This window comes from Lonchura striata, chromosome 33 (genome assembly GCF_046129695.1).
Source record: "Lonchura striata isolate bLonStr1 chromosome 33, bLonStr1.mat, whole genome shotgun sequence".
Lineage (NCBI taxonomy): Eukaryota > Metazoa > Chordata > Aves > Passeriformes > Estrildidae > Lonchura > Lonchura striata.
Genome location: NC_134635.1, coordinates 560,208 through 704,386, shown reverse-complemented (window position 1 = coordinate 704,386; position 144,179 = coordinate 560,208). Strand labels below are relative to the sequence as shown.

Sequence of the window (144,179 nt, the reverse complement as noted above, 5' to 3'; positions counted from 1 at the left end):
TGGGAGTTTTCCTAACTTTATTCATCCCAAGGCCGTTTCTTTTTCAGGAAATCTCAATACTCCATCTGGTATCCTATTTTCTCATGAACATCACAAAACACCTGCTTTGTGACACTAATTACATATCATTTTGCTCTATTACTTTTTACCAAATATTTTGTAAAATATCGATATAGTCACAATTATTAGCAGAAATCATATTCATTTATCACATCATTCCCTCCCCCAGTGCCAGGGGGCACAGCACCTCTGTCCCACTTATGGGACCCAAAACGCAGCATTTTGATGAAACCAGAAGCGGTTTCTGTTTGTTCAGCTGGCTCTGTCTGATCAGGTCCCTCGGATGGAGGAGGGTCCCAGTCAGGCTCTCAAAGAGATCAGTGTGAGATTTGCAGGATTTTTGGGGCTCTGTAGCCCAGGGCTGCCGGACCGCTGGTGCAGGCTGATGGCAGTGAGGGCCGCACTTGTCGGCCAGGAGATTTAGAGGTGCAGAGCCACTGGCGGTGGGGGCCACGGGCAGTGAGAGCCCACTGCTGAGTGCGCCGGGTCAGGGTGCGTGAGGGCACTTTGTATGTGGCACTGCCAGGGGTGGGGGCAGTGGCTTGGAGTGCGGGATGCAGTCACGTCCGGCTTGACAAGCGGTAGGTGCCTCCTGGGAGGTGACCCCGGCACTCTGGGCTCACCTGTATGGAGCAACTTGGGGGTGCTGGGGCAGTGGCACCCAGTGGGGCTGGCCCAAGAGCGCCAGGCTGCGGAGATTTACCACATGGGCATCCCAGCAGTTGCCTGCGCTGGTGTGGTGAGAAAGAGGGGCCGGGGTCACCAGGTGCAGAGGCTTCCTCACTTGCCCATCAGCATAAAGCCACATGGGTGCAACACCACATAAGCAGCTCGATGGCCACTTCTGCTGCTGTGCTGAAGATGTAAATTTTTGATTTCCTTTTGTTTTTCAAGAAAGCTTCTTGAAAAAAAGCTTCTCTTTCGCCTTTCTTTCTTTCTTTCTTTCTTTCTTTCTTTCTTTCTTTCTTTCTTTCTCAGGTGGTGGGCTCTGTCTAGGGAGCCTGCAGTTACACTAATTAAGATACGACTGAGAGCAAATAAGTCAAAAACTTTACACTCCACTTCATCCAAACCCACTCCTAAGCTGGAGAAAAACACCAGCTGAAAATGTGCTTTATTTTTCTCCTCCCTTTTACCACTTCCTGCTTTCTTGTCTTTTTCTCTGTAAATACTAATTTTCAATCTGCTCTTGCAGCGTACTGTTGAGTAATACTCAACATTGAGTCATTACTGTAGTAATTTTTATTTTAAACTAATAATGCTTCATTCTGAATACTTAAGTCCTCTCTGAGGGGACAGAAGGTTAGTAAAGGTTTGCTCAGGCCCTGCTCTTCCTTCCTCTCCCTGAAAAACTGTCTTACAGTGCACTTAAATATTCTGTTGCCTTCAAGCAGTTTTGTTTGTGTACAGCAACATACCTAAGCTATACTGTTAATTTTTTCACTTTACCTACTGCCTAGAAGTAGGGGAGGTAGTAGCAGGCAGTAGATATCCTACTACTCTCTTTCCAGATGTGCCAGTGTATATCGAAGTGCACGTGTGAGTCAGGGTGTGCGAGTCTACACATACAGTACCTGTGTTTGCCAGTGTGCATAGCTCTGTGTGTGTGCACATGCTTTACAAGTGCGAGCATAGCCCTGTGTAAGATATATGCATTGATGACACTGCACATATTAGTGGGCACAGATTTGTATACACGTGGTAACGTACATAAGTTCTGTGTACAAGCAAATCTCATGTTTGTGAGCACATGTGCATTGGTAGAGACTACATAAGTGAGTGTCTCTGCAGCACACGTGTGCTGGTGTATGCAAGCCGAGTGTGCAGAGCTCCATGTGTGTGTGCAAGTGTGTGCTGTTGACAGGTACCGCTGTCCACCAGGGCTCTGTGCTGGTAAGCAAGTGCCTGTGTGTGTGTCCAGGCTCTGCACATACCCTCAGGTGCAGACATGAGCTGAGTACGCCCAGAGACACAGCTCTGGATGCAAAGCTCTGTGCATCCGGCTACTGTACCACCTGAGAAAACCAGACATGTCTATGTATCACTACTGAGCTCTGCTGACCAGAGTAACCCCTACTCCCTGTGTACACTCTGTTACAATATGTAGAGTTCAACTTAGTTTATAACAGAAATAGAAAGTGTAGCCTCCTGATACCAAGATCAAGAACCAAAAGCATTCTTATGTCTTTACCACTGACTGCAGAGTACACACAATGCCCCAAAGAGCTCCAAAGAAACAGAAATCCTACAAGTTCTGCAAAACCCCGAAGACTAGGTGCACTAATACAGATCATAAGAAGAGAAATTGTTTCCACTGAGCCATTCTGAGAAGACAAGAATGCCTACAAAACAGCTCATTCAAACTACTCTTATTTAGGTTCTTACCTCTTAATTTTGCTGTAGACTCGTTAGAATTTATAAATGTGTGAACTCATTCTTGAAAATTGATAGACTAACGTTGTCCCCCTGTTGCTACACTTTGTAAAAAGACACGTAGAAGCTTCATAGGACTACTCTACATGCTTTATATTTTGGACATGTTTAATATTTTGGACAGAGAATTTAAATTGTATTAGTCATTAATATAATTGTCCTATGAAAATTACAAGTATCTCTTAAGGGGAGGAACAGTGAAAAGTACTAAAATTATTATCTTAAAAACTGAAGTATGATGGGAACCAGAGGACAAGACCAGGTTCACCCCTCTATTCACCACTGAGATTATAACCCAGGTGCAGGCAGCAACCCTGTAGGCATAGTAAGTGGAGGTAAAAGCCATAGTGGAAGTCTGTTACTCCCTTTTATCTGCTCAGACTAATTAGTGTCACAAACTCTACAAATCATTTTGCTTAAAGAAAACCAGACATTTTTTTCCCTTTTACACTATCCTCACCCACATCAACAGATTCTATTATAACTAATCCAAAAATCAAACTTGACTTAAGAAAAGCATGAGTAGCTCACCAAAATCGAAAATCAGAGTTAATTGCTTGAGCCAAATAAGCCAAATAAGCTATAATAAAGAAAAGAGGGTTTGTTATAGATGAATAATGAAATGATTTGCTCTTACAATGAACAGATGAAAATTGTATGAATATTAAGAGAAGCTTTATTGATATATAGTTACATTATTGGCCCCTGTGAGAATGGTATTCCTGGGGGAATCAATGTCCCCAAGAGAAGGGGGATCCCAGGGGCTGGAATTACTAGGATGGGGCTCCTTGGGAATAGAGATCCCGTGGAACTGCAATCGAGGCATGGGGGCCCGAGGGAAGTGTGGACAGAAGAAATGGGGGTCCCGTGATTGAAGTTCCAGGGGAATTGGGGTGCCAGGGATGGGCAGTGGCTGAGTGGGCACGAGGTCACAGCTCCTCCCCAGAGTGCCTCAGATTTTGGGGTGACCCAGGGCCCAACACAGACCCTACCCTGTGGTGCTCCTTTCCTGGGCAGGCATCATATGGGGGCCCTGGGTAGCTCTGCCTCTGTGTCCTCCCCTGGCACCTTGACTTTTCCCTCTCTTTATTTCTCTTTTTCCCTTATTTTCCTCACTTTTGTGCCGTGTCTCCTCACACCCAGTTCCTGGCTCAGCAATCCCTAGGAGCACCTGAGCAGGGAATGGGTTGTGGGGACCCATGGGAGGAGGAAAATGGGGTTTGGGGGGTGCAGGGAGGGCTGGGGAGGCTGTGGGGGATGGAGGTGTTGGGCTGTGTCCCTCAACACTTTTACTTTCTTTTTCCCGGACAAAAAGGAAGAGGCTGTTTATGCTGCGAGTTGGATGGGAAAGGGGGAGGGGGTTCTGTCCTGGGGGAAAACCAGGGGAGTCCTGTCCTGGGAGGTCCTTGTTTTGGGGAAATCCAGTCCAGGCGTGATACATCCTGGCATGGCAGGGTCCTGTCCAGTGCGTGGCACTTCCAGAAATGTCCCTGCACATTCCTGCCTGGGTGCCTGTCCCAGGGGTGGCACATCCTGGGGACCCCTGTCAATCCAAGGCTGGAGCCCAGCCATGGCCCAGCCCCACTGCACAGGGGTGGCCACTGGCCAGCCCTGCTCTGACCAGCCCCAGGTGGCAGCCAGGACGTGAGGGTCCCCACAGCCCCCTTGGCTTTGATTCTGGTAGCTTTAGAGCTGCTGCAGAGGTGAGAATTCTGTGGGGGAAATGGCCTGGCTGTGGTTTGTTCAGCCCTGCAAGAAGCACAAAACCCAAAGGGAGCCCAAGCAGTGGCTCTGCGAGGGCCTTTGATGGTTTTCAGAGCAGGGCTAGCTGGATACCCTCCCCCCCGGAACCATTCGGGAAATGCAGCCATTTATCATTTTGTCCCTATTGGCAAGGGTCTGAGATACCTCCAAGAATCCTGCAGAGACAATAATGTTTTGCACTCAACCTGATCAGGTCGCTCCTCCTTCCTTTGTCAAACCTGCAGCCCTTTGGAATGGCCCAGGAAGAATATCTGTGGTTTGGTTCAGCTGCCAGACAGGAGGGAAAAGCACTGAAATACTGATCAGGGGCTCTAGCCTGTGGCCATGATGGGGCTGTGGGGAGTGACCCTGTCTGGATTCTAGGTATTCCCAAAGCTGCTCCATCCCTGTTCTCCTCACGTGCTCATGGCATGGGGTGATATAAAATTTTGATAGCAAACTGAATTTTATTTCTATATCTTTTATTTTAAAGAAAAGCAAGCACCACTGGGTGGCCAGGGAGTCACTGCTCCACTAACGGCACACACCACTTACAAGTTCAGTAAAGTACTTGGTTTTAATACTGGCTTTAAGCCTACAAAGCATTTTCCAATGTTCGTGGTTAGTCCAAATCAACAAATTTCAATAAACTGGGATCAGCAATTTCATAATCTTTCTAGGTGGTCGTTGGCTTCCTGTCCTTCTTGTGGTCATCTGAAGGGAGGCCTTACACTGGTGTCTATTACATGATTTTGTCAAATGCATCAAGCTTTTTACTGTACATAAGCATTTAGTCGGTTTGTCACAAGATCCCTTAGCTTTACCACAACTTCCTCTATTTTGTTCTAAGCATCAGTTGTCTGGCTACCTCATCTCTTTACTCTACTATACTTCTCTTTTGATGTTTTATTTGGCTATTAGGTCAGAAAGTTTTAAAACTGTTCCTTGTAGTTATCCCAGGGAATGCATCCACTTTTGACACAGCAGATGCAAGCATTTGCTTATGCTATTGCTAATTAACATGAATCATAAAAACATTTTTCACAATCCCTCCCTTTTTACTTTATGTTATTGATTTGTGTCTTTGCTTCAAATTGGGCTAATACTTTTTGGGTCACAGTTCTATTTGGTTCCTCTTTGGCCTTGAATATCATAAGGGAGGGAGTATGTTTTCTCCCATGGTTGTTATTTTAGGGTTTATGAGTGTTTCTGAAATCTGCATTCCCTGGATCACTGAATGTATTAGCCCAAAAAAGCATTGAATCATACATGGTATAAACAATAGGCCTAATGGAGAACAAAGCAACATGAACCCAAACTTCTTCCATCAGGCTGCTTCAAACAAATTATTCCACCAATTGTCAATTAATATACTAGGAATTCCATTTCTGCACTGGAACATATGCAACTTGTCTAATTTCATCTGCCAAATTTGTAATAGCCTCTTCATTATCATCAATCTGTAACAGCACTCGGATGTATTAAATTTGCCATAAAATCTCCCTTCTTCAGCTAATAAATAATCTAAGACTAGCTTGTTCTGATATACTGCTGCTCTGGTCTGGGTTAGTTGTTTAGCTACAAGCTTCAATGCCTCTGATGTTTGATTAGAAGTAATTTCTACAATGGCCTGCAATCTAATAATTTAGTTAAACCTATAAATAGGGTTTCTATAACCCCAGCTACTGTCCTGAGCCAAGGAGGCGGGAGCATAGTAATCTGTGATCTGTTGGGAAGTGCATTTTTCATTATTCTAGGTCTGTTTTCCTCCTATTTCAGTTCATTCTCTTCTGTGCAGTTTCATAAAGAGGTTGTTCTAAATATTCACCTTTGCTCTTTGGTAGCAAAAAGAATGCAGGTTGTGTAATTCAAATTGTACAGGTACCTCCATCTCTTTGATAGTTCATTATATGCCCTTTTACTGCTTATCCAAAATAATCCACCTGGAGCTTTCTGATTTTCAGCCATCTGCCCCAGATTTTCCCAATATCCCTTAAGATCTTTTACCTCCTCAGAAGGATTAGCATGTGCTACACTTTTCCAGCAAACAGTTCTGTTGTACAATTGATAGACCAAAAACCTGTTGGTGGTTTCAGCCACCAGGTCATAAAAGCGGAGTTAGTGGTATATATCATTGTAGTAGTCAGAGGCCCTGCAAGGCCTCCCTGGCGGTCACTTGCCTAAGATAAGAAGTGCCAAGTCATGATGACTGGACCAAAGAAGCCCCTCTTCCACATTCGGACCCTTGTTATCTCTCTGTAAGACCATAGGTCATATTCGCTTTGACCTTGGCCATTGGACAATCCCAATACACCTATAGCGTATATAAACCCCCATTTCTGTTCAGCTCGGCAGAAGAGCTGTCACTGTACCCCTTCACAGGAGCTGCCAATAAAGACACTACTGTGGAACCGCATACTGCCTTCTCCTCTCTCCATCTCCATGTGTCTCCCGAGGCACTTAGCGAGCAAAGAGCTGGAATCACTAAGAGCTGAATTCACCACAGAGCTGAAATCACTTAAGAGCTGCTTGCTAAGCTTGCCATGGCCAGGAGCCTAGCCTGAGGGACCTGGTCAAGCTGTGCCTATCAGCCCAGTGCTATCCGGGACACCTAGGGCTGCCTGGGGTTGGACAGACCCCTGGGACCCCAGGCCACATTATGTCATCAGGGGGCATGTCCTACATAAGTAGTAAATAGAAATACAAATTTGGCCTACTACTTCATGACTCAATATCCATCCCTCAGGTTGAATTTCATTAGATTTATATGTCCTGTTCCATAATATCAGCTAATCAGGTCCTACCCCTTTTCCTCTCCATGGCCATTGCTCAGTCATTTGGGTTCCCTCTAAAACCCAACATTTAGTCACATTCAATTCCTTAACTATTGTAAATGCAGGCAAACACAATGGGAAGAAATGATGACGTCTGACTCAATTCAGAAGGCTGAATGATTTCTTTATTATAACTATGCTAAAATACATTAATATACTATATAAAAAGGAAGATACTAAAATGACATACTATTTTCTCTAACTCTATAACTCTAACACAACTTGTGACCCTCTCTCTTGAGTCCAGCCACAGGTGGGTTGGATTGGCCATCAGGTTCAAACAATCCTCACCAGAATCCAATCAAGCAATCACTCCAGGTAAACAATCCTCCAAACACATTCCACATAGGAAAAACAAGGAGCAGAAATAGAAATTGTTTTCTCTTTCATTTCTCTCTGTGAACCTCTATGAAAAATCCTGAGAGGGAGAGAAATGTGCTTGCCACATATCACCCTTTCTGTATAAATAAAAAAAAATTTAAAAATTCTGCATTTGCAATTCTTCTGCAGGGCCCTTGCAAAAGAAAGCAAACACATCTCAAGAGGTTCCCTTATCAATTTGCTAGTTATCAATCAGAAGCCAAATCAAATGCTGATGTGGATTGCTCAAAGAGATCCTTTACCTGCATAAATATCTATCAAATCTCTAAAACAAAGCTTACAAAAAAAAAAAAAAACACACACAAAAAAAAACCAACAAAAAAAAACCCAAAGAACAATTAAAAGAATGTTCAAATCCCAAAGTCCAAACACCTGAGTCTCAGGAGAAGTGTCCATCAACTGGAGATGTTGTCTTTGACATCCTTAAAAGCCTTCTCAATCCTGAAACAGAATAACTGAAGAAAGTCCAAACAACAATGAACCCATAAAAAAACCCCAAACGAACCACCAAATGTGACATCATATTATTACCAAACACCAAAACACCTTTCCTGTGCAAAAAAAAAAACATCACCAAATTCAAAAACTCAAAAAATCTCTGAAATGCCATGGCCAAAGTTCTGAAACCAACCACTTTCTTTATTGTTTCTTATTTTTTTCAACCATCTCTATTTAACTAGTCTTAAATCTAATTTCAATTTTTTTTTTTTTTTAATCTTGTAATCAGAATGCCCAGCAAGCAGCAGGCTTTAAAACCCCGCGCAGCTAGTGGCCCAGGTCCATGAGGTCAGAACAGAGATCCCAAACCCGGCCGTGGGGGACACGGGGGCCCAGGGCCGGACCAAGGAGTCCAGACCTGGTGACAGCAGAGGTGGGGGCCCAGCCCTGGGACCCGGCCCGAGGAAGTCCAGCCCGACCGGCGAGGCGGGGCCTTCATCTTCACAGCCCGCCCCTCAAATGAGAGCATGACACAAGAACTGCCCCAGGGCTTGGCAGAGAATGTGTTTTTTCCAGAGAATTGTTGATTCTAAAGCTCTGTGGCGCGGTTGGGCTGGCACGCAGCTCCACCACCACCCCCATTTCCTCCGGCCACAAGACCAGCGGCAGCATTCCCAGAACTCGTCCCCCCGTCCCCCAAATGCGAGCGCGAGGAGCGAGGAGCTCCGAGCCCCGGCGAGAATCCCCCACCCAAGAGAGAGTAGGACAAGAAAATCGCTGTTCCCCAGAAAGGCACTAAACTTCGTAACTTTCACTTTCGCGGCAGCCGCAAAGAGCTGCTGGGCAGCGCCGGCACCAGGGAACAGGCTGGGAGGGGACGCCGAGCTGACTGGAGGCAGCAGGGCGGGCGTCACGGCCGATGCCGGCGGCGGCGCAGCGGGGCTGTTTGCCGAAGGCGGAGCGGGCTCCGCGAGCGGTAGGGCGGGCTGGGGGTCTTCTCCAGCATCACAGCTCGCACGGGGAACAGGCTCCGGGCCGGCGCAAGGCCCCGGAGGCGCCTCTGTTGCTGCAGGAGGCATGGCCGCCGGCTCCGAGGCCGGCTCTGACGCGGCCAGGGCGGCGGAGGCGGCGGTGTCTCCACGGCGGGTGTTTCTCCCAGCTCCGGCTGGGGCAGAGGAGGAGGCCGCATGGCTGCGGGCGGGCGGACCGGCAAGGGAGGCGCTGTCCCCACCTCCGCTGGGGCTGGGAGGGGCTCCACCCCCTCCGAGGGGAGGAGCGGGGGCTCACCCTCTGCAGGGGGAGGCTTCTCTTGCAGGGAGGCAGGAAAAAACTGAGCCCCTGACAAAGGCACTCCCCCGCTCTCTGCGTGGGGTGGCTCCCGCAGCGAAGACTGTCCTTGGACAAGCTGATCTCCGTCCGACCATGACGGGGGGGGCTGAAGGGCTCTCCACCCTCTGCAGACGTGCTCACTGGGATCCATCTCTGGACTATCCGAAAAAGCTTTAAAAAAACTACCATGTACCGAACTGCTCAGAAATCTCACAGGATGCATCACTTGACAATGAAATACAGGGATTTCCAAGCCTCTGGATTCAGCGAAAAGGCCGGACTCTTGAAGAAAACACATCTGTCTGCAAATTCAAGAAACTCTCAACAAATTATCATTGAACACAGTCTCTCCATGGTTCCAAGCCAAATCTCTCCAGATGGCATATATACAGTGATCCACACAATAAAAATCACTGTCCAAGTCAGCAGACATCTCTTCCTGAAGTTAAAGTCCACCCCAGGTCAGGGCAGTATTGTAATCAGAAAATCAGTACCTTTTCAAAGGCAAGCAGAGGCATCCGATTGTGGCAAACTCCTTGGGGCTGCACCTGGTCCTATAGAGAGGGTTCCCACGGTGTCTTACCTTCCCCAATCCCTCACAGGGACTTCGGACATGCCTTTTCAAGAGGGTTCACCTCCTTTCCCATGTTAAATCATGGCTGTGGACTGAACCAGGTCCTGATTCTTCATCCAACGTTTGGGGTCACCACTTACTGTAAATGCAGGCAAACACAATGGGAAGAAATGACGATGTCTGACCCAATTCAAAAGGCTGAATGATTTCTTTATTATAACTATGCTAAAATACATTAATATACTATATAAAAAGGAAGATACTAAAATGACATACTGTTTTCTCTAACTCTATAACTCTAACACAACTCATGATCCTCTCGCTCAAGTCCAGTCACAGGTGGATTGGATTGACCATCAGGCTCAAACAATCCTCACCAGAATCCAATCAAGCAATCACTCCAGGTAAACAATCCTCCAAACACATTCCACATAGGAAAAACAAGGAGCAGAAATAGAAATTGTTTTCTCTTTCATTTCTCTCTGTGAACCTCTATGAAAAATCCTGAGAGGGAGAAAAATGTGCTTACCACAGCCATAGGTGAGTTTTCAAGTCTCCTCTACTAATAAAGCTACTGCAACTAAAGCTTGTAAACATGTTGACCATCCCCTACTTATGGGGACCAATAATTTAGAAAAGTATCCTATTGGTTTTTTGCTTCCTGCCCAATCCTGGGACAATACCCCATAAGCAGTTTGGTTTGACATATCCACAAATAATTGAAATGGCCTACTGAGATCAGGCAAACTCAAAACTGGGGCTGTTATTAAGGCATCTTTCAGTTGTTCAAGCCGTCTTTCAACTAGGGTGCATTTTAAAGAATTTAGTGTCAATTTTTCATATAAACAATTTTTCACTATGTCCTTCTATCCACTGTCTACAATACCCCAACAGTCCTAATAGCTGCCTAGTTTGTTTCTTTGTAGTTGGTACAGGTAATGAAGTAATACCTGATACTCGATCTGGGTTGAGTTTGCTGATCCAATGCCCCAAATACTTAGCATCTGGTTCTACAAATTGCAGTTTTGATCTTGATACTTTAAACCCTTTATCTCCAAGAAATTTTAATGACTTAATGGCTCCTTCCTGGACAGTCTCCTCTGAATTCTCCTGCTATTAATAAGTTGTCTACATACTGTAATAACTTAATATCATCGGGAAGTTGAAGAGCTTGTAAAAGTTTCTCCAAGGCCTGTTGAAACAAATTTGGGAATTCTGTAAATCCTTGAGGGAGCACAGTCCTCCTAAGTTGCTGTCTCCATTTGGTTTCTGGATATTCTCATTCAAATGCAAAGTAATCCCTACTTCCAAAGGACAGGCCCAAAAAGCATCTTTCAAATCTACTGTGCTGTACGTGGTGTGTTACAGTGTGCTCAGGATATGCTTTACCCCTTTTTCCTGGGACCCCTATGACTGGAATCAGATAAATGTGGTCCCTTCCTCCCTGCTCTCATGGGGTTGGTGGAGAACCAGAAAGCCCTCCCTGTCCAGAGCCTAGATAAGGCCATGACCCTTCCTGTTCTCTCTCTTTTTCCCCTCATCTCATAAAATAAAGAAGCTGGACAACTACACTGGGGATTAGAGTCTTTTTTGTACCTTTGCCCATCTCCTGACATGCCTTCCCTCAAGGCCCCGTATATCTGGGCTAGCCTAGTAATTTGGGGGGCTGAGAGGGAGGAGCATCAGAGGTGTTCTTTGGGGATACTTGGTTTAATAATGTATAGGGGTTGGCTATTACTGGTCATCTTGTTATGGGATACTCAGTGGTCTTACCCTTTGCATGTTTTAGAGTAGATGCTCTTGCCCCATCAACCAAAAAAGACAGCCCCTACCATCTATGAATTAATTGCCCAATTAACTATGAAATGCCACCAATGATGTTTGCAATTGTGTCTTGGTTCGACAAGACAGGAGTCTGTGAAGGAGGGCTAAAGCCTCCTGTGCAATGGAGAAGGTAAACCCCCTCCCTCTGAATTACTAGGATTTTTAAATTAAAAGGCTCTCAGGCAAAGATATGGGAATGGGAGTAACAATTCTTTATTAGGAGAAAACTAGATAACAATTTAAAAAGGCAAATGCAATCGGTACAAACAAAACTAGTGAAAAAGTCCACAACCTGAGGATTCGGGGTGTTAGTAGCAGTCCAATTGGGATGATTGCTCCTCTTGCAGTGGTTGATGAGTTGCAGCTGCAGTGGTGATCTTTTGAAGGGTATAGTTTTCCTCTGAAGATCTGGTGGCAGTGGGGCTGGTCTTCCTCTGTGCCGGGGTTGCCTCCGAGCTCCGCCGCTGCTGCCTCAGCGCACTCCGGCTGCTTCGCTGCGAGTGCCGCCGAAAAGAGCTGCTTCTCTGGCAATCCCCCAAAGTAAAGAGCTGCTCTGTCCCCAAAAAGGTACCCCCTTATATCCAATAAAAGAGTGCTTGGCTTCCCCCTCTGGGTGGAACATCTCACAATAGGATGGTGTTACGTTACCAGCCCTGCATTGAATCAGTCAATGGCCCACTAACAAACCATTACCTCTTAGGAGCAAAACCGGTTCTTGGAGAGAGATAACAAACCTGCCCAACCTTCAACACATGGCAAATAGAATACAAGCTTATCTTACAACCCAGGACATTATCCACCCCTTATTCTATTTCCATCTGCACACCATGAAATCTTACACCCAGTTGTCACTTAAGACCAAGTTTCCTTGTGGTACACAGTGGGTCTCCCCATCTTTCTGCATTACCCACCAAGTGTAACCAGGTCCTTGAGCAAAGACAATCCCACGAATGGGTTGGTCTTTGCCTGAGGTGGGATTAATCCAAACAGTTTTCCCTAAAATACCTTTCATATGTACTACAGGGACCTTATCTCCATCTACTGCGTGTAAGGGTTCTGACTGAGCAGGGCCAGCTCGATTGACAGACCCTCGGGTGTTGACCATCCAGGTTGCTTTTGCCAGGTTAATTTCCCAGTTTCTAAATGTTCCCCCACCAAGTGCCTTCAGGGTAGTGTTAAGGAGTCCGTTGCACCGTTCAACTTTGCCGGCAGCTGGAGCATGATAGGGAATATGATATATCCATTCGATACCATGTTCTCTGGCCCAGGTGTTGATAAGGCTGTTCTTGAAATGGGTGCCGTTGTCAGACTCAATTCTCTCAGGGGTGCCGTGTCTCCACAGGACTTGCTTTTCCAAGCCTAAGATGGTGTTCCGGGCAGTGGCATGAGGTACAGGGAATGTCTCCAGCCATCCAGTGGTGGCTTCCACCATGGTCAGCAAGTAGCGCTTGCCTTGGCGTGTCTGGGGCAGTGTGATATAGTCAATCTGCCAGGCCTCCCCATACTTGTACTTGGACCACCGCCCACCATACCATAGGGGCTTCACTCTCTTGGCCTGTTTGATGGCAGCACACGTCTCACAGTCATGGATAACCTGGGAAACACTGTCCATGGTTAGATCCACCCCTCGGTCTCGTGCCCACTTGTAGGTGGCATCTCTGCCCTGATGACCTGAGGCATCATGAGCCCATCGAGCCAGGAACAACTCCCCCTTATGGTGCCAATCTAAGTCTGTCTTTGACACCTCTATTTTTGCTGCCTGATCTACCTGCTCGTTGTTTCGGTGCTCCTCATTAGCCCGACTTTTGGGGACATGGGCATCTACATGATGGACTTTCACCGTTAGCTTTTCCACCCGCGAGGCAATGTCTTTCCATATATCAGCAGCCCAGATTGGCTTTCCTCTACGTTGCCAGTTGGCCTTCCTCCACCTTCCCAGCCAGCCCCACAGAGCATTGGCTACCATCCACGAATCAGTATAAAGGTAGAGCTTTGGCCACTTCTCCCTTTCAGCAATGTCCAGAGCCAGCTGAACGGCCTTGAGCTCAGCGAGTTGGCTTGATCCACCTTCTCCTTCGGTAGCTTGTGCAACTTGGCATGTGGGGCTCCATATGGCTGCTTTTCACTTCCTGTTCATCCCTACAATGTGACAGGAACCGTCAGTGAAGAGAGCGTAGCAGGTCTCCTCTGCTGGTAGTTGGTTGTATGGTGGGGCTTCTTCAGCCCTTGTCACTTGTACCTGCTCCTCATCATCAGTGAGACCAAAGATTTCACCTTCTGGCCAGTTTGTAATTATCTCCAAAATCCCAGGGCGATTCAGGTTTCCAATACGGGCGTTGTCCTGGGTTGTAAGATAAGCTTGTATTCCATTTGCCATCTCTTGAAGGCAAACCGGTTGGACAGGTTTTTGTTATCTCTCTCAGAGACAATGGTTTGCCCCGTAGAGGCAATGGTTTGTTTATACACTATTGACTGACTCACTGCCGGGCTGGTAAATGTAACACCGTGAGAGATCCCACCCAGAGGGGGAAGCCAAGCACTCTATTATTGTTTAAAGGGGTAGCTTTTTGGGGAGAGGAGGCAGCTCTCTGGGCGGGACTCCGAGAGAAGCAGCTCGCTCTCTTTCTTCGCGGGATCTCGCAGCGAAGCAGCCGGAGCGCGCTGAGGCGACGGCAGCGGAGCTCAGAGGCAACCCCGGCGCAGAGGAAGACCGGCCCCACTGCCACCAGATCTTCAGAGGAAAACTATACCCTTCTAAAGATCACCACTGCAGCTGCAACTCATCAACCACTGCAAGGGGAGCAATTGTCCCAGCAGAACTGCTACGGGCACCCCGACTCCTCAGGTTCTGGACTTTCTCACTGGTTTTGTTTGTACCGATTGCATTTGCCTTTTTAAATTGTTGTCTAGTTTTCTCCTAGTAAAGAATTGTTACTCTCATTCCCACATCTTTGCCTGCGAGCCTTTTAATTTAAAGATCCTGGTAATTCAGAGGGAGGGGGGTTTGCCGTTCTCCATTGCACAGGAGGCTTTGCCCTCTTCCACAGACTCCTGTCTTGTCGAACCAAGACAGATATTGGCGCAACAACGTGAGGCCCGAGGGCATTGAGAGGGAAAAAGGATTAACAGTTCTTAAGTAATTTGGTTTTTTGTTGTGTGTAAAAACATCTTCAGCATCACAATGTGGTCTAGTTTACCTTGGTTTGGGTGGCACGTGATCGTAGCTATACTTTTCCCATTTGCAGACCCTTATCTAAAAATGGGTCCTATAACTAAGGCTACGGTGTCTGTTATCAAGTTTGGCTTCTGGGATAATTGGGTGAGGAATTCATGGATCTTTAATTTCTACTGGAAGGCAGGTACATGGATTCATACCTATCACACGTTAACTGTATGTTTTTGGGGTTACTTTAATAACGGTACATACTGCGAGGAAATAGCACCTGGGCAAACTTTCTCCCAACCTTTTAACCATCTTTTTGGGTCTGCTCCACCAGTTCTCAAAGGGTTAAGATCCTTTCTAAGTGCTAATGATACCATACAATGGGTGGTGTTGCTGATAGTCCTGTTATATTTAGCATTCAGAGATAAGGGAAGATTAACCTGGATAACTACCCTCACACCTACACCACAGACTCGAGATGCTGCTGCTCCAGAGCCTGACCCTGCCCCACAGCCCACCTCAGAAATGAACCGCCAAGATTGGGTGAGGGTTCTGGTTAAGGAGATACGAGAGATGCTGAAGGAGTGCATTTCCCCAGCTGGTGAGAAACCGGCCCTTTGCCTTAAGGAGGGACAGTCTAATAGTACAGCTGTGGAACCCACAGATGTTACAACTGTCCAGGTTCCAGCTGAACCACAAAGGCAGTCACGGTCAGCAGCAGTGGCCCCGGTAGAAACAAGGAAGTCTAAGGTGAAAGCAGAGCACCCTGCAGATAGGGACAGGAATGGAGGAACCTCACAACCCACAGGGGAGCCAGAGATTGCTATCATCACCGAGTCCCTGACGTACGAAAGTCTTCGTAATCTGCATAAAGACACTGTGCGACGAGGGCGTGAGGCTTATGCTACCTGGCTACTCCGGGTTTGGGATCTTATGGGTACAGGCGTGCAGCTGGACGGTGGTGAGGCAAGGAACTTGGGACCCTTGACCCAGGACTCGGGTATAAATCAGGTTTTTGTAAGGGAACCAGGATCCCTTTCTCTCTGGGAGCGGCTCTTAATGAGTGTCAGGGAGAGGTTTGTCCACAGAGAGAGAATGCAAGAGCACCATCATAGAATGCGCTGGAAGACCCTCGAGGAAGGGATCCAAAGCTGAGGGAAGTGGCAGTATTGGAGGTACTCTTTGGGAGGGATGGACGACACAATAATGACCCTGACAAGGTCAGGTGTACGGGACAAATGCTGTGGAGTCTAGCAAATCTTGGGCCATCTCAATACACCACCTTCATTGCAACAATCAATGCTGACCCCCACCGGGAGACAATAGGTTCTGTTGCCAACAAACTTAGGAATTAGGAGAGTATGATTAATGGCCCAGTGCAGGCTCATATCTCAGCTGTGATTAAGGAGTTTAAAGAGGAGATGAGGGAGGAGATAAGGAAGGTTAATACAGCACCCGTGAGAGTCACAGGCCCCAGAATCAGCGCCCAACATTCCCCAGCTAGAGAGAGAGGGTACACCCCAAGGGCTAATCTGTGGTTCTTCCTGCGTGACCATGGGGAAGACATGGGGAGGTGGGATGGGAAACCCACTTCTGTCCTGGCAGCTCGGGTCCGTCAACTTAAGGAGGGAAACTCTAACCGGGGGAGTTCCACCAAAGTGAAGGTAGCCTCAACCTCCCGTGACCAAGCTTGTGGGTACGATCTCTCAGACCCCCTTGAAGGGACCTCTAGTATGTATGCCCAGGAAAGGAATGATAACCAGTGTTAGAGGGGCCCTGTCTCTAGCCAGGGAGAGGCATGGGAAAACCGGATCTTCTGGACAGTGTGGATCCGATGGCCTGGCACATCAGAGCCACAAAAATATGATGCTTTAGTTGATACTGGTGCACAGTGTACTCTGATACCATCGGGACATGTGGGGGCAGAGCCTGTTTCCATTGCTGGTGTGACAGGGGGATCACAGCAATTGACTCTGGTGGAAGCCGAGGTGAGCCTGACTGGGAAGGAGTGGAAGAAACATCCTTTAGTGACTGGCCCAGATGCTCCGTGTATCCTAGGCATAGACTTCCTCCGGAATGGATATTACAAAGACCCAAAGGGACTCAGGTGGGCTTTTGGAATAGCCGCTGTAGAGGCAGAAGACATTAAGCAATTGAACACCTTGCCTGGACTTTCAAAAAACCCCTCTGCAGTAGGACTCCTAAGGGTGGAAGAGCAACGCGTGCCAATTGCGACCTCGACAGTGCACCACCGGCAGTATCGGACGGATCAAGATGCCGTGATCCCCATCCACAAAATGATTCGGGAGCTGGAGAGCCAAGGGGTGGTCAGCAAAACCCACTCACCCTTCAACAGCCCCATCTGGCCTGTGCGCAAATCTGACAAAGAATGGAGATTGACTGTGGACTATCGTGGCTTAAATGAAGTGACTCCACCGCTGAGCGCTGCTGTGCCGGACATGCTGGAACTCCAGTAGGAGCTGGAGTCCAAGGCAGCAAAGTGGTATGCCACCATTGATATTGCTAATGCGTTTTTCTCCATTCCTCTGGCAGCAGAATGCAGGCCTCAGTTTGCTTTCACCTGGAGGGGCGTGCAGTACACCTGGAACCGACTGCCCCAGGGGTGGAAACACAGCCCCACCATCTGCCATGGACTGATCCAGGCTGCACTAGAAAAGGGTGAGGCTCCAGAACACCTGCAATACATTGATGACATCATTGTGTGGGGGAGCACAGCGGCAGAAGTGTTTGAGAAAGGTGAGAGGATCATCCAGATACTACTAGAAGCTGGCTTCGCCATCAAGAAGAGCAAAGTCAAGGGGCCTGCCCGAGAGATCCGGTTCCTGGGAGTGAAATGGCAAGATGGACGGCGCCAGATTCCCACTGAGGTCATCAACAAGATCACAGCTATGTCCCCACCAACCAGCAAAAAGGAAACACAAGCTTTCCTGGGTGCCATAGGTTTCTGGAGAATGCACATTCCTGAGTATAGCCAGATTGTGAGCCCTCTTTATCTGGTTACCCGAAAGAAGAATGATTTCCACTGGGGCCCTGAGCAGCAACAAGCCTTCACCCAGATCAAGCAGGAGATCGCTCATGCTGTAGCCCTTGGCCCAGTCAGGATGGGACCAGAGGTCAAGAATGTGCTCTACTCTGCAGCCGAGAACCATGGGTTGTCCTGGAGCCTTTGGCAGAAAGTGCCTGGGGAGACTCGAGGCCGACCACTGGGATTCTGGAGCCGAAGTTACAGAGGGTCTGAAGCCAACTACACTCCCACAGAGAAGGAAATCTTGGCTGCTTTTGAAGGAGTTCAAGCTGCCTCGGAGGTAATTGGCACAGAAACACAACTCCTCCTGGCACCCCAACTACCAGTGCTGGGCTGGATGTTTAAAGGAAAGGCTCCCTCTACCCACCATGCCACTGATGCCACATGGAGCAAATGGATTGCCCTTATCACTCAACGCGCCCGTATTGGAAACCTGAATCGCCCTGGGATTTTGGAGATAATTATGAACTGGCCAGAAGGTGAAAACTTTGGTCTCACTGATGATGAGGAGCAGGTACAAGTGACAAGGGCTGAAGAGGCTCCACCATACAACCAACTACCAGCAGAGGAGACCTGCTACGCTCTTTTCACTGACGGTTCCTGTCGCATCGTAGGGATGAACCGGAAGTGGAAAGCAGCCGTATGGAGCCCCACACGCCAAGTTGCACAAGCTACCGAAGGAGAAGGTGGATCAAGCCAACTCGCTGAGCTCAAGGCCGTTCAGCTGGCTCTGGACATTGCTGAAAGGGAGAAGTGGCCAAAGCTCTATCTTTATACTGATTCGTGGATGGTAGCCAATGCTCTGTGGGGCTGGCTGGGAAGGTGGAGGAAGGCCAACTGGCAATGTAGAGGAAAGCCAATCTGGGCTGCTGATATATGGAAAGACATTGCCTCGCGGGTGGAAAAGCTAACGGTGAAAGTCCGTCATGTAGATGCCCATGTCCCCAAAAGTCGGGCTAATGAGGAGCACCGAAACAACGAGCAGGTAGATCAGGCAGCAAAAATAGAGGTGTCAAAGATAGACTTAGATTGGCACCATAAGGGGGAGTTGTTCCTGGCTCGATGGGCTCATGATGCCTCAGGTCATCAGGGCAGAGATGCCACCTACAAGTGGGCACGAGACCGAGGGGTGGATCTAACCATGGACAGTGTTTCCCAGGTTATCCATGACTGTGAGACGTGTGCTGCCATCAAACAGGCCAAGAGAGTGAAGCCCCTATGGTATGGTGGGCGGTGGTCCAAGTACAAGTATGGGGAGGCCTGGCAGATTGACTATATCACACTGCCCCAGACACGCCAAGGCAAGCGCTACGTGCTGACCATGGTGGAAGCCACCACTGGATGGCTGGAGACATTCCCTGTACCTCATGCCACTGCCCGGAACACCATCTTAGGCTTGGAAAAGCAAGTCCTGTGGAGACACGGCACCCCTGAGAGAATTGAGTCTGACAACGGCACCCATTTCAAGAACAGCCTTATCAACACCTGGGCCAGAGAACATGGTATCGAATTGATCTATCATATTCCCTATCATGCTCCAGCTGCCAGCAAAGTTGAACGGTGCAACGGACTCCTTAAGACTGCCCTGAAGGCACTTGGTGGGGGAACATTTAGAAACTGGGAAATTAACCTGGCAAAAGCAACCTGGATGGTCAACACCCGGGGGTCTGTCAATCGAGCTGGCCCTGCTCAGTCAGAACCCTTACACGCAGTAGATGGAGATAAGGTCCCTGTAGTACATATGAAAGGTATTTTAGGGAAAACTGTTTGGATTAATCCCACCTCAGGCAAAGACCAACACATTCGTGGGATTGTCTTTGCTCAAGGACCTGGTTACACTTGGTGGGTAATGCAGAAAGATGGGGAGACCCGCTGTGTACCACAGGGAAACTTGGTCTTAAGAGAGAACTGGGTGTAAGATTTCATGGTGTGCAGATGGAAATAGAATAAGGGGTGGATAATGTCCTGGGTTGTAAGATAAGCTTGTATTCCATTTGCCATCTGTTGAAGGCAAACCGGTTGGACAGGTTTTTGTTATCTCTCTCAGAGACAATGGTTTGCCCCGTAGAGGCAATGGTTTGTTTATACACTATTGACTGACTCACTGCCGGGCTGGTAAATGTAACACCGTGAGGGGTCCCACCCAGAGGGGGAAGCCAAGCACTCTATTATTGTTTAAAGGGGTAGCTTTTTGGGGAGAGGAGGCAGCTCTCTGGGCGGGACTCCGAGAGAAGCAGCTCGCTCTCTTTCTTCGCGGGATCTCGCAGCGAAGCAGCCGGAGCGCGCTGAGGCGACGGCAGCGGAGCTCAGAGGCAACCCCGGCGCAGAGGAAGACCGGCCCCACTGCCACCAGATCTTCAGAGGAAAACTATACCCTTCTAAAGATCACCACTGCAGCTGCAACTCATCAACCACTGCAAGGGGAGCAATTGTCCCAGCAGAACTGCTACGGGCACCCCGACTCCTCAGGTTCTGGACTTTCTCACTGGTTTTGTTTGTACCGATTGCATTTGCCTTTTTAAATTGTTGTCTAGTTTTCTCCTAGTAAAGAATTGTTACTCTCATTCCCACATCTTTGCCTGCGAGCCTTTTAATTTAAAGATCCTGGTAATTCAGAGGGAGGGGGGTTTGCCGTTCTCCATTGCACAGGAGGCTTTGCCCTCTTCCACAGACTCCTGTCTTGTCGAATCAAGACAGGCGCGCTGAGTGATGAGGGCAATCCATTTGCTCCATGTGGCGTCAGTGGCATGGTGGGTAGTAGGAACCTTTCCTTTAAACATCCACCCCAGCACCGGTAGTCGGGGTGCCAGGAGGAGTTGTGCTTCTGTGCCAATTACCTCCGAGGCAGCTTGAACTCCTTCAAAGGCAGCCAAGATTTCCTTCTCTGTGGGAGTGTAGTTGGCTTCAGACCCTCTGTAACTTCGGCTCCAGAATCCCAGTGGTCGGCCTCGAGTCTCCCCAGGCACTTTCTGCCAAAGGCTCCAGGACAACCCATGGTTCCCGGCTGCAGAGTAGAGCACATTCTTGACCTCTGGTCCCGTCCTGACTGGGCCAAGGGCTACAGCATGAGCGATCTCCTGCTTGATCTGGGTGAAGGCTTGTTGCTGCTCAGGGCCCCAGTGGAAATCATTCTTCTTTCGGGTAACCAGATAAAGAGGGCTCACAATCTGGCTATACTCAGGAATGTGCATTCTCCAGAAACCTATGGCACCTAGGAAAGCTTGTGTTTCCTTTTTGCTGGTTGGTGGGGACATAGCTGTGATCTTGTTGATGACCTCAGTGGGAATCTGGCGCCGTCCATCTTGCCATTTCACTCCCAGGAACCGGATCTCTCGGGCAGGCCCCTTGACTTTGCTCTTCTTGATGGCGAAGCCAGCTTCTAGTAGTATCTGGATGATCCTCTCACCTTTCTCAAACACTTCTGCCGCTGTGCTCCCCCACACAATGATGTCATCAATGTATTGCAGGTGTTCTGGAGCCTCACCCTTTTCTAGTGCAGCCTGGATCAGTCCATGGCAGATGGTGGGGCTGTGTTTCCACCCCTGGGGCAGTCGGTTCCAGGTGTACTGCATGCCCCTCCAGGTGAAAGCAAACTGAGGCCTGCATTCTGTTGCCAGAGGAATGGAGAAAAATGCATTAGCAATATCAATGGTGGCATACCACTTTGCTGCCTTGGACTCCAGCTCCTACTGGAGTTCCAGCATATCCGGTACAGCAGCGCTCAGCGGTGGAGTCACTTCATTTAAGCCACGATAGTCCACAGTCAATCTCCATTCTTTGTCAGATTTGCGCACAGGCCAGATGGGGCTGTTGAAGGGTGAGTGGGTTTTGCTGACCACCCCTTGGCTCTCCAGCTCCCGAATCATTTTGTGGATGGGGATCACAGCATCTCGATCCGTCCGATACTGCCGGTGGTGCACTGTCGAGGTCGCAATTGGCACGCGTTGCTCTTCCACCCTTAGGAGTCCTACTGCAGAGGGGTTTTCTGACAGTCCAGGCAAGGTGTTCAATTGCTTAATGTCTTCTGCCTCTACAGCGGCTATTCCAAAAGCCCACCTGAGTCCCTTTGGGTCTTTGTAATATCCATTCCGGAGGAAGTCTATGCCTAGGATACACGGAGCATCTGGGCCAGTCACTATAGGATGTTTCTTCCACTCCTTCCCAGTCAAGCTCACCTCGGCTTCCACCAGAGTCAATTGTTGTGATCCCCCTGTCACACCAGCAATGGAAACAGGCTCTGCCCCCACATGTCCCAATGGTATCAGAGTACACTGTGCACCAGTATCAACTAAAGCATCATATTTTTGTGGCTCTGATGTGCCAGGCCATCGGATCCACACTGTCCAGAAGATCCGGTTTTCCCATGCCTCTCCCTGGCTAGAGACAGGGCCCCTCTAACACTGGTTATCATTCCTTTCCTGGGCATACATACTAGAGGTCCCTTCAAGGGGGTCTGACAGATCATACCCACAAGCTTGGTCACGGGAGGTTGAGGTTACCTTCACTTTGGTGGAACTCCCCCGGTTAGAGTTTCCCTCCTTAAGTTGACGGACCCGTGCTGCCAGGACAGAAGTGGGTTTCCCATCCCACCTCCCCATGTCTTCCCCATGGTCACGCAGGAAGAACCACAGATTAGCCCTTGGGGTGTACCCTCTCTCTCTTGCTGGGGATTGTTGGGCGCTGATTCTGGGCCCTGTGACTCTCACGGGTGCTGTATTAACCTTCCTTATCTCCTCCCTCATCTCCTCTTTAAACTCCTTAATCATGGCTGAGATATGAGCCCGCATTGGGCCATTAATCATACTCTCGTAATTCCTAAGTTTGTTGGCAACAGAACCCACTGTCTCCCGGTGAGCATCAGCATTGATTGTTGCAATGAAGGTGGTGTATTGAGATGGCCCAAGATTTGCTAGACTCCACAGCATTTGTCCCGTACACCTGACCTTGTCAGGGTCATTATTGTGTCGTCCATCCCTCCCAAAGAGTACCTCCAATACTGCCACTTCCCTCAGCTTTGGATCCCTTCCTCGAGGGTCTTCCAGCGCATTCTATGATGGTGCTCTTGCATTCTCTCTCTGTGGACAAACCTCTCCCTGACACTCATTAAGAGCCGCTCCCAGAGAGAAAGGGACCCTGGTTCCCTTACAAAAACCTGATTTATACCCGAGTCCTGGGTCAAGGGTCCCAAGTTCCTTGCCTCACCACTGTCCAGCTGCACGCCTGTACCCATAAGATCCCAAACCCGGAGTAACCAGGTAGCATAAGCCTCACGCCCTCGTCGCACAATGTCTTTATGCAGATAACGAAGACTTTCGTACGTCAGGGACTCGGTGATGATAGCAATCTCTGGCTCCCCTGTGGGTTGTGAGGTTCCTCCATTCCTGTCCCTATCTGTAGGGTGCTCTGCTTTCACCTTAGACTTCCTTGTTTCTACCAGGGCAACTGCTGCTGACCGTGACTGCCTTTGTGGTTCAGCTGGAAACTAGGCAGTTGTAACATCTGTGGGTTCCACAGCTGTACTATTAGACTGTCCCTCCTTAAAGCAAAGGGCCGGTTTCTCACCAGCTGGGGAAATGCACTCCTTCAGCATCTCTCGTATCTCCTTAACCAGAACCCTCACCCAATCTGGGCGGTTCATTTCTGAGGTGGGCTGTGGGGCAGGGTCAGGCTCTGGAGCAGCAGCATCTCGAGTCTGTGGTGTAGGTGTGAGGGTAGTTATCCAGGTTAATCTTCCCTTATCTCTGAATGCTAAATATAACAGGACTATCAGCAACACCACCCATTGTATGGTATCATTAGCACTTAGAAAGGATCTTAACCCTTTGAGAACTGGTGGAGCAGACCCAAAAAGATGGTTAAAAGGTTGGGAGAAAGTTTGCCCAGGTGCTATTTCCTCGCAGTATGTACCGTTATTAAAGTAACCCCAAAAACATACAGTTAGTGTGTGATAGCTATGAATCCATGTACCTGCCTTCCAGAGGAAATTAAAGATCCATGAATTCCTCACCCAATTAACCCAGAAGCCAAACTTGATAACAGACACCATAGCCTTAGTTATAGGACCCATTTTTAGATAAGGGTCTGCAAATGTGAAAAGTATAGCTACAATCACATGCCACCCAAACCAAGGTAAACTAGACCACATGGTGATGCTGAAGATGTTTCTACACTCAACAACAACAACAAAAAAAAACAAACCCAAATTACTTAAGAACTGTTAATCCTTTTTCCCTCTCAATGCCCTCGGGCCCCACATTTGGCGCCAAAATCTGTCTTGGTTTGACAAGACAGGAGTCTGTGAAGGAGGGTTAAAGCCTCCTGTGCAATGGAGAAGGTAAACCCCCTCCCTCCGAATTACTAGGATTTTTGAATTAAAAGGCTCTCAGGCAAAGATATGGGAATGGGAGTAACAATTCTTTATTAGGAGAAAACTAGACAACAATTTAAAAAGGCAAATGCAATCGGTACAAACAAAACTAGTGAAAAAGTCCACAACCTGAGGATTCGGGGTGTTAGTAGCAGTCCGATTGGGATGATTGCTCCTCTTGCAGTGGTTGATGAGTTGCAGCTGCAGTGGTGATCTTTTGAAGGGTATAGTTTTCCTCTGAAGATCTGGTGGCAGTGGGGCTGGTCTTCCTCTGTGCCAGGGTTGCCTCCGAGCTCCGCCGCTGCTGCCTCAGCGCGCTCCGGCTGCTTCGCTGCGAGTGCCGCCGAAAAGAGCTGCTTCTCTGGCAATCCCCCAAAGTAAAGAGCTGCTCTGTCCCCAAAAAGGTACCCCCTTATATCCAATAAAAGAGTGCTTGGCTTCCCCCTCTGGGTGGAACATCTCACAATAGGATGGTGTTATGTTACCAGCCCTGCATTGAATCAGTCAATGGCCCACTAACAAACCATTACCTCTTAGGAGCAAAACCGGTTCTTGGAAGAGATAACAAACCTGCCCAACCTTCAACAGATGGCAAATAGAATACAAGCTTATCTTACAACCCAGGACAAATTGAATGCAAAAAATCCATTTAAAATAATTTCACCTGTAAAGCAAGAGGAATTTGAATGGTGCTATGCCAACAGCACATCTTTGCAAAGTACTTTACAAAATTTCAAGGGGCAAATTTGCTACCATTTCCTGAGTCATATATTGCTACAAATGAGTAAGACCACTGAGTTATCCCTAAAACCCCTGAACAGCCAGACACATTTAAAGGGAATTACTGTATTCACTCATGGATCTGGGAAAATGGGAAGGGCCATTTTAGCATGGAAGGAGATGATTGGCAAATATTGGAAGGACAAGAGAATGGGTCATGTCAATTAGTAGAACTGCATGCTGTAACCGTGGCTTTTCACACACTCCTTTGAATATAATTACTGACTCTGCATATGTTGTAGATATAACACAAAAAATGGATTAGAGCTCTATTAAAGGAAGTTAACAACACAAAGTTATTTGGCTTGCTAAAAACCTTGTGGCACACTATTCAAGCCAGACCTTGCCCTGATTATATCCTCCATATTAGAAGTCATACAAATCTCCCAGGTTTTTTTACAGAGAGCAATGCATGAGCAGACCACCTGGCTGGCCCTGCCTGGACAGCACCACATCCAGATATGCTGGCTCAGGCACAGGCATCACATGCCTTATTCCACCAAGGCATTTGAGCCCTTCTAGTCTGGCAATGTCCAGAACCAACTGGACAGTCCAGGCAATGTGTTCGTTTGCTCAATTACTTCTGTTTCCACTGCAGTGATTCCAAAAGCCCATCGATATCCCTTTGGGTCTCTGAAGCACCTGCTCCCGAGGTAGTCAATGCCCAGGATCCATGGGGCATCTGCGCCACTTACAATGGGGTGTTTCTGCCAGTCCTTTCCAGTCAGGGAATATGTGTAAAAGTGCATAAAGCTGATGCAATATCAGGGGTATAAAAGAAAGAGCTGCCATTTTGTGCACAAGTCTCTGGCATTTTGCCACGCTCCCAGCACTGTCCCTTTTGCTGATTTTTTTGTTCTCAGTAAAACTTCTCAAACTCATTCCCACTTGGGGCCTGGGTTGTTTATGACAGGTGGTCTGCCAGAGTGATCACCCACTTCTTTTGTTAATTCACTCACCTGCCATCCATCCCAGTGGCATCACTCCCTCCTTCTTCCAGCATCTTTCAGATGCCAAAGGGAAAAATTCACTAACAAGCCTAAACCCATATTACAACCCCGGCGTGGGACAGGTGGGACAAGGAACCTCAAGGCTTCTCCAGCCCTGGGGGCAGCTCGTCCCAAACATCCCTGACATCAAGAAAGGATAGAAAACACCATCTTCTCAGAAACATTGTTTATTGGAAAATCTAGTCAATGCAAATGGAACCCCAAAACCATGGGGAATTGGCGCTGGTTCCTGGTGGGTCTGGGCCTAGGAGGGGATTGCGCTGGTTCAGCTGTCGGCTTTGTGCTCCACCTGGGCACAGTACTTTTCAGGCATTCCAGTGGCTCTGCAGAGGAAAGAATCCATCAGGGTCCCGATGGATCTGAGACCATGGCCCCACAGTAGGTCCCGTTTGCTGAGGATACCGAGGGAGCTGGGAGGTGGCCCAGGCTGGGACACCAGGAAGGACTCGGAGGGCCCCAGGAGCCCAGGCAAGCAGCACTGGCAGCCCCTGACCTGAACTCCTGCAGCTTCTGCTGCCTGAACTGGGCGAGGCGCTGGCTGCGCTGCCGGACCTCCTGCTGCTGCTGCCGGCCCTCGGCAATGAGGGCCGCCCGCTCCCGCTGCCGCTGCTGCTGCAGCTCCTGGATCTGCTGCCGGAGATATTCAGCATGGGCACGCTGCCGGAGCTCTCTTTGCTCCCACTCCAGCTTCTCCCGCTCCAGCTGCTCCTGATGGGCCCTGCAGGAGAGCGGGCTGGCTCAGGGACCCTGCCACAGCCCCCCACACCTGGCACAGCACCTGGGCTGGCACCGGAGTCTCCAGAGCCACTAGCTGGGACTAGGAGCCACCTGGCCGCTGCCTCAGCCATCCCTCAGTCCTGTGTGCCTCACCTGAGCACCTTCTGGAATTCCTGGCGGTCCTGCTCCACCTGCATGGCCAGGTACTGCTCCTTCTGGGCCACCTGCTCCAGCCGGTCCTGCTTCAGCTGCTGCTCCAGCTCAGCCTTCTTCCGTGCCTTCTCCAGCTCCCGCCGCCGCCATTCCCGGTCTGCGACCTCTTGGTTCCTCTTGGCCCTCAGAGCATCCTGCCCAAATAGGGGACAGTGCTGGGCTCCCCTCAGGGGCAGCTATGGAAGCCCTTGGCCGTGGCTTCGGCTCTGCCAGCACCGCTCCAGGACATGCCCTGGCTCCAGGGGCTGGTCCTGCAGACCCCCCACATCCAGGGGTGCTGGGGTGATGACAGGGACAGTGGCAGGGGAGCACGTCACCTGTGCCTGGGCCACTCACCTGCTCTGCCTGCCAGTCCTGGGCCCGCTGCTGTGTGACCCTGAGCTGGGCCAGCTCCTTTTCCTTCTCCAGGCGCAGTTGTTGCTGCTTTGCCTCCAAGGCAGCCTTGCGCTCCTATGGGGGACAGATACCCGGGATGGGACAGAGTCCCAGATTGTGGGACAGAACCCTGGGATGAGACAGAGCCCCAGGACAGCTCCTGCAGCCCCTGCCCACCCCACCAGGAGCCCGCTGCTCTTACAGCCTTCTGCCGCTGCTGCTTCAGCACTTGCTCGTCCTCCAGCCTGTCCTGTTCCCACTGTTGATCCTTCAGCCTCTGGCTCTCCACGTTGAAACGTTTAATATCTGCATGGATTTGCTTTAATCGCTCCTGTTTCTGCTCCCAGGCCTGGAAATGCCATGCAGGGTTAGAGACCACCAAGCTGAGTGGTCCTTCCTCCTCCTCACTCAGGGCAGGCAGGCTTTGGGCCACCTCCCTGGGATGTCACAATGTCCCCAAGGGACGAGAGCTCTGACCCTGCTGGCTGCTGTCCCTACTCCCTTTGTGCGGCTGATCCAGCTCTGCCAATATCTTTCCAGCCGGTGGAAACTTCACTGCACCTCCCTCTTCTCTGCTCCCACCTTCCGATCCTCCCTCTTCATCTGCTCCAGTCGCTCCAGCTGCCTCTGGCCCTCCTGGTACAGCTCCTCAGCCCTCAATGCCTGCTCCTCTGCCCTCTGCTCCATCTGTTTCACAATGTCATGCCGGGCTCTGGGAATATGAGAGCAGAAGGGTTTCCTCTGGCTCCATCCTGCTCCCCATCATGGGAACGCTGGCATGGATAGGGCTGGTGTGGTTGGAATGGGCCAGATGCCTCCATGGGGAAGAGGGAGCCTTCTGCCCACCTTATCAGCTCCTGCTTCCTCTGGCGCTCCAGCTCCTCCTGGACCTCCATGCCCTTCTCCCGCTCCATTTCCATCATTTTGTCCAGGCGCTTCTCCTCCTCCACCAGTTCCTTGTGGATCATCTGCTTCTCCAGGACTTGTTTGTCCCGGATCATGTTGCACTTGGCATTGAGGAACAGCTGCGGGGACAAGAGGGGTCTGTGGCTTGGAGCTGCACTGGGATACAGGGAGCAGGGAGGGCCAGGGAAGGAGAGGAAGAGCCTGGGAGCACGAGGAGCAGGGAAGGCTCAGGCAGTGCCAGGTGACAGCGGGGAGCACTGGCCCTACCGCGTTCAGTTCCCGCACGTCTTCCTCCTGCTCCAACCTCATCCTTGCTGCCCGCTGCAGCAGCTTCTTCTCCTCCTGCTGCAGCACCTCCTCCACATCTCTCCGATGGTCCCTCTTGTCTTCCAGTTCTGCCTTTCTCTGCTCCTCAATCTGGGCCTTTTTCAGGGCTTCCTGCAGGGACAGACAGCACTGCCCAATCCTGGACACCTTCTCAAGGGCCCACAGGGGTCACACTTCAGGTGCTGCATTCCCAGCACTGAGTGGGGACATGTTGGGCTCATGCGCCCCTGGCACAGCCATGGGCACCCCTCCCCACACCTCTGGGCAGATATCCTGTGCCTTTGGAAGGCTGGCAGTGCTGGGCATAATTTCAGGGATGCTGCCCAGCTCTCAGTGGAGCCCTGAGCCCTGCAGCCTCCCCTATGCCCCAAAATGTGGTGGACAGAGGGAGGGTCCCTTGCAGGAGCCACCACCCCTCAAACCCAGCTGTGGAGAAGGAAAAGGGGAAGCAGGAAGGGAAATGCCTACGAAAGCTGCCTCCTGTCTGGCTCTCAGGGTCTTCAGCCTGTCCCAGTGCTCCACCTCAGTCGGGGCTCGAGCTGATTCCTTGATCCTCTCGTATTCCTTTTCTCCAACGATGAGAGATGGTTTGGGCCTCTCTTGGGGAATGCTGGGGAGCCCAGGGAGAGAGCTCAGTGGCATGGAGATGCCAACAGCTCCCTGTGCTCCCTGAGCTGCCCAGCCACCAAGCCAGCCCAGATCAATTTGGGAAGTGTTGGGGAAGCCGTGGGGACCTGGCTGTCTTGTTTTGGGGTGAGGCAGGAAGGGAAAGTGTGGTGAAAGTGGCACCAGGCTGGGATGCAGGGGGCAGCATCCCTGGGGGTGGCCAGGGCACACTGCCAATCCCAGAGATTTTGGAATGCTGCACTGACACCCATACCCCCAAAACCCCTCAGGGCTTGGGCAATGGCTTACACAAGGCTCCGGATAAGGTCCCTGGTGATGATTCTGGTGCTCTTTGGTTTGTATCTGATGGAGGACTGCAATTCAGGCTGTTTGGGCATATCCTGAAGGATCACAATGGGGCTGCTGTAGCCCGTGACCTGTGGGAAAGGACAATGTGAGGGATATGAAATCCCCACACTCAGTGCTCCTTGGACACCGACTGATCCTGGGAGGAGCTCTGGACCCTGGGTCAAGACATACCCTTGGGTCATGGACCGAAGGTGCCAGAGGGGTTGGGGGTCAGGGGGAAATGGGGACAGACCTTGGGAAGGAGGGACTGAAATCCTGGTGGGTGAAGCTGCTGATGGCAGGGAAGGAGGGACCCCCGGGAGGAGTTTTCCAGACAGAGGGGCTGAGATTCTGAGCCGGCAGTTGCAGCTGCCATGGCGCTGTCACAGAGCGTGGGAGGTATGACGATGTCCTGGAGCCAACATCCCAATGTGATGGGACTGACGGTTAGCATGTGTCTAAACCGATTGTGACAGCATGCCCAAAGCCACCATCGCGACATGTTGGGACTGAATGTTGCCATGGCAGTGCCCCCAGCAGCTTCCAGGACTCACTGCATGTCCTGGAGCAGATGGGGGATGGGGGACAGGGGGAGTTGGTATGGAGCTGGGAAGGGCAAATCCAAGGGAAGGCAGAGATGAAATTGTGGCAGCCAAGAGAAGCTTGAGTGTTATAGATACATAGTATAATATTGGCTTTTTCCAAATATTACAATGGATTTTATATGTGTGGTGTTAACTTTGTTATAAAGATATAATTTTTATTTCTGTTGTTAATTGAGCTTAGACATACTAGTGAAATACCTGATAAAAGCATGTTTGTGTTAAAATGCCTGCTGGGGTGGGGTAACATCCAATGAACATAGGATAAGGACTCCCGCTGCAGATTTGCCAACTATCAGCACTCACTGTCTGAAGACAGTGTGGATGGACATGGACCAAGGTCAAAAAACTGGAGGTGATAGGAATGGACTAAAACCACAACCAACAAATACACATGCTCTAAAAAGGCAGATCCAAGGAGGAAATATGTTAAATAGTTCATGGAACATGTAAACTAGTTAGGGAAAAGTTTACTATGCATAAGGGTCAGTGACTATACAACAGGCTGGTGTAAGGGAAAAGGTATTTAAGAGGTATCCCCAAAGGTGACAGTGCGCTCTTGGCTGAGTGTCAAGATGCACCCGGCCGTAATAACCTTTACTCTATGGTCCTTGTGTCCTATTGTCCTTTCTTCAATTTTTAAAATTTTCACAGGAGTGTGAACATGTTTTTCCTACTGAGGCTGGGAGACGAACAGCCCTGCAGGGAGGAAGGAGTGGCACAAGGGGCTCCAGAGATTCCCCCACAGCCCATGGGGGTCCCTGGGGAGCAGAGACCCACCTGCAGCCCTGCAGGAGCCCCCAGCTGAGCAGGTGATGCCCAAAGGGGGCTGTGAGCCCATGGGAAGCCCCTGCTGGAGCAGTTCCCGAGGCACTGAGCCCAGTCAAGGAAGGGCCCCAGCCTGGAGCAGCTGGGGCAGAGCTGCAATCCATGGGAAAGTCTCCCACTGCAGAAATCCCTGGAGAAGGGTCTCCCATGGAAGGCAGGGACCCCACGTTGGTAGAGCAGGGCAAGGACTGTGACTGCTCTGGCTGAGCAGCAGCAGAAACATCCTGTGCTGAACTGCCCAGGGCCCCTGTTCCCACCTCCCTGTGCCAATGGAGGGAGGAGGGAGAGCCCAGGAAGGAGTTTGGGGTGGGAGAAAGGTGTTTTGAAGGGTTTATTTAACTTTTCCTTAGCCTGCTCTGATTTTGTCACCAATAAATTCAATTCATATTGCTAATTCTGAGCCTGTGTTTCCTGTGATGATGAGTGATCCTTCCTGGTCCTTGTCTCAACCCAGGAATATTTTGTTCAATTTTCTCTCCCCATCCAGCTACCATGGGCAGTGAGAGAGAGGCTGTGGTGGGTGTGGAGCATCCGGCCACTGTTCACGCAGAGCAAAGCAGGAAGAAGGAGGAGGGTACAGGTCAGGTTGTTGAGCAGAGTGTTGTGGAAATTGGAGTAGTTTTGTGATTCTCTCAGACCCTTGGGGACAGGGACAAAATTATCAATTTCAGTATTTCTGGACTGGCTCCCTCTCAGCTGCCCCTGCAGGGGGGGTTTCCAGCCAGCCCTGCCCTAAAAACCATCCAAGGCCCTCACAGAGCCATTGCTTGGACTCCCTTTGGGTTTTGTGCTTCTTGCAGGGCTGACCAAACCACAGCCAGGCCATTTCCCCCACAGAATTCTCACCTCTAAAGCTGCCAGAATCAAAGCCAAGGGGGCTGGGGGGACCCTCAGGTCCAGGCTGCCACCTGGGGCTGGCCAGAGCAGGGCTGGCCAGTGGCCACCCCCTGTGCAGTGGGGCTGGGCCATGGCTGGGCCCCAGCTGTGACATGATTATTCTCCTGCACGGTGGGGGTGTAGAGGCAAAGATCTCTGAAGCTTGCTCTTGGGGAGAGAGGTTTATTGGAGGATTCAGGAATGCCCGAGCCTCGTGCTCTCAGGCGTAGCACGTGGCTGGGCTTAGAAGGACGGGAGAGGGGAGAGAGAAACAGAGGGTTTAGAAGAGGGGAAGCCCCAGGGCGGGGAGGAAGTCCAAGAGAGGAGGAGAGGGCCAAGAGGCTGCATGGCCCCTCGGAGCCCCCTTTTCAGGGGCTCCTAGGTGGGCTGGGACAAGGCATGGGCCAATGGGGTTACAGACTCTGATGCTTCTGGGGCAGGTACAGGGGTGTGGGATGAGCCACAATCTTTTGGGGGGTAGGATGGAACAGTCCATTTCACTCCAGGATTCATCCAAGGGTAGAAGTGACATTCGGCTAGCTAAGATAACAATCATATCTATCTATCCTCTGCAACACCCAGCCTTGGACTGACAGGGGTGTCCAGGATGTGCCACCCCTGGGACAGGCACCCAGGCAGGATTTAATGAACTGCTACCAACATCCTGACCCACAGGCTGTCAGGTTGTATTCTGATTCAGTCGGTGTTTAAATAACTGCTTTTTATTTTTATTTTTATTTATTTTTATTTTCATTTTCATTTTCATTTTCATTTTCATTTTCATTTTTATTTTTATTTTTATTTTTATTTTTATTTTTATTTTTATTTTTATTTTTATTTTTATTTTTATGAGAAACAACTGCTCACTTAAAAATTTTAACAGGTTTATTAAACCTTAGCAAAAATACAACAAAATTACTAAATAAGGAAAAACAGGCCTGGGAACCCCCCCCCGGTGGCTGCCTACCATGTGGCTCATCTTCAAGATGGGTTCTTTGCCTTTTATACCTCTGCGGGTTGCATCAGCCAACCCTGGCCCCTCCCAAAGTCTGTCGGTCAACTCTTCTTTGCCGTTTATCGGTGGACTCTGCTTTCTCGCAACTTGATTGGAAGGTCAGGTGTTGTCATGCTGTGCTCCCCCCACTAGCAACAAGCTCTTCCATTATCAACTGCCCCTTGCATGTTGCAAGGGCAGCATGTACATACCTTCCTTTTACCTGTCCTAAATAACTCAGTGGCAACAATACAGAGGGGGGGGGGGGGGGGGCGGAAAGGGAACTATGGGGAGAACAGAGGACATCTAATCAACAATATAGTTACAATAATGTAACAATACATCAATAAAGCTTCTCTTAATATTCATCACTTAATTGCAAGAGCAAATAATTTCATTATTCATCTATAACAATTTTTAAAATTTATTTTTATTTTTTTAATTTTTTCCTAATAAAGGACTGTTATCCCTACTCCCATATCTTTACTTGAGAGTTCCTTAATTCCAAAATTATCATAATTCAGAGGGATGGGGGTTATATTTTCCATTCAATAGAAGTGCCTACCTATCTTAAAAGCCACCTGTCTTTTCAAACCAAGACAGAGCCCCAAAAATCCTGTAAATCCCACACTAATCTGCTCAACAACCTGATCGGGACCTTCCTCCTCCCTGAATTGAACAGGAGCTAAACAAACAAAAACCATTTCCCCTTCGTTCATCAAAAAGCTGCATTTTCGGTCCCATGAGAGGGACAGGGGTGCTGAGCCCTCTGGTACTGGGGAAAGGAATGGGGAGCCCCTGGGGGTGCTGGGAGCACAGGAATGGGGAGCTCTGGGCAGCCCCATATGGGACTCCCCCCATTCATGTCCACCCCCCAGCACGGTGGGCACCCACAGGAACTGGAGGGTGGACACACATGGAGGGTGCCCTCGCACATGGACCTCCAGTGCCCCCAGTGCTCCCCAATGTCACAGCATGTTCTCGTAGATGTCATCAGGGTCCTGCTGTTGCCCGTGGGGTCCTGGCAGCTCCGTGTTGGTCACCTGGGGGGATGTGGCACAGGGAGCACTGCAAGACACCAGTTGGAGGAACCTGGGTGGGAGGTGACACCCATGGGTGACATGTCCCTGTCTGCCCCCCGTACTCACCCCCTGCCTTCTTGGTTTTTATGACCTGGCTGTACAGCACTGCCCCTGCCTCTGAGGGGGCCAAGGCCTCTGGGGGGGCCCTGCAGGGATAAGGGGTTGTGTGTGGGGGTGGGGAGGGTCACAGCAAGTGTAAAATGGGGGATCAGACATGGAGCCCCGCACTCACCTTTCCTGCTGCTTCCTGAGGGCTGCAAAAGAAAGGGAGAGGGGTGGCTGTGGAATCCTCCTGAACACTCTTGAGACCTCTGACTGTCCCTGGCAGCCTCGAGCATCCCTGAAGCCCCCAAAAAGCCTTGAATCACCTCTTGAACCCCCCAAGCTCCCAGACTCCCCCAAACCACTGATAGAACCCCCAGCTTCCCTGGAAAACCCTGCAGGACCTCCCCAAATCCCCCAGGACACCCAGATGACATCTCTGGGATTCAGCTTCAACCAAGTAAGGAAATATTGGTGCCACCCTATGGCTCCTGTACTCTGGGGGGGGGGGGGGGGGGGGCTTCAGCTCTATCCCTAGGACCCCCATTCTCCCTCATTGTCACCCACCCAGGTGGTGCCACCAGTGACATCCCCCGAAGAGAGCCACAAGCAGGACCAGGATCAGGAGGGACCTGCTGACCCCTGCAGCCACTGCTGGGGACAGAGAGGGACACATCAGGGTCACCCTGAAGTGTAAGGATCCTGTATGCCCCGTGTGACCCTCTCTGAGCCCACCTGTGCCCTGTTCCTGTGTTGTCACCTCCAGGGCCAGCTCTGGGCTGGGTGCCCGGAACATGTGGTGCTCATCCTGTCCCAGCTGGTTGGTGGCCATGCACTGGTAGGTGCCTGAATGTCCCACATCGATGTCCCTGAGCTCCAGGAGGGGACTCTGGGCCACCTCCTGCCCATTGTGCAGCCAGGTGAAGGTGACAGGGGCTGAGCCCACCTGCACCGAGCAGCGCAGGGTCAGGGGATCACCTGCGCGCACCTGGTGTGCCAGGGGACCGGGGGTGATGGTGGCATTGGCCACAGGCACTGCGGGGACACAGACAGGGCTGGCACATGGTGAGGTGGGATGGGAGTGCTGTGGGTGGGGTTACCCTCTGCCCAAGGGTTCCTCTCACCCAAGATGGTGACATTCAGGGGGACACTCTTGGCCACGCTGTCCCCACACTGGTTACAGCCGCTGCCCTTGACCCCAACGTGCTGCAGATCCAGGCGGGGGCCAGTGTCGAGCGGTGCCCCCAAGCCCCCCACAGGTACCAGGAGAAGGACAGGGAACCTGTCACCACAGTCACCATGAGCGCAGCACCAGGCAGTCCCAAAGTGCCACCTGCCCCCCAGTGGGCTGTGCCAACAGAGATATCCCCAAGGGTGGAACCCCTGCAGGATGGGGAGACACCAGGGGTCAGTGAGGGACTCAGAGGGTGGTTGGGGAGGGGCAGGGAGAGCCCAGAGAGGGAGAGGGTTGTAGAGCTGGGGGAGGGGGGGGGTGAGGGGAGGGGGTGCAAGGAAGGATGGGGACTTCAGTGAGGGGACATCTGGAGAGGGAGATGGGGTGACCCCAGTGAGGGTATAGGAACAAAGGGAACGGATGGTGGGACTTGGGGATCGTGGAGGAACCTCAGAGAGGGGTAGGCTTGACTCAGATATGGGTGAAGGGAACCAGTGAGGGATGGAGTGGACCTGGGCACTAATGGAGGCAATTCCAGCAGGCTGTGGGAGTTCCCTGTGCCCATGTCCACACTCACTGCACACTGTGACGCAGAGCCAGGCGCTGCTCTTCCACACAGCTTCCCCCTCAGAGCACACTTTGCAGCTGTAATTCCCTGAGTGGGAGACCCCCACAGTGGGCACCAGCAGCTGTGGGGACCCCTGCAGGCCCCACACCACCTGCCCGTCCCAGTAGAACATGTGCAGGAGGGGGGCTCGGGGCCGCAGGGGATGGGGGTGCTGAGGCAACTGAGAGTCAGGGGGGACCCCTTGGTGGGCTCAAGGGGACCCTCCAGCACTGGCATAGTGAAGAGCTCTGGGAAGGAGAGGGGAGGGGGATTTGTGAACCCAAGTGCCTGGGGAGAGGCTGTGGGGGTGGCAGCTGTGGGCTGCTCACTGTGCACTGTCACCGGTGCGGACTCTTCCCATCCCCATGATACCCTGGATTTCACCTGGCCCTTGCATCTGTAGCAGCGGCTGTGGTGCAGCTGCAGATGGGACAGGGACAGCACGGTCCCATCATGGAGCTACCGCAGTTTCTTCTCCTCATAGTAGAAGGACACTGAGCTGACCGAGTGTCTCGATCCACTTATAGTGGGGTGTCGTGATGGTTCGTTAGCCAATCCCAAAGTGCAAAAGACAAACAGCATGGGACCATCAGTTTAATCACAACAAATGCACCTTTATTACGGACCAAAACAATAAATGCAACAGTGGGGTCAGAAAAGAACTAAAAAGGAGAGAGAGAGAGAGAGAAGAGGGCGTGGGAATAGCTACCAACACAGGCGAGGTCCTCACTGGTCCGGAAGATGGGGATCTGTCTTGTTGTGTTAGGGAGAGTCTCCAAAGTCCTACCCAACCCAGGGGTCCAGTTATAGTCCGCAGAGGGAAAAAGGGGGGAACATACAGAACAATGAGAGTCTATTGAAATTGCTGTGGGGGGAACAGGTGAATCTACAGAAAATCATCCAGGCAGAACAAACACAATGAAGAATAAGTCCATTGAAGTTACTGGAGAGGAGCAGGTCATGTCAATTGTGGTTATACCACCATTTTCTCCTATTCCCTGTGGTAGGGGTCTCAGTCTCAGTCCTCGGGGAGAGGGTTCTTGATCTCTGTCTGTCACGGTGGTAACAAAGCAGATGAGGGGTCTTCAGTGAGAGACCACCAGTTCATTTGGCTTAAAGGTGAAGAGTGAAGCAGGAATTGCAGCAGGCCGCCCTGTGCTGGGTCCACGCTGAGTCTTCGCCAAGTCCTTGCCAACTCCTTGCCAAGTTCTTGCTGGGCCTTGTTCGGAACAGCTGGCGTGACAGTACAGCGGCTGTACCTGCATGTTGCCTTCTCCAAGCCAGAACTGCAGTGGGGGAAGGGAGTTCCTTCTCATGGCAATCGGCAGGCAAAATGAGCAAGGGTCTTCAGATGGCATCTTACACCGAGTTGTCCTGCCAGCGCCGGCAGTGCAGTGTCACCGTGTTGTCCTCCAGCAGCGCCTACGCCTGCACCTACAGCACCAATGGGGCTGTGGAACACAGAGGACCTGTCACACCTGGGGACCTGGAGGGTCCCAATGCCACCACAACACCCATACTGGGTCACACCCAGTGCACCAGGGATCCCCAATTCCACAAACAGGGTCCTCTGGCACTGGGAGTCTCTGGGATGTGCCCATGTGCAGGGGATGGGCTCTGGTCACACCAGGAGATGGCCCATGGAGCAGACCCCACCCAGAGCCTTGGGGAAACCGCGGGTGCCAGGCTGGGGATATTCAGAACTCCCTCACCATCTCACACAGGGCTGAGCCCATTGCTGAGTCTGTCGCACGTGCAGGTGTGTCTCTCAGTGACGGTAACATGCTCACGTTCCTGCTCTCCCCAGCACTGCCATTCCTTGTACCAGGTGGTTGCATCGGCCATCCCCGAGCCCTGGCAGGTCAGTGTCACTGGGTTCACAGCACCATCAACATCCAGGGGGGCTCCACAAGGAGCTGGGTGGTCTGGGCACCTGTGGGTGACAGGGGACACCAGCCTGCCAGGGCCAACAAAGGGCTGGGTACAGCGGGGCAGGAACATGACATCTGCCGAGGAGTCACCAGTGAGGTCAAGGGTCTTGGCCTTGGAAGGGAGAAGGGACAGGGCTGGGTGGGGGTGGCACTGTGGAGACAGCAGCACACAGGGACATGGATTGTAGGGGCTCTTCCCAAACTGTCCCCATGGGGATGTTGGTGTGGCACAGATGTCTTGATGGGGACTCTGTGCTTGGCACAGGTCACTCCCAAGAGCCCCAGAGCCTCTGTCCCCATGGCCTGGGACATCTACCTGGTGCTTCTCCCCTTGTCCCTGTCCTGGCATCCCTGTGTCACTGTCCCTGTCCCCACAACTGCCCCAACCCCACAATGCCTCTCCCCACATTCCTGTCCCTCCAGCCCTGTACCGCCTGTCCTGTCCCCACAGTCACCCCATGACCCTGGTCACCTCCTGCACTGGCACTGCTGGCACTGGGGACCTCATGGCACCCCACAGCCCCCCTGTGCCCCCTCCCCACCAGGGCCCATCCCTGGGCTGTCAGGCCCGTGCCCGGGGCACTCACCCCACAGGAGCAGCGCCACCTTCCCAGCCATCCCGGTGTCCCCAGCCATGTGGACTGGCTGTCCCTGGCTGCTGTGGCCACCGCTCCCCTGGATGGTGGCTCTTTGGATGAAGGGGAAGGAAGCGAGGTCACGTCTCATCCCCACGTGTAGGTGGCCCATGGTTATGGGTATTCTCAGTTCAGTCAGAGAGAAAGGAGAGGTTTCTGCCAGGCTAGGGCCTGGGAAAGAGTTGCAAAGGAATGTAAATAATTATCTCTCTTGTTGTTCACATTATTTGTAGATATGTTTTGCCACTGTGCATCATTCAGAGCACACCAATGGTCTGAGATGTTTTTACTTTAAGACCAACGAAATTAATCTGCATGATGCTCTTTATAAAAAGAGCGATGTATTTGAAATAAATCAGTTGAGATCACTTCATATGGCCTTCTGACTGCAGTTCTTTCATTCCCGCCATGCCTCAACTGTGACACTTGGTGGGGGCAGGGTGGCCACAAGCTGGGGACAGACTGTGGGTAGGATGGGGACAGGCTGGGGACAAGGTTGTCCCTGGATCAGTGGGACATGGGCTTCCCAGAAGTGGGCTGCTTTTTGGGTTTTGGAGAGCCAGGGATGGATGTCCAGGAGAATGGGGTCCCTGTGGAATGGGGGTCTTGAGGAGGCGGAGTCACCAGGGGTGGGGGGGCCATGTGAATGGGGGTCACCAAGGCTGGGGGCATTCACAGATGCTCATTTCCTGGGCAGGCATCACGTGGGGGTCCTAGGTAACTCTGCCCTTGACTTTTTCCTCTCTTTCTCTTTCTTCCTTATTTTCCTCACTTTTGTGCCATGTCCCTTTACCACCAGTTCCCAGCTCAGCAAACCTGAGGAGCACCTAAGCAGGGAATCGGTTGGGGGGAGTGGGAAAATGGGGTGTGGGGGGGGCAGGGAAGGGTGAAGAGTCTGTTGGGGATGGGGGTGTACAGCTGTGCCCCCTAAACACTTTCACTCTCATGCAGCAGAAGGAAGTTTATTGGGTTTTGGAAGAAATTCTGTTCCAGGCTTCTCCATTCCTGCTCATCATGCAGGATTTGAACCAGAAAGAGCAGCTCGGAAATGGAGCCCCATGCAGGAAGGAGCCCCAAACTCCTGCTCCTTGAAGCCAGTGGCCATCCAAGGCTGGAGCCCAGCCATGGCCCAGCCCCACTGCACAGGGGTGGCCACTGGCCAGCCCTGCTCTGGCCAGCCCCAGGTGGCAGCCTGGACCTGAGGGTCCCCCCAGCCCCCTTGGCTTTGATTCTGGCAGCTTTAGAGCTGCTGCAGAGGTGAGAATTCTGAGGGCGAAGTGGCCTGGCTGTGGTTTGGTCAGCCCTGCAAGAAGCACAAAACCCAAAGGGAGCCCAAGTAGTGGCTCTGTGAGGGCCTTGGATGGTTTTTAGGGCAGGGCTGGCTGGAAACCCCCCTGCAGGGGCAGCTGAGAGGGAACCAGTCCAGAAATACAGAAATTGATAATTTTGTCTCTGTCCCCAAGGGTCTGAGAGAACCACAAAACTACTACAAATCCCACAACACTCTGCTCAACAACCTGACCTGGACCCTCCTCCTTCTTCCTGCCTTGCCACATGCCCTGTACCCACCATATGCCGCTCTCTCACTGCCTATGGTACCTGAATGGGGAGAGAAAATTGAACAAAGGGCTCTTGGGTTGAGACAAGGACCAGCAGAGATCACTCATCAAATCCTATCACAGGTAAAACAGCCTTGGAATTAGAGATATTAAACAAATTTATTGCTCATAAAATCAGAGCAGGATAAGGAGAAGTCAAATAAAACCTTTAATACACCTTCGCCCTGTTATAAATAATTATGTCGTCATTGGCTTTCACTATTATATTGGCTTTTCCAAATTATTTTGATAAACTACTGTTTGTAATCACGTCTTAATTTCCTTTTAAACACTCCAATTTGTCAACCTTTTTACCCTAATCCCTATGTAGAATATATATTTTACCATGACAAATATATTATAGTTTAGAGTCTTGCAAAATATCACAATAGAGACTATGTGCTCTGTATTATAACATTAACTGTTGCAGAAGAAGCTAATGCTTTCATTTGTGTAACTAAATGATAACTTTGAGAATAACTCAGATAATTTTATGAAATAGTGTCCTGATTTAGGGTAATTCTGGGAGAAAAATCTCTAAAGGGGCTTTGTCTAGAAAAACAAATTCAAGTGGGCCCTCCCCCAGCTGGTTCGGGAGAAAGATTGACTTGAAGAAAAGTGGAAAAAACTATATAATAGGCAAAGCATTCACCAGTACAAAAACTGAACAGTATTAAACAATAAAACTTCTTGCCGCTCCGAAAAAGATAATAACCTCAGAAAAGTCCCTTTTGTGGGCTTTAGTTCTGCTTACTGAGTCTCTTATCAGTCCCTCTGGCACTGGAAATGCCATGGCCCAGGTCTGGCCCCATGGGCTACAGAAGTGAGCTCCCAGTGCTCTTCTTGGTGTTCAGTCCAGAGCAGGTTTAAACAGGTCCAAAGAAAAAGAAAACCCACAGTCTGTGGAACATCTGTGCCTCAGCTAGCTAAAAACTAACTAAAAGCAAAGGAGAGCTCTGTCCCGTTGTCTGTCTGTCTGCAAACAACACAGTCCAGGAGGAGGATGCAGGGGAGCAAGTGACATTTCTGGTAACACTCCACGCTTCTTCTCTCCCCACTTCGCTCTTGGTACCAGTTTTAAATGTGCAAATCTTATTATCCAGCATAGACAGAACAGACAACTGGGGATACAAGCATCATATAGTTAACCTTGGACATTCCACCCCTTATCCTCAAATGTTCTTCTTACTATTAAAACTAATATATATTCTAACTCTACAAACACATACATTGTACATATCCAGCTATACACAGATAATGGTAGTAATAGTCTGCAAATAGTGATTTATACAGAGCTCTTAGTTAACAATTAGATCTCCCTGAGGTACACATTGTGTTATCTTTCTATATTATCTACCATGTGTATCCTGGTCCTTGAGTAAAGACAACTCCACTAATGGGTTTGTTTGTACTTGAGGCAGAATTGATCTAAACAGTTTTCCTTCATAAAGCCTTGATATCTACCACTGGGACTTTGTTTCTGTCTACTGTATGCAGGGTCTTAGATTGGGCAGGGCCCACTTGGTTGGTAGAGCTTCGGTTGTTATCTAATCAGGTGTTTTTGTCAGATGCTGCTCCTAATTTTTGAAAGATCCCCCACCTAATACTTTCAAGGTGGTTTTTAATAGTCCATTGTACTTCAATTTCTTTGTAGTTGGTACATGGTAGGGGATATGATACATCCACTCAATGCCATATTCCCTTGTCCAAGTGTTGATAAGTCTGTTCTTGAAATGAGTCCCATTGTCTGACTCAGTCCTCTCAGGAGTACCATGCCTTTAGGGATTTGTTTTTCAAGGCCTAGGATAGTGTTATGGGCCCTACCATGAGGTACAGGGTAGGTCTCCAACCATCTAATGGTGGTTTCTACTATTATGAGCACATAGTGCTTACTTTGGTGTGATGAGGTACTGTGATGTAGTTAATCTGCCAGACCTCCCCATACTTATATTTGGACCACCGCCCACTATACCAGAGGGGTTTCAGTTGCTTGGTTTGTTTTATCAAAGCACGTCTCACAGTCATGAATAATCTGAGAAATATTGTTCATTATTAAATCCACTTCTTGGTCTTGTGTTTATTTATAGATAGTATCTTTATCACAGGTAGTATCTTTATCCTGATGACCTGAGGCACCATGAGCTCATTTAGTTAGGAATAACGTTCTCTTGTGTTGTAATCTAAGTTTATCTTTGATACCTTTATTCTTGCAGCCTGATCTACTTGTTGATTGTTTTCGTGTTCCTCATTGGTTCTATTCCTGGGGATATGGATATCTACATTATGAATTTTCACAGGTAGTTTCTTTATTCTGGTAGTGATGTTTTCTTACTCCTCACCAGTCTAAACTTGTTTTCTTCTATGATGATAATTAGCCTTTTTCCACTTTTCTAGACAACTTCACAGAGCATTGGTTACTACCCATGAATTAGTGTGGAGGTAGAGTTTTGGTCACTTCTTTTTTTTCAGTAACGTCTAGGGCCACTTTATTGACTTTAAATTCAGCACGTTGAACTTGATTCACCTTTTTTTTCGGTACTTTGTGTAACCTGTTGCGTGGGGTTCCATATGGTTGCTTTCTACTTCCGGTTCATCCTTACAATGCAGTAAGATCTATTAGTAAAAAGAGGGTAGTGCGTTTCTCTTGCTGGCAGTTGGTTATATGGTAGAGCTTTTTTAGCACATGTTATTTGTTCTTGTTCCTCTTTGTTAGTGAGATTAAAGTTTTTATCTTCTGGACAGTTTGTAATTATCTCCAAAATCTTAGGGTGATTTAGTCTTCTAATACAGGTGCACTGTGTGGTGAGGGTAATCTATTTGTTCTATGTGGTATTGGTGATATGGTGGATAGAGGGAACCTTTGTTCTGAATATGCACCCCAGCACCAGTAGCTGAGGTGCTAGGAGGAGTTGTGTTTCAGTGCTGATCATCTCTGAGGCAGTTTGGACTCCTTCATAGACTGCTAAAATTTCCTTTTCTGTTGGAGAGTAGTTGGTTTCAGACCTTTGGTAGTTTTGATTTCAAAATCTTAGTGGTTGGTTGTCGCTGTAGGACACGTGAAAGCACGACGCGAGCCACCTGCTGCTTGCAAGGTAAAAAAGGCCCATTTATTATCTGACTCTGTCTTTTATACCTTCCCAAGGGTGACATTGGATTGGAGAGTGAATGGGCCACCTCTCCAAAGACATTGGACAAACCACCAGTACATCAAGTGTTCTCCACCCCCATAAAAGAATGTAAACAATATGTTGTTTACAGAAATTGTGTGGGAAAGTTCTCCAAAGGAATGTAAACTCAGAAGGCTTTAGGAAGTTTTAAGAATCAGGGTGACAGTTGGTCTTGAATTTCACTAGGTACTTTTTGCTAAAGGCTCCAGGATAGACTATGGCTCCTGGCTGCAGAGTTGAGTATGTTCTTCACATTTGGTCCTGTCCTGACTGGGTTAAGGGCTATTGTATAAGTGATCTTCTGTTTGATCTGGATAAAGGTTTGTTGCTGTTTAGGGCCCCACTGGAAAGTGTTTTTCTTGTGGGTGATTAGGTAAAGAGGGTTCATAATCTGGTTGTACTTGGGAAGTACAAAAGCCTATGGTGCTTAGAGAACGCTTGTGTTTCTTTCTTGTTGATTGGTGGAGACATTGTTGTGATCTTGTTGATGATATCAGTGGTAATCTGACACTACTAATCTTGTCATTTTACTCCCAGGAACTGGATCTCTTGAGCAGGTCCCTTGATTTTGCTCTTTCCAGGAGAATCTGGATGATATTTTTTCCTTTCTTAGGCACTTCTGCTGCCATGTTCTCCCACACAATGATGTCATCAATGTACTGCAGATGTTCTGGAGCTTCACCTTTTTCTAGTGCAGCTTGGATAAATTCATGGCAGATTGTGGGGCTGTGTTTCTACCCCTGAGGTAGTCACTTCCAGGTGTACTGCATGCCCCCCCCAGGTGAAAGTAAACTGAAGCCTGCATTCTGCTGCCAGAGGAAAGAGAAAAATGCATTAGTAATGTTAATAGTGCCATACCATTTTGCTGCCTTGGACTTTGTACTGGAGTTCTAACATATCTGGTACAGCAGCGCTCAGTGGTGGAGTTACTTCACTCAAGGTATGATAGTCTACAGGCAATCTTCATTCTCATTCAGATTTGTTCAGAGGCTAAATGGGGTTGTTAAAGGGTGAGTGGGTTTTGCTGACCACTCTTTGGTTTTTCAGCTCATGGAACATTTTGTAGATGGGGATCACAGCATCTTGAGTTGTTCTGTACTGTTGGGGGTGTACTGTTGAGGTGGTAATTTATATTCATTCTTCTTTTATCTTCAGGAGTCCTACTGCAGATGGGTTTTCTGATAGTCCAGGAAACTACAGGTGTTTAACTGCTTAATGTTTTCTGCCTCTACAGCCACTATCCTAAATGCTTACCTGAGTTCTTTTGGGTCTTTGAAATATCCACTTTGGAGGAAGTCTATGCCCAAAATGCATAGGGTTTCTGGGCCAGTTATAATAGAATGTTTCTTCCACTTATTTCCAGTCAGGCACACCTCAGCTTCTACTAAAGTCAAATCTTGTGATCCCCCTGTAACACCAGTAATAGAAATGGATTCTGTCTTTTTCTTGATGGGATTAGTATGTACTGTGCACCAGTGTTACTAAAGCCTCATATTTTTGTGGTTCTGATGTGTCAAGCCAACAAATCCACAGAGTCCAAAAAACAGGATTTTCCCTAGCCTCTCCCTAGTTAGAGGTAGGGCTCCTCTAAGCCTGGTGATCCTTCCTTCCCTGGGTATATGTTTTGGAGGTTCCCTCAAGGGGATTTGATATATCATCATCATCATCCATGATAGTTCGTTTACAGGCTACTGGAGTTGCTTCTTTTTTGATGGAACTTCCTCTCTGAGTCTTATTGTTTTCTAATTCAAGTACCCATCATGCCAGAGCAGCAGTAGATTTTCCATCCCATTTCTTCATGTTTTCTCCATAATCACACAGAAAGAACTACAGCTCAGGTCATGGGGTGTGCCTCCTCTCCCCATCTGTGGGACATCTATGTTTGGTACCAGAACCTCTGATTTGTATTGCCAAGATTTGGAGAAATCCCTCTTTCATCTCCTCCCTGAGTTTATTGTGATTCTCCTCTATCTTATCGTCTAGTTTCCGCAGACCTGTTTCTACAGATTCTTGCATGTGTTGGGCCGTGCACAGCATCTGCATATGGAGCTTCTTCGCCATATCAAACAGGGTTCCCTCAATGCTATCCCACTTTATTGTTAACAGAGCATATTCTTGTGGTCTAAGTCGTACAAATTTTCACCACATAACAGGTGTACATGATACTAAGTCTGGATTTACAGTTTTTAGGTCATCTGAGAAGACAATTTCTGTCACTGTCATTTTTCTCTAATGTTGAATCTCTTGTTCTATGGTATTCCACTGGGTTTGCTGCATATAGAGATTGTCTGTACACAGATATCTTTTTGCCACACTTCCCAGCACCCGAGCCCAGAGACTGTGAGGGTTAGCCCCTCTCATAATTCCTTGGTCGATAACTGGATCATGTGACAGGGATCCTAAATGCCTCACTTCGCTACCATCTAGAATTGTAGTCTCACTTGTAATATCCTTGACAGAGTAATCAACTAATTACAGATTTATTAGGTTGTTGAGTGTATTTCTTTCTTAGACCACAAAGGTCCTTCAGGGAAAAGGACTTAAGAGTGACTGCTGATTTTGTTCTTGGTTTTGAGGGTACTTCCCCCAGATCATCACCATCCACAGGTTGATTACTTTTAAATGTGTGTTTTCTGCCTGTCGTGGTAGGAGCAACAGCCATTGGTTGAGGCGCACTGTTTGGTTTAGTTGCTGGTTTAGGCGCTGGTTTAGGCTTGTTGTCTGCTTTAGCTACAACCTGAGCAGCTGGGGTGTTGGCTGCAGCCTGAGTGACTGGGATAGCTGCTGATTTACCTCCCTGCTCTCCTGCCTCTATCTGCTGTCCTACAGTAGCTAATAGTATGTGATAACCATAGGTCAAGGCCCAGCTTATTGTAATGATACTTTTCTCCTTAGAGTCATCATGGCACTTCTCTTCCAGGTATTTCCCCACCTCAACTGGGTTCTGAATTTGTTCATGTGGAAAATTCCAGGCTACAGGGTCAGAAAATTCCTTCAGGGTTTGGTCCATATCCTCCCATTTTCCACACCACTCAGGATTTTTCACACCTGGGTCTACTTCTGGGTTAGGGGTCTCATCAGCTCTTCTGGATATCTCAGCCCTAATTCTAGACCAACTGTAGACCATATAAAGGAAGCTTATCAAATTAAATACCAGGACAGTGCTAACTTTAACATTCAGGGGAAACTGAACACTCTTTAAAAATGGCATAACAGATTTAAAGAGGAAGAAGGAAAAGAAAGGCTGAAAAGCCTCATCCCCTGTTCCTCCTCTAACAAACTGGATGCAATTACTAATAAACTCCCAAAACATGCTACTGAAACAAGGACACTGGGCAGGACAAAGAAACCATAACCTATACTTATCTTGAACAGACTCCAGTACTATTGTAAACTCCCTGTAAATGATTATCACTGAGCCCATGTCTGAGATTGAAAGACAAGATGTTTTCTAGTACCATCTGTGTAGCAGTTGCCCTTTGGGCAGTTTTCCTTATCTCCTGTTAATGCCACATGACTCAGAAGTAACTCTCCAGGAGCCAGTTTTGTGATCAAAGACACACCTCATGACTCAGAATGACATCAGTCGATTGTGAGATGCTCCACCCAGGGTGGTGGAGCTAAGCCTAATTCCCACCTATATATATCCTGGGATTTCTAGACAGAAAAAGAGCTTTCCCACAAGTTTCCAAGAGGACATAGCTGGGGTTTTCCACTGGACTGAATACACTTGTTCTACAGGACCACTGTACAAACAGAAACCACATCTGCCACTCTAAGAGGACTGCAGTCACTCCAATTTGGACTGCTACCACACCGGCCAAGGGAGCGTCAAGTTGTATTCTGACTTTGTCGGTGGTCTTCCTTCTGAATTATTGCATGTATTTTGTCTCTATTCCTTTTTCCCAATAAATTATGTTTCTGACTTGGAGTCTCTCACTGGTTTTGCTTTCAAACCAGAAGAGCCCAGTACAATAGTTATTCTAATCCATGGTCTGCTGCTGTAAAAACTACGTGTTATGGACAATACTGGAGCTATTTCTGGATAAGAAAATAATCCTAGGGACTAGAAAGGTATTAAAACCTCAAAAAAGCCTAGAGACCAGAACCACATGAAGGCCTCCACCCTGAGAGACATTATGAATTCAAGCAACATGGCTACTGACTGCTTTATCTTAATATAGAGTAAGCACAACTAAAATGCAATCAGTACAGATTTTTTCCACTTTCTCAAGCCACACATTGGGTGCCAAAAAATTGTATTTGTCCTGGTTTAGGGTAATTTTAGGAGGAAAACCTCTAAGGGGGCTTCCTCTAGAAAAACAGATTTAAGCGGCCCCTCCCCCAACTGGTTTGGGAAAAATATTTCCTTCGAGAAAAGTAGAAAAAACTATTTATTTAACAGGCAATGCATTTACCAGTACAAAAACTGAACAGTATTAAAAAATAAAACTTCTTGTCACTCCAAAAGAGATAATAACCTCACAAAAGTCCCTTTTGTGGGCTTTAGTTCTGCTTACTGAGTCTCTTATCAGTCCCTCTGGCACTGGAAATGCCGTGGCCCAGGTCTGGCCCCATGGGCTACAGAAGTGAGCTCCCAGTGCTCTTCTTGGTGTTCAGTCCAGAGCAGGTTTAAACAGGTCCAAAGAAAAAGAAAACCCACAGTCCGTGGAACATCTGTGCCTCAGCTAGTTAAAAACTAACTAAAAGCAAAGGAGAGCTCTGTCCTGCTGTCTGTCTATCCACAGACAACACAGTCCAGGAGGAGGCAAGTGACGGTTCTTGTAACAAACTCCACGCTCCTTCTCTCCCCACTTTGCTCTTGGAACCAGTCTTAAATGTGCAAATCTTATTATCCAGCATAGACAGAACAGACAACTGGGGATACAAGTATCATATAGCCAACCCTGGGCATAGCTAATGTTGATTTCATGTACTGGTGGAGTATCTTATCTGTATGATAACACTGAAAAGAAGCAACTAAATAAACATCAAAAGAAAGGATGGAAAGAGGAATTTACCACTGACCCTTCAGTTATCAGGAACTGTCACACTACAGAATAGGAGGGCCTTGTGAGGACATAAAATATATAAACTTAATCTGCAGTATGGTATGTACTTTAAGAAAACGGATCAAGGGTCAAACCAAGCAATAGAATTCTCAGAACTTGTAAACTTGAAAGAATGTTTGAATATGTATAACCCTCTTGAGTATTTTCAATACAATGAACAGGTCTATAAGAATAACTGTAGTTAACCCATGGGTGTCTGGCAGTTGCCAAGCACCCAGCCCACTGTTTACTGTCCCTTTTATCCCTGATTAAACATTCACAAATTTTAAAGAGTGAGCCTTGTTTCTCACACAGTTTAATCAAAAACCTTCATTTTGGGTACAATAAGAGTGAAAAGGGTTTGTGTCCCACCCCAGCACTGGAAGGGGGAATGAGGAGCCCTGAGGGGTGCTCTGAAAATGAAGTAGACATCCCTGAGGGGAATCAATGCCCCCGAGTGCTGCCAGTGTCTCCCAGTGTCACAGCACACTCTTGAGGGTGTTACAGGGGGTCCCACTGTGCCTTGTAGGGTCCTGACACATCCATATTGGTCATTTGTGGATCCCGAGTTGGGGCAAGTCCAGGGGACACCTGTGGGGGAGATTCCAGTTGTGGGAACCAGGGTGGGAGGGTGACAGTTGTGGATGATGTGTCCCAGTCAACCTCGTACTCACCCCCTGCCCACTCAGTGCCCCTCACATGGGGGTCCAGCACCAGCCCCTCCTCTGGGGGAGTCCTGTGGGGTTAAGGGTGGGGGGGGGTTGGGTGGTATCTCGGGAGGGGGAAAAAGGGAATCCCCGCAAGAGCCCCCCCCACTCACCAGTCCTGGGGCTTCCTGGCAGCTGCAAGGAAAAGGGGAGGGGGTGATGGAGGGGACCCTGGGACCCCTGAACCTTCCTGGAACCTCGGCAGCTCCAACCAACCACAGGACCCCCAGATCCCCACTGCAGCCCTGATTCGCACCGGATCCCTGATCTCTGCTCTCACTCTGGGGGCTTCCTCTCACTCCAGGACCCCCATCCCCCCACATTGTCACCCACCCCGGCGGTGCCACCAGACACAGCCCCTAGTGACAGCCAGGAGCAGGAGCAGAAACAGGAGGGTCCTGCCGACATTCACAGCCACTGCTGGGGTCAGATGGGGACACACCAGGGTCATCCTGAACTATGGGGGTCATTAACAGCTTGGTGACTGCTTGTGAGCCCACCTGTGACTAAGGGTGAGCAAGGGGTCATCTCCAGGGTCAACTCTGGGCTGAGTGCCCGGAACACATGGTGTCTATCCTGTCCCAGCTGGTTGGTGGCCACGCACTGGTAGGTGCCTGAATGTCCCACTTTGATGTCCCCGAGATCCAGGAGGGGATCTGGGCCACCTCCTGCCCGTTGTGCAGCCAGGTGAAGGTGACAGGGGCTGAGCCCACCTGCACCAAGCAGCGCACGGTCACGGGGTCACCTGTGTGCACCTGGTGTGCCAGGGGACCGGGGGTGATGGTGGCATTGGCCGTGGGCACTGCAGAGACAGAGAGAGGGCTGGCACCTGGTGAGGTGGGATGGGGATGCTGTGGTTGGGGTAAACCCCAGCCTGAGGGTCCTTCTCACCCAGGACAGTGACAGTCAGGGGGAAACTCTTGGTCACACTGTCCCCATTGCTGACTCAGCACTGATACTGGCAACTGTCACAATGTGCCACAGCTCCAGGTAGGGGCCAATGCCCAGTGGTGCCCCCGAGCCCTCCCAGTGCCAGGAGAATGAGAGGGGACCTGTCCCTGCAGCCAGCACACAGCTCAGCACCAGGCTGTCCCCCAGTGCCACCTGTGCCCTGGGGGGCTGTGACCACAGTGACGCGCCTGCGAACGAGAGCCCTGCTGGGTGGACAGACCCCAGGGGACAGTGAGGGACTCAGAGGATGGTCGGAGACAGGCAGGGAAAGCCCAGTGAGGGAATGAAGGAGAGGGGCTGCAGAGACAGAAGTAGCTTGGAAAGGAACTCCAAGTAAGGATGGGGGGTTCAGGGAGGGGACACCTTGAGAGGGATGGGGATGACACCCGCTGGACAGGAAAGTAAATTAATATTCCATCTAAAATGTTAAGTGAGCTTGACACAGATGTAGATGACACCCATCATGCGGTTCTGCAAAACAGAGCTGCCACTAATTTCCTTCTTCTAGCACAAAGACATGGGTATGAAAAATTTGAAGACATGTGCTGCATGAATTTGGCTGACCACTTTCAATCAATTCACAGTTATCACAATTAAAAGACAACATGAAGGAACTTGTTATGGTAGACCTTCCGTTTGCTAATTGGCTCAATTTTTTAGGTTTTGCTAGTTGAGTCAAAGATTTAGTTCATTTTGCTATTGTATTTTTACTTATTACTATGATTAGTTTAGTCTCTATACTGTGTTTATTATAGTGTATGCAGAAGATAGTGCACTGTGCCTTCAAGTCAGCCTGGGTAGCTCTGAAAAAAAAGAGGGAATTGTTATAGAATTTCTGAGAGACAGAGAGCATGATTTATGTCTGGAGTGAGACTTGAGCTACCCACTCAGACTAGGCCCTGATAAGTGGCATTGATGGGGGCTCGAAGCCTTTGGTGCAATGAGAATTCAGTTGTGGCGCAGTTAGAAATTATGTTAAGGTAACTGCAAAGTAATGAGCTATCCGAGCATGAATTAGAGTAGAGCTGCAGTGTGAAATTTTGACCACCTTAAGGCAAAGGTAAACAATGTTAGCATGCCAATCAGAGTGCCTTTGTAAACTGTAAACTATAGGGAAGTGTATATGAACTGCCATCTTATCACAAATAGAGGGGAGAACGTTGCATTAATCATATTGGTTGGATGTGCGTTCTGTCCTGTCCAGCTCATCTGATTTTATGAGGTCCCTGGCTTTTCACCCTCACCCGCCTCATGGCCTCTGTGCCATATCCACATGGTGCTTTTCCCCTTGCTCCTGTCCCCTTGCTCCTGTCCTGTCCTGTGTCTCTGTTCCTATCCCCACAGCTGCCCCAGCTCCAGTATGCCTCTCTCCACATTCCTTTCTCTACAGTCCTGTTATGAATAAATTCAGTTTTATATTGAAAATGTTAATTAAAATGCTGTTAACTGTTCAAACCCTGTTAAAATCCCCTTTATGTGCACCCTTGTTATGTTTCCCCCTTGCCTCGCTTGTCCTTCACTTTGTGACCGTCGGGTTTTTTACTGCCGCTGCTCCCCAAAATGGCGGCCGCTTCACCTCCGGTAATATGCAAATCGCGAACTGTACGCGAAATCCCGAAAAGAGCCCCAAGGAAAATGAGCCACACCAACTTTGGGGCCACGGACCGGATCGGACAATCAGCAAGAGGTCCCTGGACATAGCCAGACCCACAGAACAGCCGCCGACATGCCGCCCTAACTTAAAGAGTGTGACTGCGGAATCAGGACCCCAGACAATGAGCCAAAAATCGCCTTCCTGGGCACGCCCGCGAGGACAGAAGCCCCGGTTCTGCTGCCTAGCGGACCTGATCTCCTCCTCCTCAGCGTCACCAAGTGGGAGCAGCGGTGGTGTGCGCGACCCCTTGGGCCCCCAACCCAGAGCTGTTCACTCAATAAAGGCCTTAAAAAGGAGCAGGTCTCCTGGCCCATTTATTTCAGCTGGGGGCTCGTCCAGGATCTGTGCCACACCTGAAGAGGACACCAGGATTGGGACGGCCGCCCTTCCTGGGCCTCCAGGACTGCTGGACAGATCCAGACAGAGAGGGACCAACTCGGGGACCAACGACACAGAGGAGCACCGGAGGGTGAGAACCCCAGTGGTGGGCGTGGGAGACGAGCAAGTGGGGTGTGAGTGAGACGAGGGCTGGCAGCTCGGACCCTCAAAGCGACAGTGAACCCCTAGTACTGCGGTTCCGGACTCCCACGAGGGGGCCGGCCGGGAACGGGGGGAAGCGAAAGGAAGTGGAGTGAAAGAGGCGTCTCCCGGGGTTATTAAGGGCCCCTCCCGAGCGTGCAAGGGATAGCCAGTGTGAGTGGCACGCGAGGGGTTAGGTTCCCCCGAAGGAAACGGAGCAGCTTGGGTAGGTCCGGGCGTGGGGACTACCCAGGCATTGTGTGAGTCCCACGCAGTTACTGGGTGCCCCCAGGCACTGCCGGCATCGAGCGCTCACGAGGGCCCTGACTTCCTAGGGTCGAGCCAGAAGCGCCATAGGTGGCGTGCTGCCACGGTCCCAGGGAGGGGGGCTGTAAACCCACACCCGAGGGCACCGGGGTGGGGAGTTTGGTGGAGGGCAAGGATAGGCGCCACGCACACCCACACGCATCCTTATCGGCTAGGCCACTTTGCTGGGGAGAGGTGGTCAAGCCCGTTCGGGCGGACGGCGATAGGGGGAACAGACCGGAGTCTCCTGGGCCCTTCCTGCCTCCGTGATCAAATCGAGGAAGGGGCCGTAACCAGAACAGGGCAGTCTGACCCGGGGGAGGATTTGTCCAACCCGGCGGGAGGTCAGGCCAAGGAAGGTCCTGGCGCAGGGGGCTTCTGGTACGGGATACCCTGGCTGGTGTGGCCTAACAAGTGCCCAGGAGTAGGCAAGGCATGGGGGTACATAGGGGGTCATACCACTAGGGTGGGCCCTGGCATCGAACTAGCCTAGGGGGTGGGCCTAGGGAGTCGGTGCTGAAGGAGTGAGTGCGGGGCATCGGGCTGGCCTAGGGGGTAGGCCTAGGGAGTTGGTGCCGTAGTTCCCTCCCTCGTCTTGTGAAACAAACGGGCAAATCCGTGGGGGCACCCGCCTCATAGAAGAGGACGGAGGGAAGAGGTGTGTGATCACCCGGGTGAGCGAGTGTGAGTGTATTCTTGTGTGTTTGTTCCCTGGAGTGTAAGGAAGGTGTGAGTATTTGAGAGGGATTAAGTTAGATTGGGGGGGAAAAGGTTTGTGTTGGAGTTGAGCAGTTTCGTTTGAGGAGTGTGTTAAGTTTTTGGTTCCCTCCTTCGTTTTGTAAATCAAACAGGCAAATTTGTGGGGGCGCCCGCCTCACGGAAAAGGAAGGAGGGAAAAGAAAAAGGGATTTTGTGTTGCCTGTCAGTAATTTTCCATTCGGGTAGGGGCACCTTAAAGGGATTTAAGTTAGAAGTTTAAAAATGGGAAAGTGTGTAAGTAAGAGAGGAATTCCCCAAGACGAAGAAGTGAAAAATATCCCCATGGAGAGCCCATTAGGGCAGATGTTAGACCGCTGGGAGTCACAGGAGGCCACCAAGACACTAGATTAAGTAAAAATGATCTATTATTGCACTGAGATTTGGCCTAAATACAAATTACCAGGGAAGTGGCCTTGGTGTGGAACGAATGACCAGTGGATGTGCTCCCAGCTGAATAATTATCTAAAAACACAGGAGGCTCCAGATGTGGAGCAGATGGAATATGCAGCATGCTGGCTGAAAAATATAAGCCATGAGAGTGCTAAAATCCATAAGTTAAAGAAAAAGGGAGAGAATGAGGAGGAAAGTGGAGGGAAACAAACCACCCATAAGACCTGGGATCCCCTAGACCATCTACCGCCTCCTCCACCCCCACTTTACCCAAATCTGAACCTCAACCCTTTACCTCCCTTATTAGCCCCTCCAGCTGTCATCCCACTACCACCCCCATCTAATGTCCCTGTATTTCCAGACCCTAACCCTGTACCTACTCTTCCAACACCCACCTCAACTGCACCCCCAACTTCTCTTTCTGGGCTGACTCCTTCGGCAACATCCCCCAATTCTCCTCCTCCTCCAACACCATCCTTGATTCCACCGAAGGTCCCTGACCCTGGGGTGGAACCTTCCCCCGCCCCTATAGTAACTCTCCCTATTTCCCTGAGTGAACCCCCACACCAGAACCCAGCTTCAGGCTCTAACTCACTGAGCTGGCCCTCCTCTACAGCACCGACATCCATCCCCTTACCACCTCTGGACTGGGACTCGAACACACCTGCCTTAGCAGTTCAGAATAGTGAAGGTCCTTGGTGTAACACGAGGTCTAGAATGATGAAGCCCGAAAAGATGATGCCTCTCAGGGAGGTGCCTATGAGGAGAGCGCTGGGAGGAGTGGGATTTGTGAATGCGCCACTCACGGCCTTGGAGGTACGGAGTTTTAAGAAGGAGCTGGGGAATTTGGTAGAAGATCCTGTGGGGATCTCCAACCAGGTGGATCAGTTTTTAGGACCTAACATCTACACCTGGGGGGAGTTGAATTCCATCCTAAACATTCTATTCTGTCCTGAGGAAGTTAGGATGATAAGAGCAGCAGGGGTACGAATCTGGGAATGGCAAAATAGGATGGGTCTCCCTGGAGATCTGAAAATGCCCTTGGTAGACCCTGGGTGGGCTTCCAACCGCGAAGAGGGTAGGAGGAATATGAAGGATTATAGGTCGCTGATAATCCGAGGAATAAAAGAATCTGTTCCCCGAAGCAGCAATACTAAGCTGGCCTTTGAGGGGACACAGGAGAAGGATGAGCCACCTGCAAATTGGCTCAACAGGCTAAGGAGGAACTTCCAGCTCTACTCAAATATAGACCCTGATAGTCCAGAGGGGCAGGTGCTTTTAAGAGTACAGTTTGTGACAAAAGCATGGCCTGATATACGGAGAAAGCTGGAGAAAATCGAAGATTGGCAGGAGAAGGGGATAAATGAGTTGTTGAAGGAAGCTTTGAAGGTCTACTTAAGAAGGGAAGAGGAGAAAGTTTGGACCAAGGCTAAAATTATGGTAGCAGTGGCTTGGGAAAGTGTGGGAGCTGAGAGTCATACCTCGGCGAGGCCCATAGGGACGAACCAAGACAGATTCATATCCTCGGGAGGGCGAAATTGGGAGAAGTCAGGACCAAGGAGGGAAGGAGGGAGACTGGGAAGGATGGAAGGGGGATCGAATGGAAGGACGTGTTATTATTGTGGAGAGGACGGACATTTTAAAAGGGACTGTAAGAAGTTACAGAGGGATGAGGAGATTTCAAGGGAACAGGAGGCCCTAGAATGGGTCTTGAGAGGGGATGATTAGGGGTGTCAGGGGCTCTATGTGTTGGGGGACCCCATGAAACATCAAGAGGAGCCCCTAGTAAATTTTAATGTGGGTCCCCAGGGTGAAGATTTTGAATTTCTGGTAGATACAGGAGCCGATCGATCTAGCATAAACAAATTACCAGCAGGAACAAGCATTGGAAATAAGACATGTGAAGTACTGGGGGCAGAGGGAAAACCATTCCAACCATTCCAAGCCCCAATCATAGAAGATGTAAGGATTCAAGGGAATTCCAGACAGTGTGTGGTGGACATACTCTATTTGCCTAGCCTGGAAACTAATTTATTAGGCAGAGATTTACAGGTTTTACTGGGGGTGGGAATCCTCCCAGAGAATGGGAAAATGGTTGTAAAGCTGATGAGACTAACCCAGAGAGATCTGGAGGAAATAGATCCTAAAGTGTGGGCAGAGGAAGGGAAATATGGATATCTAAATATAATACCTATAAAGGTGGAAATGCATAAAGACACCCCCCCTATAAGGGTAAAGCAATACCCTATTTCAGTAGAAGGGAAGAGAAGGCTGGCACCTGTGGTAGACCATCTGTTAAGGGAAGGCATTTTAGAACCTTGCATGTTGCCACATAATACACCTATATTGGCAGTTAAAAAGGCAGAAGGGAAATACAGACTAGTACAAGACTTAAGGGAAGTGAATAAGAGGACTATTGCCCAACATCCACTGGTACCCAACCCATATACCTTACTGAGTCAGATTCCCAGAGAACATATCTGGTTTACAGTAATAGACCTAAAGGATGCTTTTTGGTCATGCCCTCTGGTGGAGGAGTGTCGGGATTGGTTCACCTTTGAATGGGAATATCCAGACAGGAATAGGAAGATGCAATTGAGGTGGACACACCTACCTCAGGGATTTACGGAATCTCCAAATTTGTTTGGGCAAGCTCTAGAGGAGCTATTGGAGCAATTTCAGCAGGAAGAAGGGACCAAGATATTGCAATACGTGGATGATCTATTAGTATCAGGAGAGCAAGAGAGGAAAGTCAGGGCTGTGAGTGTACGGCTATTGAACTTTTTAGGAGAAAAGGGGCTGAAGGTATCACGGGACAAAGTGCAATTTGGAGAATCAGAGGTCACTTATTTGGGGCACATAATTGGAGGAGGGTATAAGAGGCTGAGCCCTGAGAGAATAGTAGGGATTGTGTCTATTCCAGCTCCCAAAACAAAGAGGGATGTGCGGAAGCTTTTGGGGCTATTTGGATATTGTAAGCTATGGCTGGATAATTATTCACAGAGTGTAAAGTTTTTATACAATAAACTAGTAGACCCAGAGCCAATTGAATGGACATCAGATGATGACCAAAGATTGCAGGATTTAAAAAGCAAGTTGTCCTCAGCCCCAGTATTAAGTTTGCCTGACCTCAGGAAAGACTTTGATTTGTTTGTGAGTGCAGAAGAGGGAATTGCTTAAGGGGTACTTGCCCAAGAATGGGGAGGGTCCAGAAAACCAGTAGCATTTCTATCAAAGCTACTGGACCCGGTGGCTAGGGGGTGGCCTAGCTGTCTCCAGGCAATAGCAGCTGCAGCAATCCTGATAGAAGAAGCCCAGAAGTTAACACTACAGGGGAAAATTAAAGTGCACACACCACATGATATCAGGACAATCCTCAGCCAAAGAGCACAACAATGGCTCATAGACCCTAGAATTTTAAGATATGAGGTGATGCTAATAGACACTGAAAATCTAAGTCTTGACACCTCTAAATGTATTAATCCTGCTCAGTTCCTCTCCGGAGAGCCAGAGGACAAATTGGAACATGATTGTGTGGAATTGATAGACATGCAGACAAAAGTAAGGGAAGACCTTGGGGATGTCCCTTTACCGTACGAGCGAATATTGTTTACAGACGGGTCCTCTAGAATAGTTGCTGGGAAAAGAGCCTCCGGGTATGCAATAATAGATGGGAAGAATATGGAAGTGATAGAAAAAGGGAAGCTGTCTTCAACTTGGTCAGCCCAGTGCTGCGAGGTCTATGCTTTGAAAAGAGGATTTGATTTATTAGAGGGGGATTATGGTACTATTTATACTGACTCACAGTATGCATTTGGTATAGTCCACACGTTTGGAAAGATATGGGAAGAAAGAGGGTATTTAAATTCAAAAGGTAAAGGCCTAGTGCATACTGAGCTTGTGAAATTAGTGCTGAAATCTTTGCAGAAACCATCTGAGATAGCAGTGGTACATGTAAGAGGACATCAAAGTGGGGATACCCTGGAAATAAAAGGAAACAGGCTAGCAGACCAGGCAGCCAAGGAAGCAGCTTTAGAACAGGGGGAACCAATTAGGATCCTAAGGTTGGAGAGAGGGACAGAACAAGGAGAGGATGAAGTTGAGCCAATATTCAGTGAAAAGGAAAGGAAAGCTATAGAGGAACTAAAGTTACATCAAGGGAAGCAGGGGGAGTGGCTAACTCCAGATGGGAGGAGATTTTTAAACCAAGCACTAGCCCGGAAGATACTAACTGAGATACACGAACTGACACACTGGGGAACCCAGGGGTTATACGACCATTTCCTCAGGGAAAACCTCTGTATAGGAATATATGATCTGGCCAAAGAAATAACTAAAGGATGTATAATCTGCCAAAAGATAAATCAGAAAGTAATGAGAAAGGTAGAACCTGGAGGAAGAGAATTGGCTCTCAGACCTTTCCAAAATATCCAAATAGACTTCACTGAAATGCCTCCAGTACAAGGGTACAAACATCTATTAGTAATGATAGATCACCTCACCCACTGGATGGAAGCTTTTCCCACAAAGAAGGAAACTGCAGAAGTGGTCGCAAAACTGATCCTGGAGGAGGTCCTTCCCAGATATGGTCTAGTAAATACTATTGATTCTGATAGGGGACCTCACTTTGCTGCTCAGGCATTACAGCAGGTAATCAAGGCATTGGGGATAAAATGGAGGTTACATACTCCATGGCACCCCCAGAGTTCAGGCCAAACCAAGCGAATGAATAAGACCTTGAAAAATGTATTAACCAAATTAATAGCAGAGAACAAACTGAATTGGCTCAAGTGTTTAACTCTGGCTCTATTCCATATTCAAACAAGGCCTAGAGCAGACTTAGGAATGTCCCCTTACGAAATGATGTTTGGGCTCCCCTTTCTGCTATTCCCATACAGTGTTGGCAACTATGATGATGGAGAAGAGGCTACCCGTAAATATCTAAGAGCTATTGGGAGGACTCTATAGGGTCTCAGGAAAAATGGGTATATGTTGCAGAGGATAGATAGATATGATTGTTAGCTAGCCAAATGTCACTTCTACCCTTGGATGAATCCTGGAGTGAAATGGACTGTTCCATCCCACCCCGCAAGAGATTGTGGTTCATCCTGTCTCTTCTACCCTTGGATGAATCCTGGAGTGAAATGGACTGTTCCATCCCACCCCGCAAGAGATTGTGGTTCATCCCGCACCTCTGTACCTGCCCCTAAAACAGAGTCTGTAACCCCATTGGCCCATGCCTTGTCCCAGCCCACCTGGGAGCCCCTGATAAGGGGGCTCCGAGGGGCCATGCGGCCTCTTGGACTTCCTCCCTCTTCCCCTCTAGGACTCCCTCCCTCCCTGGGGCTTCCCCTCTCCTAAACCCTCCGTTTCTCTCTCCCCTCCCCCGTCCTCCTAAGCCCAGCCACGTGCTACGCCTGAGAGCACGAGGCTTGGGCATTCCTGAATCTTTGAATAAACCTCTCTCCCCAAGAGCAAGCGTCAGAGATCTCTGCCTCACTACACCCAAACCGTGCAGAGGAGCATACTCTTCCCTCAACTGACGCCCGACGTGAAAGAAAAAGGAATCCACGAATCTCGACACCTCCATGCACGGTAATTACCTGTGATAGTCTCCTCTTCGCTCTGAGCACAGGCTGTCGTTACTAAGCAACGTAGAAGCCTTATCTCTTTAAAGTTTGCCGAGGCAATTTACCCTCGAGCACCATCGCCCGTGAATAGCGGGCTTTTGGAGCTCTTGGGACTGCCCGAGCAAGGAGCTGTGAGCTGGTGGCACATGGCCACGTTAAGAGAGCGCACCGAGCACTGCCTAGCACTGCCTGCACTGGAAGCCCCGAGGGGGGAGGTCTGAAGGTCCCGAGCACGGAAAAGCCGTCCGAAGAGACGCCCGGAGCTCTGAGGGGACCTGTGCAGAATCCTGAGGAGAGGGTCTCTGCTTTTGCGAACTTGAGGTGAGCTACACAGGTCTAAAATATGGGACAATCCCACTCTACCCTAGATAGAGATCTCTATAAACAATTGAACCATCTTTTACGTAGTTATAACAGTACTTTGCCTAAGAAAGAGTTAAAATCCCTCTTGGAATGGGTCCTGCCCCACTTCCCTCATACTGATCGATCAGCCGCCTTTACCAAAGAATTCTGGGACTCAGTAGGTGATAAGCTTTTTATTGAGATTTATAGGAGAGACGCCGTTGCTTGCGAGTTACTCCCAGCTTTTAAAGCTGTGGCCAAATTGTTCGTTCCGCGAAAGCCGGTCCCGGCCATGTGGCCGGCCCGCGCAGCTGCTGACGACCGCGCCGCGATCCCCTTCTGCCCCGCCCCTCCCCCTCCTGCCGCGGCCCCGGCCGCAACCGCCGCAGCTGCCCCCCTAAGTGACGCGGTTCCCGCCGCCCTCGCCCCTGCGACCCCACACCCAACCCCCGCGCCGCGCCGCCTGCCGCCGGCCCCCGCGGCCGCTTCCACCCCTGCTGCTTCCGCCACGACCGCGACCCCACCCCCAACCGCCACGGCCGCCCCTGCCCCGGTGACCCCCCCCCGCGCCCCCCCGATCCCCGCGCCGCGCCGCCTGCCGCCGGGCTCGGCGGCCCCCGCCGCGGCCGCCCCCGCCCCTCCCGCCCCTCCCGCCACGGCCGCCCCCGCCCCTTCCGCCGCGGCTGCCCCCGCCGCGGCCGCCCCCGCCCCTCCCGACTCCACCGTGACCCCACCCCCGGCCCCCGCGGCTGCCGCTCCTGTCCCGGCCCCTGCCCCGCCCCCCCCACTGGCCGCGGGGCTCGTGCCCGCCCTGGCTCCCCCCGAAAACCCTCTAATAGCAGCGGCTGTTGCTACTTTCGCTGGCTTCCTACAAAGCGGCTTCGCCACGTTTCTACAAACGCTCGACCCGGCACTCGCAGCCGCCGCCTTGCCACCGCTGCCCACGCCGGGAGGGCGCGTGGCCACGCCCCCAATTCCGGACGTGCGGCAGGAAGCACCGGGAAGCCCGGTGCGCCCACCCCAGCCCGAGCCCCGGCCGTGGGGGGACACCCCGGGTCCCCGCGCCTCGACCCCGCCACCCCCCGCCCCCCGGCAACCCCCCCGCGGTGCGAGCCTGACCCCAGAGAGCTCCGGCAGGGCGGCAGACGCGGCTGCCATCTTGGTTCGGCCGGCGGACCACGTGGTGCGCCCCTCGCATGCGCAGTTCACGGTGCCCCCGGTCCGGCCGGTCCCCGTCGCCTCTGCCGCGCCGCCGATAGAGCCTACCACTCCCGCCGCGCCCCGTGCCGCGACCCCACCACCCCCCGCCTCTCGGCAACCCCCCCGCAGCGCGGGCCCAACATCAGATGGCTCCGGCGGGGCGGCAGATGCGGCCGCCATGTTGGCTCGGCCGGCGGAACACGTGACGCGCCCCGCGCATGCGCGGTTCGCGGTGCCCCCGGTCCGGCCAGTTCCTGCCGCCTCTGCCGCGCCGCCGATGGAGCCTGCTGATCCCCACGCCGCCCATGCCGCGATGTGCGATCAACCAGAACCCCCGAGCTCAGCGGCGGCGCCGGCAGGACCCCCGGAGCCGCCAGAAGGAGTGCCACTGCCGCGGCCGGGGAATCCCCAGTCACTTCCGGGTTCGCCGCTAAGTCCCTCCGCGCCGGATACCCACCCGGAATTCTTTCCAGCCACGCAACAAATAGTTCCCCTCACACCACCGCCCCCGCCGCCCCTGGATGCCTCTGCCCTAGGGCCACCAGCAGCTTCTCTGAAACCACAGCCTACAAACCCCACAAACTCCCCAGCCAGTGTGCCGGCAAGATATGATGATTCTGTAGCCTCAGCTTGGAGAGATCCCTCCGCATCCTCAGGTTTCTCCCATGAGCCTTTGCTGACATTCTCCACTCCTGCCCCTCTGCCCCAGCTGTTGGCAGCTGCTGCATCTGACTTACAGCTTAGCATGCAGCCAGGGAAAGAGGAACAGCACCTGGCAGCTGTTTTGACGAGTACAGGATCCACGGAGAACTGTGCTACCCCTACCAATACCACCCCTGCTGCCTCAGTTTCCCAGGATGCTCAGGGGATCATTGGTGGCCTCCAACTGATGGACAGGCATATATCCAAGCCTCATAGTCCCAGAGAGTGGACAGCTGTCCCATCTCTGGACGAGAGAGAATTCCTAGTAGCGGCAGGAGATAGTTGCTTCCCTTTCTCCTATGGTTACCAGCTGTTGGGGGGTACCATGGAAAAGACATCTGAGGCCCTAGAAAGTAGCTTATTAAAACAGAAGAGGGGAATATATCAGGCCACACCCCAAAATAGGTTCAGCAAAGCCCCATACGCATACAATTTTTCAAATTGCTGTATAGGACAGCCTGACATCCCCATTTACAGACACTTTCTGAACAACAAAAAAGTAAAAATAAAAGTCTTAATCAAGACCTCAGTCACGGGACAAATAGAAAGCCCATGCAACCTTGTAACATGGGAGAGAGGGTTTGCTTGTGTCTCTACAGGCGAAGGACTCAGATGGATCCCGGCAAAGAATGTAAGGCCTTACCATACACCGAAATCTGGCAGTGCCCTCACCAATGGCAATGACTTTGCAGGTGCAAACCAAGAAACAAGTGCTCAGATTTGAACTGTGCTAAGACGAGATGAAAACTACATGCCAAAAACAACTCAAGACTATGGACGTTTGTTTTCACATACATGTTACTTTTGTACCCTTGTTGTTACATTTCTTCTCTTATTTCAAATTTTTGTATTGAAGTTTCACCTATAGGTTAACCAAAGAAAAATGCCTGGGTTACTCTGGCCAAGACTGCAAGCTCTGATACCATATCTCTAACTGACACAAAGCTCTAATAGACTTTTTCAACCTAGTCAATTATAGAACCTTCCCCAAAAGGTTTTAATAACACTACCTCAGTTAAATTCTTCCATTAGACTAAAACAGTCAAAAGGTTAAAATGCACAATCAGTAAAGAAATAAACACCACCTCGATTACAATTAATAATCTAGCTAAACAGTTTATCTGAAGGTTTGAGCTCTGCATCTTGGCTGAAGGAACTCTGTAAAGTAAGCTTGATTGTTTTAAGAATAATAAGTGTAGTTTCATTAGCAATATGTTATGTACCCCAAGTTGTGCAAAAATAGTAATTAAGTCTGTATTTACCTTTTAAAAAGTTTAACGAAAAGGGGCAATTGTTGCAGAGGATAGATAGATATGATTGTTATCTTAGCTAGCCGAATGTCACTTCTACCCTTGGATGAATCCTGGAGTGAAATGGACTGTTCCATCCCACCCCGCAAGAGATTGTGGTTCATCCTGCACCTCTGTACCTGCCCCTAAAACAGAGTCTGTAAACCCATTGGCCCATGCCTTGTCCCAGCCCACCTGGGAGCCCCTGATAAGGGGGCTCCGAGGAGCCATGCGGCCTCTTGGACTTCCTCCCTCTTCCCCTCTAGGACTCCCTCCCTCCCTGGGGCTTCCCCTCTCCTAAACCCTCCGTTTCTCTCTCCCCTCCCCCGTCCTCCTAAGCCCAGCCATGTGCTACGCCTGAGAGCACGAGGCTTGGGCATTCCTGAATCTTTGAATAAACCTCTCTCCCCAAGAGCAAGTGTCAGAGAACTCTGCCTCACTACACCCAAACCGTGCAGAGGAGCATACTCATCCCACAGGTATATACCCCAAACTTCCCCCCATGACACCAATGTGCACTGTATTCAACCCGGGGATTGGGTACTAATTAAGTCTTGGAATAACACTCCCTTAACCCCAAAATTTGAAGGTCCCTTTCAGGTACTGCTGACCACCCACACTGCAGTACGAACCCAGGAGAAGGGTTGGACCCATATCACCAGAGTCAAAGGGCCAGTGCCATCTCCAAGCCAGACATCTGACCCCTCTGCATCCTCTGAGAAACCAACAGACAAGACGTCTCTCACTAATCCGGGAGAGTGGACGGTAGTTTGGGACCCAGGAAACCTGAAAATCACACTCAAAAAGAAGACAGGAAACAAGGACTGTGCCAGATGAAATATTATTAGCATTGTTGCTAAAAACTGTTACAAGTCAGAGTGGTTTTAAGGTTTTAATGTTTTATGTGTTAAGAGGTTTGAACCCCCTCTATAGGGAATAATTTCTCCTACTGAGAACTTTCTAAAAAGGTAATAAGAAAATTGACCAATAAGGAGTGAAGTAGTCAGTAGTAAAGAACTCTATGGGGCTCTTAGGGAAACGTCAGACCCAAGAGGCAAGACCGGGGGGTGTCAACAAAGGGAAGAGGGCCCCTACCAGACTCTTGGGGAAGTTAATGTTGCTGCTAATACTGGAGGGCTCACTCAGTAGAGAAAGAGACCCTTGCACGAAGTGTTACCACCCCATTTACGATGGGGATGACTTGAGGTCCCTATTCAGAGTCCATACCAACATAAATCCAGGCTGCTTTAACCACTCCCAATTAATCACCTGTCAGGAAGACGGGAAAACATATTGGACCACAAAGAACACTGCCTCTTATAGGCAACGCCTGCTTGGGGAGTGTCCAGTAGGAGAGGAATGGTTCTGTTTTGAGCATGAGGGACTAAAAGATCTGGTAAAAGAAAAACAAGTAACGCATGAAAACGGAAATTCTGACAATTTTGTGGGAAAGAACTTATTCATCGACCTGGTTGAAAAGATAAGTAGGGAATTGAATTTAACTAACTGTTGGGTCTGTGGGAGTACCCAGATGACAGAGATCTGGCCGTGGGAAGGGAGTAGCTTGAGCCCATTGGAGGTTCTGCAATGGAGACAAATAAGACCACCAAATGAAATGCTGTCATCCAGGGGAAAAGAAAGATGGGAGCTGAAATCTAAGGTATTGGGGGAAGAGTGCATACTTAGAATGGGAAGAAGGTATAAGGCTCAAGTGGGGAAGATGGCATGCAAAAGGTATCTAATAGTAAAGAACTCAGAGACAAGATGGGTCCCAAAGGAACCCCTTACATACTGGGCTATGGGAAAAACAGGAAAGGGATGTATCTATCATGAGGGATATAAACTTCATAAGTGCACTGAGAAAGTGTCCAACCCCTTTTGGGGAATTAGAGAACTATCCAAGCTTTGGGAGGTTCCAACAGAGACAAGAGATGGGTTTTGGCAAGCCCCAGAATATTTATTTTGGATTTGTGGGGATGCGGCCTATACCAGGCTCCCAAGGGATTGGGCAAGGAGCTGCACTGTAGGGTTAATCAAGCCGGCCTTTTTCCTTCTCCGTAAGAAATCAGGGGCACACCTAGGAGTCTCAGTCTATGATGATTTAAGAAAAGACCAACGAAAGAAAAGGATACAATTGACATGGGAGGCACACAAACCTGGAAAAGCAAGGTATGGAACCCAGAAGAAATTATCCAAACATATGGGCCAGCAACATGGGCTCAAGATGGGTCCCGGGGATATCGCACCCCGATTTATATGTTAAACAGGATAATTCGACTCCAAGCAGTACTTGAGACTGTACCTAATCGGACAGCATTGGCATTTGACCATGTAAGTGACCAACTATCGCAAACAAGAGCAGTGATTTATCCAGATCAGATTGGCAGTAGACTATTTACTTGCAGATGAAGGAGGAATATGTGGAAAATTTAACTCCTCAGAGTACTGCTTGGAGATCGACAACAAAAGTGCAGTAATCAAAAATATTTCCAAGGAAATTCGCAAATTGGCATACGTTGGAAATCAAAATTGGACACCTCTAATAAATAGTGACTGGTGGGACGAGTTCTGGTTCCTAAAAGGGACATGGTGGAAAAAGGCCGCCTTCATTACCATTTGCTCCATAGCAGGGTTATTGTTTCTACCTTACCTCTTCCCTTGTTTAGTTCGGGCGCTAACTTCCACAGTCAGGGCTAGTATCCAGCTGTCTGAGGGATCTAACCGAGATCCAACAAAAATCATGTTAATGAAAAATAACGAGCAGAATCATGAGAACGCCAGGGAAATCTATAATAAATTCCAAAAGCTCAGGAAAGTCTATTTCCAGGAGCCCGAAACAGCTAATTGATGCGGGCAAAAGCCCGATCAAAGAAATAGAGGGGGGAGTTGTTATGAATAAATTCAGTTTTATATTGGAAATGTTAATTAAAATGCTGTTAACTGTTCAAACCCCATTAAAATCCCCTTTATGTCCACCCTTGTTATGTTTCCCCCTTGCCCCGCTTGTCCTTCACTTTGTGACCGTCGGATTTTTTTATTGCCGCTGCTGCCCAAAATGGTGGCCGCTTCACCTCCGGTAATATGCAAATCTTGAACTGTACGCGAAATCCCAAAAAGAGCCCCAAGGACAACGAGCCACGCCAATTTTGGGGCCATGGACCGGATCGGACAATCGGCAAGAGGTTCCCGGACATTGCCAGACCCACAGAATAGCTGCCGACATGCCGCCCTGACTTAAACAGTACGACTGCGGAATCAGGACCCCAGACAACGAGCCGAAAATCGCCTTCCTGGGCACACCCACGAGGATGGAAGCCCCGGTTCTCCTGCCTAGCGGACCTGATCTCCTCCTCCTCAGCGTCGCCAAGTGGGAGCAGCGGTGGTGTGCGCGACCCCTCGGGCCCCCAACCCAGAGCTGGTCACTCAATAAAGGCCTTAAAAAGGAGCAGGTCTCCTGGCCCATTTATTTCAGTCCCATACACCCTTCCTTTGGGATGTACCCACAGCCACCACACGGCCCTGGTCACCTCATGCACTGGCTCTGCTGGCCTTGGGGACCTCAGAGGACCCTACAGCCCCCCTTTGCCTCTTCCCTGTGGAAGTGATAGCCTGGTCAGAGAGCGAGATAACTAGGTAAGTTTTTCCAGGGTCAGCTTGTGAGACTTTAGGGAGCTGCAGAGAAACAATGATCGCTTGTTATTATAAACAACTTGCAGGTGGTGTTTTTCTACTCTTTGTTTTCCTGTTTTTCTCAAAATTGTTTAAAAGAAAAATGTTTTTGTTAATTAGCCAATCAGGTGAAATATATTGATTAATTGACCAATCTGGTCTGTCTGTATCAGAACAGTCTATAAAAGACAGAATTTCATAGTAAACAGAAATGCTGTGCAAACCAGCCTTCTGGTGAGTCTGTGTCATTTCTCACTCAACAGCAACACCTCCCCACCAGTCTCTGCCCCACCAGGGCCCATCCCTGGGCTGTCAGGCCCGTGCCCGGGGCACTCACCCCACAGGAGCAGTACCACCTTCCCAGCCATCCCAGTGTTCCCAGCCATGTGGTCTGGCTGTCCCTGGCTTCTGTGGCCACTGCTCCCCTGGCTGGCAGCTCTTTAGATGAAGGGGAAGGAAGCGAGGTCACATCTCGTCCCCATGTGTAGGTGGCCCATGCTGGGGGAAGGATGGCCACAAGCTGGGCACAGGCTGTGAGCAGGGTGGGGACAGGGTGGAGACACAACAGGGGTCAGGCTGGGGACATTATGGGATAGTCTGGTGTCCTGGGTTGTAAGATAAGCTTGTATTCCATTTGCCATCTGTCGAAGGCGAACCGGTTGGACAGGTTTTTGTTATCTCTCTCAGAGACAATGGTTTGTCCTGTAGAGGCAATGGTTTGTTTATACACCATTGACTGATTTAATGAAGGGCTGAAAAAATGTAACACCGTGAGGGGTCCCACCCAGAGGGGGGAAGCAGCTCTCTCTCTTCTTCGCGGGACTCCGAGAGAAGCAGCTCTCTCTCTCTCTTCGCGGGATTCCCAGAAAAGCAGCTCTCGCTCTCTCTCTCTTCGGCGGCACTCGCAGCGAAGCAGCCGGCGCGCAGAGGCGACGGCAGCGGAGCTCAGAGGCAACCCCGGCGCAGAGGAAGACCGGCCCCCACTGCCACCAGATCTTCAGAGGAAAATTATACCCTTCTAAAGATCACCACTTCAGCTGCAACTCATCAACTATTGCAAGGGAAAGCAATTGTCCCAGCAAACCTGATACTGGCATTCCTCAGGTTCTAGACTTTTTCTTTCACTAGTTTTGTTTGTACCGATTGCATTTGCCTTTTTTTAAATTGTTGTCCAGTTTTCTCCTAGTAAAAAATTGTTACTCCCACTCCCATATCTTTGCCTGAGAGCCTTTTAATTTAAAGATCCTGGTAATTCAGAGCGAGGGGGGTTTGCCGTTCTCCATTGTACAGGAGGCTTTGCCCTCTTTCACAGACTCCTGTCTTGTCTAACCAAGACAGAATTTGGCGCCCAACGTGGGGCCCGAGGGCATTGAGAGGGAAAAAGGATTAACAGTTCTTAAGTAATTTGGTTTTGTTGTGTATAAAAACATCTTCAGCATCACCATGTGGTCTAGTTTACCTTGGTTTGGGTGGCATGTGATCGTAGCTATACTTTTCCCATTTGCAGACCCTTATCTAAAAATGGGTCCTATAACTAAGGCTACGGTGTCTGTTATCAAGTTTGGCTTCTGGGTTAATTGGGTGAGGAATTCATGGATCTTTAATTTCCTCTGGAAGGCAGGTACATGGATTCATAGCTATCACACGTTAACTGTATGTTTTTGGGGTTACTTTAATAACGGTACCTACTGCGAGGAAATAGCACCTGGGCAAACTTTCTCTCAACCTTTTAACCATCTTTTTGGGTCTGCTCCACCAGTTCTCAAAGAGTTAAGATCCTTTATAAGTGCTAATGATACCATACAATGGGTGGTGTTGCTGATAGTCCTGTTATATTTAGCATTCAGAGATAAGGGAAGATTAACCTGGATAACTACCCTCACACCTACACCACAGACTCGAGATGCTGCTGCTCCAGAGCCTGACCCTGCCCCACAGCCCACCTCAGAAATGAACCGCCCAGATTGGGTGAGGGTTCTGGTTAAGGAGATACGAGAGATGCTGAAGGAGTGCATTTCCCCAGCTGGTGAGAAACCGGCCCTTTGCCTTGAGGAGGGACAGTCTAATAGTACAGCTGTGGAACCCACTAATGTTACAACTGTCCAGGTTCCAGCTGAACCACAAGGGCAGTCACGGTCAGCAGCAGTGGCCCCGGTAGAAACAAGGAAGTCTAAGGTGAAAGCAGAGCACCCTGCAGATAGGAACAGGAATGGAGGAACCTCACAACCCACAGGGGAGCCAGAGATTGCTATCATCACCGAGTCCCTGACGTACGAAAGTCTTCGCAATCTGCATAAAGACATTGTGCGACGAGGGCGTGAGGCTTATGCTACCTGGCTACTCCGGGTTTGGGATCTTATGGGTACAGGCGTGCAGCTGGACAGTGGTGAGGCAAGGAACTTGGGACCCTTGACCCAGGACTCGGGTATAAATCAGGTTTTTGTAAGGGAACCAGGGTCCCTTTCTCTCTGGGAGCGGCTCTTAATGAGTGTCAGGGAGAGGTTTATCCACAGAGAGAGAATGCAAGAGCACCATCATAGAATGCGCTGAAAGACCCTCGAGGAAGGGATCCAACAGCTGAGAGAAGTGGCAATATTGGAGGTACTCTTTGGGAGGGATGGACGACACAATAATGATCCTGACAAGGTCAGGTGTACGGGACAAATGCTGTAGAGTCTGGCAAATCTTGGGCCATCTCAATACGCCACCTTCATTGCAACGATCAATGCTAACACCCACCGGGAGACAATAGGTTCTGTTGCCAACAAACTTAGGAATTATGAGAGTATGATTAATGGCCCAATGCAGGCTCATATCTCAGCTGTGATTAAGGAGTTTAAAGAGGAGATGAGGGAAGAGATAAGGAAGGTTAATACAGCACCCGTGAGAGTCACAGGCCCCAGAATCAGCACCCAACAATCCCCAGCTAGAGAGAGAGGGTACACCCCAAGGGCTAATCTGTGGTTCTTCCTGCGTGACCATGGGGAAGACATGGGGAGGTGGGATGGGAAACCCACTTCTGTCCTGGCAGCACGGGTCCGTCAACTCAAGGAGGGAAACTCTAACCGGGGGAGTTCCACCAAAGTGAAGATAGCCTCAACCTCCCGTGACCAAGCTTGTGGGTACGATCTGTCAGACCCCCTTGAAGGGACCTCTAGTATGTATGCCCAGGGAAGGAATGATAACCAGTGTTAGAGGGGCCCTGTCTCTAGCCAGGGAGAGGCACGGGAAAACCGGATCTTCTGGACAGTGTGGATCCGATGGCCTGGCACATCAGAGCCACAAAAATATGATGCTTTAGTTGATACTGGTGCACAGTGTACTCTGATACCATCGGGACATGTGGGGGCAGAGCCTGTTTCCATTGCTGGTGTGACAGGGGGATCACAACAATTGACTCTGGTGGAAGCTGAGGTGAGCCTGACTGGGAAGGAGTGGAAGAAACACCCTATAGTGACTGGCCCAGATGCTCCGTGTATCCTAGGCATAGACTTCCTCCGGAACAGATATTACAAAGACCCAAAGGGACTCAGGTGAGCTTTTGGAATAGCCGCTGTAGAGGCAGAAGACATTAAGCAATTGAACACCTTGCCTGGACTGTCAGAAAACCCCTCTGCAGTAGGACTCCTAAGGGTGGAAGAACAACGCGTGCCAATTGCGACCTCGACAGTGCACCGCCGGCAGTATCGGACGGATCGAGATGCCGTGATCCCCATCCACAAAATGATTCGGGAGCTGGAGAGCCAAGGGGTGGTCAGCAAAACCCACTCACCCTTCAACAGCCCCATCTGGCCTGTGCGCAAATCTGACAAAGAATGGAGATTGACTGTGGACTATCGTGGCTTAAATGAAGTGACTCCACCGCTGAGCGCTGCTGTGCCGGACATGCTGGAACTCCAGTATGAGCTGGAGTCCAAGGCAGCAAAGTGGTATGCCACCATTGATATTGCTAATGCGTTTTTCTCCATTCCTCTGGCAGCAGAATGCAGGCCTCAGTTCGCTTTCACCTGGAGGGGCGTGCAGTACACCTGGAACCGACTGCCCCAGGGGTGGAAACACAGCCCCACCATCTGCCATGGACTGATCCAGGCTGCACTAGAAAAGGGTGAGGCTCCAGAACACCTGCAATACATTGATGACATCATTGTGTGGGGGAGCACAGCGGCAGAAGTGTTTGAGAAAGGTGAGAAGATCATCCAGATACTACTAGAAGCTGGCTTTGCCATCAAGAAGAGCAAAGTCAAGGGACCTGCCCGAGAGATCCAGTTCCTGGGAGTGAAATGGCAAGATGGACGGCGCCAGATTCCCACTGAGGTCATCAACAAGATCACAGCTATGTCCCCACCAACCAGCAAAAAGGAAACACAAGCTTTCCTGGGTGCCATAGGTTTCTGGAGAATGCACATTCCTGAGTATAGCCAGATTGTGAGCCCTCTTTATCTGGTTACCCGAAAGAAGAATGATTTCCACTGAGGCCCTGAGCAGCAACAAGCCTTCACCCAGATCAAGCAGGAGATCGCTCATGCTGTAGCCCTTGGCCCAGTCAGAACGGGACCAGAGGTCAAGAATGTGCTCTACTCTGCAGCCGGGAACCATGGATTGTCTTGGAGCCTTTGGCAGAAAGTGCCTGGGAAGACTCGAGGCCGACCACTGGGATTCTGGAGCCGATGTTACAGAGGGTCTGAAGCCAACTACACTCCCACAGAGAAGGAAATCTTGGCTGCCTTTGAAGGAGTTCAAGCCGCCTCGGAGGTAATTGGCACAGAAACACAACTCCTCCTGGCACCCCGACTACCGGTGCTGGGATGGATGTTTAAAGGAAAGGTTCCCTCTACCCACCATGCCACTGACGCCACATGGAGCAAATGGATTGCCCTCATCACTCAACGCGCCCGTATTGGAAACCTGAATCGCCCTGGGATTTTGGAGATAATTACGAACTGGCCAGAAGGTGAAAACTTTGGTCTCACTGATGATGAGGAGCAGGTACAAGTGGCAAGGGCTGAAGAAGCTCCACTATACAACCAACTACCAGCAGAGAAGACCTGCTACGCTCTTTTCACTGACGGTTCCTGTCGCATCGTAGGGATGAACCGGAAGTGGAAAGCAGCCGTATAGAGCCCCACGCGCCAAGTTGCACAAGCTACCGAAGGAGAAGGTGGATCGAGCCAACTCGCTGAACTCAAGGCCGTTCAGCTGGCTCTGGACATTGCTGAAAGGGAGAAGTGGCCAAAGCTCTACCTTTATACTGATTCATGGATGGTAGCCAATGCTCTGTGGGGCTGGCTGGGAAGGTGGAGGAAGGCCAACTGGCAACGTAGAGGAAAGCCAATCTGGGCTGCTGATATATGGAAAGACATTGCCTCTCGGGTGGAAAAGCTGACGGTGAAAGTCCGTCATGTAGATGCCCATGTCCCCAAAAGTCGGGCTAATGAGGAGCACCGGAACAACGAGCAGGTAAATCAGGCAGCAAAAATAGAGGTGTCAAAGATAGACTTAGATTGGCACCATAAGGGAGAGTTGTTCCTGGCTCGATGGGCTCATGATGCCTCAGGTCATCAGGGCAGAGATGCCACCTACAAGTGGGCACGAGACCGAGGGGTGGATCTAACCATGGACAGTGTTTCCCAGGTTATCCATGACTGTGAGACGTGTGCTGCCATCAAACAGGCCAAGAGAGTGAAGCCCCTATGGTATGGTGGGCGGTGGTCCAAGTACAAGTATGGAGAGGCCTGGCAGATTGACTACATCACACTGCCCCAGACACGCCAAGGCAAGCGCTACGTGCTGACCATGGTAGAAGCCACCACTGGATGGCTGGAGACTTTCCCTGTACCTCATGCCACTGCCCGGAACACCATCTTAGGCTTGGAAAAACAAGTCCTGTGGAGACACGGCACCCCTGAGAGAATTGAGTCTGACAACGGCACCCATTTCAAGAACAGCCTTATCAACACCTGGGCCAGAGAACATAGTATCGAATGGATATATCATATTCCCTATCATGCTCCAGCTGCCGGCAAAGTTGAACGGTGCAACGGACTCCTTAAGACTACCCTGAAGGCACTCGGTGGGAGAACATTTAGAAACTGGAAAATTAACCTGGCAAAAGCAACCTGGATGGTCAACACCCGGGGGTCTGTCAATCGAGCTGGCCCTGCTCAGTCAGAACCCTTACACGCAGTAGATGGAGATAAGGTCCCTGTAGTACATATGAAAGGTATTTTAGGGAAAACTGTTTGGATTAATCCCACCTCAGGCAAAGACCAACCCATTCGTGGGATTGTCTTTGCTCAAGGACCTGGTTACACTTGGTGGGTAATGCAGGAAGATGGGGAGACCCGCTGTGTACCACAGGGAAACTTGGTCTTAAGAGAGAACTGGGTGTAAGATTTCATGGTGTGCAAATGGAAATAGAATAAGGGGTGGATAATGTCCTGGGTTGTAAAATAAGCTTGTATTCCATTTGCCATCTGTCGAAGGCGAACCGGTTGGACAGGTTTTTGTTATCTCTCTCAGAGACAATGGTTTGTCCTGTAGAGGCAATGGTTTGTTTATACACCATTGACTGATTTAATGAAGGGCTGAAAAAATGTAACACCGTGAGGGGTCCCACCCAGAGGGGGGAAGCAGCTCTCTCTCTTCTTCGCGGGACTCCGAGAGAAGCAGCTCTCTCTCTCTCTTCGCGGGATTCCCAGAAAAGCAGCTCTCGCTCTCTCTCTCTTCGGCGGCACTCGCAGCGAAGCAGCCGGCGCGCAGAGGCGACGGCAGCGGAGCTCAGAGGCAACCCCGGCGCAGAGGAAGACCGGCCCCCACTGCCACCAGATCTTCAGAGGAAAATTATACCCTTCTAAAGATCACCACTTCAGCTGCAACTCATCAACTATTGCAAGGGAAAGCAATTGTCCCAGCAAACCTGATACTGGCATTCCTCAGGTTCTAGACTTTTTCTTTCACTAGTTTTGTTTGTACCGATTGCATTTGCCTTTTTTTAAATTGTTGTCCAGTTTTCTCCTAGTAAAAAATTGTTACTCCCACTCCCATATCTTTGCCTGAGAGCCTTTTAATTTAAAGATCCTGGTAATTCAGAGCGAGGGGGGTTTGCCGTTCTCCATTGTACAGGAGGCTTTGCCCTCTTTCACAGACTCCTGTCTTGTCTAACCAAGACATCTGGGCACATGGTGGGGGATGCTGTTGCCAGGAGTGGGGGGCTCGGGGGATGTTTGGAACCAAGGATGGGTATCCAGGAGAATGGGGATCCAGGGGAATTGGGGTCTCCATGCCTGGGGGGATTCAGGGATGGGGGTGCTGGAGGAACATGGTCCCCAGGAATTTGGGCTCATGGCATGTGGGTGCCAGGGTTGGAGGTGCAGGGGGGAAAAGGGGACCCATGGTAATAGGGGTTCTGGGGGAAGAAGCAGCCCATGTAATGGGATCAAGGCAATGGTGGTCCTGGGTAATGGCAGTCCTAGGATGGGGGTCTCCAGCGAGGAGAGACCAAAGCAATGGGGGTGTCATGGTTGGGTTCCCAGGAGAATGGGGGTGCCAGGGATGGGCAGTGGCTGGGTGGGCACGGGGGTCACAGCTCCTTCATGGGGTGCCTCAGATTTTGTGGTAACCCAGAGCCCAGCACAGCCCCCACTCTGGGGCAGTCCAAGACTGTCCTGGGAGACTCTCTGCCCCACACACCCCTGGGCTTTTTCCTGGCTCACACATCCCAGGGAATACCTAAGGCCCAATTCACTGAGACAAAACTATACATCCATAGAATAAAGGCAAAAGTCTTTTCCCACACTACTATTTTCCAATAAGAAACAAACTCAGAAAATCAAACTGACAAGGTATAAAATGCTCTGAATCACCGCTTGCCCAACAAGTTGCTTACAAGTAAAACACAAGCAAATTAAGAAGAAATGAGACTTTTTGGTTCCATTTAGGAGCTCCTTGGTGCATCCCACAGCAGCATTTCCTTGTGGATAGCACAGAGTGTGGAATCTCCCTGAGTGTCCCACAGCTCCATGGGATTGTTCTGTGCTTGCTGGGCAGCAACCCAGCCCATAAGGAAGCCTTTTGTGGGGCCATATTTAGGAATTCTTCCCATTTCTCTCACCCTGGAACTCAATTGGCTTCCCATGGATTCTGCTCCCAAAGGGGAGAAGCTCTGTCCATCCTTGGGACAGTGCCCTGGAATCTGTGGAAATGCCCGTGTGTGCCTCAGGGTCTGATTCCCTGGTAAATCCACTCCAGTCTGCCCTGAATTCCCCTGCCTGGGCACTGCCTGCTTCTGCTGTGACACCCCTGTTCCCCAGGCCCTCGTGAGCAGCCCCTGCTCAGTATTTCCACACTTTTTCCTCTCTTCTGGTGTGCATATCCAGAACACAAACATTACTTCTGGGAGGTTCCAAAGGGCTGCAGGTTTTGTTCAAGAAGGAGGGTCCAGGTCAGGTTCTTGAGCAGAATGGTGTGAGATTTGCAGTAGTTCTGGGGCTCTCTAAACACCTTGCTGCAAGGGACAAAATGATCAATTGATGCATTCCTAGACTGGTTCCCTCACAGCTGCCCCTGCAGGGGCGTTTCCAGCCAGCCCTGCCTTGAAAAACATCAAAGGCCCTCTCAGAGCCACTGCTTGGGCTCCCTTTGGGTTTTGTGCTTCTTGCAGGGCTGACCAAACCACAGCCAGGCCACTTCCCCCACAGAATTCTCACCTCTGCAGCAGCTTAAAGCTGCCAGAATCAAAGCCAAGGGGGCTGGGGGGACTCTCAGGTCCTGGCTGCCACCTGGGGCTGGCCAGAGTAGGGCTGGCCAGTGGCCACCCCTGTGCAGTGGGGCTGGGCCATGGCTGGGCCCCACCCTTGGATGGCCACTGGCTTCAAGGAGCAGGAGTTTGGGATCTCCTTTTGTGCCTGGGGCTCCATTCCCAAGCTGCTCTTGATGGCTCAGACCTGCAAGGGATGAGCAAGAATGGAGAAGTCTGAAAACTCCCAGAGGTGCCATCCCCCAGGACAGGACCCCCCTTGATGTGTCACCCCATGAAAGAACCTCCCCCTTGTGTGACACTCAGCACAAATGGCCTCTTCCTTCAGCTGCAGGAGAAAGTGACAATGTTTGGGGGCACAGACGGACACCCTGTCCTAGGGTGACGTTATGATGTTCGTATCCCCAGTCGTGTATTCTGTTAATGTTTGATATTATGTTCTGTGCTTCCAGAACTGACTCTGAAAGTGAAGGTTTGTTATGTCTTGTTATCTTGTTATCAGCCGGCTCACCTCCCCCTATGGTCTGTTGTCTAGAAGAGGCTAGTGCTGGCTGGCTTGCTTTGCTTGCTCACTCTTGCTTCTGCTTTTGTTTGTTAGTTAGTTTAGCTAAGCAGTCCATTTTCTTCCCTGGACTGTTTTTAGGGTTTTTTTTCCCTTTCCCTTTCCTGAATATCATTCCAACCTGCTCCAGACTGGGACCTGGGAAACACCGAGGAACACCGAGGGCCTGCATTTTGTGATCTGCAGCAGCCACCCCCAGTGCCAGAGACCAATCCCCAGCAGCCAGACCCGGGCAATCATTCCTAAGAGAGACTTTCTGGATTTGTAATCTCTCCAAAGTGGTGAAAAAGTTTTTTGTCATCTGTTGTTGTTACTTTTTTTTTTTTTTTTTTTTTTTTTTTTTTTTTTTTTTTTTTTTTTTGGTGCTGGGGAGTGTTTTGTTTATTAAATAAACAGGTTTTTTCTACTTCTCTCTGAGAAAATTCTTCCTGAACTGGGGGGGGGGAAAGGGCCATGAGGGATTGTTTTCTGAGGGGCGCTCCTTCCAGAGGTTTTGTCCCCAATCTGCCCTAAACTAGGACACTCCCCCACAGCCTCCCCAGCCCTCCCTGCAGACCCCTCAGCCCTGCTTCCCCCACCCTGGGGTTCCCCCAACCCTCTCCCTACTCAGGAGTTTCCAAGGATCATCAAGGCACAAACAGGGGTGTTGTGAAATTAAGGGATTAAATTATGGAAACAGAAAAAAGTCACTAGAGGTTGGGGAGACAGACCCAGAGCACCTCGGAATCTGCCTCGGGTGACCCCCAGACCACTGGCACCTTGTGGGGACTGTGCTTGGCTCTGGGTCACCCCAAAATCTGCAGCATCCAGGGAAGGGGCTTCGACCCACAGGCCCACCCAGCCAGCTACTGCCCATCCCTGGAACCTCCTTCGCCTGGAAATTTAATCATAGGACACGCACCCCTTATGTCTGCCCTTGCCTGAGGCCCTCTTCCCAGTATTCACATTCCCCAAGATCTCCATGGCCCAGTACCTCCATTCCCAAGTAACCCTCTCCAGTTCATTCCATCCCCTGAAATCCCCCTCCCCTCAGAACCCCCCCCCCAGGCCCATGGGATCCCCAATTCCCCCAGCATCCTAATCCCTAGGATCCTCATCCCCTGCCCCAAATCCCTGAAGCCCACGTTCCCCTGGGACTCCCATCCCTGAGTCCTCCTCGCCCTGGAGACCCCTATTCCCATGGCACTCCCATCCCCAGTGACTCCCCCTCCTCAGGACCCCCATTCACCAGGGAGCCCATACCTGGTACTCCCCATTCCCCTGGACACCCATCCCTGGCTCCTCAAACCCTCTGAAACCCCCCACTCCTGGGAACCCCATGTCCCACCATGTGCCACCCAGCCTTGTCCCAAAGTCTGTCCTTACTCTGCTCACTGCCTGTGCCCAGCTTGTGGTCACCACGCCCCCAGCAAGGGCCACCTTTATGTGGGGATGAGACCTGATCTCGCTTCTTCCCCTTTTTCTGAAGAGCCGCCACCCAGGGCACAAGTGGCCCTAATAGCCTGCAGCAGCCAGCCTGGATGGCCGGGGATGCCAGGATAGCTGGGAAGGTGGTGCTGCTCCTGTGGGGTGAGTGCCCCAGGCACGGGCCTGACACCCCCAGGACAGGGAGGGGAGGGGGCACAGGGGGACTGCAGGGTTCCCTTAAATCCCCAATGTCAGCAGAGCCCATGCGTTTGGTGACTGGGGTCGTGGGGTGGTCTTGTGTTCACGAGAGGAGACGGGAAGGTGGGGACAATAATGGTGGAATAAGGATTTGGGGAGGCATCAGGGGGCTGGTGGCAGTGACCTGTGCCAGCACTGGATGGCCCACTTCGGGCCTGTCTACAGTGTCCCCGTGCACTGCCTCACTACAGGGTGACCATAGTTTCCCCGACCCCAAGGGGTCAGTGTCACACAAGAACACTTTGGGGTCAGACCCCACAACCCATGCCCCTGTGCCTGTCCGCAGTGCCACCCCAACCCAGCCCTGTCCTTTCTCCCTTCCAGCCCAGAGCCTCAGCCTCGCTGGTGACTCCTCGGGGGATGCCATGTTCCCACCCCACTGTCCCCAGCCCCATACTGGCCCTGGCAGGCTGGTGTCCCCTGTCACCCACAGGTGCCCAGACCACCCAGCTCCTCATGGAATCCCCCTGGAGGTCAGCGGTGCTGTGGGACCGGATGACACTGACCTGTCAGGGCTTGGGGACCGCCAGTGCCACCACCTGGTACAAGGATGGGCAGTGACGGGGGCAGGAGGTATGCAACCACTTCACTGTCACCAAGAGTGACACCTACACATGACAGACCTGGCAATGGTCAGGCCCCCCATGAGAGTCTCAGATGGCAAGGGGCATTTGTGTCCCCAGCCTGGCACCCACAGGCACCCCAAGGGTTCTGGGTGGGCTCCACTTCATGGGTCACCCCCTGATGACCAGAACCTGTCCCCTGCACGCAGGGACATCCCAGAGCATCCCAGTGCAAGGGGACCCCTGTGTTGGAACTGGGGACCACTGGTGCACTGGGTATGACCCAATGGGTGGTCCCTGCTGCTATGGGGTGTGACAAGTCCCCCGTCCCCCAGACTGGCTGGTGCTGCAGGTATGGGCACTGCTGGAGGGGGACATGGTGACACTGCACTGCCAGGGCTGGCACAACCATTCCAAAAGGGTTCCCCACAAACGTAAGGAGGAGTCCCCCAACTCTCCAAGACCTTGTAGTGGCACAAGACACAGCAAGGCTTGGTGAGGCTGCTGGGGCTCAGCTCCCCACTCTTGGCTCTATGCCCCAGCAAAAGCCCCCCTCCTGCAGACTGGGAATGCTGGATCCAGCTGCTGCCCGTTTTCTGGGTTCCAGTGTCCCCTCTTTGCAAGGCCCTTAGCCCTCCTCAGCCACCAGCAACCATTTTGTGTCCCAAGCGGTTCAGTGTCACCCAAAGGGTCAGAGAATGGCACATGAAGAACTGACGGCAGAGAACATGTCCTGATCCACTGTCAGCAGAAAGCTGAAGCCCATCTAGGGGAGGGAGTGTTGGGTGGGTGTAGTTAAGCAGAGCATCCCCACTGCAGGGAGTTCCCTGCCTGTGCACCTGATTCCTGAGGAATTTAACCCTGATGCTCCTCCATGCACTGCACCCTCATGGCTTTTACAAGCCCACCATGGACCTGGGCAGTCTGGTGGGCCAGGGAACAGCATCAACAGGGCAAAGCAGCAGCTGTGACATCCTCTATTAAATCAGTTCTGTGGTGTCTCCAGAGCAATCTCTGTCCCACAGGGCAGGCAGCACCTGGAGGGGACCCTGAGATAGGATAGAAAACTGCAGCAGGCAGATGGGAGCTGGAGGCAGCACAGGGGCAGAGCCCCACAGACAGGCCCCTCTAGGCACTAACATGCTGTGCTGCTGGGATTGCTGCAGCTGCAGAGGAGAGAGGGGTTCCACCTCCAAAGGGGCTGGACAAGGCACTTTGGGACTTCTGGTTGTTCTTTTTTCTGTTTGCTTGTTTCTCCATTAGAACACAGAGGACACCTCACAGCTGCTGCTGCAGCCACCGAATCCTTTGCCCAGAGGGCTGAAGCACGGCGCAGGCAGCACCTCGCAGGGGACTGTGCCATCCCAACCCAGCCGCTGTTCTGGGGGTTCGGGGTTGTCCTTTCCCAAGCTCTGGGCTGCTGCTGGCATTGGACTTTGCTCAGCTCCTTTTGCTCTTCGGGGTGTCGTACTTCCTCTTGCTCGAGTACCAGAGCAGCAGGGGGATCCCGATGGAGGGCAGGGTCATCACGCCAAATGCCGCCCAGTCCAGCTAGAGGGAGAAATTGTTAAGAGAAAAGTCAAAACAATCCAGGCCAGAGGAGTCTTAGAGCAATGAGGTCAGAGGAGGAGAGTGAGGGGAGACCTCACACTGTCTGCAGCTTCCTCACACAGGGAAGCAGAGGGGCAGGTGCTGACCCCTGCCCTAGGTGACCATGACAGGACCCCAGGGAGCACCCACAGCTGTATCAGGACAGCCGATATTAAGGCTGGATATTAAGAAAAGGCTCTTTCTCCCAGACGATGGTCTCCCAGGCACTGGAAGAGGTTCTCCAGGAAAGAGTCACAGCACCGAGCTTGACAAGAGGTCAAGGAGTTTGGATAGGGCTGACAGGCGCATGGTTGGGATTCCTGGCATTGTCTTCTGCAGGGCCAGGAGTTGGACTCCACAATCCTTGTGGGTCCCTTCCAGCCTAGGAGGCTCTAGGATTCTACTCTCAGATTTTCTGGCTCAAATGCCACAGCGCAGCTCCTTCACACAGGGAGCTGGGATGGAAACTCAGCTGCTTCTGTGACAGTCCTCTGGAGAACTGATAGGAATTAACTCCAGCTCCCACTGGAGCTCTCCAGGCGACTGCAGGGCAAGCCACACACACCACGTGCAAGCAGGAAGCCACCACACTGAGCTGCAGCTGCCGTGGTGCACTTCTCCATTGCCAATTGAAAGTACTTACAAAGTGAGGGGAGAACCTCCTGTCGAAGTCACGCTGAGCCAGGATTCCTCCCTGTCCGGGAGCACTGGTGAAGCCAGCCTGGAAAAGGCAGGGAAAAGACAGGCTTTGCCACCTCTCCTCCTCTCTCCACAACTGGGCAGGGGGAGAGCACACGGACATGCATCATCCCCAGCCATGCACCTCCAGGAGCGCCGCCAGGTGTATCTGCAGGGATCCCATAAATCAGCCACTTACCACCACCGGGGCACCCTCCTGAGCCAGGTACGTGATGGAGGCAGAGGTGAAGTTGAAGTACCCAGCCTTGAGAGGCCGTAGAACCACGGTGTGGGACACGTTGCTCGCTCTGGGAGCTGGACGTTAAGGAACACTGCTGTATTTCGTCCCAGGAAGAAAAGTGAGGAGACGGGAAAGAGCAACCAGGAGCCACGTGCAAAAGTCAGTGCTGCTGACAAATTTGAGTGCTCGTGCTCACAGACAGCCAGACCTGCCTGAGGCTGAACCAGCTGCTCCTCCACAGGCAGAGGAACTACCCCAGGACCTGGGCCTGTCTGCAAGGAACTTTATTTTTACACTGCACCATCCAGAAGAGCAGGGGTTTGGATGTGGCATCCTGTCCAGGCTCTGGAAGGAATTTCAGGGAAAGCAGATGAAAACAGGACAAAGCTGCAGGATGCTCAGGGGCAAGAAAGAGAGTTGGGAGAAATTTCAAAACATTAAAAGATACGGAGCAATCCTGTCCCACTTGACACTGAGCATGCCAGAGACGATGCCAAAATCTTCTGGGGGGAAGGAATCATCCGACAGTTCCACATCTAGGGCAGCGCTAAACACAACAAAGAGAGGGATGAGACAGGAATCTTAAGCTTTGCCATCTGCTTCACAGGCTCTGCAGCAAAGTACACTGACAGTTCCATCTTGACCAAGAAGAAGAACTAATTTTTGAGAGATGAAATGTCACTGGTAGAAGACGGGGAGGAGAGTTGAGGTATCTTACAGGGAGACTGCAGAGGGAGGAAGGCAAAGCTGAGAGAAACAACAACGACAGGAAAAACACCATTTTTTTCCGCAATAGGATTTGGCAGTTTGCTGAACTTCAGATACCATTCCATGGATACACATGTTGGCCTAAAAAATAACCAAATCGCACATATAAAATTACAGGAGCTCATTAATGTTGTATTAATCCAACATTACAGCACCACATATTCTTCTCTTAGCAGTACTGCATTCAGCATGCATTATTCTGCCTTAAAAAAATCTAAAACCAAAATCCCAAAGCACTTTAATAGTGTCCTATATTTTGTTCAATCAGCTTTTCATTCTGGCCTGAAGCTTTTTACCAGCATGGTGGAAGTTCTGTTCTATCTTTGTCGGGTCCTTAGTTAAGTCCTGATAGCAAAAGGAATTTTCACAAAGCCAAGAGCTTTGTGAGCTGCATGCAGGGGGAGCAGTGTCACAGGACACCACAGGAACTATACCATGCTGGACTGACAGCTTGAGCAGCCATGAGGTGAAAGCAGGGACAATGGAAGAGGAAGGAATAGGTAAATTTCAGGGTCAATCCTTCAGGCACTGCTGGAAAGCTCCGAGTTAGAGGGATATCACATATCATAGAGCTCAGAAATCACCTTGTACCCTGCAGCCACCCATTGGGAGACTATGAGAACATTTGCTTGTAGTCAGTACTGAAGCCTGGACAGGGCTTACCTGGAGCCAACATTGTAGATGTTGTACTGCAAAGTCAAGTCCTTGCCCTCCACTGCGTATCTGTTTAACAGGGATTTGGAGGCCAGGAGCCTGGCGCCATCCTCACAGCGAGCCACAGACACCAGGGCAAACACCGCAAGAAGTGGGAGCTTCATCTAGAAACGCAAGGAAATGGAATGTCACTGATCATCTGAAATCTCTGAGCACTTGCCTGTGAGGATGTAAGAATTGGCACAGCAGTGTCCCAGACCTACAGCCAAGGAAGAAAAGTTGATGGTCTTCTCCCCTTTCAAAGCCCTGGACAGTATCACTGCCCTTTACAGAATCATGGAACATCCTGAGTTGAAAGGGACCCATAAGGATTATCAAGTCCAACCCCTGGCCCTGCACATCTCAGTAATGGGCAAAGCTTTCAGATCACTGAGCCTCTTCCAGTGCAAAAGCTTTGGTAATTAACAATTTCATCAGTTTTAGCAACTAATGGTTAATTGCCCTTGCAAAGCCTGGCAACACAACAGAATTAGTTATTCTCAAAAGCACAGCACTTCCAACATTTTTTCTTCCCTATTTCCACCCATTGAGGAACCACCAACTCCCTCCAGTGGCTTTTATGATCTCCTGCACAAGTCCCTGCTTCAGGCCACGTGGCCCATCTTACCCAAACACAGTGCCTCTGAAGCCACCCTGCTGAGAGGACAAGGAGACAACAGGAACACTACAGATGTGACCAGCCCCATTTGATGGGGATTTTAAATGCAAAAAGTGCTTCAATGTCAGGGCCTCTGGACTCCACAGTCACAGGGTGGCTGGGGTTGGACAGGACGTCCAATTGCACCCCCTGTCATGGGCAAGAACACCTTCCACTAGACCAAGTCACTCCAAGGCCCATCCAACCTGGCCTTTGATGCTTCCAGGGATGGGGCAGCCAGTTTCTCTGGACAACCTGTGCCAGTGACTCACCTCCCTCACAGAGACCAATTTCTTCCCAATATCCCATCTAACTCTGCTCTCTGGCAGCGGCAAGTCTTATTTTGTTACTCCAGGCCCTCGTCCAAAGTCCTTCTCCAACTCTCTTGGGACCCCTGTAAGCCCTGGAAGGGGCTTTAGGGTCTTGCTGGAATCCTCTCCTCACCAGGCTCAACACCCCCAGCTCTCCCAGCCTGTCTCCAGAGCAGAGGGGCTGCAGCCCCTGGATCATCTCCGTGGCCTCCCCTGGACTCACTCTAGCAGCTCCTCGTCCTCCCAGTGCTGGGGACCCAGAGCTGGAGGCAGCTCTGCAGGGGAGGGTCTCAGCAGAGCAGAGGGGCAGAATTTCCCCTTCACACGCTGCCCATGCTGTTGGAGACGAGCCCAGGACAGTGTTGGCTTTCTGGGCCCCCAGTGCACGTTGCTATGGCATGCTGAGCTTCTTGTCAACCCATCCCCCAAATCCTTCTCAGGGCTGCTCTCCATCCATTCTTCCCGTCTGTTTGCGTTTCGGGTTGCCCCAGTGCAGGTGGAGCACCTGCCCTTGGCCTCGCTGAACCTCCTGGGCTTGGCACCGACCCGCCTGCCCAGCCCGTCCCAGTGGGGGTGCCAGGAGCCCCTTCCTTCCCCAGCCCTGCCCTGCGCAGCCCAGCAGCGCATGCAGCCAGGCTGCTCCTGCCCACTCACCCAGGGGCCCAGAGGGGCTCAGGGACACTTCCCAACGGGGAACCGCCCGGCCTCACCCACCGCTGCCCCCGGAACACCCCGACTCTGACGCTCCAGCGCCAGAAACCGGCCGGTCCTTCCCGCCCCCTCGGAGCCCAGGCCCAACCCGCTCCTACAGCCGCCCCCCAGCGCCCCCGCTCCGTCCCGAGGCCCCCGGGCCCCGGCCCTCACCGCCCCTCACCGCCTCTGCCGCCGCCAACGCCGCAAGGACGAGGCAGCGCCACCGCGGCGGAAATGACGCACCGAAGCGCGCCTCACGGGGGCCCTATGCCCCCTGGGAAATGGAGTCCAGGCCCGTGCAGACGCAGGGACTCCGCGCCTGCGCAGGACACGCCTCCTGCGCTGCCCCGCCGCCTACTGGTGGCGGCAGTGGCGGCGGGCGGCGCGTGCCGGGCCGCGCGCTGGGAGAGACGGCCCGGGAAGGGCCGGGGCGCGGCCCGGGGAGGGCCGGGGCGCGGCTGGCCACCACAGGCAGCTCTGGCCGCGCTAGCAGACTGCCCAGGGCCCTGGTGGGCGTGTAAAGCAGTGACGAAGGAGTATTAGGAAAGCTAATCCACAAACACCAGAGGTTTATATCCAAAAAGGGGACAGAGGAATCCTTTTTACTTTATTTGAATAAAGGGAGAGGCCATGGGTCATTCCCCTGGGGTCTCTGAAATTTCTGGGAGGACGCAGCCTGCTTTTTATCCTAATTTCTTGTCGGCATTTCCCTTTTCTCTTTCCCCATTGGCTGAGGTACCTGAGAGGTACAGATTTCCTGATATGCCTGATGCCAGAGATTTCCCTCTAATGTATAACACTTCCTTTTAATTTTGAATTCTTATGGAATTTAGGGGTTTTTCATCTCCATTGTTCCTTTCATCTTTCAATGTCTAGCAAACCTAAAGTTTATTTGTAAAAGCAAATATCTTTTTCCATTCATCAATCCATGGAGTCATTCTCATTGTTTCTTTTATCTCCCAGTGCTAGTTTTATCTACCATCAGACCCACAACTTGTTTGTAAAGACAAATCCACTATGGCTCTAAATCCCTCCTCTTTTATTTTTAATAATTGTCTTTACAAACTTTAGTTATCATTGACCTTATTTTCTCTTCCTGGGTCTTTTTTGGTTTTGCAACTATTTGCAAAGAGATTAATTTCTGCCCTTTTGTCGTCATCTCTGGATCAGTAGGCGTGGCTATTACCTGCATCCCTTTGATCACATGTTGAATAAATTGTACTAAGCAAGGGATTATGCATGGTAGAAAGATTAGAGTTGCTACAGCACATAAAAGAAAAAAAGTATTTGTTTAACCCATAGTCCACCAGGTAACCATGAAGACATGTCCCATCCCCATCCTTTCCATGTTTGAACAAGTACATGAGCTAACTTTCTTACTCCTTTTGTTATTTGTTTCACCACCTTTCCATTGTCATCTATTTGCAAACAGCAGTTTGAGTCATTTAATTTGCCACATAATCCCCCTTCTTCTGCTAATAGATAGTCTAATACCATCCAATATTGTTATATTGTATTTCTCATCTGAGTAGATTGTCAGCAAGGAGGTCAATTGATGCACGTCTGGTTCATTATTACTTCAAAGACAGCTTGTAACCTAATTATCCAATTTAAATTATAAATTGGTTCTCTGGTACCTGATATTAATTCATTAGGATTCCATATGGCTGGTTCATAGTGTTGTATAATTTGTTCAGGTGGCCATTCATCTTCACCCCACTTTTGGATGCTCCCTCCAACCAGGGACAGATCAGTTGACTGCTTTTCTCTAATTAGATCATCATATACCTTGATTCCTAACTGATTTCCCTGAACTTGTGATAGCAGAAAGAATGATAGTCTAATATACCCCACGTAACATATCCCTGACCAGTCTAGGGGTAAGCTGAGGTAAGCATATTGGCCACAAATCCAGTAAGGCCCTTTTAAAGCCCAGGTCCCGTTGGCAATGGGACCTTTCTAATTTTCATCATCAATGGGTGGGTCACAATACAGCTTCCTTCCTTGGCCTAGTGGTCCCCCATCAATAGTTGCCCTGCCATAAGAATCACAGTATTTGCATTTCCAAGCTCCCACATGAGGTTACCACCTGCAGTTACATCCCAGATCTGTTTTGTTAGATCTGGACCAGAGCCTATTAAAAAGGGTTTGAGTTCTGTTCCAATGTTGCCACTTCCACTGATAGTCACGGACAACATGTGTCCTATTTATGGCATTATCCTGGGGACAGCTTAAAAATAAGGGGTCAAAAAACTTATCCTTCTCTTCTGCTTCACAGCCTTCAAAATCCTTTTGGTATTTATGGAAGGAACACCTTACCCAGCTACCATTACTGAGCTTAACATACGTTTGATTCCATCTGCCTTGATATCCAGAACAATCATAAGGAAAGCAGTTGGGGGTACAACAATCTAAACCCAAAGATAAAGTCCGGTCACAAACACTTTTTACCACATATATGTTTTCTGTTCTATTTAGACAATAAATTCTTCTTTCAGCAGAACAAAGCTGCTATGGACTTCCTTCTTCATCCCAAAATCCTATTCCATTATGGACCTCACAGAGGGTACTAACCCACCATTTAGGCTTGACTGGGCTGGCCACCCATGACTAGCTTTCAGATCCCCCTGGACCTCTGCAGACCCAACAACTGCTAAGGTTAAAGGTTTTTGCTACTTCTTCTCCCAAGGTTAAAAAATTATTTTCCCACTTTTGGCCCCAACCTAACTGACAATATAAGGGTAAGATTGTTAGGAGAAACAGTGTAATATAATCTCCTAACCTAATTTTCACTTTCACGTTGTCTTCCACACCACCTGTGTCAAGAGAAGGCACAGAAACAGCTTAAGAAAGAAAATAATGACAGTGAGGACTGGCCCCCAATGACTGGAGATCCAGGAGCAGAGATGCCCACACGAACTATTTCAGTAGGCAGTCTGTGGGTAGGCACACAGGGCTTCCCCCGATGTTGACATACTGGCTACTGCTCCAGTCCACCCCTGCAGAGTGTCAGTCACAGCTTCCCATCCTTCTCCTTCTGCTGAGATGTCCAAATCTCTGGAGCCTCAGAGACCTTTACCCAGGTGTGATGGATGGGTCCCCCTGTGTTCAGCTGTCTTGATGGCTGTTTCTGTGGTCAGTAACACTTGGAAAGGTCCACACCACTTTACCACCAGGGGTGCTTCTTTCCACTCCTTAACTAGGACCCAGTCTCCTGGATGGATGTTGTGAACAGCAGAAGTCTAAAGGCAGGGTCTGTGCCAGCTGAGCTTCCTGTCAAAAAGATTTCACAAGAGGCAGTATCCTGGCCACATATTGTTTCAAATATACATCACTTATCTCTACTCCCCCACTAGGCTGAGAATTACAAGGGTAAGGAATTCCAAACATCAATTCAGAAGAAGGTAACTGAATATCTGCCATGAGTCTGGCTCTTATTCTTGCCAAAGCCAGTGGCAAGAGCTGTATCCACAGCATCTTAGTTTCTATCACCAGCTTCAGGAGATATTTCTTGATTTCTCAATTCATCCTCTAAACCTGGCCTGAACTCTGGAGGTGCCAGGGGGTATGGAGATTCCATTGTATCCCTAAGGCAGTCATAACTCTTTGAAGAATTTTTCATGTAAAATGAGTTCCCCTGAGTCTATTGCTTCCACAGTCCCATATCTTGGAATTATTAGTTCCAACTAATACTTTAATAACTAGTACTTTAATAACTGATCCTGTTGCTGCTGAAACAGCTGGCCACCCTGTTAACTGACACACTATTACCAGAAGATATTTAAATCTTGCCACTTGGGGCATTTCAGTAAAATCCACCTGGCATCTCTGGAAGGGATGTACAGCCCAAAGCCTCCCTCGCCTGGCAAGTTTCTTTGTAACTCTTGTTATAAATGAAAGCTCCAATTTGTTAATTTAAGAAAATTTATTAAATGAACCAAATATAAATTTAGAAAATAACAACAAAAAAGAAAAGCCGCTATCAAAAAGAAAATTAAGGTCAGTGCCGACCCCGGGTGTCAGCGCTGGGTGAGACACAGGTTTGACCGCTGCAGCAGAGGGTCTCCTATGCTCCACCCTGACTGTCCTGTCTGACCAATTTTTACACGATTTTTCTTGCTCAAGGCAGAGTCCCTTTTATTCCTTTTTGGACTGCACGTATTCAGGTGGAGTTTTCTCTGTGGCAAGTTGAACAATACATGTCCGGAGAGTGATGAACACCTGTAATCACTTTCCTGGAATTTGGTATTGAGATGTATCTCCCTGATAGCTCTGGCTATCTCAATTTCAGATATTTATCGCTTGTTTATCGTCGGGCGTTCCTTGGACCACTTTGATGGGTGATCACTTTGATGGGTGATCCATCTCCGGGCTGGCCATGTTCAATTGCTTGTGAATGGAGTCCTCCCTCCTTTGTCCAGGTGGTTTCAACATTGTGTTGCAATCCCAGTCACTGGCTCGGGTGTTTTTAAAAACTTCTTATAAGAGTATATCTTAACAGTACATAAGTATAAAATATATGACAATTTTATTTGCACAAATTATCATATATACATATAACACTCTGTTATTGGTTTTCACACAAATCAAACAATCCTCAGTAGCTTGTTTAGCCAGAATAAAAAGACGCACAGCAGCATACCTTTTGAGGAAGGCTTCTGCCAGTCCTCGGGAGCCCAAATGACTCCCTTCATGGAGTTGCTTTAACAATTGTAAGGCCAGAGCCTTTGATATCCACTGCTTACCATCCCTTGTAAACCAATTATGCCCTCTTTCCTCTGCCCCACTCTTTTTAATTATCTCAAATTCTTCTGGTGGAAAAGATAGTTTCTCTGGCAGCGGTACAGTTACTGGGAGCAAAAGGAGGATCTTGGATATTTTTGGCAACAATGCAGCTTTCCAAGCTCATTCATCAGCCAGTCCTATTATCTCCTCCGAGCACCCTGCCTGGTGCCCTTTGATTTGTATTATTGCTAACATTTTTGGTAAGTTTGTAATGAACAGGGTCTACGCCTTTATTAATATTCAGCTCTTTATTAAAAATATCAGCTGGGCAGAGCGCTCAACATGGAGCTCACCCCCACTGCTGTAGCTTTCCTGGTAGCCGAAGGGGAAGAAGGCGTGCAGAGTCTGTCCCTGGAGTCTCTGTGGCACACTGGTAGCTCGAGGTGAAGAGGTGTGCAGTCTGTATCTGAAGTCCCAATCAGCAGACTGTTCTCTCTCCTTTCCTCTTGGCACACTGGTAGCCAAAGGGTGAGGGGATGTGCAGAGCCTGCTGCCGAAGTCCAGCAGCAGCTATCCCTCTCCTTCCCTCCTGGTAACACCAGGAAGAGGGGATGTGCAGAGCCTGCTGCCGAAGTCCAGCAGCAGTTATCCCTCTCCTTCCCTCCTGGTAACACCAGGAAGAGGGGATGTGCAGAGCCTGCTGCCGAAGTCCAGCAGCAGCTATCCCTCTCCTTCCCTCCTGGTAACACCAGGAAGAGTTGTTCCTTTGTTTTTGCTTCCCACAGCCTAATCCAATCTGGTCCTCTGCAGGTTATGGTGACAGGTCAAACACAGACTAGTGATGGGGTTCCTTTTTCCCCAACCAACGCACCCATCCAGTCCCCTCCACTGTGCCCAGCTTTCCATTTAGGGGTGTTTTTCTTCCCCAAAACCCCCTCCCATGATTCCACTGGTCTATTTTGCATCCTGGTCCTCGTGTGGGTGGGGTTGTTGGTGATTCCCAGCTAATTAACATTTCAATGTTAGTACTTAGCTCAAGCCAAAGTGTCCCAGCATTCTGTTTTGTTCATAACAAGTTCACTACCTCCAATAGGCAAGAGATTAAGCTCTCATGAGCTAACATCTTTCCCCTGCAGGTTTATAAACCTCTTTCTTCCCATAATTTCCCAAATGTATGTATCACCCCATATGCATACTTAGAATTAGTAAAAACATTCACTGCCTTGTCCCAGTAAAATTAACAGGCTCTCACAAGGGAATACAGTTCCACTGTCTGAGCTGACCAGGTGGGTGGTGCTGTGGTTTGACATGGGAAAAGAATTTTCTTGGAAGGAAGAGGTCAGTCCAGTCAGGGGTCAGGTTTGGATACTGACACTTGGGGTGACCAATTGAAAGTGGACACGCCTCTGAGAACACAGAGGGGGTTAAAAGCAGAACTCCCAGGAGAACTCGCTCTCTTTGGTTCTGGTCATCGGAGGGTGCAGACCTCCCCTGACCGGCAGCGAGCTGGGTGGGGGAGGAGAAAAGCCATGTGGCCTGTAGAGGTAGGCCAGGGGGTGAAGGGTGTGGAACTGAGCTGGGCCAGTTTCTGCAGACAGAAGGGTGGAGAACGTCTGAGATGTCTTTGTTCCCCCCACCCCAACCTAGAGGAAAAGACATAGAGAGCCTGCAGACACCTGGGAGTTTGTCAGCAGAGGAGAAGGAGGAGGTGGGGGAAGATGCCCAGCGTGGGAGAGAGCACAGCATCCTGGGCCAAGAGATTTCAGCCATCCGGGGAGTCCGGGAATTTTAGCCCTTTCCTGTGAAATGAAGGCTTTGTGAAATATTGCTCCTCCTCAATTTGAAGGAAAGAGAGACAGCCTGGGACCTCAGTTGTTAGGGAAAGAAGGTTGGGGGGAGGTGATGGAGAGGCTGTTGGCTGGACTCTTCCTGTTAGCCATAGAGTGAACCAACTTCTCCAAGACAGACTGCATTTTAGGGGGATGCAATGGTGAGCCAAGAAACTCCTCCAGTAACTACCAGCTCAGGAATGAACAGAGGTCAGCAGAGGAGGGTGTGAAGATGCCCTCCGTCTTCAGAGAAGAAGAGAAGGCTATCTCTGTTCTTGGACCCCTGGCCCCAGGGGAAAATGGGGGGGACTGTAGTCCCAAAATGAGACACTGGACTGTTGTTCCTGTTGGTCCTTGGCAAAGCATCCTTAAAAGGGCCCTATAAGCAGTCTCTGTCCATGTACGGTGGTGAGAGCACTGTGACATGGAGAGGAGAGTGTCGCACTGGCTCGGTGTGTTTGGGTGGTGCCATGTGTGACATGGAAACACAAGAGGTGCTGTGTTTCCTGGGGGTCTATGGTGCAAGGGAGACTCCTCTCTCCCCTGATGGACTCAGTATTGATTATGTGGAAGGGTGAAGACTGGATGAAGGGTCCAAATGTGTCTCGCTGTGATTTGTTGGAATTGGGTGGGGGGAGGAGGAATGTTTTGAAAGGTTTTCATTTTGAATTTTGTGTGGGTTTTTTTTCCCCCTTTATAGTAGTAGTAGTAGTAGTGTAATAAAGTTTTCCCTTTGTTATTAAGTTTGGCCTGCTTTGCTCTGTTCTAGATTGCATTTCACAACATTCAATTGATACGTTACATTTTCATGGGGGCGCTGGCATTGTGCCAGTGTCAAACTGTTATAAATGAGAATTTATTTAGCCAGATTAAAAATAAAAAAAATTTTATTAGCGGTCAAATTCTATCTAGCCAGCCACACAGAAAGGACAGAGCCGAACCCGGGGTCGACCCTGGGTGTGCCACAAGGAGTCAGCCTCAGCAAAGGTTTTCACCTATGCCCACACCTCCATCCTGGTACAGGCGGTTTTTATAGGGAAAATTCTGCCTGAGGCCAAGATTTTAGCAATCAGTCCTTTCTTCTATTCAGAGTCCATAGGTTAATAAGAATTTCTTTTTTGGTGATGAGGAGAAATAATTCAATGTCCAGAGTAGGTAACTTCTTGTTGGGAGTTTACGGGAAGGCTGCATTCACATGGATCTGTCTGATGATTTCCATGATATCCATCTCGGACGATCAGCACCGATGATGGCCCATCACCCAGCCGAGCCACATCCTTTTCTTGTAAATCAGTTTCCAATATACACTCAGTCTCGCCTGCAAAAAAGGTGGGGGGGGAGGGGGGAGGGGAGCAGGGGCAGAACTAATACAATGGGCATAATCTAACAAGTTTCCAATATTACATATTTCATACAAGGAATGGTGTGAATTGTATTTATTACACATAACAATCCCCCACCTTCTATATTAACCCATTAATTTGCGCCCTAATTTCTACCTCTATTCATTCTCAAGGTAGTGTACTGACTACCTTGAGACTGGCTTCTAGTCTACATCTGGAATATCTTGGTAAATTTTGTAGTTTTGTTCTTTTCCCTTTATTTGCCCTTCAAATTTTGCTAGAGCCTCAGCTGCCCTGCTGTGAGGAATTTCTTCTCCCAGTGTCATTATTTTTGGTACCTGATTTGTTTTTCCAAGGGCAGCTTCTGGGTCTGTAGGTAAAGCTGCTATTTGCATCCCCTGTACCACCGAATGGATGAGTCTTATAAAACAGGGGATGAGACAGGGTAGGAATATGACTCCTGCTATTGAACATAAAATGAAGAAAATTATTTTCTTCCACCAAGCCCCATCTAACAAATGATCCCACCATAATGCCTGGAGAAGTGAGTTCCACTTTTGTACTGGAACATGGGCTACTCATTTAATTTCTGTGGCCAGATTTCTAATGGTTTCTCCATAATCATCTATTTCTACACAGCACTGAGATTCGTTAAATTTTCCACACACACCTCCTTCTCCAGCTAGTAAGTAATCAAAGGCTATCCTATTTTGATACACAAGAGCCCTCATTTGAGAGTGTTGCTGGGATAATAATTCAAGAGCACCTGAAGTGTGATTGGATACAATCTCCACTACAGCCTGCAACCTTATTAAGCGATTCAGTAAATAGATGGGGGTTCGGTATCCCCACGACCCGTCCTGAGCCCATGTGGCAGGACCATAATATTCAATGATCCTTTCAGCAGGCCATTCATCCTCTCCCCACGTTTTTTTCCCTCCAGTGAGAGGGAATTTTTTCTTTAAGCCCCTTTTTTCTCGGTTCAGGGATTCATACAAGGGGGCTCCTAGTGAGCTACTCTCTGACCTGGGTAGGGTGAAGAAAACAGGTCTGATTAGTCCTACCGTGCGGGATCCCTTCCAGCGTGGAGGTAATTCACTGTAGGCTTTTTTCCCACAGATCCAGTGTAATCCATTAGGTGCTTTCCATCTGATTGTTATGCTCTCAGGCTCCTCCCAATACTTTCTCAGTTTGCTGATTGACCGATAGGGGTTAGCTCCGGGGTTTTTTGTACCAGCAGAGCCCAATTTTGTCACTCCATTCACAGTTCTCCTTTTTATCCTGGCTCCAGTACCCAGTAGGGCTTTCGGGCTGCCAGACCTTGATGTGGCTGGTGGAATTTATAGATAGGGTGAAAACACATGGAGTGTATCCTACAATTTCTGAATATAACCCTCCCTCTCTGCTAAGGCAGAATTTTCCAATTACTCGTTGGTCTAGTATCCACCCCTCCGGTCTCTGAATTATTTTGGGGGTCCCACCCGTTTCCCATTTTAGTAGTTGCTCAGGAGTCAAACCCTCACCCCTCCAAGGCCATTTTTCTGCGGATTTTAGCCCCCCACAGATCCAGCAATTAGACAACCTCAGCTCTGTGGAAATTTCTTGCATCAGTTCCACAAAGAGATTCTGATCTGAGGCAGGCAATCCCCATTTTGCATATTGTTTTTCTAATTGATCATACAATTGCTTAGGGATTTTAGCCTTTCTTGTTCTATTCTCTTTTTCCTCATCTCAGCTTCTTGTCTTTTTACCTCTTGCATTACCTGTTTTATTTTATTTTCTGGGTCTACCCCTTCTTTATCCTTGGTGAAACAAAACGTTTTGTCATACTGCAGACAGACTCTGTCATCCTGGTCCCCTAAGAGGTCCAGAATGATTGGCTCAGTTTCTAGAGGTATCTTATTTTCATATTTCAGGTTACTCCCCACCCAGTAGGTTTTTCCCCCCCATTACACACATACTAATTTTATTCAGATTGTAATACACTGGGTTAGCTGGGAAATAAGCAACAAAGATAGACTCTTGCCTTCCCCCAACCCATACAGTACGGTTACATTCGTTACAAACCGGAATTGAGATTTCCCCTGTGCTCCTTCATTGCAGTTGATGAGCTGACTGTCCGTTTTCACGGTATGTTTTTGATTTCCCCTTTAATTTGTATATCCCCTGTTGAGTGTTTGTTTTAAGACATGGCTTATTAGGCTTACCCCTGCTGCAGTTCCATGAGGTGAGGGGTAACTTCTCTGGGTATCTGCCCCCAAGTTCCCCCTTGAGGCATGTGGCTAGGCTCAGGCTCACCAGGATTACTCCCACTGCTAGGATCCCTCTGCCATTCCCAGTGCCCATGGGGTGCCTCCAGTGGTGGGGCAAACCATCTTCTTGGCAGCAGGAATCTTCGTCTGTGGTTTCATGCTCAGGCTGAGCTGCATACCTGTTTAAAAATGCCTCCCTGGTGTAGTTCAGCAGAGCCTGCACGTTGTTCAACCTATGACACTCAACAATAATAATTTTAGTTTTGCAAGTAATTTCTCCCTTAATCCATTCTAATATTGGAGAACACCAGATTATTGAATCTAATTGAAACAATCTCAGCCTTGTGGCTATTACCAGAAAACGGTTAGTCAGGTCTAACTCCTGCTCAAAGCACTCCCAGACAACCCACTTAGTTTAAGCAGTCTAAACTTTACAACAGTATTCATAAGGGAAACATACAAAAGGATAATAGTTACACTCTGGCACAGAAAGTTTGATTGAGATGTTTTCAGTCATTTACTTTGCCGGTGCAGGGTTATCTTCATATCTCTGGGGCGGGAGGTGATTTTCCACTCTGGTGCCTGATCCTGGAGTTCGACTTTCTTTATCCTTGATGCATGTGTCCACCCCTTTTCTGCAGTTCGTATAGCAGTATCTGTGGTCAAAAGAACAATGAAGGGTCCCTCCCAATGAGGCATTAATGGGGATTCCCTCCATGCTTTTACAAGCACTTTGTCACCAGGTTGTATTTTATGTATCCAGAAGCCAAGAGGATTGTGCTGCATGATCAGCCCCTGCTTTCGCAATTCTTCAAGATTCTTATTTAATGCTATTAGGTATGGTTGTATTTGTCTATCATCTAATCTCGGATGCCCTACAGGAACACCATGGGTATAAGGCATCCCATATAACATTTCAAAAGGTGAAAGTCCCATTTTGGAGTGAGGCATAGTCCTTATATTTAATAAGGCCAATTGGAGGCATTTTGTCCATGACATTCTTGTTTCTAACATCAATTTGGCTAATTGGGCTTTTAATGTTTGATTCATCCTCTCAACTTGCCCTGAGCTCTGGGGGTGACACGGGCTGTGGTATTCCCACCGAATGCCTAAAGCATCTGCCAATTGCTTAATAAATTTTGATGTTTCCTGGTCCGAATCAATACAGCTTACTGATCCATATTGTGGTATAATTTCTTCCAATAAAATTCTTGACACTGTTTGGGCTGTAGCCTGAGAGCTTGGGAAAGCCTCTACCCAGTGGGTAAGCTTGTCCACTATGACTAATAGGAATTTGTATCTCCTGACCTTAGGTAGATCGGTGAAATCTACCTGGACCCTTTCAAAAGGCCAGTAAGCTACTGGGCGACTCCCTATTGTTAACCTTTTGGAGTTCGCTCAATTTATTTTTTTACAAATTATACACCCCTGTACCTCCTGTTTAGTTAATTCTTATATAACTCTGCAGCAAAAGAATCTCAGGAATTGTTCTGCCAGAGCTCGGGCCCCCCAGTGTGTTTGTTGATGTAATCTTTTTAAAATTTTCCTGGTGTATTCCTTTGATAACAATTCCCTCCCATCTGGTAACTTACCTTCTTCCAACCCTCCCCCGATCTCTTGATAAGCCTTTATCTCTTTTTCAGAGGGGTGGTGGGGGAATTTCTGAGCTTCTCCTTTCTCAATCTCTGGGGTATTTACCTTTAACAAAGCAGAGCTTTTTGCCTCTTTGTCAGCTAAATTGTTTCCTCGAGTCCTGAATTGCATTCCAGTTTGGTGTCCTTTTACATGGACCACAGCAATAGCTTCTGGTCCTCTAATGGGTTTTAGGATTTGTCTAATTATTTCTTAATGAATTAGCCCTTTTCCCCCTGTGTTTAGCAGACCCCTTTCTTCCCAGATTTTTCCAAAGGTGTGCACTACTTCAAATGCATATATAGAGTCAGTGAAAATTGTCCCCTTTTGCCCTTCAAGTCCCAGCAGAGCCCTGTATACTGCATACAGCTCACAGGCCTGAGCTGACCACCCTGCACTCAGGGGCCCAGATTCTACCACCCCTCCCATCTTCCCGTCTATGACTGCATATCCCGACTTTCTTTTACCTTCCACTACTTTTGCAGAACCATTCACAAACCATTTTTCCCCTTCCTCGAGTTCTTCCTCTTCCAAATCTGGTCGTGTTTTGGTCTGTAATTCTACTATCTCAGCACAGTTATGGCGGGGGTCCCCTGGGACTGCCCCATACAGGAATTGGGCAGGATTTTGTGCCGGGGTAGTCTTTAACTCCAGGTCCTGGGAATGGATTGGAATGGCTTCATATTTCAAGAAGCCTGGCGTCTGTCAGCCACTTGTCAGCTTTTTGCTGCAAGATGCTTCTTACATTATGGGGGGAGTAGATGGTTAATGAAGCCTCGAACGTTACCTTTTTGGCTTCTTCTACTAATATTGCCACTGCCACAATTGCTTGTAAGAAGGTGGGCCACCCCCTGCTGACAGGGTCCAGAAGCTTGGATAGATAACCAACTGATTTCTTGGCCCCTGCCCAGTCCTGGGTCAGAACCCCGTGGGCAGTGTGGTTACTAACATCTACAAAGAGCTGAAAGGGCCTTTTTATGTCAGGGAGACTTAGTACTGGAGCTGCTATGAGGGTTTCTTTTAATCCTCTGTAACACTCTTAATCTTTTTCAGTCCACTTAAGTCTGTCTGTGGTAAGTTGGTCATATAAAAAGCTTACCTTTTCACTGTATCCTTCGATCCATTGTCTGCAAAAGCCCAAAAGTCCCAGCAATTGCCTGATTTATCTTTTTTTCTTAGGAGATGGTAATGCAGTTATTCCTGCCACCCAGTCTGGATCTAGTTTCTTTTTCCCTTTTGTCAGCCAGTGCCCCAAATATTTTACTTCAGGTTCAGTGAATTGTAATTTAGACTTTGAAACTTTCAACCCTTGTCCTTCCAGGAAGTTTAATAAAGCTATGGTTCCAGTCCTGACTTCTTCCTCCTTAGAGCCAGCTACCAATAAGTCATCTACATATTGTAATAGTTTGGTCCCAGGGACTGGCACAAATTCGCTGAGCACCCTTTCAAGGGCCTGACTGGAAAGATTTAATGAGTCTACAAACCCTTGAGGGAGGGAAGTCCATCTTAGTTGTTGTTTTCTGTGGGTGTCAAGATCCTCCCACTGGAAGGCAAAATAATCTCGGCTTTCCTCAGCTAGAGGGCAAGTCCAGAAGGCATCTTTTAGGTCGATCACACTATACCATTTATCATCCGGGGACACATCATTCAGCAAAGTATATGGATTAGAGACCATGGGAAATAGGGTTTTTGTTCTTTGATTTACTTCTCTTAAGTCTTGTACTAGCTGATAATTACCATCTGATTTTTGAACTGCCAAGATAGGTGTATTATGTCTTGACATGCAAGGCTCTAAGGTGCCCCCTTTTATTAAATCTTCAATTATTGGTTTTAATCCTTTCTTCCCTCTAGAGGGATGGGATATTGCTTTACCCTTATGGGGTCTTCTGGTCTCTCAATTTCAATGTGGATTGGTTCCATGTCTAATTTTCCAGCTTCCCTGGGAGTGTGCCAGACCCTGGGATCAATTTTGTTTTCATCCTCAGTAGTTAGGTTGTATAAACTTACCATGAGTTGTGAGTCCTTTGCAATTATACTCATTCCTAATGTTACCATTAAATCCCTCCCCAGTAAATTGTATTCTGTTTCTTCCACTAATAAAATATCCCCAACACAGATTTTATCGTCAGATTCTATTTCTACATTTTTTAGGACACAGACCTGAAAAGGTTCTCCCTTAGCCCCAATCACAGTCATAAAATCTTTACCTTTGATACACCCAAGAGATAGTTGTTTGACTGTGTTTTTTTCTGCTCCAGAATCAACTAAAAAGACTAGTTCCTGTTTTTGGGGTCCAACCTTTAATTTTATCATGGGCTCTCTAGATGTCCTTGACCCCAGATTGTAAAGCCCCTGACACCTCTGTTCTTCTTGAAAGACCATTTCATCCTTTATTTGTTTCTTACAATCTCTCTTGAGGTGTCCTTTCTTTTTACAGTAAAAACATTCAGGGGCACTTACCCATTTCTTTGTCTTTTGTGTGTGCACCAGCTTTCCCTGGGGCTTCCGGGCTGGAGCTGATGTCCCAGCCGTTCGTGCTTATGCTTCCCTTACTGCTGCCACCAACACCCTGGCTTGTGTCTTTTGTTTTTCCTCATCCCTCCTCATATATACCTTTTGTGCTTCACTCAATAGTTCCTGTAAACTTCTTTCATGCCAATTATCTATTTTCTCTAACTTCCTTTGAATGTCCTCCCATGATTTAGCCACGAATTGTGTTTTCAAAAGGACCGCCCCCACGGGGGATTCAGGGTCCGTACCAGATTACATTTGAAGGCTTTTCCTGAGTCTCTCCAACCACTCAGTGGGAGTTTCATCCTTCCCCTGGAATTCCCCCAGTGCCTTGCTAATGTTTTGTCCCTTGGGGACCGCTCTCCGAATACCTTGTATTACCATGTTCCTTAATCCGATCATTTTTGCTCGGTCTGCCTCTGCCTGAGCGTTCCATGATGGTCTTTGTTCTGGCCACTTTTCCACCCCACTCCCACCCTGGGGGTTTCTGGATTCCCAATTCTTTATGGCAACCTGCCTTATCATATCTCATTCTTCAGCATTAAACAAAGATCTTAATATAGCCAAGATATCATCATATGAATATATACTATTTCCCAAAAATTCATCCAACCTCTCCGCCACACCCAAAGGGTCATCCATTAATTTCCCCATTTCCTTTTTGAAAGCCCTTACATCCCCAGTGTTGATGGGAACATTTACAAACCCGATTATTCCAGGAGCTGTGGGGACTTTCCTTAAAGAGTATAGATTAGGTCTGTCCCTTTCATCATCGCTATCTCCCGTGTTTTCTCTCCTCGTTTTCCGCCGGGTTCTACTGACAGGAGGAGATGTGTTTTCCCCGGTGTGGTGTGCGTGTGTGTGTGTGTGTCCCCATGCTGTGTGGAAGGGAGGCTTGGGGGCTGAGAAGGTCCCGGAGCGCCTGCATCGGGGACTTGTACATTAGGTGGCAGTGCAGGCTGAGCCGGGGGCACTGATGGGGGGGCTGCCAGGACGTGTGCTTGAGCTGGGGGAACCTAGTATGGGGGGGCAGGTTTTCTAGGGGTTCCCAGGTTTTTCCGAGCTTACCCTGTTGCCAGAGGTCTTAATAGGGAACAGCCGTGCACTGGCATATTCCCATAGCCTGGCATAGTCCAATTCCTCATCGTCCCACTCCTCTTCCTCGTACAAGTGATCCGAAAGTGCTTGGCAGAGCTTATTTTCGAAGGTACCAAAAACGGGCCAGTATTGGTATTTTCCAATTTCCATATTTCCCCATACTTCTACACAATAGTGTATTATTTTTTCTTTGGACCTTTTCTGTCTCACAGAACAGTCCTCCCAGTGTTCTAACATCCAACCCAGGGGACTTTCCCTCAGAATCTCAGGGAATTCCTCTGTTTCCCCCCTTCTTGTTTTTGAATGCTTACCTTTTCTTGCTGTCAGGTGTTCACCCTTTCCTGGCTTAGGATTTTTCCCTTTTGGTCCCCCCCACACCTTACTGGTTTTTTGTCCCATATTAAAGGTTTTCCTTACTGTATTCTAAGTCAGTGTCTGCCAGCCATTCCAAGAAGTCAGCAACCTGTGTGCTAAAATGTGTATTTCGGTCCCATCCCGGACCAAGCCTTACCAAGTGTTTAAACCAGTCTGTTCCCGACTGAACCTTGCCAACCTAGTTACCTCACGGTGAACCGGTCCGTGGGTTTTCAGATGGAAGAACAGTGAGCTCTCTTGTACCTGTTTGTCAGGTTCCCCGAGCCCAGAGCCAGTGAGGTTTACCAGTTTCTCGAATCCATGAGAACGTACCTTCCCTCCCCCGACCCGTCCGTGGGTGGATCCCCGTTAACTCCCTGAGTTTCAGGTCATATGCGTGTTGTGAGTATACTAGAATCCTTTCGCTTTCCCCGTAGCCAACCACCTCCCTCTCGGGCTAGTGGAATTGCGGTTCGTAGGGGTCCACTCTCACGCCGTGACTATGTCACGTCTCACACACACACCCACTCACGCCCCACTCAACCACGTGATAATTAGGGCTCCTTTTCCTGCATGGGTTCTTCATGCACATTGATTTTATGAGTGAAAGTGTGCTGCTGCAGCCTCGGAGATTTAGCTCCGAGTTCCGAGAGCTCTGGGCCCGTTTATATCTTTTCCTTAACGTGGCTTTTCAGCTATTTTTGGAATCTGGTTGGTTCCGTGGAGTTCCTCAGTCCTGTCCAGCTGCTGAAATCAGCAGGGCATCACCTGGATCGAGGATAGGGAACTCCCCGGATACCCCCAAACCAGATCACGTAAGGGGTCACCAAGATTGTTATAAATGAGAATTTATTCAGCCAGATTAAAAATAAGGAAAAAAAAAGTTTATTAGCGGTCAAATTCTATCTAGCCAGCCACGGAAAAAGACAGAGCCGAACCCGGGAATCAGCCCTGGGTGTGCAACAAGGAGTCAGCCTCAGGAGAGGTTTCCCCTATGCCCACACACCTCCATCCTGGCACAAGCAGTTTATATAGGGAAAATTCCACCTGAGGCCAAGATTTTAGCAATCTTCTATTCAGATTCCATAGGTTAATAAGAATTTCTTTTTTGGTGATGAGGAGAAATAATTCAATGTCCGGAGTAGGTGAATTCCTGATGAGATTTTACGGGAAGGGTGCATTCACATGTATCTGTTTGGGGATTTCCATGATATCCATCTTGGGCCATTTACACAATGATCAGCACCTGATGATCAACACCTGAAGTCCTGATGGCCAATACCTGGAGTCTGGATATAGCCCATCTCCTGGCTGAGCCACATCCTTTTACTTGCAAATCAGTTTCCAATATACACCCAGTCTCGCCTGCAAGGGGGTGGGGAGGAACTAATACAACGGGCATAATCTAACAAGTTTCCAATATTACATATTTCATACAAGGAATGGCGCGAATTATATTTACTACACATAACAGAAAGAAAGAAAGAAAGAAAGAAAGAAAGAAAGAAAGAAAGAGGAAGGATGGAGGATGGAAGGAAGGAAAGAAGGAGGAAGGAAGGAAGGAAGGAAGGAAGGAAGGAAGGAAGGAAGGAAGGGAGGATATTTTGAAGTCAGCTGCCTGCTAAGGGCAAGGGGACAATGGGCATATAATCTGGCCATTTTTCCTGGGAAAGAAAACTCACCAATGCAGATTCTAGATGTCAGTTTGTAGGGCTCCCATGGGACTGTCAGGGCAGAACAAGTGTGAGGTGGGGACAGGTTCGGTCTGGTATTCATCCTTCGATATTTGGATTTGTTGAAGTCAGCTGCCTGCTCAGGGCCAGGAGACCCTGGGCACATACTCCGTCCCTTTCCCATGGGAAAGAAAACTCACCAGTCCGGGATCCTTATGTCAGTTTCCATGGCTCCATTGGGACTGTCAGGGCAGCACAAGTTTGAGGTTGGGACAGATGGTGTCTGAGCCATATCCTTCAATGTTTGTATTTGTTGCAGTCAGCTGCCTGCCTGGAGCCACAGGATCCTGTGTGCGAATTGCATCCCTTTTACCTGGTAAAGAAAACTCACCTATCCTGGTTCCTGATGTCAGTCTGTAGGGCTCCCTTGGGTCTATCAGGGCACCACAGGTTTGAGGTGGGGGCAGATGGGGTCTGGGACACATCCTTTGATGTTTGGATTTTTAGCAGTCAGCCAAATGCTCAGGGCCAGGAAACCCTGGGCACATACTCTGGCCCTTTCCCCTGGGAAATAAAATATGCCAGTTCAGGTTCCTGATGTCAGATTGTAGGGCTCCCTTGGGACTGTCTGAGCCGCACAAGTTTGAGGTTGGGGCAGCTGGGGTCAGGGACACATCCTTCGATGTTTAGATTTTTTGAAGGTGAGCACCAGCAGAGGGCAAGGGGGCACTGGGAACACACTTTGGCCCTGTTCTCTGGGAAAGAAGAGTCGCCGGTCCAGGTTCCTGATGTCAGTTTGTAGGGCTCCCTTAAGTCTATCAGAGCAGCACAAATTTGAGGTGGGGGCAGCTGGGGTCTGGGACACATCCTTTGATGTTTGGATTTTTAGCAGTCAGCCAAATGCTCAGGGCCAGGAAACCCTGGGCACATACTCTGGCCCTTTCCCCTGGGAAATAAAATATGCCAGTTCAGGTTCCTGATGTCAGATTGTAGGGCTCCCTTGGGACTGTCTGAGCCGCACAAGTTTGAGGTTGGGGCAGCTGGGGTCAGGGACACATCCTTCGATGTTTAGATTTTTTGAAGGTGAGCACCAGCAGAGGGCAAGGGGGCACTGGGAACACACTTTGGCCCTGTTCTCTGGGAAAGAAGAGTCGCCGGTCCAGGTTCCTGATGTCAGTTTGTAGGGCTCCCTTAAGTCTATCAGAGCAGCACAAATTTGAGGTGGGGGCAGCTGGGGTCTGGGATACATCCTTTGATGTTTCGATATCTTGCAGTCAGGGCCCAGCCCAGGGCCAGGGACCCTAGGCACATACTTTGGCAATTTCCCCTGGGAAAGAAATTTCACCAGTCCAGATTCCTGATGTCAATTTTTAGGGCACCCTTGGGTCGATCAAGGCAGCCCACGTTTGAGGTGGGGGAAGATGGGGTCTGGGATCCATCCTTCAATGTTTGGTATTTTTGCAGTCAGGTATGTGCTCAGAGCCTGTGGCTCCATAGCACGTAATTTGGCCCTTTTCCCTGGGAAAGAAAACTCTGCAGTCCAGGTTCCTGATGTCAGTTTGTAGGGCTCCCTTGGGTCTATAAGGTCAGCACAAGTTTGAGGAGGGGACAACTTCAGTCTCAGATACATCCTTCGATGTATGTATTTTTTGAAGTCAGGTGCCAGCCCAGGGTCAGGGGCCCCTAGGAACATACTCTAGCCCTTTTCCCTGGGAAAGAAAACTCACCAGTCCAGGTTCCTGATGTCAATTTGCAGGGCTCCCTTGGGTCTATCGGGGCAACACAAGTTTGAAGTGGAGACAAGTTCAGTCTCGGTTACATCCTTCGATGTGTTGACTTTTTGCAGTGAGGATCCCATCCCAGGGCCAGGGGCACCTGGGCACATACTCTGGCCCTTTTCCCTGGGAAAGAAAACTCACCAGTCCAGGTTCCTGATGTCAGTTTTAGGGCTCCCTTGGGTCTATCAGGGCAGCACAAGTTTGAGGTGGGGACAACTTCTGTCTGGGCTCCATCCTTCGATATAAGGATTTTTTGCAGTCAGGTCCCTGTGCTTAAACCTGAGAGTGTTTGGCACTGGACCAGGCAGGCTCCCCGGGGAAATGGTCATGGCACCAAACCTGACAGAGCGCAAGAAATGTTTAAGCAATGCTCTCAGGCACATAGTGTGACTTTTGGGGTGTCCTGTGCAGGACCAAGGGCTAGACTTTGATGATCCTTGTGGGTCCTTTCCAACTCAGAATATTCTAGGAATCTATTATTCTATTGGAAACAGCAATATGTATTACCATTGGCAACTGGAAAGGTCAGAGCACAGGATACAAATTTTGAACTATTTTAAGTAATATTCTGGAAGGCACAAAGCTATAGCTGAAAAGAGGAGCTCCTAATTCACTTTTTATATCCACATATTCACAGAAGGAGATACAGTGGAGATTTATGTATCGGAATTGCTAAATGAAGTAAAAATCTAATATCTCTGAATGACCTGATGCCATTCATTAAACTGGGAACATTGAAGACCTCTCTGTATGTAATCCTATTATATTTATCTGCCAAGAAGCTTGGCTAATACATTCATCAGTTTTATAATGGAAATTCAGTTTGTGTATAGTAAAGAACTTGCATTTTCTTCTTAGCAAGTTTTTAATATTTACAATGAAAAGGTACACATCTGGTCTAGAAGCTGGGCAGTAAGTATTCTTGAGGAGGTAGAGGAGTATAAGAAAAAAATTGGAAAGAAGAGAGACTTCTGTTCCACTGGCATCTCTTCTTGGGATCTGTCCAGCAAACACATATTTAAGCACTTCTATAAATCGACCGTCTCAGAAGAAATATCAACACCAATTGCATTTCAGCCTCTTTTACAACCTGATAATTGTATGTGCTTTTTTAGGAACTTGTGAAGCTCTATTTCAAAGAGTAGTCACTTTTTGAAAGCCTAATGCCTTTTCCAATTTGCTCTGGCTAAATGTGATAGTAGTGTTGCATGTGAGCAGCAAATGGGCATACACAGATTTCATATTGTGTGTGCAGCTTGTTCAAGAACATCAGCCTGCAATTCTTCCTGCAATGTTGCAAAAGTCCTGTCTTACACCAAAGAATATGGAAGGTACTTTTGCTATGAAGTTTCTGAACTCTCTAGGTTTAGTTGCACAGTGAGGCCACACATTTAAGAGAAAACTGACCATGAGAATCTTCCTTTGTCCTTTGCAAACATACCTCCTTCCTGTAAGGTGTTTGCCCCAAGCCAGGTAAGGGAGTTCCTGTGATTTGATGTACAAGTTTACCATATTGCTGAAGAGCTCCACTGGCTGTCTGAGGAGTCAGCCTACTAAATTTACTGATCTGCAGTACACACACAGGTCAGAGAGATGCTCTAAGACAGCAGAGGCCACACCTTGTGGCCCCCAGTGATGTCCACTAAGCACATGTTCTGTTCACCGAATAGACTGCAAAAATACACAGCACTCATCATCAGAACTCTGTTCTCTTCTTCAAGCAAAACAAAATTGGCATCCTAGCCTAGGTTTGGTCAGGTTGTATGGATGATTTCAGGCTTCTTTCAGCTTCTTTCTCTTGATTTCTTGTTGTCCTGGGGTGACAGAGCAGGTTCAGTAATGGAGTGAAGCATTAAAAAAAAAAAAATCACAGTCCAGAGCTTTCCTTTGTTTACACTAGCTAATTTAAGAATTTTTTAAATTTGAGTCTGCACCAGCTGTTCTCAGAACAGTACAGAGATCTATACTAGAGTGAGAATCACTGGTAACTGCTCTCTTGTTAATGTCTTCTGTATATATAATCTGAGGAACTGTGCTATCAATGGCATAACTTTCATATAGAGTCTCTTTACACCAGCTGTGCAGAACACACCTAAATGTTTGTTTGGTTTGTTTGTTTGTTTGTTTGTTATTACATGCAATTTCAAAGACACAGAAGTCGAGGTGGATTTTAAAATGGCTCGGGATATTCCTTACAAATATATATTTATATTAAAAAAAATCATCTAATTAAGGCCATCCAGATTAATCAGACTGTCCTATATGGTAGAATAAGAGAATAATTTTGAAATAGCATTTTAATGTTGTTTTAACTCTAAGTTTCAACTTATCTGGAAATTTAACTTAATTATTCAAAAATTTAAATCTTGCAACAAAGCTGGCAAGGATTCAGGTCTTGGGTTTGGGGTTTTTTTCAGATTCTTTGTTATGTGTTTCCTCTAAACCGTAAAAACTATCTACTTCGCATTTGTGTTTCATATTTGCAAATTTTAATATTCTCTCAAAACCCAAGAAAAATGGAAACTTTAAGCAGCATATCCAGGAGAAACATCTTGGTATGTTAGAAATGAGTTAATTTTGCAAAGATACAATATTCTGCAAAACTAAATGCAAATTGCATTTAATCTAGTTCATAGTTTTTAAAACAGTGAAACTAAGAGTATCAATTTTAGGATAATAAGGCATGATTTTATTTTCAAAATAAAATGTTAGTATTCTTATAGCTCAGTAAAAATAAAAACGCTTAATTTTGTGTTGCGTGAAGAGGCTTCTTGCAAAACATCACAGTAAGGGTGGATATTTAGTTTTTGTGATCTGAGACCATTTATTCATTTTGAGCAATTATTTTCAACACTGATTTTTCTTCTCATCTGGAGATTGTGGTAGTTTACACTGTCTGTGTTTCCTTTTCACCTTTCACAGACTCCAGAGAAGCAGCTCAATGGCTCTGTATTTGAAGTCAGAAGATAAACAGATACTAAGAGTAACATTACATTACTCAGTTTAACATGTCCAGTATTGACAGAAAAAGTTATACAATATGCCTGTAGACAATCTTACCTAATGGCAGGGGAAGTATTAGAAGTGACACAATGGTATCGTGACCATGCAATTTAATGTATTCTGGTTTTTTTATCTGTACCTCTGACTGAGAGGTCAGTATATCCTAAACATTAAAGTAACAGAGAAAATAAAGCAAAAAATTTAGTAGCTAGTGTTGAGTAAAAGCCATGGATGTATTAAGATGTTACCTTTACCAGTTACCTTTTATCATCTAGGTTAACTCACTGCTTCCTTAATTTCACCAATACATCCTGACAGTATTCAGAGAAAGGCTCCCAGAGGAATTGACCCAGAGCACTGACACTGAATTGCTCTTGGAAGAGCTTCACTGTCTGTTCTCGTCAGAGGGAGGACCTAGGGAGGTCTTTGGTCTGCTACTTCATGTGCATGGAACCGGGTGACTTTATATCCCCTTTTTCAGGGGGTCTAAGTAACTGAAAAATCACTTAAATTAATATAAAATTTTTGTCTCCATATCAATTTATGCATTTTCAATTGTATGTGTGCTTCCAATATTATATATTTGAATTTAATATGTCTTACATTACATACTTCTGGATGCAACGGCTCTCCTGTCTCTTTGTGTAATTAACGTACAACACACTTCATGATACATCAGCGACCTGGAGTAGAGCTCTCAATCTGTGCAACAATAAGGCTGCCAGTGGACTAGGAACTAAAAAGATATGAGATTCCTTTCCATCACTGTTGCTGGAGGACAGCAGCAGTGTTGCTCGCCTCTCACTGCTCAGATGGCTTTCTGGTCTGTGGAATTAGGATCATGAGTGCCATGACCTCAGTGAAAAGTATCAATGGAAAATTGAGAAAATAAGTTTTTACTACAAGGTTTAACATTGCTGGCTGTTTGTGTAGGTGTTCTCTCATCAGTCAGATCTAGGATAACTTCTCAGCTGTATGCTCTGTGTACCTACTCTGGCTGCATCCTGACTCTCAGAGATACACACTGTCACAACTCCTTGTATAGAATGCAGGTTCAGGGGGATCAGAGCCAGGTCACCAGGCTGAGCAGTCAAGGTGCCAGGACTGTGAAGAGTCCCATGGAACACACCTGATACAGGTAATTGACTGCTGTGAGCATTCATGCCAGCCGCACACACACAAATACACATACTGAGTGTATACACGTATTAACACCCTGCTTTTCTTAGTAGTTGGGTTCACATGTCAAAATACCTGCATTGTCTCTGCTGCCTTTTTTAAGGGATGAGAAGAAGGGATGCAGTTGTAGTTGTCTTTTTCATTGACAGCTGTAGTAGCACTTTGTTACTGTTGAAGTATCCCTGTGGCACAGAGAATGTGTCTGGGGAATATCTGACCTTCTATCTTTAGGATGCCAGTGTCTGAATGCATCTTAAATCCTGCAGACATGAATGGTGTATGGATATGGCACACCACTGTGAGCAGCCCTTTGCCTGCTGGGCTGTGCACACAAAATGCCTGTATGCCCTGTGCACTGTGCTTTTGGTAGAGGTCACAGAGTAGAAGTTCTCATAACTTCTGGGGCCTGATTCATGCAGATTGTGGCTTCTGAAGAGCAGTGCTCTTTAAAGGGCACTAAAATAACAAACACTTTGCATGATGAAAAATAATGTTGATGTACTGAAGGTAAATGTCATTCATATTTTGACTGTCCCTGGTCCTCCCAGTCTCCTACAAGGACCACATCTAACTTCCAAAACCTGAAAAACTTTGCAAATTATCCCCTTATCATAGACCTTTTCTTTCAGTTGTACCAAACGATGATACTTTTCTTGTGTTCTTTTGCTTTAATTGCATTGACCCAAGGTGTAAGGCAGGCAATCACAGAATCACAGAATCACAGAATCACAGAATAATGAGGTTGGAAGAGACGTCTAAAATCATCAAGTCCAACCTGTGCCCTAACACCACAATTAGACTATAGCACCAAGTACCAAATCCAGTCTTTTTCTAAATATATCCAGAGATGGTGATTCCACCACCTCCCTAAGAAGACAATTCCAGTATTTTATTATTCTTTCAGTGAAATTTTTTTCCTAATATCCAACCTAAGTCTTCCCTGATGTAGCTTGAGACTGTGTCCTCTTGTTCTGCCAGTTGCTGCCCAGTGGAAGAGATCAACCCCCACCTGTCTGCAGCCTCCCTTCAGGAAGTTGTAGAGGGCGATGAGGTCACCTCTAAGAAGCCTCCTCTTCTCCAGGCTAAACAACCCACACTCCCTCAAACATTCCTCGTAGGGCTTGTGTTCCAAGCCCCTCACCAGCCTTGTTGTCCTCCTCTGGACGCTCTCAAGTATCTCTATGTCCTTCCTGAACTGAATGGCCCAGAACTGGACACAGCACTCAAGATGTGGTCTCACCAGCACAAAGTATAGGGGAAGAATAACCTCCCTACTCCTGCTGGTCACACAATTCCTAATGCAGGCCAGGATGCCATTGGCCTTCTTGGCCACGAGGGCACACTGATGGCTCATATCCAACCGGCTGTCGACCAACACCCTCAGGTCCCTTTCTGTCTGGACACTGTCCAGCCATACTGTCCCAAACCTGTCACACTGTAGGGGATTTTTGTGTCCAAAATGCAGAACTCGGCACTTGGACTTATTAAACTTCATGCTGTTTGACTCTGCCCATCTGTCCAATCGATCCAAATCCCTTTGCAGAGCCCTTCTTCCCTCCAGCAGATCAACACAAGCTCCCAGCTTAGTGTCACCTGCAAATTTACTCATGAAGGACTCAATGCCCTCATCCATGTCATCTATAAAAATATGAAAGAGAGATGGTCCCAGCACAGAGCCCTGAGGGACACTACTAGTGACTGGCCCCAGCTGGATGCAGTACTGTTCACCACCACTCTCTGGGCCCAGCCATCCAGCCAGTTCCTAGCCCAGCGAAGGGTGCTCCCATCCAAGCCATGGGCTGCCAGCTTTTCCAGGAGTATGCTATGGGGAACAGTATCAAAGGCCTTGCTGAAGTCTAAATAGACAACATCCACAGCCCTTCCTGCATCTACCAGACGAGTCACCTGGTCATAGAAGGAGACCAGGTTGGTCAGACATGACCTACCCTTTGTAAACCCATGCTGACTGGGTCTGATAGCCTGGCCATCTTGTAAGTGCTGTGTGATAGCACTAAGTATGAACTGTTCCATTATCTTACCTGGTACTGAGGTCAGGCTAACTGGCCTGTAATTACTAGGATCCTCCTTCCTACCTTTTTTGCAAATGGGTGTCACATTGGCCAGTTTCCAATTGTCCGGGACCTCACCAGTGAGCCACGACTCCTGATAAATGATGGAGAGCAGCTTCGCAAGCACATCTGCCAGCTCCCTCATCACCCTAGGGTGGATCCCATCTGGTCCCATTGATTTATAAATATCCAAGTGGCACCTGCAATAAACCAGTCTGAACCGATGTCAGGTTTCAGATCCACTGTCTCACCAGAATTAGACATGGGAGCTCCCCAGTGCCCTGTGAAATATTTAATAGGCTCAGAAATCTCTAAGAATTAAAAGAATGCCATTTTAAAAAAATAATTTTCTTTTTTAAAAAAGCAATTTCTCTTTTTTTTTTGAAGTTTCTAAACTTTATTAACTGCAACTTCTATCTGTGTTTGATGTTCACAGTATCTCTAGGTAGGAGAATAAGAAAATTCTAAATCCTCAGCTTACTTGCAGTATATTTTTCATTAAAATGCAAAATAATCTTTGTTCAAGCATACAGAATGCTTGGTATTTGGCCTGGTAAGTTATAGATTTTAGGTCACATAACTGTACCTCAAGATAGCTCACATAATTCATGTATGGTTGACAACTTCTGAAGACAGTAGGAAGAATAAAGGCTTTTTTTCTTGGTGTGTGAGTGGAAAAAGTTGGAGAAATATTATTTAGATTCCATTTGGAGAGGTCAGAATAGAAACAACAAACAGGTATTTTTGGACAACTCCAGATATTTAATTTACTCTGAAACAAAGCATTTTAATCCACCCTTTTGTCATCATTGCTTTTAAAAGAAGCTTTTTGTGCTTCCTTATTTATAAGGTATGCTAATGAAAAAGGACCAGAAGTAAAAATGTCAAAGCAGATGTCATGGTTTGACACTGGCACAATGCCAGTGCCCCCATGAAAATGCAATCTCTCAATTGAATGCTGTGAAACGAAATAGAGAACAGAACAAAGCAGGCACAAGCTTAATAACAAGGAAAAAAAACTTTATTAAGCTACTACTATAAAAGTAAAAAAGAAAGAAAAAAACCCCCACACAAAGATTAAAATGAAAACTCTGCAAAGCATTCCTCCTTCCACTACCTAACTCCAACAAACCACAGCGAGACACAATCTGGACCCCAATCAGGTTTCCACCCTCCAGACAATCGATACTCAGTCCATCGAGGAAGAGAGGAGCCTCTCTTGTGCCACAGACCCCCCAAGAAACACAGATACCACATCATGTGTTTCCATGTCACACATGGCACCGCCTGGAGAAAAAGTTTTCCATGGTGACCCTTTTCCTTTCCCATGCACAGTGCTGTCACTACCAATGCATGGATAGACAGACTGCTTTTAGGATTTTTCCTTTCAAGGATGCCCTGCCAAGAGGGGAAAAAACAGCAGTTCAGTTTTTCATTTTTGGGACTACAGTCCCCCCCATTTTCCCCTGGGCCGAGGGTCTAAGAACAGAGATCTTCTCTTCTTCTTCTCTGAAGACAGGGGGTACCACCACAAACCTCCCTAACTTTTCTCTGTTCGCTCTACTTCTGTCTTTTCTCAGCTGAAGCAGGTCTCTTTGGCCCACCAGCATCCTCTTAAAATACAGTCTCTCTTGGAGGAGAAGATTGGTTTAGTCTGTGACTACCAAGAAAAAGTCTAGCCAAAAGCTACTCCATCATCTCCTCCCACCTACAATTTCTCTTTCTGACATCCTAAGGTTTAAGCTGTCTCTCTTCCTCTCTTTCAAGTCAAGGAGGAGAAAAATTTCACAAAGCTTTCATTTCTCAAGGAAGGGTTAAAAGTCCCAACTCCCAAGGATGGCTCACTGCCCAGGCTCTGGTTTCCACAGGCAGCTGGGCAGCTTGAGGCCCCCCCTGCTCTTCTCCTTCCCTGCAGCGTACTGCTGACAAAACTGCCTCTGTCTCTTTCTCTTGAGAGAGAGACTCTGACAGGGTGCGGGGGGAATGGAGACATCTCAGTTTTCTCCACCCTTCCATCTGCAGGGGGCCAGCCTGGTCCCAGTCCCTGCACCCTTGGGCCTACCTCCCAAGGCCACATGGCTTTTCCCCTCCCCCATCCAGCTCGTCGCCGGGCAGGGGAGTCTGCACTGCATGCTGACTGAAACTAAAGAGATCGAGTTCTCCTGAGAATTTTGCTTTTAACCCCTCTGTGTTCTCAGAGGCGTGTCCACCTTCAATTGGTCAATATCCAAACTGACCTCTTCCTTCTAAGAAAATTTCTTTTTCCGTGTCAAACCACGACAGCAGACTACTCTGGCACATTTGTCTCCGTAGACAAATGTTTCATACAAGGAGAATGAGGAAAATTGCCTTTTAGCCTTCAAAATTCTTTCAGTTGATCTTGGAACAAATTTTTGTCTATTTCATTGCCTCCAGAGCTCCATTTCTTTTACCACATCTACTGCTCACTTTAAAAAAAAAAAAAAAAAGGAAAAAGAAGAGGAAAATAAGTGCCTAACTCTATTCAAAATAAATGCTTATACAGGTACTATGTGCTCTGGCCTGCAGCAGTTGATAATTGCTCCCTCTTGGTCTAGACCCCAGTTACCTTTGAGCAAAGCTGCAGCACTCCTGCATACAGGAGCCTGCTCCATGACCCAAAGGATCCAAGCAGCTTCTCTGAAACTTCTCAAGTCTTAGTGCAGGGGCAGGCAGCTCCTGCCTTCCACACAGGCTCCACAGAGGAGCTTAACCAGAGCTCTGCATCACAGCTGAGAGCCTCAGCAGCTCTGATCCAACAACTGCCCATCCACCAAAGTCAATGACCTTGAATTGCATGCAGGGAATGGAAGCACAGGAGGACAATAATGGACTCCACAAGAAGGCAGCCTTGGACTTAAGGCAATAGTGAATGTTTTGCATAAGAAATACAGCAGCACTTATGGGAAAGTCTGTTCCACAGGAAAATTCTATGGTGCCTGGCCGAGCTCTCTGGGACCACTGCCTGTGTGAAGGAGGACAGACCACAGTCTATACAACTGGCTACTCGAGCTGAAACAAGTGAATCTGCAGTTGTCATTGAATGCTGTACCATGAATGTTTCTTCAGTTCTTAACTTTCAGGTGCAGCATGTCAAATTGCATAACGTTCTTCAGCTACCCTTCTGTGGGAAATAGGAGGTGTTTCCTAGACTTGGAATATCCATTCTCTCTCATTTGAAGAGTTTGCTCCATGTGTGTGGGAAGCAGAAAGGGGATAGGAAAGACAGGGTTTTCCAGAATATCTACTACTTTCCTGAGCCCTTATTAAGCATATGCACAAGATGTATCTCCTTCATTTCTTGCCCTAATATATGAGTTTTGTGCTTCATTTACAGACCATTAAAAAAACCCCATAGAGAATCAAAAAAGCAAACATGCAATTTGACTGAAAGAACTGGGAAACAATAATCCTTTTTCTCAACTCTGATGATCTTAATTTTACTCACCTAAAAAAATTAGAAAACATGTTTTCAAGTGGAATTATTTGAAATCAGATTAAATGCAGGATGTGTCATTTGTCTGAGATGTAGAAACTTCTGGATTTATTTAGGAAAACCTTGCTTTAAACGGAGCTCCTCAGAAGAAAGCAATTAAATGTCATTTGGAAAAAAATGCATATTGTGGCATAAGTGATGAAATATGATTCCAAAATGTATAGCTTTCTCTCCTGGTTTTATTTTTTCTGGTTGGACCTTCTCCACAGACCTGAACAGCAACAGCTAATCATACTGAAATGTGGGAGAGTTTTTAGTGGTTTTGGGTGTGGGAAAATACCTAACAAAAGGACAACTTCTTGTTGCTCAGATCAGACTTACAAAGTTCTGATCTGACTGAAATTCCCAAAGGTGAAAAACAAGTGCATTCAAAGCCCATAAAAATCAATAACAGTCTTTCTTTTTACTTCACTGACCTTTATAAATTACTTTGAGGTTGAAATCCTGCCCTCACTAACTTCAGTCATTCTTGGATGAGGTCCACATAAAAGTGTTTACTACCTCCAGAGCATTTCATCCAAAGTGAGGAGCTTCCCTGCGCTTGTGTCTTGGTTCGACAAGACAGGAGTCTGTAAAAGAGGGCAAAGCCTCCTGTGCAATGGAGAACGGCAAACCCCCCTCCCTCTGAATTACCAGGATCTTTAAATTAAAAGGCTCTCAGGCAAAGATATGGGAGTGGGAGTAACAATTCTTTACTAGGAGAAAACTAGACAACAATTTAAAAAAAAAAAGGCAAATGCAATCAGTACAAACAAAACCAGTGAAAGAAAAAGTCCAGAACCTGAGGGATACCAGTATCAGTTCTGCTGGGACAATTGCTTCCCTTGCAATAGTTGATGAGTTGCAGCTGCAGTGGTGATCTTTAGAAGGGTACAGTTTTCCTCTGAAGATCTGGTGGCAGTGGGGCCGGTCTTCCTCTGCGCCGGGGTTGCCTCCGAGCTCCGCCGCCGTCGGCTCAGCGCGCGCCGGCTGCTTCGCTGCGGGTGCCGCCGAAGAGAGAGCGAGAGAGAGAGCTGCTTCTCTCGGAGTCCCGCCCAGAGAGCTGCCTCCTCTCCCCAAAAAACTACCCCTTTAAACAACAATAGAGTGCCTGGCTTCCCCCCTCTGGGTGGGACCCCTCACGGTGTTACATTTACCAGCCCTTCATTGAATCAATCAATGGTGTATAAACAAACCATTGCCTCTACAGGGCAAAACCATTGTCTCTGAGAGAGATAACAAAAACCTGTCCAACCGGTTTTTTCTTCAACAGATGGCAAATGGAATACAAGCTTATCTTACAACCCAGGACAGCTTGCTACATACCGACTCCACTGGCAATGTGGAATCAGAATTCAGACAGCATTAGATCAAATGTATTTACTTCAAGCAGTTCTGCTGAATTCCTGCATCTCTCTTATCAAGATCTTGCAGATACCGAGGGTTTTTTCTCTGTGCTTGATTCTGCCTAAGGAATTTCTACTACCTTCTCCAAGGGCTCTGTGCAGCTACAATGATCCACATCCACAATCTCTGCTCCTCACAGTCAGCGTTTCCAACTGCAGATTGGAAAGATTTCATGACATTTTAAAAGGTTTAAGCTGCCTTGTGACCTGCTTTTTCTCCTTTAGGACTGGGAGTGAAAACCTGGATACTTCTCATAATAGACAATTATTATTTAAAAAACCCGAGACTTAAGGCTACATTTTCTCCCTTAGGTTTAAGTAAAGTTCTGTCCAGAAACAACTGCAGAGGCAACATAAAAAAACCCCTCTATGTACACTTTGGTTAGGTTGTTTCTAATGACATTCTCTACAGAGAATGTCATTAGTCTGGTTTCAATACTGAAGCTTCAGAAAAGTATTAAGGGACTGAATATGAAAGCAGAAATGCGTCAGCCTCAGCCCTGCACTCTCTTGATCCCCACGGGCTGGGACAGCGGTTCATGTGCTTCAAGTGGTTGTGGTTAAAAACACTTTTATGTCTATCTAAAGTTACCACCAATAACACAGAGCCCTTTGCCAGCACAGTCGCAGGGTATGAGTTCTTGGTAGCCATAATAACAGGACTGTTTCTCTTCCTGTGTGTATGATAATTTTAACCTTAATTGTAGCTGTTCCTTTATTAATATAAATAACTCAGGGATATAACAAGTTTTAAATTCCAGCTGTTCAAACAGTCTTTTTATTTTCTTTGTGCACATGGTTTGGTGGGTAATTTATTGTATCCATTTTATTTTATTTTTCCTTTTTTTTTTTTTTTTTTTTTCCCTATGGAATGTACAATATATTTTCCAGGTATACTTGAGAACTATGCATGGAACCACTGCTGGTTCAACACGGGGCCATAACGAAGAATGAACTTTGCCTTTCTTTAATAGCACATGACTTACAATACTCACTGATTTCTGATTCGGATAATAATTCACAAGGTGATTGAGACTGCCACTGTGCAGCTTAATATTCCACCTTTGCTCTTCCCTTTACCTGCTAGCTCCTTTTCCCTGAACTTTGCTTAAATACTTATTAGTATCCACTGTGCCTTCTCCCAGAGGGATACTACTCTTTGTCCTTGAGATCCAGACTCCTTTTAACAGCCTCCTTTGAGATGGGAAGCTTTGCTTCCTGTCACCCTGATTCTTAAGACTTCCTAAAGCCTTCTGAGTTGACATTCCTTTGGAGAACTTTCCCACACAATTTCTGTAAACAACATATTGTTTACATTCTTTTATGAGGGTGGAGAACACTTGATGTACTGGTGGTTTGTCCAATGTCTTTGGAGAGGTGGCCCATTCACTCTCCAATCCAATGTCACCCTTGGGAAGGTATAAAAGACAAAGTCAGATAATAAACGTCCCTTTTTTACCTTGCAAGCAGCAGGTGGTCCGCGTTGTGCTTTCACGTGTCCCACAGTGACAGCTTCCTACATCAGACATCTTACAGGAGATACACAGGTGTAGATTCAAGGCCAATTCTTCCCCACGCTCCTCCAGTGAAGCCAGAGAAGGGCTTTCCCACCTCCAGCCCCTAAAGGAGGAGGCAAGAGGGCAGGGAGGTTCTGGCCTCAAACTCTCCTCCCACACTCTGTCAGTCCTGAGGAGATGCAGAGAAAGGGAGGCAACTTGCAGCAGCAGAGAGTCAGCACTGCTGGCTGGTATACAGGCATGATTCAGAACACACCTTACAAAAATATTCTCAGGAGCTGCTTATGATCTTAAACTGTTCATATACATTATTAAGTCAGACTGGAAGGGCAGTAGAAACACTGAATCTAAGTAGGGTCTGTACAAAGGTCTTTTGCAGTTTTGTGTTCTTGTTGTCACACCATCTCACACATGAAGCTAAGATGGTGATTTTCCTGCATTCAGTAATTCAAACCACGTAATGAAGCATAGTTTCACTTGTAGAAAGATAAGAGATAAAGGTATTAAAGGAAATAATATTTTATATCTGCTAGAGAAATTGGAGACACAAATGTGAATGCCCTGATTTTCATAAGCATTTAAAGTTGGCAGTGCATTTGTCTGGTCTTAAAGCAGATATAGACCCCTTTTAAACCCTGCTTTGGTAAGGGAATAGTGTAAAATGTCCCTGTAAATCAAACTAAGGACACGGTCTTCTGCCCATTTATCTTCTGACCACAGACACTGTAAAACTCTAATGTGGTCAAGAAAGGCTGCAGCTTTTCTGCATGGTGACATGTTTAAATAAATCTGGAAGAAAGCATGCAAGGTGTGCTTCTGCTTACATGCGTATGCCAGTTGCCTAATTCTGATGTGTAAATGCTTCCTATAGCCTAAAAATGGCAAAGCTTTTATACTTCACCTCACATCACCCTGGAATTCTGAATCCGATTTGTGATAGGAGCCAATGAATTCTGCTTCAGAACTTGTTTTCTTCCAAAAATGAAAAGAAAATCTCTGTGAAAGAGTGGTTGTTCACAGGACTACTGCCTCCTCCTGATTTTCTCTGCATGGTATTCTCCTTCGCACAAACTAATTGTCAGCACTTTGGAACGTGATATACAGCTTCCAGCATATTATAAGATGCTCACTGGGGAAAACATACCATTATTATGAAAGACAGTGTGCTGTCTCACAGGAGACACTTGGCAGGAGGAGTAAGGAAATAAAGTCAGCTTGAAACTATAGCTGAATTTGCAGACTGTTACAAAGCCTGCAAAACAGGAGAAATCCCAGCATGTTTCAGTTATATTGGCTCTCCTATATCATGAATCCCATGACTTAGGAAGGTCTGTTCCACAGTTCACGAGATGTAAAAGTGGGAGAGACTAGATTAAAGTTGAGGAAGAAAAAGCAGCAAAGACAATAGAAGCAGATTTCCTAGATTTTGATGAGGAATATCTAATAAGAATTCTAAAAGCTGGCCTGTCTTCAGAAACGTTTGCTTGAAGTTCCAAATCCCAATAATGCTTCATGAAAAATATTTTAAGCCTTCTATTTAAAGGCAAGTGTGTGTATGTGCGTGTGCATGTGTGAGTGTGTTGTGGGGTCTACATTGTAGCTCTTCAACTTTGAAAATAAGTTCTTTTTTCTGCTTATGAAGATCTATGTATGGTATGGTATGGTATGTATGGTAGTGATGCTGAAGTTATGAGCAATGTAATTGCCTTTAACCTAAAAGAGAACTAAAATGTCCAGATACCAAGATAGGCAGAGGGCTTGTGTGGAAAAAAATTTAGAATGTTGCTCTGAATAGTGACTAAAAAAGGATTCCTTTTCCACTTACACAGTAAATAAACTAGAATGAAAATAACTACTGTCCACAGGTATGACAAAAATAGCTCATTCGTGTGACAACCATGAACAGATGTATGAGGAAATCTTCCCAGGGTTTACAAAGCACTGCTTGGGGGCACCAGAAAGCACTGTAGCCTGGAATGATTGCTGATGTTCTACTGAATACCACACACATTACCAACCACCAGAGAAGTCAGAGATACAGGGACTTTGTCTGAATCCCTTCCTCTCACCGCTTTGTACATATCAGCACACATCCAGTCCCATGCAGAATTTCCAAACTGAAATCATTCATTGTGCTTCCTCTGAAATGTGCAAGCCATCTGCCACAACTCTGTTTTGGTTTGAGCCATTTCTTTGTGAATAGGTGCTTATCAAGTTTCTCTTGTTATTTGTACTTTGAGGTAGGCAATGGGGGAGTCCAAGACCACCAACATGCTCTTTCTCTGACCAGATGCATACAGAATTATTTTCTATAAAGAATGGAAGAAGTTTCTGAAAAATGTATTCCTATTTATACTTCTATTGGATTTTTTATTAGTTCTGGCTTGCGTGTTTATTTTTAGTATGTTGAAAAATGAGAATAGAGAAGTATTAGATTATGACAAAGCTGCTGATAGCATCAAAGAAAATAATCTGGTTTGCAAAAATGATAAAGAAAGTGTCTATGATTCACTGTAAATGTATGCCAGTGTATTCAGCAGGTGTTAGGACATATGTAAAGTACTAATAAGCAGTATCTGTTTTCCCCTGTGGACAGATGAAATGGTCATTGTTAATATATGGGAGGCAAAAGGACAGTTTTGTTTTGCTTTCTTTTGCTTTTGGTTTGGTTTGGTTTTGAAGATAACTCGGCTGAAGAAGTGGCCTTTTTATTCCTTTGACCTACATGATCTTAAAACTTAGTTTGCTCCCCCGTAAAGAATTCCATAGCCCAAATGGATCCCCAAAACACTCTCCCCAAACACTATCTAAAACAAAATCACTAATAAGTGATGAAACAGTCTGTGTGTTGGTAATGAGATCATCCTTAAAATTTGATTACCTGAGAACTGTTAGGGTTATTTCTAATGGGTTTTATCCATATCTAATGCATAATGGAGGCCAGTATTCATGTTAGTTCAGGCTTACATAATAATTAATAAGGATTTTGATGGGTGATAAATCCAGGCCAGCTAACTCTTGTGACATGCAATCTTTCAGACTACTGAAATACTCATGTGATGGCTGATGGCAGATGCACTGCTGGAAAAGAGGAAATTCCCTGGCCAAGGAAATGAGATGCAACTGTCCCCTGCCCCCAGGAGGGGCAGTCAACAAATTATTGGCAGAATAGGATAGAAAAGGATACATTCATAGACCATGGGTTCATTCTGAACAAAAAATATGATCCAAAGCAGACAGGAGTTTAAATTAGTTGTTTAAATTAATTGAGGCAAAGGGCATTGTTATTCCTGCTGTTCGTGATCAGCTGTCCAATCCCATTTTGGGATTTTTCAACAAATTTGCTAACTCGTTGGCATCTAAATTTTCTTCAGGGACCTACATTTTCAGCACTTAAAAAATGGTCCTTTCTGCAGCCTGAAGGAAGCTGCAGGAAGTAGAACATAGGCTGAATGTTTTAGCAGCAGAGGGATGTGAGAAGTGTGGGATCTCTTGCCAGATCTTCTTGGCTTTTCTGCACTAAATTTGACTGATTTTTCTATGTTTTAGCCTCTAACACTCTTCTTTGGGGGCTGTGTGTAGCAAATATGTGAGTTGCTGAAGATTCAAACAGTCACAGCAAAAATCTCATGGCTTATTAATCAGGCACATCATGTTTTCAAGACTCAAGTTATTAACCAGCACTTTTCTTAGCTGCAGCCATGCATCTCTTGGGCCTAATGTCCAGAGACAGCAAACATTCTCACATTCTCAGAAAATAAATGTTTCTATTATTTTCAGTGTGGGTAGAAATGGTGAATAGTCTTCATTAAACTTAATTATCCTAGTCTTCTTTATGGCATGTCGCTATAGGGAAAGATCTATTCATCCAAAATAATAATAGTGATTTTTATTCCTTTTCAACACTTTTTCCCCCATAGTCTTTCAGAGACTGATAAACTAGATGTAATGAGTGACCACAACTGAAATGCAGCCAATTTTGAGGTGAAATACAGCAGCTATAAAATGACAAACAATAACATTTCAAAATAGGTTAGGAGAGAACAGAAGGAGTAACAATATATGCAAGAGAAAATTCAGAGGGAATGCAAAAATACAAAACAAGAATTTGGTCAGTACATACTGCATTGAAAACTAACACTAAAAATAAGTATTTCAGAGGAGGGTTAGTAGCTGAATGCTCTTATGAATCTACATGCAGCTTGTTGCCAAGCATGCTGATTGTGTGATAAAAGCAATTGAAATGTTTGACCATTTTTGTTTCACACTACAAATATTAGTAGGAAATATAACTATTGTTACTAGTGAGAGCTATTCTAGTCAAAATAATTAGCTATCCAGGAAGAGAAATAGATGTGGGGAGGATCCACTGTGTTTAAGCCAAGGATCTCTCTGTGTTCTGGCACTTCTACTCCATCTCACCTTATCCACAGAGGGATGTGTCACTTATTGACACCAGGGCATAAAGTATTTTGATGGCTTTGTGTATTATCCCTCAGGATTCTACAAGGAAAATGAGATATCCGATCACCCATAGTTTAATTTGTGGGTATCATTGGAAGAGGTCCTGGAGCTAAGGTGTCTCTCAGTAAATTCTTCCTTGTCTATATTTTCTTATATCCACTTGGGATTTTCCTGCAATTCCTCTTGAGCAGCATCAAGAAGTCTCTATCCAGCCTATGAAAACTCCCATTTGCTCAACTGCCTCATAGAAGCGCATTGGTTTCAATTTCTTACAGCAAGGTAATATTGGGCTTTGGACAACGTAGACCCAGTTGTGTTACTAACCTTTTCTTGGCAATTTTTCTTTATTCACTTTTTGCATTTTTGAGGTAACACACAGCAGCCCCTGGTACAGTGGCCCATGGAGACAGTCCCTGTACAAACATCCAGCTTACAGGCCCTTTTGGCCAGTTGGTCAATTCCAATGGACACAATAAATGTCCCACGCTGGTCAAGGAAGATGGTAATGGCAGCTAAATGATGACATGAACAGCAAAGTCTAGACGTTGCGTTGAGATAAGACACCCCAGGGCTGCACACCCATCTCAGCCTAGGTCTGGTTCAGCATTAGAAACAGATCAATATACCAAGCACTTTTCACTGAGATGCTCAGGGCACTAAGCCAAAATGAAGTCACAGCCTCAGGAAGATCTGCTTCCCAGTAATGTCCAGTTCCCACCTGCCTCTTTTTTGAGGGGGATCCTGGTAGGCACCCTGTTATAGGGGGAATATCACCAATTCTTACAGCAAGTTTCTCTCCTTCTCCTGTCTCCTGGGCTGGCATTGTCTCTGAAAGCTGGAGGAAGGGCTCAAGACCTGGCCAGGGGACAGAGAGGAAGAAGGGAGCAGCTCTACTGTTTATGCAGAATTTAATTTTGCTACATCCAACCTGCAGACAGAAAAAAGATTTTTACCTTTCTTTGTCTCCTCCATCATTAGTACAACAGAATTGGATTTTTTCATATGTTGCTAGGAAGTCTGGAACTATCAGTAGCACTGAGCTTTATGACTTTTTAAGTCTCTGATGTTGTTTACTTCTCAGGAAAAAAAAGCTGACTTAGTTTGTAGCCTGCAATTCAGATGAATATTCCCTGATATTAAAATTATTTTGCTGTTAGTCCAGCTAAAATGTGAGGAAGCAGTTCAACCTTTTTGATAGGCATTATAACCTCCTAATCCAAATGCTTCAGGCTGAATTGTTCAGCAGATGAACATGCACTTCCTAGAAAATGCATGTTGCGCAATCTGAGTAGTAGGTGTGGGTGTGATGGGAAATATGCTGCATTGGCATCCAGCTAGCACAAAGTCCAGTTTCATTCTCTGCTGCATTGACATTCTTCAGCTTCTTTTCCACATTTTTTATGTTTGTTCAGACAATGTGAATCTTGAAATGATGGAATGGTGCCTGCAACCTCCTGAGTAAACTGGTGCCATTGGCAGTTCAGCCAAATGCTTTGCTGTAGCATAAGACTCCACCAGAAATCCAAAGAACTCAAATGTCCGTGCACTCCAGCCCAAGCAGACAATGTGTAAATGTTTAGTCTGAGGTATTTTATTATCTTGTTTCTCATTTATCTGAGAATGAACATTTAACCTGTTCTGGATTTTTAACCATTTTTGTTGCAATGGCTGAAAAATATAATGAAATCAATTTTCTGAACCTGTGTCCTCCTAGTCTCAGTGAAAGAACAAAACATTTGAAATTCTCTGTGTTGAAGTAGTGAAAAATTATTGCTGTGGGCTTTCTGGTGAAACCCATAACTTGTGTAAAAAAGCTTTTAAAATTATTCAGGCAGAATATTTTCAGAAAGGGATTTTTTTTAAACTAATGAGAACTTTATTCAGTATGGACAAGAGAAAACATTCTTCCATGAAATGCTGGAGAGATTTCAATGTATTGGGCAGCTGGGAAACATGATGATGATGATTTAGCTTACATATTCACTCTTGAGTAGCTGAAAGGTTTGAGTAGTGGAATTAATTCCACTTGGAAAGAAGCTCCCAGACTTCAGCATAAGATATGTCTTTCTGGCCAAATGTTTCCTGACTTTCCTGGCAGGAAGTTTTTCTTACAATGTGATGGCTTGAAAGGACGATCTCATTGTTAATTCTTGCAGAGATGTGTGGGTGCTTTTTTTTAGTTTTACTAGGTGACATAATGATGTCTATCTTAAAATAAATGCTTTTTGAAAACTTCATTTTCACAGACATTTCAGATGAAGTCCAGCTGAATCACTGGCCCAGCAGCCACCCCAAATAATTGAGGCCATTAATTTCAGAAGAATGACATCAATGTTCAGTTTGTCCAGAAAGCAGAAGACTAGATTAGTCACCCAAGCTAAGATGCTGAGTTTCTACTTAGCAGATTCAATTCACTTAAGGTAATTTAACTCAATGCCAGAGTAATTGGAGTACCCAGATCCATACCAAGGGTGCAGTTAACAAACCTTCATTCATCCTAGTGCTAGTAAAAAGAGAGGATTTTCAGCAGCCTATGTAGTTCTGATGTTTACCAAATTGTTTATTCACTAGTGAAGTTGGGACTGGAGACCTGTAATTTGAATCACTAATAGCCTTCCTCCTGGTCTTCATCTGTGCAAGTCCATTTTGCTGTAAGACTTTACAAATATTTTAGCAGCTGCAGTTAAGCCTGTATTTAACAGGTTGGGCAGAACTGCAACAATAAGTTGTAGCAATGAAGCCTTAAAACCAGCATGAAAGTATTTTAAAGCTTCAACCAAAGCAGGATTAAGAACATGAGATTTTTACTTTTATGATTACAAATAAGAAGGCTCTTCCTTGTTGCTCAAAACCTTTAACCCTCTAAACCTCTTTTCTGTACAAAGCTATCTCCATTATTTGTATTAGCAGATACACAGGGGTGGCTTTAGGACAAGGGCTGCTTTTAGACAAGGTAGGAAACTTCACAGGCCAAATACGTCTCTTTTGGGTTGAAAGTTATTTTCCTCTGTTGCCATGTCACATGATGGAGGATTGTCCACATTTCAAATGGGTGCTAAATCCTTTCTTGTTACCTTCCCCAAGTAAATCCATGGGGCTCACTTTTACTCTCAAAATCACTTAAATGTTCTTATTTAGGTATTGCTTTGAAGGTATATTCAAAGTAGTGTGTTGTTCATGTGTCCTTAAAAGAGAAAGAAAACTTTTTAACAAATCTGAGATTTGTTGGTTTTTTTAAATGAGAATTTTCTTTTTTTCCCCTCACACAAAACTGAGAAAATATTGCAAAATTGGCTTTATGATTTTTCATGCAAAATTTTAGCTGGCTGCTTAACAAAAAGATAATTAAGACAGTTCTCTGCTTTGTTCTACCCAACATATGGACAAACTCCCTAAAACTAAGGCTTTTTTTTTCCTACCTTTAGAATCATTTCATAGCTTAAAAAATGTAATTTCCCCCCCTCACCCCCTCACTTGTAATGTTTTTCCTTGTGGTCTGAGAGTTAGGGTATATGGCTGTAGATCTGGAAACTTTTTCTACTTATCCCCAAGATCTTAGTACAAATGATACTAACAGGCAACCAACCAAGGAAATGATGATGCTTGGACTGTGTCTTGGAAATGGATGTTTTGAGTGATGCATGGTTATAATTTTGCGGATTGCATTCAGATGTCAGAACTGGCAGTTGCTTCCCCAAACAGCAGGTGTTCAAGCTGACAGACACAGTGGTAACAATAACCAGCATAAAATGTTATGGTGAATTCTATATAGCACAATATCTGTGTTTGATTGCATGCAGAGCCATTAGGCAGTGACAGATTATTAAATCCCCAGACTGATACGAACAAAATCTGAATTCAGTCACTGAATGTGGGGAAAGTCAGTGAGAGATGAGCATGAGCACTCCTTTATTCCTTATTAAAATGACAAAGATGTTTTCAGTACCATCTCCATACATTTACCCCGTGTCTCTTCCCTGTGAGCACCCCTGTAAATATCCCTGAGACACTTATCTGGCCAAGCTCCTTGGGCTGTCTCCCTGCAAACGAAAGTGGAGAAAATTATCAGTAACATATGAGTGAAGCCCCTGAAAAATTCTGAGGCACAGACATGAATAGTGGAGGCAAATGTAGAATTTGATATATTCTTAACCAGAGTAAGCTTACATCAATGTGTCCAAAACCTATTGTATTATAGCTCATATAGAAATGTCATAAGGTAGTTTAGAAAGAACAAACACAGTATTTCAGTACAGTTGAAAAAAAAAAAAAAGAAAGAAAGAAACAAAAAAAGAAAGAATCTGGTTTTAGGATGCCTGTTTTTAGGCTGGAGAAAAGACTCGCAACTTCTTCTAAACCGCTGGATGATCCTTCTGACAGACCTGTGCTCCTAGTCTGACACATACATATTCTCTTAAAATATATATTGTTGATATTTGAACAACATGGAGCTGTAAAGGTGGGAGACCCAAAGAAAATGTGCTTGCTATCCAAAATGCCTGTTGTTCTCTCACTTCAAATATTGACATTTGTCTGGTGATTCTTGTTTAGGTTGTCCATGGACCAATTTAACCAAGACCAGTGTGCCAAGAAATAGGACTTGTCTCAATAGGGAATTTCATAATTATTACCACTGTTCACTGCCTGCTTTCAGTCTCATTATATTTTTTTGTAAATCAACTTGACTTACAAATTGATTAGGTTTACTACCTGTATGTCACCATGCCACACTGTGCTACCCTCTTAGTAATCTTAAATACACCATTTTTTTTCTTAATTTATTTTCAGTTAATGTTTAGACATGCATTACTTGGTCAGTGTTATTCAAGGATCTGTTTACTGGTATTTTACTTGGGGTTTTAATTTACTACTATGAGCTTGGGGTCAGAGAAAGCCACTAAAAGAAATTTTTCATAAATTATTACAGAACTACAGGCAGACAGAAAGAAATTTTCATTCTAGAAAAGTGTTTCTAGAATGGCTGAGAGATTTCTGAAGAATTCAAATTCTTGTAAAGACTTCCTAATCTTAAAATATGCCTTAATCTGTCCTTATTGTTTTCTAACTTTCATTTTATATATCTTATAGTTACGGTGTCATTTTAAGGGACAATTTAATGGCACAAGAGAAGAGACATAGCAAGTGAAAATCTGATTTGATTCCAGAAAAAGAAATTCACAGCAAAGGAGATCAAACACTGAAGCAGGAGGCTCAAGGAAATATTACCATTTTAATTTTTGGAAATATTCTAGATTTGGCTGTGTACTACCCTGAGCAACCTGTTCTAGCTTCAAAGAAGGATCTGCGTTTAGCAGGGACTTGTATTAGATGGCCTTCAGAGGTTCTTTTCAACTTAAATAATTCTCAGATTCTCAGAAAATTCTGCTCTTTTGTCAATATTTTGTGAAGAAAGTTCTAGCATACTAATAATAAAATCTAAAATTTTAAAGGATAGCAATAAAATTTTAATAGCAAATATTCTCTCTGAATAACACAATGACAGAAGATATTTCATTGAGTTGTCATAGACTGAATTCATTAGAATTAGTATCAGGGAGGTCCCCATTGTCTTTTCCTAGCTAATTGGTGTAACTCCTTTTTCTTTTCAATTAAAATAAAGCATCAGCCTCTACCTCCCACTTCTTTTTTTTTGCTGTCACTTTGCCAATTAAGATATTACAGATGAATGTTCTAATGAATGGTTCATTCCACCTCCCAGCAGTAGAATAATCTTCCCTTCTGCATGCTGATGGTACTTCTCCTTGTCTCATTTTAAATCTCCCAGGGTTTCCACTAATGAATTTGCCCATCTACTTATTAAACAACAAACAGAGCTCGGTTTAATGAAGTTTTCCCTAATACCAACCTTTTTCTTGTCTTTTTTTTTTTCCTGGTGATTCTATTCTATCTTGCGTATTATATTAATATTACCCATCTTACTCTTTGTGTTTAAACATTTCTCATTCTTTTACCAGTTTATATGTTATCACCTTCATTTTCCTCTGGGTATTGCTCTTCCCAGCCATTTTTTGCTTCTCTGAAGTCTTGCCATCTTTTTGATCACTGGGCATGTGGAACTAAGAATTGCCTTCAAAGCCCACATGTATGGGAGCCAATAAGAATTTGGGCTATTTTTCCCTTGCTCTGTGATGAGGTACCTCTGCAAAAACAGGACAGAAGTGCATTTAACTTTCTTGTCCTGAATTTATATTACAGTACAGCTGTAGAAATTTATCATCCACTGTTCCCATCAGGGTTCTTTCAGGATTAGTGCCTCTCTGGGAAACAGCCCCACTGAGTAAGTGAACTCTGGGGTCTAAGAAATGATCCTTTAAGACAGGTTTTTGAAATCACTGGGTTCATATCTCTTATTGGAAAAACAGAGGATAAATGTAGTGAAACGCTCTGTGTGCAATGAAGCCAGCATAATCCTTTCAGCATGTTTAAAACACTAAGAGATGCTACCTACATGCTATGCAACTGTATGAAAGCAACGACCATGCAGAGATTTTCACGCAGCTCTTAACTCACATTGTGTGTTGTAAAGGTCATCTGATGGACATGGGACCAAACAAGAAATACTTCAAGCATGTGAATGAAGCAAACAAGTAGAGAAAGGGAGAAGAGAATCAAACTCAGTGTGGGGAGGAGAAAGAGGAGGGAGATGACAAGGAAACGGTAATTCCCCAATGTAAATGTAGGGTATTTACCCTGTATAGCTCTCCTACTCAGAGTCCACATGATAAACTGAGAGTTATCCAAAGTCTCATTTCTTTCCTCCTGCTAATCTCCACTCCATCTGACTCCAGACCAGAGGAAGCCTGCTGAGAGTGCATCTCTGTGTCTGTGCACAAAAGGACCACTTGTACCTGCTTACCTTTTGGGTATGTTCTTCATTCAACACCACCAGGAATATGTTTCTGATTAGCTAGAAAAAGAACATGTTCTATTTCACATTGAACCTCCCTTCAGGGAAAAGCAAACAAACATGTTTAAATCAGGAAGAAAAAGTTCGCCAATTCAAAGTAGTCTGATGTGTCTCTAAGCTCCAAACAGAAGCATGGGAGGTTTGCCCATCATTATGAATATATGAGTCTGAATCACCAGAGAGGGAGGTCAGCATGCCAGCAGAGCCGTCCCTTCACTATGTCAAGAAAAATCAAGGGCCCTGTGTTAACTGGGAATTCATCAGTCTCTGGCAGTAATTTCCATCCACATCTCTGTTGTCTGCAGGCAGGCAGGCATGCAGGCAGATTTGCAAACAGATGAGCATTTCCCAGGGGATGTCACCACACAGTCACACCTGCGAGACACTGAACTCAGTGTCCATCAGTCAGAGCCGCTTCTATACCTCCTCCTGTTTATCACAAAACTCGTCTGTAGAACCTACTAGATAAAACAGCCTTTGACAAGCCTCTAAATAATAGCTATGCTACAGTAACAAACCAGTCGTGTCTGTTAAAAGCTTGGGAAAAGTTGTACTCAGTTCAAAACAGCATTTTTATTTCCAGCTTTTTAACAGAGACCAGATTCTAAATGATATCTTTTTGCTAGTCTTTCTGGAAGTCAACCTTTCTGACTGTTTTTCTTTGGCCTTTGCTATTCCAGCAAGGAATGATCTTAATAATTTTATAGAGTTGGTTGGTTTTTTTCATCTCACAGTTATTAGAAAAGCAATGCTCATGACTTGGTCAGTGTTTCAAATATATTACCGTTTTCATCTCCAAAGTTGAAGAAATAATGATTTTATTTTTTTTATTTATACATATATTAGGAACAACACAAATTTTCGGTTTAGCCTGCCTGTGGGCTCTGTCCTGCCTTATTTGCACTGGCTTCTCTGCTTGTTCTTTGTGCTGACTGATAGCAAAATGGCTTCCTCTCAGTGGACAAAAGGTTTATGGGGTTATTTGTTCTCTCTGGCAAGTGTTCACAAAATAAAAACCCACAAAAATAAAGGCTAAACCATAGGGATGACCATATGTCATAGGGATGTATCAGAAATCTAAACCTCTGCTGATGCTGAATCTCTCAGTTTGAGAGGAAGGATAATATCATTAGATACCATAAATTAACCTGATTTTCAGGAAATACAACTTCTGAAAAGGGGTTCCCTTTAAAAGAACATCAAAGTAGACAATTCCATTCCAACCTGTTTTTTGGACAACCTTTTTTTTTTATCTCTTTCTTTTCTCTATACCTGTTTGATTTTGCCATTTTGTTCTAACAACTTTTCTTAGCTGTGTAATTTCTGTAATTCCTAAGAGCTAAACATCAAGTGAAAAGTTGTTGCTGTTTTAAAAAGATCCTAAAAAGACACTTCCCTCCTTTCCATCTAATATCTCTGTGAGGCAGGCATAAGCATCCTGTAGTAATTTACATCTATTCTATTTGTGAAATTATAATATGAAAATACTCATTCAATTCTTATTGAGTAGTTATTTTTGTTTCCTTGAGTTTTTTTTTTTTTTTTTGTTTGTTTGTTTGGTTTTTTTTGGTTTGGTTTGGTTTGGTTTTTTTTTTGGTTGTTTTTTTTTTTGTTGTTGTTTTTGTTTTTTGTTTTGGTTTTTTTTTTTTTGCAAAATGCAAGTTATTTGGAGTCAAAAATATTACTATGTCAGGATTTTCCTGTAGGATGTGTGCTGGTTTATTTTTTATTCATTTTGTCCTTTGTATTTATGGTTGGGTTTTTTTAAAAGAAATATTTGAAAGTAGTGCTTTCAGTAACCACAACAATGTCTGTTTCTAGTGAGACTGTTTGGTAATATCTAAGACTTGGTAGCCACCTTCATGTTTTTTCAAGGCATGACAAAATTCAAGTGAAAGACTCTTCCAGTTGCCTACAGTGCTTCTCCAAGCAGTACCAAGAGATATGCAGGGACTATTCTGCAGTCCTAAGAACAGCTAATGCTGCATAGGCCATAACTCTTTTAAAGAAAAGGTGTCTGAGGGATCAGAGGGAGAGGAGGAAAGAGGCTGAGGAATGTGGTCAGGCCTAAAGCATAGAGATTGTTCAAAACTGACCATACAGAAGCTATTAAGATGCTAATTCACTGAACTTCAACAATCTCAGCATAATTCTTTACAGCGGCCCCTTTTCTCCTCTGTCTCTGAACTGAAATCCCAATTAGAGCTTTTTCTGGATAAAAACCAGTATGATCAGTATTAGAGATTCAATTTTCTATTATTGACATAAGGACATATGTTGGGAAGGATGGATAAATATAATTATTCATAATAATACAGCCAGGATGAAAACAATCCTCCATACTGGCTGGACAATACCCTTACCTACAGATAAGTCCAAAAGTCAAATGGACTGTTCCAGCTCAATCCCTAAAATGTATGGTTCATCCTACACCTGTAACCCTCCCCTGAAACATCAAGTGTCTGTGACCCCATTGGCCCAAGTCTTGCTCCAGCCCACCTTGAAGCCCCCTGATAAGGGGTCTCTGAGGGGCCAGATGCCCTCTTGGATCTTCCCCTCTCTTGGAACTTCCCCCATCTTGGAACTTCCCCTCTCCTCTCTTGGAACTTCCCCCCTCTTGGAACTTCCCCTCTCTTGGAACTTCCCCCCCTCTTGGATCTTCCCCCTTCTTAGGACCTCCACCGTCTCCTAGAGCATCCTCTTGTCTTTCCCCTCCCCCATCCCCTTAAGCCTTGCCACGTGCTGCGTCTGGCAGCTCCAAGCAAGACCTTTCTCCATCCCTAATAAATCTTATATCCTAAGAGCAGCCTTCAGAGATCACTCGTCTCCATTCATCTAAACCGTCCAGGAGCACAGCGCTCCCTACAGACATACATAAGTAATATAAGGGACATAAATGTAAGCAGTGTAAAGGGTTTTAAAATGACATTCATCTGGACTTTTTGAAGCTAAGAAGTCCTACCTTGCTCTTCATAATTCCTTAGTGCACCCATCAATGCATATAACCATGGAATGGGAATTTCACAGACAGATATTGAACTTAAAACTATATTGATCATTCGTGACATTAACAATTTAGTGCTTGCTGCAGCACCTGGCTCTTTGCTGTGTCGAACATGGACCATTACAATTGCCTCAAATACTTAAACAGAGGTCAGGCCCTAAAATAAAACAGAAACCAAACTGTGCTGTCTCAGTCAGCCTCTTTTCTGTCCTTAGAAATGAGCTTGGTCTTTCTCAAATTGCATTATCTAACTTCTCCATGTTGAAGACTTTTCCAGTGTGAACTCAATTAGTTTAAAATTGTGTCTTTTGCCTGGAAATGACCTTTTATGTACAGTCTAGCTGTAGCGCAGGGACAAAACTCTGTCTTTCTGGAACAGCAAATATGATCTTCTTTTATCACACAACCTCCTATTGTTTCAGCAACAGGAGGGTGGAGAGGGAATAGAAAGAAAAGTATTTGTTCAGGCTTTTGCATTGTGTTATCAATATGGCATGGGACCTGGAACTTTTTAATTCCTGAGAGGTTTGCCAAAAGTATCCTTAAAGAAAACAGTGAAAGAACTAATAAAGTTATATAATTCTGGAAAGAAAGAGGCTCTGTAATATGGCATCCCTGTAGACCTGGAGATACTATTATTTACAGTAATAAAATCTAGTTCTTATTTGGCAATTTTTTCAGTTGGTCTCAGAGTGTTCCACAGATGAAGTCTTCATCTCCATTTTGCAGATGGAATAACTGAGATACTGATTGTAAACTGCCAGCAAAGGATTGCCTCAAATTCTATCAGCAGAGCTGGGACCAGGATTTGAGACTTTGTGGGCTCAAGCCTTTGCACAGAGCAGAAAGCCAGGCTGGCCCTGCAAGGGCGCTGACACCATTGTCTGAGAGTGCCAAACAACCTGGGCAATTTCTTTGGGGTGCATTCTGGGGAAGCACTCTGGTCTCCCTCCAGTCAGCCACAGTTCTGCTACTGTAGTCAGAGGGAGCAAAGTTCTAGATTATGAATTTTTAAAGAAACGCTGACCTTAGTACATCATCTTTGTAGCAGCATCTATTATTAGGGAACCTGTGTTACTCGCCATGAGCAAGTCCCACACGGTTACATCTCTGCAGCTGAAAACCTCTTGTAAACTCCAGTTTGTGATGAAGTAGGTGTTCTGCAGACTGTTAGGCTCTCCACACTTAGAGATAATATACCAAACCTGTTATACCAGCATTATGGCTTACTTACAGAGCCATAATCTTCTTGTGTAAATAGTCAGTCAAGACTTGTCTCTTTAGTTGTTAACCTGCTTCCAAGAAGGCAGATGGTTAATTTCAGAGTGCCTTGGGTTTTTTCTCCTGGCTGCAAAGTAGACAGAATCTTCACTAATATGGAAAGCCTGGAGGCTCAGTGAAGTATCAACAGAAGGTTTCAAAATGCTTAAGAGAGAAAGACCTGTGAAGGCCTTAAACAACTCTTACTGACGGTGCACAAAACATCCTTTTTTCACTTCTAAAAAGAAGTTGACCCCAATGCATCCTTTAAAGATAGGGATAAGTGAGGCATTCAAGGCAAAATAATTGTTACTATAACAAACTGTGTCATTTTTATTCACTGTAATTTGAACAGCTGCAGCCTTTTTTCTGTCTTGAAGGAGGTAATTTTTAATTTACCTCTATCTTGATATTTTGCATTTTGGGACTAATTATCTATGGAAAAGTAAATGGCAGTATCATATCAAAGTGAGTTGAACTCTAGCTGATCCAGGATCTTACAACCAAAAAGTTACTAGAAAGAGATGTCTGGATAAGAACATCAGAAGAGGGCAACTTCCGATTAATACATGTCATCATCTATCTGCAATTCCAAGACTATCTGAAGCAGAGATGATACTGTGTTTAAGTTCTGTCAGGAAAAAGAGAATATAAGGAGTCGCTGAACCTCTGTCTAGTGCAAATACATTAGAGGTGCATTCATTTCCTTGGATGCAATATTGCTTTATTGTTTAATTCATTCTGCAGTTCATTCTACAGTTCATATAATTTTGTGAGTTACTTTGCAAAGTGCCTGTTGCTGTCATGCTGGCATGGTAGCGTGGAGGAAGGTTTTAGAAAGGCCTTGGGAATGGTAAACTGAGGAAAAGGATACATTCATGTATGCCCCATTGTATTAGAAAGGCCTTGGGAATGGTAAACTGAGGTAAAAGATACATTTATGTATGCTCCACTGTTTCGGGAAAGTCCCGCTTCAGCATTCCTCTGTAGACCCCCTTCTCCCCACCCCTGAGCAGTTCCCATTGGACCTGGCCCCTGGGGTGGTTCTGATGTGCCTTAGCTGAACACTGTCTCTATTGTTTAAGACCTTATCTCTTAATTTTGCTGTATAAAACTGTATCTGGGCAATAGCCCAGGGCCTTTGGTCCCTGCAACGCTTCAGGCAGTACAATCTATCTGGACAAGCATACCATTGGTCTCTCTTGGTTTCGTTATCTCGAATCCTAGCGGCGACTGAGGCAGCGCCGCAGCTCGGACCGTGCTAACCCACACGCTGCCTGGTGAGCCCAGGGCAGCGGGACCGCGGAAAACCCCGGCCCCGAGAGGGGACAGCTAGCCGGAGGGTCCCGGGGGGCCGGGGAGGGGCGGGGGACAGCGGCGAGAAACCCCCGAGAGCAAAGTGGCGGTCGAAAGAGAAGCAACAGTGCCTATTCCTGCTAGTTGGCCAGAGTAGAGAATAGCATGTATGCTCTGGTGTCACCTAACTCAGAAGTATTTTCCCTTTTGCCACATCTACCTATTAGCCATGCTTCCAAAAGACACCAGGATCAAATGCTGTATGCTCAATGTTTAAGTCATTATCTAAAAATGATTGAAAACAACAAATACGAACAAGAAACAAATCCAAATGGAAAACAAACATTTTCCTTTATTGTAAGTTCTTAGCTGAACACAGATTTTTTTCAGGAGGACACTTGAATATTTTGCCAATTATGTCCTATAATTTGTAATACTATAGGACTCCTCATTCTTCTTCTTCTTCATGAAAAGACCTGCAACAGCTTCTCTGAGATGCTGAACAGCTAATCCACTAAAATTGGGACAGCATGTTAAGGTTAATGATGTGCTATATAAAAGTCTAATGGTAGTGGGTCTCATATCCAAAAAAATCTCTTCAGACTAGTAGCATTCCTTGGAAGAAAATCCTCATTCAGCTTACATCCACAGGAGTGGTATGTATTACAGGCTTAATGTTGAGAGAATAGTGGAATTCTAGTTACAGTAGAGAAGTTATGTCTCTGATTATCAGCACGTAAATTTATTGTGATTTTGGATAATAAATCCTGCTGATACTCCACCATGGTTTAAGTTTCTTTTACACGCTCCATTGGGCTGATTTGTCAGTGTGCCTCACTGCTTACATAGTACCAGCAATTAGAATTACACAAATGCTAAAATGAACAGTCATGAGTAATGAAAGTCTAAGCAGACAGACATGTGACAAGTCATTGGACCAAAGACTTGGCATCAGGAATATGTGAAGAAATAATAACTTTAAAGAATATTTTCCAAAGTCATGTAAGTGTGCATTTTGCAGAGACTCAGAAAGCAATAATTGCTAGGAATGATACAAAAGGGTCTTCTCTAAGATCCATTTGTCTACTATAGAAGATGTTACTTGCCCTGCCACAGGAGCCATTCCAGCCTGCCTGGCTGTGTGGCTCCATATGGAGAACTTAGAGACTTCTTGCTGCTAGAGCTCAGGAAGACTAATGCCCTCCTGGCAACTGAAAATACTCTTTACTTGTGAAACTTAGAAAGTCAGACAATTTCATTGGCCAGTTTTTTTCCTTTTGTTTCTTTTTAATATGACAGTGCTTACTGAATCAGTGGGGCAACTTGTGGTTATTACTTATAAAGAGCAAGAGGAACCCCAGAAAGTAATTGCTGTGCCACTACAGCATTGCTGCTACATATTGCTTTGTGCTCCAGGCATGGGACAAAAATCCAACCTCACCAAGGCGCATTAAAACTGATCAATGAAACCCATTTTGCTAAAATTTTTCCCGTGAAAGTGTATGTCAACAAGGTGCAATTCTGTTTATTAGCACCTGAACAGTAGAAGTTTATGCAAGCCTTGGGAGGTTGAGCATTTTTGAGGATTCCAGTCGTACATGGAATGGAATCACGCAATTTAAGTTTCACTGAACCGGGTGCATATTCAGCTGTTGTGACTAATTCAGCTGAAATATGTTTGTTCTCTCCTTTGCTTTTCTCTCTCCCCTTACCACAGAGAAGCTGATTAATGCAAAAGGCACTGCAGGACTGAAGCCAGCTGGACTAGAACTTTTGAAATGGTTCTTCCCCCCATACCAAGACAACTTTGTTTCCTCTACCTTTTCAGCACTCATGTAATTTATAAAGCTTAGTCTAAAATTATGTAAGTGCTGAAAAAATAAGAACAAACATGTAAACCAAACAAAGATTACCAACAGCTGCGTCCACACAGAGAAACATATAAGGTGAGTGTCAACAGTATTTTTTGGGCACGTTTTCTCAAAATGTCCTAAAATTCTATAAAATAAAAGAATTAATGTACTATCAATTGCATTTTTGTTTTTAAACATTCACAGAAACATATATTTAATATAGAACTTAAACTGATACTCATTTTGTTCCAGTGCACGACAGGTTTCTGCTATTTTTATTGTCTAGCTTTATCTTTCTTATCCTCTTCAGCAGTACCTCACTTTCTAGATGTTCCTTGCCAACTCCATAAGCAATGAGTGACAGATTAAGTAGAGATAGGCTAGTAGTCTCAGAAAAGAAACATCTGGATAAACTAAATTTAGCTCTGAGAATGAAGGAAGTAGGTAAATAAGAAAGGAACAATTCCAAGTGAAGAGTGAAACGTACGTGCCAGACTACAAAGGAAGACTGGGAATTTTTTCCTTCAGACACTCTGTAACACAAACTTCAAGCAACACGAGTGGGAGATTCCCAGTTTGCTTAAACTGTAATAGTTTCAGAGCCCAATATCCTGGGCAGAATATCACAGCAGTGTAAAAAGGTGCTTTTCACAAGCAGAGGAATTATCCCTCTCACATGGAACTTAACAGTCTGAAAAAACAAAGGATGAGGCAGAGAAATCCATGATATCCAATAAAGGAACTGGGGCACATACAGGTACCTGACTTTTAGGCTGGCTGGCTAACAATGACTTCTTGTTTCTAGCTGCATAAATGCACTATGCTTTAGCTTCCTAACATGGTTCAGTAATTTTTTTTTTTTTTTTTTTTGCTTGCATCATCCGTTCTCCATTCAGAGTCATCACTCTGCTACTTCCTTATGGTTATCCTGTCTTGCCCAGAAGAATACTGAGATAGTAAGTCTTAGAAAGCAAGAGATCTTCCAGAAACTAAGGTGGTCCTGTACAGGGAGTATAGGCCACAGTGAAGAGGTGAAGGGGAAGAAGTGAACTTGACAGAGAGATGCTCAGCACAGGAAACCAAGGATGATACAATCAGACAGAAGCATGGGAACATGCAGAGTATGAAAGTCAAATTACTTTGATTTTTTTTTTTTTTTTTCATTCATGTAAACAATTAGCCTATCAGTATAAGGTTCCCTCTGGTATCTTCCATCATATAAACAGGCTGTCTCACAGTCTGGGAATGATGTGGGAATCATCTGAAAAGCAGATCATTTGAAATAATTGTGCCAACCCTGGACTGTGAAGCAGTAAGAAAATTTAGATTTGGGAGGAGGGGAAGGTCTTGAGCTAGTCACACTATAAAAATATATTAAACAATGGCCCAAAAATGCCTAGGAATTGGAGAATTTGTCAGAAGATAAGATGTAAGACAAGCCATCTGATGTGAGAAGCAAATCAACATGTTTCTAAGATCTGGGAAGATACAATAAGTAAAGTATGTTGCTATCTTAACCACGGCAGGATTTTCAGTTCCCAGCTACCTTCATCCATAAGGAGCCCACTAGAAACAAAAGAAATTCACTCATCAGATACTTTTGGCAGCTGGACAGAGGTTATTCCGTCAAAAGGTCACGTGCCGTACAAAGCCATCAATGACCTCTGCAGGACAAGGATTTTGTTGTGGTGGCTTTCCTATTGATTGCTCTAAAAAAGTACAATTTTGAGTGCAACTTTTAGAGAGTAATACATACATGGACACAGGGAAGACTGCAGGAAGAGGTCTTGGACTGAGGTCGCATAATTCAGGATTTGGTTTAAGACTGGTTACATGTTTCCATGTTCATTATTAGAAGGAAGTGCTACTTCTGGGCACACTAGGTTTTATACAAACACAGAGAAGAAAAATTTCCTTCTCCAAAAAGCACTACAGCTTTGGGGTTTGTCCAGTTATAATACAGAACTTGTTTTAACACATTTGAAGTCAGACAAGCTGAAGTCTGTTCCTCACAGGCTTAGCAGCTAGTGTTTGCTAAATCAATCTTGGACAGAGAATAAAGTAAATTTCCCCTACCTCCCTCCCTTCTTACATAGTGATGTGGCAGAAAGATGCTTCACACCATCATTAAAAGCCAGGCATGTAAAACTATCTGCCTATCCATGTACAGAACAGCACACTCTGATTTCTCTCCTCATTTAATCTCCCCTGAATCCCCAGCATTATACTTCTGCATTGTCATTTTTTTTCTGTTATTTTATAACAAATATTTTTACAATTCTGATCTTCAGCAATATAGTATTGATTTGAATACTGAATCCAGATATGGGTGATTTGAACTAATTTTTCTTACACGTGAAGAAAATTAAAAATGTTTAAACTGACAATAAACTGACAATAGACCAAGAGAGCCTGTAGTGTTTTACTGAACCACTTCATCTAGATTATGTTAAAACTTCTGGATTCATTCTCATATGAATTTGGCTTTCCAAAGAACATCTACTTAGCTGCACTGCTCTTATCCAGAGGCTTTAACTCATGTAGTACTTGGTCCTTTTCAGAACCAATGAAGCTGAAGTTTCTTTAGTTTCCATGATACTATCAACCAAAAATCTCAGAAATTGCTAAGGGCACCAGTTACCATCTTTTGTTTATCAGAACAGAGACTGTTCATGTGAGCTGGCAGAGAGGAAAGAATTTTTTCTATCCTGTAATGCAGCCTAGTGTGTTGGGGTTGATGTGAGATATATTTAGGCCCCTTTTATTAATGGACCACCATCTGCACTTGGGAATAATTTAGCAAAGGGATTTGCTTTAATTGTTTCTATAAAATGGAGTGTTTCAAAAACCAAATGTTTGAGGGATGAACAGTGATAACAATATTCAGCACAGACATGGCAGAAAATCTAAGTCAGATATGTGGCAATGGGATGTTGTGCACACCAGGCAAAAATACCTTTACTTTTCAGATGAAAAGAGGCCTCACTGCTTCCATGTGTGCTTTTTCAGTAAAACAAGTTTGTATTACTGATGTAATATGAAAATGTCAAGTTACTGCCTGTAAAATGTCAAACGTAATGCCTGTTTGAGTGGACAGCATAAAATCCATATGTTTTAATCTCAGGCTGCACATGATTTTGTTGCCAAATTTGTAAAACACATTGTTGATGGTATTTTGTCAGCTGTGAATCCTGTAGACACAGAATTACATCTTAGCACCACTGAAGTTGGAATTTGTCCTCATTTCCAGATGATCAGGCCTAGTAGGTAAACTACACTTGCGTTACACCACATTCCAAGTAAAGCCAACGAGGTTGCATCAGGGCAGCTGAGAAATGAACATTCATGTATCATTCCAACATGAGCTGTCTCCCAGCATTGTTTTCAACTGCTGCTGCCTCTAAGCCACCAGATCTTTCTGCCTGAGAATGTTTGAATCCTTTGTATTCCTCACCACCTAAATTGTATCCAATAGTCAACATATTTTCCCTCAGATCTTTAATATTGATTAGGTAACTGATTTTAAATTTTAGAACTATGAAAGTTTGGACACATCTGAAGACATTGAATAAAGTCTGTTTTCTCTTCCACAGTCTGCGAACAGCTGGAATCCTCAGCCTGAAAAGACTTTTGTTTCCCAGGTTTCCATTACACATTTTTGTAACACACATGCAAGCTATCTGGGTCTATGAAGGAGGGGTAATTCTTATTTTTGTGAAAGATGTTTACCATTTTTCCATTCTGCACTATTTAGACCTTTCCTTGTCCAATGTTAGAGGGATGCCGCGGGAGACAAGACTCATGCTATCATGATCATCAAGTCTCAGTTTATTGTGACAGATTACACAGTTTATATATGTTTGTTAATTAGCTCATACATATTGCAAAAGCCGAGCTCATGATTGGTTGCTATGTGACTTGTACTATTATCTTAAAAGTATCTTTGTGAATGATACTTGCCTGTCCAGCTGGCCTTGCAGTTTGAACAGCTTAGCACTTCTTTGTTCTCTATCTATTTCTACATACCAAGCAGTTTCAATATCCTGCTTTCTGCACACCATCTACTCTTCAGGGTCATGCGAACTTGGCAGCAGTCACGTAGCCCTCCCTAGTTGGATTAATTTTACAGTATCATGTCCCCTGTTGTACAACCATTCCTCTGTCAAGCTCTCTTCAGTCCAATAAATGCTAAGTTGTTAAAAATGTCCTATTTTCCCTCTACAGCTATATTTTTAGTGCAGATACAGAGCCAAAGTTTGATTTTGCACCAAATTTAGTCCATCACACACAATTAACATCAGTAAGTTTTCTCTAGAATTGTATTGAGGTATGACACAAACTTTTTGCTAATCTCTTCCTCAGAAGCTGTAGAACAGATAGGGCATGTATTAACCATGGTACCCACTAAAAATACCAAGAACACTGGTGAAGAGCTGTATGTTCCTTGTTTCCCCTCCTCGTATTTGCTCATGTAAAGTATATTAGGTGGAGATTTATAGATGTTACTCTGCTGTCTTTTATTGAGCATAATTCTTGTCCTGATATATGACTTCACAGATGTTCTGCTAATTTTCCATAATTAGGCCTATCAAAAACTGGTTTTAATGGTATGCTGGGTGTGTTGTTTGTGTGCAAAATTATTCTATAATTTACAGTTATGTATATAACATTTGGTTTGAGTATTGACCAGGAGTCTAATCCAAAGTCTTTGGAATAATAACAATGGCTGATCAATGTCTATCATATTTTGTCTGAGCTAACAGAATTCTTTTCAATACATAGCGTTTGGTTGAGGAATCATTGAATACACATAGAAATGTCTATGAGATTGAGTGATCCCCACTTCCTAGAGTCACATGGCAATATTTTCAAATCTAGTGCTGAATTCAAAAGATTGAATTGTAATGTGTAGACATTCTTGGTCCTTGCAATTGCACACTCACAGAAATAGAAAGGGACTGTAGAAGGTTGCTTAGCCTACCCATTATCATGTACAGGATGAACTACACTGTACTGTAATTCTTCTAGCTGTAGCTGATGGAAAAAAAATCCAGCTTGATACTAGACATGTGCCATAGAAACTCTGCTGCTTTTACTTGCCATTTATCCCAGGCTGAAATGACTTGATGCTTTGAAATGTTTTCTGATGTTTTTCCTGAATCTCTGTATTTTTTTCCGGCTGCAGTGCACTGGAGAACATGTGGAGAAAAACATGCACATCCCTTTGCAAAAAGCTTCTTGCTTTTTGAAGAGTGTGCCTTCAAAACATTTATTGAGAGACTCACAAAGGGTTTGCAATAATCAAGGCATTTTGACTGAAATGCTGACAAACCTGGATTCAAAGAACTGCCTTTTAGTGATTGTCTCTGATGATACTTGAAAAGACCTGGAACAAATAGAAGTAAAACTTGTTTGTGCCATGCTTTTAGTCAGTCCTCTACACAATGTGGAAAAGTTAACAATTCCAGATTGACTACAAGGAGGTTTTATTAAGGATAGACAGAATCATGTGAACAGCAATGTGCACAACTTGTACTGAAAACTGCTTTAGAATCATGCACCTGATTACCAGAGAGTGAGCTCAGAAGCAGTCCTACAACTAGGAATATTGATTAAGAAGGTATGACAAATTTTTTTAATGTTACCACCAAAAGAAAAATGAGAGTAGTACACTAATAGCAAACTAGATAAAAGACAAGTTTTTTCAATTTTAAATCTATTTCCACTGAGAAAGTAAAGGTAAAGGACAGGGTACATAGATAATTTTTTTAATCAGTGTTGAACCAATTTTTGTAGAAACACAGGTTTCCAATAAACCCTCACCTTTCAATCTGTGGACACACTCCGTCAATGGAATTAACTGCTCACAAAATACATTCAAGCACAGATTCAAAAATCAAATCTGTTTCATTATTATTAACATCACTTTGTCCTGCCCTTTCAAGCATATGAGACCCCTCTTTTTAAAATGACCTTTTCAAAAAGACTCCTGTGTAAGCTATTCAAATAAATTTAATTTCCTAAAACTTCCTCCTGTTATTTCTAGGTATTTTGTCCTCTCTACCTCTCTACATTACAATATTTTTCTTGGTAATAAACAGAAATGGACATTTCTGGATTTTATTTCATTCTAGTCAAGACAAGAAGAGCACAGAAGCTCCAATAAATTATAACTCTGAATAATATTAGTTATAAAGGAATGGCAAAGCTTCTTGGTGACACATTTGTGAGCCAGAGCCAGAGAACCAGAGATTAATGTCTAGTAAAACATGTCAGATTCAATTATTGCTGCCAATGTCTGGTGAAAAAAAAAAAACCAAAACACCCTGCTCAATACATTATTTACCTCATACAACCCAGTTGGCCCTCAGGGAAATGTTGCCTAATCATCATAAAGATAGTGCAGGTAAATTGTAAGGAAGGCATGTAGTACTTCCCATACATCCCATTTCTTGTATACTGTTGTTCTCTGGATTTTAAAACTGGGCATTCATCCATTACAGTATTGTCAGGGGATTATAGGAACCCCAGTCTGCTGAAAATAGTGAAATGTTTGGGATTTGAATCATCGCTGTCAGTGGGTGCTCACCCAGTGGATTCAAGACAGCTTCTGCACTTTCTTCACTGACACTATCTCTTTGACCTCATTTTCATAAGGGAGTGAAATCACAAAGTCTTTGTGTTTCTGTGAAAAGAGTAACTTCCTTTCCCTTTGGCTTCCCCCAATGGCATCAGAGCCATATATTGAATTGTACAATTCAATGCATTTTAAGGGACAGAACACATGATATCTGTCAAATACATCAAACAGAGCTTGCCAGGTTTCAGCTCGTGTTCCATTAAATTTGGGACAGTGTGTACAGGATTTTGGTGGCCTATTGGAGCTGTTATTGCTCAGCCCAGGAGTATCCATGGATAGGCACTCACCATTACAGACTGTGACAGAACAGTGTGAGAAGGTAAGGTAAGTAAGGTGTTTATCCAATTAGAAGCAAATTGGCAGTAATAGGAGCTCATATCCCAGAACTGTGACACCAGCTCCAAAGTGACATCTCTACATGTATGCCAAATAAATCAGAGATGTTACTTTAAAAATGTGATTGCTCTCAGGCTATATTAGGAGTTAGTCCCTTTACAGTAAGCTCAGCATGCAAAAACTTTGACAACCTGGCAAAAACATGCTACCCAAAAAAGTCTGAAAACAGTAAATCTCATCTTCACTACCTACTCCCAAATGGATGTCCATTAGCCTGTGACAGGTTGATCTTAGTCAGGTCAGTCAAATGACTGTTTCTAAAACTCAGGTACCAGCACATCTGTCTTGCCCTCCTTGACAAAAGAAGGAAGATAAAGTGCAAAGAAAAATTCCTGGTTAAGGACAAAAGAAGCAGGTTGAAATTTATGCCACTTACCATAGAAATCTCAAATAATGTGAATACCACCTGAATGCCCTGAATAGCTTTTCATTAATATGACAAGACAGCTCTACAAAGCCAAAAGATAAAATCAAAGCAAGAAAGGACTGTCCAAAGTGAAGTAGTACTAAAACTTGATCAATTAACATTGACTGGCAAAATATTAATTAAGAACCAGTTGCTCAGTGATTGCATTGGTCAGCAATTTATCATTCAGCAGGTTATTTCTCAGTGCTCTGCTTGAGTATCAGCAGTTTCTGTGGTTATCAGGGAGACCAGTCCCCATTAGGCCTGCCCAGGATGTTTAGTCCAGCTGATTGGAGACTTAAAAAAACCCAAACCAACCAAACAGAAAAACCCCCACATTGTTTTTTGTGCTGCTTGCAGTGTTCATTCCTGACAAGATTTGTGACTGGCTGTGTGACTCCCAGATAGCAAAGACACCAAGTTTTCAGTATATAAAATGTGATGAATAAGCTGTCCCCTGGGGTTTGGCAGGACTTAGTAACTGCCTGAGATCTTCTCTAACTTTCTCCACTTAGCCTAAACTCTCTGATGTGGGATGCCTGAAAGTTACACAACTTGTAGAAATAGATAGAGAAGAACAAAGAAGTGCTAAGCTGTTCAAACTGCAAGGCCAGCTGGACAGGCAAGTATCATTCACAAAGATACTTTTAAGATAATAGTACAAGTCACATAGCAACCAATCATGAGCTTGGCTTTTGCAATATGTATGAGCTAATTAACGAACGTATATAAACTGTGTAATCTGTTACAATAAACTGAGACTTGATGATCATGATAGCATGAGTCTTGTCTCCCGCGGCATCCCTCCAACAACAAATTACTGCTTTATACACACAAGTCTGGAATAAAAAGGCCAATAAACTGAACAGTATCATTGGTAAATGACCCATCAGTGGCATTCACTCAAAAACTTGGAGATAGCAAGTTTAGATTTCATTCATTAAGATTTGCATGCAACTGATTTTCCCAGCTGCTATTTAAGGAACATTATAGAGCAATAGTGACAACTTGGGGTTTTTTTCAGTTTGAGTTCCGTGCTCTGAGTGCATATTTTATGACGTATGTGTTTGGCTAATCGTTGCAATTTCATCTCAGCAGCCTCTTTGATGACATACACTTTTGAAACAGATGCTCGTGCTGATGGAGTGACATGTTCCACAGTTAAGTGGGTCCACCAAGACATAGCCCCGACTGCCTTCTGCTGGGGTCACCAAACTACTTCAGTGGGTTTATTTTAGCTCTCTGAAATACATCCCTTCTGATGGTGTTAGCTCTTAGCAACATTTTTTTGCTTCCTAAAGACATTTTCTGATTTCACCATGTTACAGATTGCAGTGTTCTAGCAATTCAATCCTGACTAGTTTTCATTTTTTCAGAGTCATTGTAATGAACCATATCCATGGGTTATATGTTGGTTCATCTGCCAAAAACCATTACACAACAACAAGAGAATATTGTTCATTAAATTTCTACAAGCCAGAGTGATGTCCTAGTTTGCAGCCATCTCATGAAGAGATGCACACATCTCCAATCAGCACTTGAATAAGTTTGCAAGATAAGAGCAGTCCAGCTGCCTACTCAAAGTCTCCAGGGACTGCTGTTCCACTCAGTTTATCCATGCCATGTTCTTATGTTTCTCTCTTTGTCATTTGATCTCACAGTATTTCAGATCCCTCTGTGTCTAATGAAAATACTACAGCTTCTCATCTCCTACAGTCTGTTGTTTTAAGGTATAGCTTTTCAAGGACTTCTGTCTATAAAATGGTCTTTCTATGTTTGTGTACCTCCTACTTTAAAGCAAATTTGCTCCTAAGCAGTCAAAATTCTCATTCAGAATCATCACTGGTCTATCTTTAAGGACACAAGGAAACCTTCTATTTGCCCTCTAGGTGTTTGTCTACTCCTCTTCAAGTTCAACTCCTCAAGTTCAGGTTGTTATGTGTGAGAAGAAGATAAGAGCAGATCCATGTAAGTCTGAGGTCCTTGTCATTGTCCCCTTTGTCACAGTGTACAAGTACTTCATAGTCCCTAGAACAGCTCCCCTTCCTTCACTGATGTGTGATCTCTGCTCACAGGTAACAATCCCCACCTTTCCTAAAGCGGGTACTAGCAGTATATCTCGAGGAGCACTGTGAAACAGTTTCCCTGTTTTCCAGCAGCAAAAAAGAGAAGAGTGCAGACCAAGTATATAATGTCCTTTCTTAGTTCTGAAGTGGGATTTAAATAGAGTTTAGATGCCAAGTCCAGGTGTGGAAAACTGACTCTGTTAAGCACTCACATCCTCTAGCCTTGACAAGAAGGGATCTCCTGGGCACCAAACCCAAGTTTCTGCATATGCTCAGAAGAGCTTCTGATTTGGCAAGATTCATCAACTCCTAGATCTGCTGTTCAAGAGTTTAATCTGAGGTCTCTGGTAATTCCCATGACAGCCTTCTACTACAGTTTGAGTACAATTTGCAAACTGGCATTGGTAGGATTTTGTATTGGAGATCAAAACAATTGGTAGTGTTAATAATGTTTCTGTAGGAACATTAGGAAATTTCTAACATTTCCTCCTCAGTGTGTAATCTAGTTTATGTGAAATTCTTGAAAAAATTATGTACCTCTTTTGTTCAGATGATACTTGATGTTCAGATATAATTGGCTAAAGCAAAGCATCTGGATATCCTGAGGGTGTTTCCATTCTATTCTCACTAGATAGGCATTACTTCCTG

At 46.8% G+C, this 144,179-nt stretch overlaps 2 protein-coding genes across 3 annotated transcripts; both read right to left on the bottom strand.

Moving 5' to 3' along the window:
* Window positions 1-26,247: 26,247 nt before the first annotated feature.
* On the bottom strand, window positions 26,248-50,994 carry LOC110471571 (cilia- and flagella-associated protein 45). The gene is made up of 20 exons (XM_077789294.1): window positions 50,964-50,994; window positions 49,373-49,570; window positions 48,882-48,903; window positions 37,400-37,612; window positions 35,023-35,180; window positions 34,634-34,933; window positions 34,466-34,552; window positions 34,089-34,110; window positions 33,923-34,002; window positions 32,748-32,881; window positions 29,436-29,563; window positions 28,989-29,130; window positions 28,461-28,631; window positions 28,134-28,312; window positions 27,870-27,999; window positions 27,490-27,636; window positions 27,249-27,362; window positions 26,853-27,046; window positions 26,476-26,700; window positions 26,248-26,305 (listed from the first exon to the last, which is right to left on the bottom strand). Exons 1-20 carry the CDS (start codon window positions 50,992-50,994, stop codon window positions 26,248-26,250), a joined length of 2,733 nt encoding a protein of 910 aa, XP_077645420.1.
* A 27,693-nt stretch (window positions 50,995-78,687) lies between these two features.
* LOC110471594 (translocon-associated protein subunit beta) lies at window positions 78,688-83,614 on the bottom strand. Of its 2 annotated transcripts, none has more exons than XM_021532314.2 (6): window positions 83,538-83,614; window positions 81,665-81,819; window positions 80,682-80,780; window positions 80,192-80,300; window positions 79,958-80,035; window positions 78,688-79,275 (listed from the first exon to the last, which is right to left on the bottom strand). In XM_021532314.2, exons 2-6 carry the CDS (start codon window positions 81,817-81,819, stop codon window positions 79,165-79,167), a joined length of 552 nt encoding a protein of 183 aa, XP_021387989.1. In that variant the 5' UTR covers window positions 83,538-83,614; the 3' UTR covers window positions 78,688-79,164. The 2 variants fall into 2 exon arrangements, with proteins under 2 accessions (XP_021387989.1, XP_021387990.1); XM_021532315.2 differs by having other exon boundaries at window positions 83,528-83,584.
* Between the last annotated feature and the right edge of the window lie 60,565 nt (window positions 83,615-144,179).

Coding starts and splice junctions, on each gene's coding strand:
- LOC110471571 (XM_077789294.1), bottom strand. CDS start 50,994: ATGTGGATATGGCACAGAGGCCATGAGGCGG. Junction 48,904..49,372: donor GGACATTCAGGCACCTACCA/GTGCGTGGCCAC, acceptor TTTTCCTTGCAG/CTGCCAGGAAGCCCCAGGAC. Junction 27,637..27,869: donor TGAAGAGGGAGGATCGGAAG/GTGGGAGCAGAG, acceptor TGGCATTTCCAG/GCCTGGGAGCAGAAACAGGA.
- LOC110471594 (XM_021532314.2), bottom strand. CDS start 81,819: ATGAAGCTCCCACTTCTTGCGGTGTTTGCCCTGGTGTCTGTGGCTCGC. Junction 80,781..81,664: donor ATCTACAATGTTGGCTCCAG/GTAAGCCCTGTC, acceptor TGTTGTGTTTAG/CGCTGCCCTAGATGTGGAAC. Junction 80,301..80,681: donor AAGTGGGACAGGATTGCTCC/GTATCTTTTAAT, acceptor TCCAGCTCCCAG/AGCGAGCAACGTGTCCCACA.